This window comes from Anas platyrhynchos, chromosome 7 (assembly GCF_047663525.1).
Source record: "Anas platyrhynchos isolate ZD024472 breed Pekin duck chromosome 7, IASCAAS_PekinDuck_T2T, whole genome shotgun sequence".
NCBI lineage: Eukaryota > Metazoa > Chordata > Aves > Anseriformes > Anatidae > Anas > Anas platyrhynchos.
In genome coordinates this window covers 41761674-41905852 of record NC_092593.1, presented here as the reverse complement: position 1 = coordinate 41905852, position 144179 = coordinate 41761674, and the positions used below count along the sequence as shown (strand labels likewise).

Below are 144179 nucleotides of genomic sequence, written 5' to 3'. Positions count from 1 at the left end.
TATGTGGTCATGACTCTAACTTGTTATTTGTATTCAGTAACATCGTCGACTCTGTACTTTGGAAACTGTATCTTGGAAACTATTAGCAATTATACCTATTGTTTTTTTCCATTAGGGAGTCAAGCTGTGGAGGGGAAAGGGGAGGATATTTTTCCTTACTTGCTTACTCTCCCTTTCTCCTTCACCACCCCTGTATCCTCCTGGGTCACTCTGCCTTCCTCCTTCACCACCCTCTTATCCCCTGAGCTTGTCACAATAGCTCTCCAAGATATTGAATATTTTTGGAATACTCAGAGTACCATAGTCTTGTTGTTCTGCCTCATGAATGCACTTCAGGTTCTGCTTAAAGTTAAACAACTACTTGGGAAGCTCTTCTGGAGATCTGCCCGGGGGCAGGATAGTTGTGGGTGGCAGGGAGTATGGGCGGATATGGGCAGGCACCTAGAGCAGTTGGCACCCCCAGTGTGTTGGAAATTCACCCCTGAACAATGGCAAAATCCTCAAAAACTGGCAGAATGCTTGAAAAAAAGGTGTCATGATTCTGGCAGTTCTAAAGTAACACAAATCATTGTAACGTGCTGGGGCCTGGCTCATGCCTATCGAGCTGCCATTGATACTGCTATCAACTTAGTGACAGACCCTGCGGCCACTCCAAGCCCTGTGACAGATCCAACGGCCACTGTGACCCCTACGGTGGACTCGGCAGCCGCTCCAGATCCGGTTCCTGCAGCCGCTCCAGATCCGGTTCCTGCAGCCGCTCCAGTCCCAGCTCCTGCAGCCGCTCCAGATCCGGTTCCTGCAGCCGCTCCAGATCCGGTTCCTGCAGCCGCCCCAGCTCCAGCTCCTGCAGCCGCTCCAGTCCCAGCTCCTGCAGCCGCCCCAGCTCCAGCTCCTGCAGCCGCTCCAGCTCCAGCTCCTGCAGCCGCTCCAGTCCCAGCTCCTGCAGCCGCTCCAGTTCCAGCTCCTGCAACCGCTCCAGTCCCAGCTCCTGCAGCCGCTCCAGTTCCAGCTCCTGCAACCGCTCCAGTCCCAGCTCCTGCAGCCGCTCCAGTCCCAGCTCCTGCAGCCGTTCCAGTTCCAGTTCCTGCAGCCGCTCCAGCTCCAGCTCCTGCAGCCGCTCCAGCTCCAGCTCCTGCAGCCGCTCCAGCTCCAGCTTCTGCAGCCGCTCCAGTTCCAGTTCCTGCAGTCGCTCCAGTTTCAGCTCCGGCCGCTACTCCAGTCCCAGTTCCTGCAACTGCTCCAGTCCCAGCTCCTGAAGCTGCTCCAGCTCCAGCTCCTGCAGCCGCTCCAGCTCCAGCTCCTACTGCTGCTCCAGTCCCAGCTCCTGCAACTGCTCCAGCTCCAGCTCCTGTAGCCGCTCCAGTTCCAGCTCCTACTGCTGCTCCAGTTCCAGCTCCTGCAACTGCTCCAGCTCCAGCTCCAGCTCCTGCAGCCGCTCCAGCTCCAGCTCCTACTGCTGCTCCAGTCCCAGCTCCTGCAACTGCTGCAGCTCCAGCTCCAGCTCCTGTAGCCACTACAGCTCCGGTTCCTGCAACTGCTCCAGCTCCTGCAGCCGCTCCAGCTCCTGTGGCCGTGTCAGAGAAACGAGCAGTAGCAGTGCAAGCTGCCCCTGTAGAGAAGGTGAAAATATGGTATAGAAATTCAAGTCGTTTAGAACGCAGAGAGTCTTCTGCCAATCCAGGTAAGGCTTCTGCCAAAACTAAGTATAGAGATGACGAAGATGATGACGACGCTGGGCCATCAAGGATTCAGGAGGAGGAAGATGAGGATGCCGAAAGAGCAACAGTAACTACCCGAAGCCTAAACGAGCGCGAGCTACGAGATGTGCGAAAAGATTTTGGTCGCTGTATAGGTGAGCAGCTTGTCACCTGGCTGCTCCGGTGCTGGGACTCTGGAGCCAATTGTGTGGAATTAGACGGCAGGGAAGCCAGACGGTTGGGATCCCTTGCTCGAGACGCCGGCATTGACAAAGCAATTGCAGATGGAGCACGACCCACCAGCCTCTGGAGGCGTCTCCTCTCAGCTGTGAGGGAAAGGTATCCCTTCAAGGAAGATATTTTATGTCTACCAGGCAAGTGGACCACTATGGAGAAGGGAATCCAGTACCTGAGGGAATTAGCCGTACGGGAAGTGATTTATGAGGATCCAGACCAGACACAAACATCCAAAGATCCAGATGAAGTCAAGTGTACACGACCCATGTGGCGGAAGTTTGTACGGAGTGCACCATCATCATATGCCAGCTCATTGGCAATAATGGCCTGGAAAGAGGATGAGGAACCCACAGTAGATGAAGCGGCTAAACAACTCCGGCAGTACGAAGAAAGTCTCTCCTCTTCCTTACAGGCCTGCGTCTCAGCTGTGGAGAAACTTTCTGAAAAGGTTCACCAACTTGAAGAGAATCTATTGTCCTCCCCACCTGAACCAACCAGTGCCCACCGACCAAAAGAGAACACCTGGGAGAAAACACTTTCTGAAAAGTTTCACCAACTTGAAGAGAGATTATTCTCCTCCGCACCTGTACAAAGCAGTGTCTCAGCTGTCAGGGGTAGGCGTTCACCCACACAAGGAAGACGATATGGTGGGTACTCACCCCGTGCCACCCTGTGGTTTTACTTACGAGACCATGGAGAGGACATGAGAAAATGGGATGGAAAATCTACCGCGACCCTAGAGGCACGGGTACGTGAGTTGCAAAAGAAAACAATCAGGAAAAAAGGATTCTCCGAAAAGTTTGCTGCTCCAACTTCCAGCAGACAATCCTTCAAACACAGAAACGAAGAAGATTCTGACCAGGATTAGGGGGGCCCTGCCTCCAGCCAGGGGGAGGAAAGGGACAATCGAGTTTATTGGACTGTGTGGATTCGATGGCCTGGCACATCACGCGCACAGAAGTATAAGGCTTTAGTAGACACCGGTGCACAATGTACTATAATGCCATCGAGCTATAAAGGACCAGAGCCCATCTATATTTGTGGAGTGACAGGAGGATCTCAGCAGTTGACTGTATTGGAGGCTGAAGTGAGTCTGACTGGGAATGAGTGGGAAAAGCACCGTATTGTGACTGGCCCGGATGCTCCATGTATCCTTGGCATAGACTATCTTAGAAGAGGATATTGCAAGGACCCAAAAGGGTTCCGGTGGGCTTTTGGTATAGCTGCCTTAGAGACAGAGGGCATTAAACAATTATCTACCTTGCCTGGTCTCTCAGAGGACCCCTCTGTTGTGGGGTTGCTGAGGGTCGAAGAACAGCAAGTGCCAATCGCTACCACAACTGTGCACCGGCGGCAATATCGCACTAACCGAGACTCCCTGATTCCCATCCATAAGCTAATTCGTCAATTGGAGAGCCAAGGAGTGATCAGTAAGACCCATTCACCTTTCAATAGCCCCATATGGCCAGTGCGAAAGTCTAATGGCGAGTGGAGACTAACAGTGGACTATCGTGGCCTGAACGAAGTCACGCCACCACTGAGTGCTGCAGTGCCGGACATGCTGGAACTTCAGTATGAACTTGAATCGAGGGCAGCCAAGTGGTACGCCACAATTGATATCGCTAATGCATTTTTCTCCATCCCTCTAGCAGCAGAGTGCAGGCCACAATTTGCCTTCACTTGGAGGGGAGTCCAATATACTTGGAATAGGCTGCCCCAGGGGTGGAAACACAGCCCTACCATTTGCCATGGGCTGATCCAGTCTGCGCTAGAGCAGGGGGAAGCTCCTGAACACCTGCAGTACATCGATGACATTATTGTGTGGGGTGACACAGCAGAGGAAGTTTTCGAGAAAGGGAAGAAAATAGTCCAAATCCTTCTGAAAGCCGGTTTTGCCATAAAACAGAATAAAGTCAAAGGACCTGCACGAGAGATCCAGTTTTTAGGAATAAAATGGCAAGATGGACGTCGTCAAATCCCAATGGATGTGATCAACAAAATAACAGCTATGTCTCCACCAACTAACAAAAAAGAAACACAGACTTTCCTAGGTGTTGTGGGGTTTTGGAGAATGCACATCCCAAATTACAGTCTGATTGTAAACCCGCTCTACCAAGTAACCCGTAAGAAGAATGATTTTGAATGGGGCCCTGAACAACGACAAGCCTTTGAACAAATCAAGCAGGAAATAGTCCATGCAGTAGCCCTTGGGCCAGTTCGAACAGGACCAGATGTAAAGAATGTGCTCTACACTGCAGCCGGGGAGAACGGCCCCACCTGGAGCCTCTGGCAGAAAGAACCTGGGGAAACTCGAGGTCGGCCCCTGGGGTTTTGGAGTCGGGGATACAGAGGATCTGAGGCCCGCTATACTCCAACTGAAAAGGAGATATTGGCAGCATATGAAGGAGTTCGATCTGCTTCGGAGGTGGTCGGTACTGAAGCTCAGCTCCTCCTAGCACCCCGATTGCCGGTACTAGGCTGGATGTTCAAGGGAAGGGTCCCCTCTACGCATCATGCAACTGATGCTACATGGAGCAAGTGGGTTGCATTGATTATTCAGCGGGCTCGAATAGGAAACCCCAGTCGCCCAGGAATATTGGAAGTGATCATGGACTGGCCAGAAGGCAAATACTTTGGGATATCATCAGAGGAGGAGGTGGGTCGTGCTGAAGAAGCCCCACTGTACAACCAGTTACCAGAGAATGAAAAGAAATATGCCCTGTTCACTGATGGGTCCTGTCGTATTGTGGGGAAGCATCGGAGATGGAAGGCTGCTGTATGGAGTCCTACGCGACGAGTTGCAGAAGCTGCTGAGGGAGAAGGTGAATCGAGTCAGTTTGCAGAAGTGAAAGCCATTCAGCTGGCTTTAGACATTGCTGAACGAGAAAAATGGCCAGTTCTCTATCTCTACACCGATTCATGGATGGTAGCAAATGCCCTGTGGGGATGGTTACAGCAATGGAAGCAAAACAACTGGCAGCGTAGGGGCAAACCCATCTGGGCTGCTGCATTGTGGCAAGATATTGCTGCTCGGGTAGAGAACCTGGCTGTGAAAGTACGCCACGTAGATGCTCATGTGCCCAAAAATCGGGCTACTGAAGAACATCAAAACAACCAGCAGGTGGATCAGGCTGCTAAGATTGAAGTAGCTCAGGTGGACTTGGATTGGCAGCATAAAGGTGAATTATTTATAGCCCGATGGGCCCATGACACCTCAGGCCATCAAGGTAGAGACGCAACATACAGATGGGCTCGTGATCGAGGGGTGGACTTGACCATGGATGCTATAGCACAGGTTATTCATGACTGTGAAACATGTGCTGCAATCAAGCAAGCCAAACGGTCAAAGCCTCTTTGGTATGGAGGACGATGGCTGAAATATAAATATGGAGAGGCCTGGCAGATTGATTACATCACACTCCCTCAAACTCGCAATGGCAAGCGCCACGTACTTACAATGGTGGAAGCAACCACCGGATGGCTGGAAACATATCCTGTGCCTCATGCCACTGCCCGGAACACCATCCTGGGCCTTGAAAAGCAAGTCCTATGGCGACATGGCACCCCAGAAAGAATAGAATCAGACAATGGGACTCACTTCCGAAACAACCTTATAGACACTTGGGCCAAAGAACATGGTATTGAATGGGTGTATCACATCCCCTATCATGCACCAGCCTCCGGAAAAGTCGAACGATACAATGGCCTGTTAAAGACTACCTTGAAAGCAATGGGCGCTGGGACGTTCAAAAACTGGGATACGCATTTAGCAAAGGCCACTTGGTTAGTCAATACTAGGGGATCTACCAACCGAGCTGGACCTGCCCAATCAAACCTGTTACGTACTGTAGATGGGGATAAAGTTCCTGTAGTGCATGTAAAAAATATGCTGGGTAAAACAGTCTGGGCTACTCCTGCCTCAGGAAAAGGCAAACCTATTCGTGGAATTGTTTTCGCTCAGGGACCTGGATACACTTGGTGGGTGATGCAAAAGAACGGAGAGGTCCGGTGTGTACCTCAAGGAGATTTAATACTGGGTGAGAATAGCCCATGAACTGAATTGTACCATGTTAAATAGTATATTATACTGTATGTTATCACTACCATGATTACTATAGGTGACTAATTAGAATGTATGGAAAAGAGTGTAACCTGAGCATGACATAAATGGTATGGAATAAGGGGTGGATAGATGTCCTGGTTTCAGTTAGCACAGAATTAATTTTCTTCCTAGTAGCTGGTGGAATGCTGTGTTTTGGCTTAGGATGAGAAGAGTGCTGATAACACCCCGATGCTTTAATTGTTGCAGAGCAGTGCTTATACTAAGCCAAGGACATCTCAGCCTTTTGCTCTGTCCTGCCAACGGGCAGGCTGGGGGTGCAGCAAGAGCTGGGAGGGGACAGACCCAGGACAGGTGACCCAAACTAGCCAAAGGGGTATTCCATACCATCTGACGTCATGCTAAACAATATATAGGGGTGGCTAGCTGGGGGGGAAGGGGCCGGACTGCTCGGGGTTAGGCTGGGCATCGGTCAGCGAGTGGTGAGCAATTGCATTGTGCATCACTTGTTTGTACATACTATTATTACTTTCCTATTATCACCATTGTATTATTATTGTTATTATTTTTATTATTATTTTGTTATTATTATTTTCCTGTCTTATTAAACTGTCTTTATCTCAACTCACGGCCTTCACTTTCCATTTCTCTCCCCTGTCCCAGAGAGGGAGGGGGGAGGGTGAGCGAACGGCTGCGTGGTGTTTAGCTGCCGGCCGGGTTAAACCACGACACCTCAGCAATTGGACCTCAGCAATAGGACCTCAGCAATAGGACCTCAGCATTGTGACCTCAGCAATAGGACCTCAGCATTGTGACCTCAGCAATAGGACCTCAGAATTGTGACCTCAGCAATAGGGCCTCAGCAATAGGACCTCAGAATTGTGACCTCAGCAATAGGACCTCAGCATTGTGAACTCAGCAACAGAACCTCAGCAATAGGGCCTCAGCATTGTGACCTCACCATTGTGACCTCAGAAATAGGACATCTGCATTGTGACCTCAGCATTGTGACCTCAGCAATAGGACCTCAGAAATAGGACCTCAGCATTGTGACCTCAGCAATAGGAACTCAGCTATAGGACCTCAGCAATAAGACCTCAGCTATAGGACCTCAGCATTGTGACCTCAGCAATAGGACCTCAGCATTGTGACTTCAGCATTGTGACCTCAGCATTGTGACCTCAGCAATAGGACCTCAGAAATAGGACCTCAGCAATAGGACCTCAGCATTGTGACCTAAGCATTGTGACCTCAGCAATAGGACCTCAGCAATAGGACCTCAGCATTGTGACCTCAGCCATAGGACCTCAGCCATAGGACCTCAGCAATAGGGCCTCAGCAATAGGGCCTCAGCAATAGGACCTCAGCAATAAAAACTCAGCAATAGGAACACAGCAATAGGACCTCAGCATTGTGACCTAAGCATTGTGATCTCAGCAATAGGACCTCAGCACTGTGACCTCAGCATTGTGACCTCAGCAATAGGACCTCAGCCATAGGACCTCAGCAATAGGGCCTCAGCAATAGGACCTCAGCAATAGGACATCAGCAATAGAACCTCAGCATTGTGACCTCAGCAATAGGACCTCAGCATTGTGACCTCAGCAATAGGACCTCAGCATTGTGACCTCAGCAATAGGACCACAGCAATAGGACCTCAGCATTGTGACCTCAGCAATAGGACCTCAGCATTGTGACCTCAGCAAAAGGACTTCAGCAATAGGACCTCAGCATTGTGACCTCAGAAATAGGACCTCAGCAATAGGACCTCAGCAATAGGACCTAAGTAATAGGACCTCAGCATTGTGACTTCAGCAATAGGACCTCAGCATTGTGACCTCAGCAATAGGACCTAAGCAATAGGACCTCAGCAATAGGACCTCAACAATAGGACCTCCGTAATAGGACGTCAGCAATAGGACCTCAGCATTGTGACCTCAGCATTTTGACCTCAGCAATAGGACCTCAGCATTAGGACATCAGCAATAGGACCTCAGCAGTAGGACCTGAGCATTGTGACCTCAGCATTGTTACCTCAGCAATAGGACCTCAGCAATAGGGCCTCAGCATTGTGACCTCAGCATTGTGACCTCAGAAATAGGACATCTGCATTGTAACCTCAGCATTGTGACATCAGCAATAGGACCTCAGCAACAGGACCTCAGCATTGTGACCTCAGCAATAGGAACTCAGCTATAGGACCTCAGCAATAGGACCTCAGCATTGTGACCTCAGCAATAGGACCTCAGCATTGTGACCTCAGCTTTGTGACCTCAGCAATAGGACCTCAGAAATAGGACCTCTGCAATAGGACCTCAGCATTGTGACCTCAGCATTGTGACCTCAGCCATAGGACCTCAGCATTGTGACCTCAGCAATAGGACCTCAGAAACAGGACCTCAGAAACAGGACCTCAGCGTAGTGACCTCAGTAATAGGACCTCAGCCATAGGACCTCAGCAATAGGACCTCAGAAACAGGACCTCAGCATTGTGACCTCAGCAATAGGACCTCAGCCATAGGACCTCAACAATAGGACCTCAGCAATAGGACCTCAGCAATAGGACATCAGCAATAGAACCTCAGCAATAGGACTTCAGAAATAGCACCTCAGCAATAGGACCACAACATTGTGACCTAAGCAATAGGACATCAGCAATAGGACCTCATCAATAGTACCTCAGCATTGTGACCTCAGCGATAGGTCTTCAGCAATAGGACCTCAGCAATAGGACCTCAGCATTGTAACCTCAGCAATAGGACCTCATCATTGTGACCTCAGCAATAGGACTTCAGCAATAGGACCTCAGCATTAGGACCTAAGCAATGAGACCTCAGCATTGTGACCTCAGCAATAGGACCTCAGCAATAGGACCTCAGCAATAGGACCTCAGTCATAGGACCTCAGCCATAGGACCTCAGAAATAGGACCTCTGTATTGTGACCTCAGCATTGTGACCTCAGCAATAGGACCTCAGACGTAGGACCTCAGCATTGTGACCTCAGCAATAGGACCTCAGCATGGGGATCTCAGCCTTGTGACCTCAGCAATAGGACCTCAGCAATAGGACCTCAGCAATAGGGCCTCAGCATTGTGACCTCAGCATTGTGACCTCAGCAATAGGACCTCAGCATTGAGACCTCAGCATTGTGACCTCAGCAATAGGACATCAGCAATAGGACCTCAGCCATAGGACCTCATCAATAAGACCTCAGCAATAGGACCTCAGAAATAGGACCTCTGTATTGTGACCTCAGCATTGTGACCTCAGCAATACGATCTTAGCAATAGCACCTCAGCAATAGGACCTCAGCATTGTGACCTCGAAAATAGGACCTAAAAATAGGACCTCAGCATTGTGACCTCAGCATTGTGACCTCAGCAATAGGACCTCAGCAATAGGACCTCAGCAATAGGACCTCAGCATTGTGACCTCAGCCTTGTGACCTCAGCAATAGGACCTCAGCATTGTGACCTCAGTAATAGGACCTCAGCAATAGGACCTCAGCATGGGGATCTCAGCATTGTGACCTCAGCAATTGGACCTCAGCAATAGGACCTCAGCAATAGGACCTCAGAATTGTTACCTCAGCATTGTGACCTCAGCAATAGGACCTCAGCATTGTGACCTCAGCAATAGGACCTCAGCAATATGACCTCAGCAATAGGACCTCAGCAATAGGACCTCAGCATTGTGACCTCAGCAATAGGACCTAAGCAATAGGACCTCAGCAATAGGACCTCAACAATAGGACCTCAGCAATAGGACCTCAGCAATAGGACCTCAGCAATAGGACCTCAGCATTTTGACCTCAGCAATAGGACCTCAGCATTAGGACATCAGCAATAGGACCTCAGCAGTAGGACCTCAGCATTGTGACCTCAGCATTGTTACCTCAGAAATAGGACCTCAGCAATAGGACCTCAGCAATAGGGCCTCAGCATTGTGACCTCAGCAATAGGACATCTGCATTGTGATTTCAGCATTGTGACCTCAGCAATAGGACCTCAGAAATAGGACCTCAGCATTGTGACCTCAGCAATAGGAACTCAGCTATAGGACCTCAGCAATAAGACCTCAGCAATAGGACCTCAGCATTGTGACCTCAGCAATAGGACCTTAGCATTGTGACCTCAGCATTGTGACCTCAGCAATAGGACCTCAGAAATAGGACCTCTGCAATAGGACCTCAGCATTGTGACCTAAGCATTGTGACCTCAGCAATAGGACCTCAGCAATAGGACCTCAGCAATAGGACCTCAGCCATAGGACCTCAGCATTGTGACCTCAGCAATAGGACCTCAGAAATAGGACCTCAGAAACAGGACCTCAGCGTAGTAACCTCAGCAATAGGACCTCAGCCATAGAACCACAGCAATAGGACCTGAGAAACAGGACCTCAGCATTGTGACCTCAGCAATAGGACCTTAGCCATAGGACCTCAGCAATAGGACGTCAACAATAGGACCTCAGCAATAGGACCTCAGCAATAGGACATCAGCAATAGAACCTCAGCAATAGGACCTCAGAAATAACACCTCAGCAATAGGACCTCAGCATTGTGACCTCAGCAATAGGACATCAGCAATAGGACCTCATCAATAGTACCTCAGCATTGTGACCTCAGTTATAGGTCTTCAGCAATAGGACCTCAGCAATAGGACCTCAGCATTGTAACCTCAGCAATAGGACCTGAGCAATAGGACCTCAGCAACAGGACCTCATCATTGTGACCTCAGCAATAGGACCTCAGGAATAGGACCTCAGGAATAGGACCTAAGTATTGAGACGTCAGCATTGTGACCTCAGCAATAGGACCTCAGCAATAGGACCTCAGCCATAGGACCTCAGCCATAGGACCTCAGCAATAGGACCTCAGAAATAGGACCTCAGCAATAGGACCTCACCATTGTGACCTCAGCCATAGGACCTCAGCAATAGGACCTCAGCCATAGGACCTCAGCAATAGGACCTCAGCAATAGGACCTCAGAAATAGGACCTCTTTATTGTGACCTCAGCATTGTGACCTCAGCAATACGATCTTAGCAATAGCACCTCAGCAATAGGACCTCAGCATTGTGACCTCGAAAATAGGACCTAAAAATAGGACCTCAGCATTGTGACCTCAGCATTGTGACCTCAGCAATAGGACCTCAGCAATAGGACCTCAGCAATAGGACCTCAGCATTGTGACCTCAGCCTTGTGACCTCAGCAATAGGACCTCAGCATTGTGACCTCAGTAATAGGACCTCAGCAATAGGACCTCAGCATGGGGATCTCAGCATTGTGACCTCAGCAATTGGACCTCAGCAATAGGACCTCAGCAATAGGACCTCAGAATTGTTACCTCAGCATTGTGACCTCAGCAATAGGACCTCAGCATTGTGACCTCAGCAATAGGACCTCAGTAAGAGGACCTCAGCAATAGGACCTAAGCAATAGGACCTCAGCAATAGGACCTCAGAATTGTGACCTCAGCAATAGGGCCTCAGCAATAGGACCTCAGCAATAGGACCTCAGCATTGTGAACTCAGCAATAGGACCTCAGAAATAGGACCTCAGCATTGTGACCTCACCAATAGGACCTCAGCAATAGGACCTCAGCAATAGGACCTCAGCATTGTGACCTCAGCAATAGGACCTCAGCAATAGGACCTCAGCAATAGGACCTCAGCATCGTGTCCTCAACATTGTGACCTCAGAAATAGGACCTCAGCAATAGGACCTAAGCAATAGGACCTCAGCAATAGGACCTCAGCATTGTGACCTCAGCAATAGGACTTCAGCAATAGGACCTCAGCAATAGGACCTAAGTAATAGGACCTCAGCATTTTGACCTCAGCAATAGGACCTCAGCAATATGACCTCATCAATAGGACCTCAGCATTGTGACCTCAGCAATAGGACCTAAGCAATAGGACCTCAGCATTGTGACCTCAGCAATAGGACCTCAACAATAGGACCTCAGACGTAGGACCTCAGCATTGTGACCTCTGCATTGTGACCTAAGCAATAGGACCTCAGCAATAGGACCTCAGCCTTGTGACCTCAGAAATAGGACCTCACGAATAGGACCTCAGCAATAGGACCTCAGCATTGTTACCTCAGCATTATGACCTCAGCATTGTGACCTCTGCCTTGTGACCTCGGAAACAGGACCTCAGCATTGTGACTTCAGCAATAGGACCTCAGCAATAGGACCTCAGCATTGTGATCTCAGCATCGTGATCTCAGCATTGTGACCTCAGCAATAGGACCTCAGCAACAGGACCTCAGCATTGTGACCTCAGCAATAGGACCTCAGCAATAGGACCTCAGCAATAGGACTTCAGCAATAGGACCTCAGCAATAGGATTTAAGCAATAGGACCTCAGCAATAGGACCTCAGCTATAAGACCTAAGGATTTTAACCTCAGCAATAGGACCTCAGCAATAGGACCTCAGCAATAGGACCTCAGCAATAAGACCTCAGCATTGTGACCTCAGCAATAGGACCTCAGAAATAGGACCTCAGCAATAGGACCTCAGCATTGTGACCTCAGCAATAGGACCTCAGCAATAGGACCTCAGCAATAGGACCTCAGCATTGCGACCTCAGCAATAGGATATCAACAATAGGACCTCAGCAATAGGACGTCAGCAATAGGACCTCAGCATTGTGACCTAAGCATTGTGACCTCAGCAATACGACCTCAGCAATAGGACCTCAGCGTTTTGACCTCAGCATTGTGACCTCAACAATAGGACCTCAGAAGTAGCACCTCAGCAATAGGACCTCAGCATTGTGACCTCAGCAATAGGACCTCAGCAATAGGACCTCAGAAATAGCACCTCAGCAATAGGACCTCAGCATTGTGACCTCAGCAATAGGACCTCAGCAATAGGACCTCAGCAATAGGACCTCAGCACTGTGACCTCAGCAATAGGATATCAGCAATAGGACCTCAGCAATAGGACGTCAGTCTTGTGACCTTAGCAATAGGACATTAGCAATAGGACCTCACCAATAGGACCTCAGCGTTGTGACCTCAGCATTGTGACCTCAGCAATAGGACCTCAGTAATACCACCTCAGCAATAGGACCTCAGCATTGTGACCTCAGCAATAGGACCTCAGCAATAGGACCTCAGCAATAGGACCTCAGCATTGTGACCTCAGCAATAGGACCTCAGAAATAGGACCTCAGCAATAGGACCTCAGCATTGTGACCTCAGCAATAGGACCTCAGCAGTGTGACCTCAGCAATAGGACCTCAGCAATAGGACCTCAGAAATAGGACCTGAGCAATACGACCTCAGCATTGTGCCCTCAGCAATAGGACCTCAGCATTGTGACCTCAGCAAGAGGACCTCAGCACTGTGACCTCAGAAATAGGACCTCAGCATTAGGACCTAAGCAATAGGACCTCAGCAATAGCACCTCCGCATTGTGACCTCAGCAATGGGACCTCAGCAATAGGACCTCAGCATTGTGACCTCAGCAATAGGCCCTCAGCATTGTGACCTCTGCATTGTGACCTAAGCAATAGGGCCTCAGCAATAGGACCTCAGCAATAGGACCTCAGCATTGTGACCTCACCATTGTGACCTCAGCAATAGGACCTAAGCATTGCGACCTCAGCAATAGGACCTCAGCATTGTGACCTCAGCATTGCAACATCAGCAATAGGACCTCTGCATTGTGACCTCAGCAATAGGACCTCAGCATTGTGACCTCAGCAATAGGACCTCAGCAATAGGACCTCAGCATTGTGACCTCAGAATTTTAACCTCAACAATAGGACCTCAGAAATAGAACCTCAGCATTGTGACCTCAGCAATAGGACCTCAGAAATAAAACCTCAGCATTGTGACCTCAGCATTGTGACCTCAGCATTGTGACCTCAGCAATAGGACCTCAGCAATAGGACCTCAGCATTGTGACCTCAGCAATAGGACCTCAGCAATAGGACCTCAGCATTGTGACCTCAGCAATAGGACCTCAGCAATAGGACCTCAGCCTTGTGACCTCAGCAATAGGACCTCAGCAATAGGACCTCAGCATTGTGACCTCAGCAATAGGACCTCAGGAATAGGACCTCAGCACTGTGACCTCATCAATAGGACCTCAGCAATAGGACCTCAGCATTGTGACCTCAGCAATAGGACCTCAGCAATAGGACCTCAGAATCGTGATCTCAGCCTTGTGACCTCAGCATTGTGACCTCAGTATGGTGATCTCAGCATTGTGACCTCAGCAATAGGACCTCAGCATTGTGACCTCAGCAAGAGGACCTCAGCACTGTGACCTCAGCAATAGGACCTCAGCAATAGGACCTCAGTCTTGTGACCTCAGCAATAGGACATCAGCAATAGGACCTCAGCAACAGGACCTCAGCCTTGTGACCACAGCATTGTGACCTCAGCAATAGGACCTCAGCAATAGGACCTCAGCAATAGGACCTCAGCATTCTGACCTCAGCAATAGGACCTCAGCATTGTGACCTCAGCAATAGGACCTCAGCAATAGGACCTCAGCATTCTGACCTCAGCAATAGGACCTCAGCACTGTGACCTCATCAATAGGGCCTCAGCAATAGGACCTCAGCATTGTGACCTCAGCAATAGGACCTCAGCAATAGGACCTCAGCATCGTGATCTCAGCCTTGTGACCTCAGCATTGTGACCTCAGTATGGTGATCTCAGCATTGTGACCTCAGCAATAGGACCTCAGCATTGTGACCTCAGCAATAGGACCTCAGCAGTGTGACCTCAGCAATAGGACCTCAGCAATAGGACCTCAGAAATAGGACCTCAGCAATACGACCTCAGCATTGTGCCCTCAGCAATAGGACCTCAGCATTGTGACCTCAGCACTGTGACCTCAGCAATAGGACCTCAGCAATGGGACCTCAGAATTGTGACCTCAGCATTGTGACCTCAGAAATAGGACCTCAGCATTAGGACCTAAGCAATAGGACCTCAGCAATAGCACCTCAGCATTGTGACCTCAGCAATGGGACCTCAGCAATAGGACCTCAGCATTGTGACCTCAGCAAGAGGACCTCAGCATTGTGACCTCTGCATTGTGACCTAAGCAATAGGGCCTCAGCAATAGGACCTCAGCAATAGGACCTCAGCCTTGTGACCTCAGCAACAGGACCTCAGCATTGTGACCTCAGCATTGTGACCTCAGCAATAGGACCTAAGCATTGCGACCTCAGCAATAGGACCTCAGCATTGTGACTTCAGCATTGCGACCTCAGCAATAGGACCTCAGCATTGTGACCTCAGCATTGCGACCTCAGCAATAGGACCTCAGCATTGTGACCTCAGCAATAGGACCTCAGCATTGTGACCTCAGCATTGTGACCTCAGCAATAGGACCTCAGCAATAGGACCTCAGCATTGTGACCTCAGAATTGCAACCTCAGCAATAGGACCTCAGAAATAGAACCTCAGCATTGTGACCTCAGCAATAGGACCTTAGCATTGTGACCTCAGCAATAGGACCTCAGCATTGTGACCTCAGCATTGTGACCTCACCATTGTGACCTCAGCAATAAGACCTCAGCAATAGGACCTCAGCAATAGGACCTCAGCAATAGGACCTCAGCATTGTGACCTCAGTAATAGGACCTCAGCAATAGGACCTCAGCATTGTGACCTCAGCAATAGGACCTCAGCAATAGGACCTCAGCCTTGTGACCTCAGCAATAGGAACTCAGCAATAGGACCTCAGCATTGTGACCTTAGCATTGTGACCTCAGCAATAGGACCTAAGCATTGTGACCTCAGCAATAGGACCTCAGCAATAGGACCTCAGCCTTGTGATCTCAGCAATAAGACCTCAGCAATAGGACCTCAGCAATAGTACCTTAGCATTGTGACCTCAGAATTGTGACCTCAGCAATAGGACCTAAGCATTTTGACCTCAGCAATAGGACCTCAGCCTTGTGACCAGAGCAATAAGACCTCAGCAATAGGACCTCAACATTGTGATCTCAGCATTGTGACCTCAGCAACATCACCTCAGTAATAGGACATCAGCAATAGGACCTCAGCAATAGGACCTCAGCATTGTTACCTCAGCATTGTGACCTCAGCAATAGGACCTCAGAATTGTGACCTCAGCAATAGGGCCTCAGCAATAGGACCTCATCATTGTGACCTCAGCAATAGGACCTCAGCAATAGGACCTCAGCATTGTGACCTCCGCAATAGGACCTCAGCAATAGGACCTCAGCATTGTGACCTCTGCATTGTGACCTCAGCAATAGGACCTCAGCAATAGTACGTCAGCAATTGGACCTCAGCAATTGGACCTCAGCAATATGACCTCAGCATTGTGACCTCAGCATTGTGACCTCAGCAATAGGACCGCAGCACTGTGACCTCATCAATAGGACCTCAGCAATAGGACCTCAGCATTGTGACCTCAACAATAGGACCTCAGCAATAGGACCTCAGCATCGTGATCTCAGCATTGTGACCTCAGCATTGTGACCTCAGCATCGTGACCTCAGCATTGTGACCTCAGCAATACGACCTCAGCATTGTGACCTCAGCAAGAGGACCTCAGCACTGTGACCTCAGCAATAGGACCTCAGCAATAGGACCTCAGTCTTGTGACCTCAGCAATAGGACATCAGCAATAGGACCTCAGCATTGTGACCTCAGCATTGTGACCTCAGCAATAGGACCTCAGCATTGTGACCTCAGCATTGTGACCTCAGCAATAGGACCTCAGCAATAGGACCTCAGCATTGTGACCTCTGCATTGTGACCTCAGCAATAGGACCTCAGCAATAGGACCTCAGCATTGTGACCTGTCAGCAATAGGACCTCAGCATTGTGACCTCCGCAATAGGACCTCAGCAATAGGACCTCAGCATTGTGACCTCTGCATTTTGACCTCAGCAATAGGACCTCAGCAATAGGACCTCAGCAATAGTACCTCAGCATTGTGACCTGTCAGCAATAGGACCTCAGCAATAGGACCTCAGCAATAGGACCTCAGCATTGTGACCTGTCAGCAATAGGACCTCAGCAATAGGACCTCAGCAATAGGACCTCAGCATTGTGACCTCAGCAATAGGACCTCAGCAATAGGACCTCATCATTGTGACCTCAGTAATAGGACGTCAGGAATAGGACTTCAGCAATAGGACCTCAGCATTGTGACCTCAGCAATAGGACCTCAGCAATAGGACCTCAGCACTGTGACCTCAGCAATAGCACCTCAGAAATAGGACCTCAGCATTGTGACCTCCGCAATAGGACCTCAGCAATAGGACCTCAGCATTGTGATCTCAGCATTGTGACCTCAGTAATAGGACCTCAGCAATAGGACCTCAGAATTGTGACCTCTGCATTGTGACCTCTGCATTGTGATCTCAGCAATAGGACCTCAGCATTGTGACCTCAGCAATAGGACCTCAGCAATAGGACCTCAGCAATAGGACCTCAGCATTGTGACCTCAGCAATAGGACCTCAGCAATAGGACCTCATCATTGTGACCTCAGTAATAGGACCTCAGGAATAGGACCTCAGCATTGTGACCTCCGCAATAGGACCTCAGCAATAGGACCTCAGCAATAGGACCTCAGCAATAGGACCTCAGCATTGTGACCTCAGCAATAGGACCTCAGCAATAGGACCTCATCATTGTGACCTCAGTAATAGGACCTCAGCAATAGGACCTCAGAATTGTGACCTCTGCATTGTGACCTCAGCATTGTGACCTCAGCAATAGGACCTTAGCATTGTGACCTCAGCAATAGGACCTCAGCATTGTGACCTCTGCATTGTGACCTAAGCAATAGGGCCTCAGCAATAGGACCTCAGCAATAGGACCTCAACCTTGTGACCTCAGCATTGTGATCTCAGCATTGTGACCTCAGCAATAGGACCTCAGCAACAGGACCTCAGCATTGTGACCTCAGCAATAGGACCTCAGCAATAGGACCTCAGCAATAGGAGCTCAGAATTTTGACCTCTGCATTGTGACCTCAGCAATAGGACCTCAGCAATAGGACCTCAGCATTCTGACCTCAGCAATAGGACCTAAGCAATAGGACCTCAGCAATAGGACTTCAGCATTGTGACCTCAGCATTGTGACCTCAGCAATAGGACCTCAGCAATAGGACCTCAGCAATAGGACCTCAGCATTGTGACCTCAGCAATAGGACCTCATCATTGTGACGTCAGCAATACGACCTCAGCATTGTGACCTCAGCAATAGGACCTCAGCACTAGGACCTCAGAAACGTGATCTCAGCATTGTGACCTCAGCAATAGGACCTCAGCAATAGGACCTCAGCATTGTGACCTCAGCAATAGGACCTCAGCAATAGGACCTCAGCAATAGGACCTCAGCATCGTGATCTCAGCTTTGCGACCTCAGCAATAGGACGTCAGCATTAGGACCTCAGCAATAGGACCTCAGCATTGTGACCTCAGCATTGTGACCTCAGCAATAGGACCTCAGCAATAGGACTTCAGCTATAGGACCTCAGAATTGTGACCTCAGCAATAGGACCTCAGCTATAGGACCTCAGCATTGTGATCTCAGCATTGTGACCTCAGTAATAGGACCTCAGCAATAGGACCTCAGCATTGTGACCTCAGCATTGTGACCTCAGCAATAGGACCTCAGCAATAGGACCTCAGCATTGTGACGTTGGCATTGTGACCTAAGCATTGTGACCTCAGCAATAGGACCTCAGCATTGTGACCTCACCATTGTGACCTCAGCAATAGGACCTCAGCATTGTGACCTCAGAATTTTAACCTCAACAATAGGACCTCAGAAATAGAACCTCAGCATTGTGACCTCAGCAATAGGACCTCAGCAATAGGACCTCAGCATTGTGACCTCAGCATTGTGACCTCAGCATTGTGACCTCAGCAATAGGACCTCAGCAATAGGACCTCAGCAATAGGACCTCAGCAATAGGACCTCAGCATTGTGACCTCAGCAATAGGACCTCAGCAATAGGACCTCAGCCTTGTGACCGCAGCAATAGGACCTCAGCAATAGGACCTCAGCCTTGTGACCTCAGCAATAGGACCTCAGCAATAGGACCTCAGCATTGTGACCTCAGCAATAGGACCTCAGCAATAGGACCTCAGCATTGTGACCTGTCAGCAATAGGACCTCAGCAATAGGACCTCAGCAATAGGACCTCAGCATTGTGACCTCAGCAATAGGACCTCAGCAATAGGACCTCATCATTGTGACCTCAGTAATAGGACGTCAGGAATAGGACTTCAGCAATAGGACCTCAGCATTGTGACCTCAGCAATAGGACCTCAGCAACAGGACCTCAGCACTGTGACCTCAGCAATAGCACCTCAGAAATAGGACCTCAGCATTGTGACCTCCGCAATAGGACCTCAGCAATAGGACCTCAGCATTGTGATCTCAGCATTGTGACCTCAGTAATAGGACCTCAGAAATAGGACCTCAGAATTGTGACCTCTGCATTGTGACCTCTGCATTGTGACCTCAGCAATAGGACCTCAGCATTGTGACCTCAGCAATAGGACCTCAGCAATAGGACCTCAGCAATAGGACCTCAGCAATAGGACCTCAGCATTGTGACCTCAGCAATAGGACCTCAGCAATAGGACCTCATCATTCTGACCTCAGTAATAGGACCTCAGGAATAGGACCTCAGCATTGTGACCTCCGCAATAGGACCTCAGCAATAGGACCTCAGCAATAGGACCTCAGCAATAGGACCTCAGCATTGTGACCTCAGCAATAGGACCTCAGCAATAGGACCTCATCATTGTGACCTCAGTAATAGGACCTCAGCAATAGGACCTCAGAATTGTGACCTCTGCATTGTGACCTCAGCATTGTGACTTCAGCAATAGGACCTTAGCATTGTGACCTCAGCAATAGGACCTCAGCATTGTGACCTCTGCATTGTGACCTAAGCAATAGGGCCTCAGCAATAGGACCTCAGCAATAGGACCTCAACCTTGTGACCTCAGCATTGTGATCTCAGCATTGTGACCTCAGCAATAGGACCTCAGCAACAGGACCTCAGCATTGTGACCTCAGCAATAGGACCTCAGCAATAGGACCTCAGCAATAGGACCTCAGAATTTTGACCTCTGCATTGTGACCTCAGCAATAGGACCTCAGCAATAGGACCTCAGCATTCTGACCTCAGCAATAGGACCTAAGCAATAGGACCTCAGCAATAGGACTTCAGCATTGTGACCTCAGCATTGTGACCTCAGCAATAGGACCTCAGCAATAGGACCTCAGCAATAGGACCTCAGCATTGTGACCTCAGCAATAGGACCTCATCATTGTGACGTCAGCAATACGACCTCAGCATTGTGACCTCAGCAATAGGACCTCAGCACTAGGACATCAGCATCGTGATCTCAGCATTGTGACCTCAGCAATAGGACCTCAGCAACAGGACCTCAGCATTGTGACCTCAGCAATAGGACCTCAGCAATAGGACCTCAGCAATAGGACCTCAGCATCGTGCTCTCAGCATTGTGACCTCAGCAATAGGACGTCAGCATTAGGACCTCAGCAATAGGACCTCAGCATTGTGACCTCAGCATTGTGACCTCAGCAATAGGACCTCAGCAATAGGACTTCAGCTATAGGACCTCAGAATTGTGACCTCAGCAATAGGGCCTCAGCAATAGGACCTCATCATTGTGACCTCAGCAATAGGACCTCAGCAATAGGACCTTAGCACTGTGACCTCAGCAATAGGACCTCAGCATTGTGACCTCAGCAATAGGACCACAGCAATAAGACCTCAGCAATAGGACCTCAGCATTGTGAACTCAGCATTGTGACCTCAGCAATAGGACCTCAGCAATAGGACCTCAGCATTGTGACCTCAGCAATAGGACCTCAGCAATAGGACCTCAGCAATAGGACCTCAGCATTTTGTCCTCAGCAATAGGACCTCAGCCTTGTGACCTCAGTAATAGGACCTCAGCATCGTGAACTCAGCAATAGGACTTCAGCAATAGGACCTCAGCACAGTGACCTCAGCAACAGGACCTCAGCAATAGGACCTCAGCATTGTGACCTCAGCCTTGTGACCTCAGCCTTGTGACCTCAGCAATAGGACCTCAGCAATAGGACCTCAGCAATAGGACCGTAGCAATAGGACCTCAGCATTGTGACCTCAGCATTGTGACCTCAGCCTTGTGACCTCAGCAATAGGACCTCAGCATTGTGACCTCAGCCTTGTGACCTCAGCAACAGGACCTCAGCAATAGGACCTCAGCATTGTGACCTCAGCAATAGGACCTCAGCATTGTGACCTCAGCATTGTGACCTCAGCATTGTGACCTCAGCATTGTGACCTCAGCAATAGGACCTCAGAAATAGGACCTCAGAAATAGGACCTCAGCATTGTGACCTCAGCAATAGGACCTCAGCATTGTGACCTCAGCATTGTGACCTCAGCATTGTGACCTCAGCATTGTGACCTCAGCACTAGGACCTCAGCAATAGGACCTCAGCAATAGGACCTCAGCAATAGGACCTCAGCAATAGGACCTCAGCATTGTGACCTCAGCATTGTGACCTCAGCAATAGGACCTCAGTGTTCTAAATGTCTCAGGATTCAAATTAGGATTAAATAAAAAAATAGGATTCATTAAAATAATATAAAGGAATAGAGGTAAGCAAACAGCGCTTGGTGCACCGGGAGTCTCTGCTCCACCAGGACGCACACCAGTTACATCAAGCAGCTGACTTTTATGCACCTAGACTAATACATATTCATTACTACTTCTAAAAAAAAATAGATTATTATAATTAGGTTCCAGGGTCCAGTCCCTCCTACTGGAGCATGCGCATCAGTCTCCTCTGGGGGTCTCTAGGGGTCTTTCATGCTGAAGGCTTGTACTCTTCCTCTCACCCTTTGTACTTACTCGGCACTATTCCAAGTTTATGGAACACTCTCTGTACACTCTCCACAGGTCTTGTCTCCCAACCGTCCTTCAGCTTCTTTTTTCTTCCTCTTAATCTCTTGGCCCCCCTGGCCAGATACCAAGGATCCTCATAGTATCCCATAACAGTCACTAGTTGTTATCAGTTGTTCTGAAACTCCCAGACATCAAACACAAACAGCTTTCTTATTTGACGCTTCACGAGTAATTAAAACATTCTTCCCCAGCCATTCACAGACACATCTATAGCAGTGTTAAGTTAATCTCGAAGAAGACAGGAAAAAAAGGCTGTAACTGTTAGAAATAGAAGTCCTGAATAACAAAAGCAAACAGGTTCATAAATTTAGGGAGTGTTTTCTGAAGACGTGATAAATTGACTGGAATGAGGGGGAGACTGGGATACACTGCATCTGTGGTTCAAGAATTAAATTGCCAGTGCAGGGCCCAGAGGCAGACAGGATTCAAACAGAATTGTTCTTTATGGACACGAATTTATGGACACGAATTGGAATTGTTAAAACATTCCTCACAATCCCTTATCTTCTTTTTACTATCCCCAATTCGTGTCTCTTCTGTTATTAATAATTGGATTTCATCAGTTTGTTCTTGGAGGGTCCAATCCTTAAGCATCATAATTGACATATTCCCTTCCTTTTTTAATGAAGTTATTACCAATGTACTATTTATCACCCGGTGTATTGATAATGTAAAACAAGGTATCATACAAGGTACAAATAATAACGTCATTACACCACATAACAATAAAAATAACACTCTTTTAACCCATGGTCCACCAGGCAGCCATGAAAATAAATCCCATTCCATATCCTTCCAGGTTTGTGTTTGCTCGCTCACCTCCCCCCCTCTCCTTCTCTGGGATGGGAGAGAGAAATGGGAAAGTGAAGCCTGTGAGTTGAGATAACAAGAAAATAATAATAATAATAACAATAATAATGATGATAATATTACTACTAGTAATAACGTATACGAAACAAGTGTTGCACAATGCAATTGCTCACCACCTGCTGTCCGATGCCCAACCCAACCCCGAGCAGTCCGGCCCTCCTCCCAGCCTGCCTGCTGGCAGGACAGTGAGAAGCTGAATTTGGCTTGGTCCTTGGCTTGGTGTAAGCACTGCTCTGTAACAATTAAAAACAATTAAAACATCAGCATATTATTAACATTCTTCTCATCCTAAACCAGAACATAACATTCGATCAGCTACTAGGAAGAAACACCCTTTTTATCAATCTTTAAACAGCAATTACTAAAGCTAAATTTTCCACAGACTTCTCCTTCTTGTGCTAGTAAATAATCCAAAGCTAGGCAATTTTGATACAAAGCAGTTCTCATCATTTATAACTATTTCTATTACAGCTAATAACCTAATTATTCTATTAAGTATATATACTGGGGTCCTATAGTCCCAGGATCTGTCTTCTGCCCACGTATCTGGATCATAATAGGCAAACACCTTCAGGGTTGATTCAGGCTTGTGTTACCGTTCGGCCTGTCAGGGTGATCCAGCTCCTGGAAAACGAATCACAAATTTATATAGGTTAAAATAAAGGTTCTTATGTTATTTTCTCAGGACAACCTAACCTTAGTGTGGGAGAAGTCCAGTCGAGGCCCTCTCACTTGGCAGTCAATACCCATAGGGGTTGCCTCCCTCGTGAGACCATACACACCGCAGTGGAGGGTCCTGCCCTGGTCTTGCCTTCTCCCTTTCCTCACTTCAAGCTTGTCCCCTTTATTTGGCATCCTTAATTCATGCAGAGCCTCGTTGCCAGAATATTAGTTCTTCCTTAGCTTGAGTTTCAGTTTCCCAGGAGCAGACTCAACCCTCCAAGTTTCAGTAGTTACTGGTCCTTTTATTCTGGATGCATGGGTCCCTTTCTGCGGTTCTCACAGCTGTTTCAGTAGTCAGTAAAACAAGGTACAATCCCTCACACCGAGGGTTCAGTGATTCTTCCCTCCCGTGGCTGCTTGTTGAAACACTTTCTTTTTTATCTTCTGACAAGTTAAATAACAGTTATCTAATTTGCTTTGCCGTATGGCCCTTTCCAGGTTCCTGTAGCAGGATTCATCTGATAGCCTTTCAGGTTGATACAGATTTGACTACAGATACCAGGGTTTTGGCATTCATCACTAACTCCACAGTTTCCCAGCTGGACAGTCACATTCATTTATGTTGCATTCCTTCAGGGGCTCATCACCCCAGTCCTTGCAGTCTCTCTGCTGGTTACACACTTTATTGATATCTATGCATTCTCCACTTCTGCACTTGAATTTGTCAGGTCCAGAGCATTGAATAACATTGTTACAGTTTGCTTCATCAGTGCCATCCAGACAGTCTTCACATTTTACTCTAGCACCGTTGGCAGCAGTGCACAGTCAGGTGAAGGCGAGCAGCAGGCAGAGCGCCCCACACCATCACCTGTGTCACTTATACTACTCCTATTACCCATGCTGTTAGTGTCAGTGGCATCCTCCTTTTCTTTTTGCCACTGACCATTCACCACAAATGGATGAGACACATGATTACTAGTTAGGAAAGAGAGTGTAACGTCTGCTATACGGCTGCAGGCAGTGCCAGCTGCAACCTTAGGTTTGTGAAAGAGCCTGCCGGTGGTCATTTGGCAGTGTAATCTGCGTCTCTGCACTCCTGCCCTGCAATAGTGCTAAGTCGTCATTAGCAATAGTTATAACACCGATCTGGGGACGAATAGTCTTTTTTTGCATTGCAAGATAAACCTTTTATAAAAAGAATGCCAGAGTGAAGCAGCACAGCCGCTGCTGCCGCTGCCTCCATGGTTATGTCAGACAGGCTGCAGGGTCCTGATGTCCGCCCCTCTGCTCTGTGCCGACTCGCCTCACGGTGAGGGTCAGCTACCGGTGTCCACTGACGTCTCTGGTCTCCCGTAGCAACTCGATCTCGGATGTTCCGCAATTACTTCAATTTCCCCGCGTTTTGCAGCTTCTGTCAGGTCTATTCTGTGTCTCTCAGAGCCGTCCGTGGCTCTGCAGCGTCTCTCAGGGCTCTCTCCGTCCAGCGGTAGTTCCCTCCGTAGTGTCTCGGGTCTCCCAGCGCCGCTCCAGGCTCTCGGCGCTGCTCCGGTCTCTCGGCCTGTTCAGGTCTCAGCGAGTCTGGGTCTCAGTGAGTCCAGGTCTCGGCCTGTGCGGGCCTCATATGTTGCAGGAAGCATGTCATATCCTGCTCCTGCCTTTTTCTTGTCACAGTCAAAACATTTAAGAGCAAAAATAGGATACACAAGATACACAAGATACACCGGGCCCATATATTAGGCACCACCACTCAAAACTTGGATAAAACAGCACTTCTTTTCAGTCTGTCAAGCACTTCGTTCGTCTCTGCCCACTCCCCTTGCGGAGAGTACGGAACAACCGATCGGAACTTTGCACTCGCTTTGCAGCAACGCTGCGTCTCACTCACACAGTACCATCGCACACGGAGGCCTCCAGCACATCTCATTCATACCACAGGAATATAATTTAGAATGATAACCAACCAAACAAGTATTGTCTCTGACTGTGTTCTTCGTGAAGTGACTTGTAACACTTTGTTTCAAACCCTTACATTTACACAAATACTTTCAACACAAAATACATACATAAAAACACATACAATTATTAACACTCCAGTTAGTATCCCTCCAGCAGCTGAAAACATACCGTTTGTCTGCAGTTTCAGGAGATCCTTGCTCCTGCGGTGAGCAGCTGAGAGTGGAGTCCCCTCCGAGCAAAAACACTCAGGGTGCACCTAGGGGCGTCCACGCTGCAGCCGATCCCGCAGCTGAGCAGAGTGTCTCCTGCCTGGCTCACCAAAATGACTCACAGAAAGCTGACTCCACAATCAGTAAGATTGTAAAGTAGGTATGTTTACTCAGTTCCGTGCAGCACGGGGCGGGTAGTCCCCCCAAAGTCGTGCAGGCCTAACGTGACAAATTGCTTTAGTAAAAAGTTACATATACATAAACATTCCTATACATATACATAACCTGTCCCTTTGTGAACACTCCTCCTTATCTTAGGCCCCTTGGTTAAAGTCTGAACCATGAGGTTGTTTTTGATCTGGTTCTCGGGGTCCGAGAGGCTCCTGTTATCTGGTGGTATAAGCGCAGCACAGCACAGTAGCACATATTCATTCTTAATCAATTGCTCTCTAATTTCTAATTCCAATATTTCAGCTTGCTCTTTTCTGGATCCACGGGTATTCTACTATTAATGTTCAAAGCCTGACAGACCCCGTCCTCCGTGGATCAAAATACAGGGGGTCTTAAGGGTTCTTTTGGTCATTCTGTCATAAAATACTGGATCATTTTTAATTTACTCTTCAATTTTCTGGGGCCCTTATTGTTCCAATTTCTAATCATTATTCATAATGGACTTTTTGGTCATATATCTAGTAATTTGCTCCCTTTCTGGTCCTTGGTCTTCGATTTTATCTGACCCATCTGGGAATTTTACTAGTGGCAATTCCCACAGCCCTTGGTTGCCCAGTGAGAGTGTCTTGCAGGGGGTTTAGGACCTATCACCCACCCACGTATCCCTCTTCTCACCAGTCCAGCCCCCCCGACAGGAGATTAGAACCAGTGAGAAAACAAAAAGACCTCCACGCTGACTTTAGAAGTCTCAGTTACACTCTCACACACAAAAACTGGCAACCGTACCCTTACCCAACCGGACGGTATCTTACGAATCAGTCGTCTTCGTCCAGACTCCAATCGGACGGTATCCACCAGCGTCTCTGCTGTCTTCGTCTGGGATCGAACCAGACGGTATCCAAACGACTGTCGTCTTCATCCGGTTCGATTCCGGGCACCGGAATCCAACCGAACGGTATCCAAAGGACTCTGTCGTCTTCGTCCAGATCTTCGCGCGCAGAATTACGGGCAAAAAACAGCCGGCAACAAGGGAGCTCAAAAAAAAATCAAATTCTTTGCTTACCTTTATTCAGGTTCAGGATGGCATTAGTCCCGATCTGACTCAAACAGGAGCCACCAAATGGTGGGGCGCCTCTCCTAGATTAAATCAGAATTCAGGAACTATAGCCATCCCGGACGAGCCCCCAAATTGTTATAAATGGCTCAGGATTCAAATTAGGATTAAATAAAAAAATAGGATTTATTAAAATAATGTAAAGGAATAGAGGTAAGCAAACAGCGCTGGGTGCACCGGGAGTCTCCGCTCCACCAGGACGCACACCAGTTACATCAAGCAGCTGATTTTTATGCTCCTAGACTAATACATATTCATTACTACTTCTAAAAAAATAGATTATTATAATTAGCTTCCGGGGTCCAGTTCCTCCTACTGGAGCATGCGCATCAGTCTCCTCTGGGGGTCTCTAGGGGTCTTTCATGCTGAAGGCTCGTAGTCTTCCTCTCACCCTTTGTACTTACTCGGCACTATTCCAAGTTTATGGAACACTCTCTGTACACTCTCTGCAGGTCTTGTCTCCCAACCGTCCTTCAGCTTCTTTTTCCTTCCTCTTATTCTCTTGGCCCCCCCTGGCCAGATACCAAGGATCTCATAACAGTCACCAGCAGTCACCAGTTATTATCAGTTGTTCTGAAACTCCCAAACAGGTTGACGACTCACGAGCAATTAAAACATTCTTTCCCAGCTATTTACAGTCATCTACATAACATCTATAGCAGTGTTAAATCAATCTCGAAGAAGACAGAAAAAAAAAACTGTAACTGTTAGAACTAGAAGTCAGGAATAACAAAAGCAAACAGGTTCATAAATTTAAGGAGTGTTTTCTGAAGACGTGATAAATTGACTGGAATGAGGGGGAGACTGGGACACACTGCATCTGTGGTTCAAGAACTAAATTGCCAGTGCAGGGCCCAGAGGCAGACAGGATTCAAACAGAATTATTCTTTATGGACACGAATTTATGGACACGAATTGGAATTGTTAAAACATTCCTCACATGCCTATACATACATACAATCAGGATAGGTAACAAACAATCCTTTGAGTTCCATAACTTAACAGTCCCCATTCTGCCAGCCTGTTCCTCTTCACTTCTTTTTCCTGCTTCTGTACTGATGTAACTTCATAGTGTTGCCTTCTTTTTTTTTTTTTTTTTTTTTTTTTTAAGAGCAGGCTCCCCTCTAATACCCTTCTCTCCACAGCAGTTCTTTTCAAAACAACTGTTTAATTAGTCAAACAACTTTGAATGTAACAACAACAGCAAACACCCAGAAACATCCATGCCTTAATGGCTGGAGAACAAGAAACCACCTGGAGAACAAGAAACCCCAGACTGCATGGAGTCTCCTGAATCACCCTTCTTTGTTAATATCAACCATTTTCTCGACACGAATTACCACTCCATATATAACATTTCCCCAACTTGTATTTCAAAGGTTCACAAAAATAAGCCTTTTCGGTTACACCCTTTTACCTTAACATAATCATTCCGTAAAGGCATTAATGCTTGATTTAGAACTGAATACGTTGCCCCATATCAATAAGAAATTTCACTTCTGTTCCTCTCCTAACTTCATTATAATCAGTGGAGGATCTGCTAGGGTAGATTCCCCGGGTCCCCATTAGACCTGTTGAAATCAGGGGCCGATGATTACCCTAGAAAAAGGCTAGTCGATTTGTCCTCTGAAGCCAGGTCCAAACCGTTTTTTTTTTTGTTTGTTTTTTTTTCTTTCTTCCCCATTACATTTCAGAGTTGGTCCAAAAATTCCACAGGGGTTTCTTTTAGACCTTGTTGGAAGCATATTCTCAATTCCCAATTCGTCCAGATTCTAGTATTTACTTAACCGTTCATAATTTTCAGGATGATTAGGGTCTTAGTGGGGGTCGGTCAGGAAAATGCAATTGTCCACGGTTTCCTGAGCGATCCCATCGGCAATCTGAGCTCACACATGAACTCAGGTTGTTTTCAGAGTTAACTGCTTTTCTGTTTCTGTGACAACTCTCTGGGACCCATCATGATCCCTTTGCCCCAGAGGGCTAACACCCAAGATTTTAAGGTCTCAGCCCGAGGCCGAGGCAGAACTGTTAACATTCCTACATCCTCTTTCCCTGCTCATTCAACTTCAAACACCTTTAACACTTGCAATAACCCTTTTAACACTTCCTTTATCTTTCTCCAGCCTGTACTTTTCTAATGCCAGCATCAAAAGCACAGTCAGGGACCAACTTAATTCCGTACATTTTCCCTCCAAGATGCTGAAACAACATCAGTATACAACATTCCATCCTATTTTCCTTCTCAAAAACATTGACTGTAGCAAAGTATTATAGTTTAAAGCTCCATTAAAAGGCCACTTTTTTCAACATTCCAGCTTATAAAGCAGCCACCATTGATTACAATATTTTGTCAGTTTTCTTATTTTCACTTCCACCCGGAGCCCCCCCTATATCCTTCCAATAACTCAAAATACAGCCCAACATACTTTTCTTAGGAATTTCACTGCTTACTCGTCCCCCCATTTTCCAGTTCACACTCTCAGAATACATGTATCACTTACAAAACTGTGGGCACACAGGTATCTTTCAATAGCGATGTCACAAAACTACTATTATTACCAGGAGATATTGCCAAAATCACAATAACAATAATCAGAGTCAAATTCCACATGCGATAAGTCAGAAAACCAAAATATGTAACACTGTAACGATATCTTTCTTATAACAATGCCACGAAACTACTATTATCACCAAGAAAATAGCCAAAATCGCAGTAACAATAACCAGAGTTAAATATCACACTCCATGAGTCAGAAAACCAAAGTAGGCAACACAATTCCAGATGGACCTTAAAGCGAGCTCTTTCCTTAAGGTCCCCAAATATACTTATGGTGCTTACCACAAAGTGTATACTAAATACTGCCTTGCAGAAGATCACCTTCCGACTTACAGACAGTTCCAGATACAGATGGACCTCAAGGTCCCCAAATATACTTGTGGTACTAACCACAAAGTATATACCAAATACTGTCCTGCAGAAGACCACCTTCCGACTTAACGGACAGTTCCAAATGACCGGTCTACCAGAAAACCAAACCAGAATAAAGAATATACTCACAATGATGGGTGGGGTCCTTGTCTGCCTCCGCAGTGATCCGGTGAGTCGAGGAGTCCCTCCGGGAAATCCCGGGGGTACCCTAGGGAGTCCTGTCCCAAGCGGGTCCTGCGGACCGGCAGAGAGGTTGTCCCATCTGGGGTGCCAAATTGATTTAAAGATCGAAGCTGAAATTCCTTTAAGTGGTATATTCTTTATTGCAGCGCTGGATGCACGGGGGATCCTTCCGCCTATCGTGCACGTTCGAAGTGACAAAATATCTCATATTTATACAGCGAATCAACGAATATTCAATTAGCACTCATACATATTCATTACCTAACCCCGCCTACCCTCGCTTCGTATGCTAATTAGCTTATCAGTCCTTGCGCTTGCGCAAAGCCTTCCAAGAATTGTGGGCCGGGGTCTCCAGGATGTGGGCAGTGGTCTTTGGGAGGAAGGCCGTAGGTCTTCCTCGTAATGCACTTTTCACCTTTGCTTAATCAGTTGTTTTCCAAGCTGTAAAAATGCTGAGTTGGCTTTCAGTTTAACTGAGGGTCGGCAGATAACAGGAAGTCTCAGTTAACAAGACAAGACAATTGACTCAAGTTATCTCAAGTCTCAGCCTGACTAACGGTTAACAGATACTGGGATGTTTTCAAATAACAAGATGCTTAAACATAACAAAAGGTCTACAGATAACAAGATGTCGTTTACTTTGTCCTTGCTAACTTTTAACCACAAGTTTTATTCTATCCTAAAGTGAGTTTATACTATATCAGGTGGGGGCGGTGTTAGGACTTCTAAGTCCTTTCTCTTTTTATCCTGCCCTCCTTTTTCTTTTAGAGATGTAGATGCGTCCTCATATCTGAATTTATCCAGAGGTGCGCATACTCACTTTCTTCCAGACTAAAAGGTTCCTTTGAGTTTACATAAATATTTAGGCCTGACAAACCCAGTCTTCAAAAGACCCAAATACAGGCCAGTAAAGGTGGTCTCCTCAAATCTGTTTACCATCCCAAACTTAAACACAATAACGTATCATTTTTACTTTATTCCTTCCCCGCCTAAAAGGGGAATCATTCCAATTTTTAATCATTATTCCTAGAGGACTATCGGGGGGGAATGGAGGACATATCCTTACCACTATTTCCCCCACCCATGGAACCAGAAAGCTTACTCTTTTTCTGGCCCATCTTCCAGAGTGCCCCCCCCCCCACACACACACACACTCCCCCTTTTCGTGGCCCAGTCCCTCGCGGGATGTGGGAACCGCACTACCGAGGGGTCCGCTCTCGCTTCGTCCGCAATTGGACGTCTCAGTTGTCACACTCTGGGAAACCCAACACCAACCGAACGGAACACCGGCCTATCGTTTTTTGACTCACTCCTCCTCTGAGTCTTCGTTCGGTCTTCGTGCACAAAGGTTGCCTGAGGTTTACCGGTTTTATTTGCTTGTATCCAATTTAGGGTTCGTCGGTAAAAGGTCCCAAGTGAGGCCTGCATTCTCAGAGGCCGCCGAACTCGGCAGGGCGCCTCCCCTGAGATGCGCCTCAGTCTGATGCCTTTATCCGAGTCACGGCACCAAATTGTTATAAGTTAGACCACACAATTTTCTGGTCTATTGAAATTATTTTATTAATCAAGTAAGCAGACACAAGCAAAACAGCGCTGGGCAGCTGGGGAGTCTCCGCTCCACCACAGCACGCAACTTCCTCTTTCCAGTGTCGCTGTTTTAGAGCATTCAAGTTCTGGCTTGTTGAGACTTGACCTGTCGACTTGTCGACTTGTCGAGACTTGTTCTGAGGCTGCGCAGTCTGTTGTTGGGGGTCGTTATTCTTCCTCCGGTGATCATGCGTTGTGCTTGTGTTCAGGTGGGGGCAAAATAGGATGTCTTGAGGTGGGTGGGTGGTATCTTACAAAATCCTTGTTTTAACAAGGATGTTTACCCAACCCCCCTTCCCCATTTGTCCCCATGTTACAATGCCATGAGTTGTGAAACCTTATCTCCTCAGTAGATTCTTTAAATTCTCAAGGACAATGAACAAACCCCTACTAATTTATCACACCTAACACACTGACGGAAACGTCGGCATTGAGTTGCACCTGGCTCACGATTTGCCAGTGTTTGCCTAGAAAGCTCCATGGTTTATATAGCATAGATAGATCCTGAAACAATTGAGAAAAGTTAGACTTGGAGCACTGTGTTCAGCAGTTCTGGGCTCCCCAGTACAAAAAAGACAGGGGTCTCCTGGAAAGAGTCCAGCGGAGGGCAACAAAGACGATAATGGGGCCTGGAGCATCTCCCCTGTGAGGAAAGGCTGAGAGACCCGGGGCTGTTCAGCCTGGAGAAAAGACTGAGAGGGGATCTCCTCAATGTGTATAAATATCTGAGATGTGGTGGACAGAGGGATTTGGCCAACCTCTTTTCAGTGGTTTGTGGGGACAGGACAAGGGGCAATGGCCACAAAATGGAGCCCAGGAAGCTCCGCACCAACATGTGAAAGAACTTCTTCACGGTGAGGGTGACGGAGCACTGGGACAGGCAGCCCAGGGAGGTTGTGGAGTCTCCTTCTCTGGAGATATTCAAGGCCCATCTGGATGCCTACCTGGGCAACCTGCTCTAAGGAACCTGCTTTGGCAGGGGAGTTGGACCCGATGATCTCTGGAGGTCCCTTCCAACCCCTACAATTCTAACAAAAAGGACTGGTTCATATTCATACTGGTGCCTCAGTGGTGGAAGACGCTTATTAGACTGGCCTAGAAACCTGAAGTAATGTGCTCAGGAGTGCTAGCTAGCATCCCAAAAACTCAGCCCTGTAGAATGCAGTCACGGGAGAAAGATGACAATGCACTTATAACAGATTAGGAAAAAAGCTAGGAAGCAGAAATGGATATTTTTATGGTGTGTACTCTTTTGAGCACCTCAGAAGTTCTTTTCACCTGTCTTGTCTGTGATTCCTCAACTTCATGTTCATTATATAAAGGATTTCTCAGAAAGTCATTTTAGAGAACAAGAAAAGCAAACCATATACACAATCCCATTAAAAATGTCAAGCACAGATAAAAAACATCATACGATGGGTGAACAATGTCTGACAGGTAGGGCTCAGAGGGTTATGTTAAATGGGGCTACATCAGGCTGGTGGCTGGTCACCAGTGGGGTCCCCCAGGGCTCTGTTTTAGGGCCAGTTCTTTTCAATGCTTTTATAAACAATTTGGATGTAGGACTAGAAGGTGTTTTGAGCAAATTTGCTGATGACACTAAACTTGAAGTTGTTGACTGTTGAGGGTGGAAAGGCCTTGCAGAGAGATCTGGACAGATTTGTTATAAATGGCTCAGGATTCAAATTAGGATTAAATAAAAAAATAGGATTTATTAAAAGAATATAAAGGAATAGAGGTAAGCAAACAGCGCTGGGTGCACCGGGAGTCTCCGCTCCACCAGGACGCACACCAGTTACATCAAGCAGCTGATTTTTATGCTCCTAGACTAATACATATTCATTACTACTTCTAAAAAAATAGATTATAATTAGCTTCCGGGGTCCAGTCCCTCCTACTGGAGCATGCGCATCAGTCTCCTCTGGGGGTCTCTAGGGGTCTTTCATGCTGAAGGCTCGTAGTCTTCCTCTCACCCTTTGTACTCACTCGGCACTATTCCAAGTTTATGGAACACTCTCTACAGGTCTTGTCTCCCAGCCGTCCTTCAGCTTCTTTTTCCTTCCTCTTAATCTCTTGGCCTCCTAGCCAGATACCAAAGATCCGCATAGTATCCCATAACAGTCACTAGTTGTTATCAGTTGTTCTGAAACTCCCAGACATCAAACACAGACAGCTTTCTTATTTGACGCTTCACGAGTAATTAAAACATTCTTCCCCAGCCATTCACAGACACATCTATAGCAGTGTAAAGTTAATCTCGAAGAAGACAGGAAAAAAAGGCTGTAACTGTTAGAACTAGAAGTCCGGAATAACAAAAGCAAACAGGTTCATAAATTTAAGGAGTGTTTTCTGAAGACCTGATAAATTGGCTAGAATGAAGGGGAGACTGGGACACACTGCATCTGTGGTTCAAGAATTAAATTGCCAGTGCAGGACCCAGAGGCAGACAGGATTCAAACAGAATTATTCTTTATGGACACGAATTGTTAACACATTCCTCACAATGCTCATCTTCTGTTGGTGATGTATGAATCTGAGTAACAGGTACTTTTGGCTGCAGGAGCTGTGTTCACAACTCTTACTGCTTGGAGCAGACTGCACAGAGAGTTGCACTAACAGCCTGCTAGTGATATGCAGATCAGAAAGTTGGGAAACTGGGTCATTTATGGGAGCTGTCAATCCATGCCATGATGGTGTTGCAACTTGGATTATTGAGGGCTCTTTTTGTAACAGAGTTACTTACTTCCTTGACACATTAGTGAAAGTCTTCTCTCAAGACTATGGCTCTTGCTAATACATGACACAAATGGAAACAATTTCAAATACTTGCCAGCAGGCTTTGCTTCCTTTTACCTTCATGCGGATTTTTCCTGTAGCCTATGTAGTAGGGAATATTGTGTTCAGATAAATAGGGTTTGGGCAACAGGCTGTTATTTACTTCCAATATTTTACCGCACTTCAAAACTCTTCCTTGAAAACTACTGTAGAAGTTGAAATGATGCTTCAGGTCATAGTTTGATCTGTGGAATTATGAAACTCCTTGTGGTATTTGATTAAGGAGGCATTGGGGAGGCATTGGGGAGGCAAGGACAATCCCCAGACATGGACTGTATATCTCGAAACAAGACGCTGCAACTCATGATAAGGAAGCGGCAGACGGACAGAGAAACAAATGGAAGGACTATAAATCTCAAAACTGGACATTGGAATTTGTTATAAAGGTACAACAAATGGAAGAATTAGCAACAACCAGCGCTTGCAATTAAGAAACATGCCAGCTCAGCAGATTCCTGACCAAAGGTGAAAAGTACACTGTGAGGAAGACTCGGGGTCTTCCTCCCAAAGACCCCTGCCCACATCCCAAAGACCCCTGCCCACAATTCTTGGGAGGCTCTACGCAGGCGCAAGGTGCCAAAAGGCTAATTAGCATGAGAAGCGAGGGAAGGCGGGGATAGGTAAGGAATATGTATAGGCGCTTGTAGAATATTGAGAGATTGATTGTATAAATTCAAGACTGCTTTCCGCCTTGGGTATGCACGATAGGTGGAGAGATCCCCTGTGCATCATCCAGAGCTGCAATAAAGACTATACCACTTAAAGGAATTTCGGCTTTGATCTTTGAATCATATTTGAACACTTTCTTTCTGTGATCAAAAAGCTTCCTTAAACAAAGCCTCAAGCTCAATTACACCAGTGTGTTTTTAATTTTCTACGGCTGGTTATTTCTATAGCAATACAGAATAACACTGCTCATAATTCCTGAGGTGGGGGGAACTATACCAGCCTCTGAAAGGGTGCTAGCAAGCACCTCTAATTAGCTGAAAGCTTTTGAGGTATCAGCCCATTGTTTTTTCAGGGAGGGGGGAATGGGAGCCATACTTTGAAACTGAAGTGCTAGGTGCTTAATAAAATGGGTCTGACAGAATTGTAGGTGTGGTGCTAAAATATGAAGCCTGGCATGGTGGTAGGCCTTGGTGAATCACTGGATCCATCTTTAGGTGTTGCAGAAGTGGGATAATTTGATCCTGCTGTAATATGAATAGTATTGAAATGTCCTACCAACTGAATTAGCAATGTTAACAACTATCTGCGACTCAACTAGAAAATAACCTGCAATCTCATGTATTTGCAATTCACTTTATAAACTCATTGCCATCCATGATGATGATGATGATGTAGAAACACCGAATTCAGGAATAAGGTTTTGTAAATTGATATCATGTTGTCACTGTAGTATTTCAGTGAATTGGAACAGCAGAATTCCATGGGTAGTACTTGTTAAATGTACTTGTCAGCTGGGCTCTTAATTGCATGCCAACTACGATAAGACAGCAAAGGTATACTTACTGGTGTATTTATATTGGTGTATTTATAGACGAAAGAAGGGAGTTTGCAGCCACTTTATGTACCTGTGTAGAGGTTCAGCTACGTGTAATTGTTTTCAGATTGTATGTGCAAAAAGAAGGATTTGGCAGCATTAGCCACTGCTGCCACTGTACAAATAAAGACTGTTGTGCCGTTGTACTGTTTACATTAACTATAAATACACCACAGTAGAGAGAGACTAGAAATTCCAAGCTTTTACTGAAGAGTCATACTATAGTTCTTTTTTTTTTTTTTTCTTAAGCCAAGCACAGCAGGGAGTCTGCAGACAAAACTTTGAGTGTTGTCTGCTTTAGAGCAACATCCAGCATCATAAGTTCTTGTGGAACATGACTGAGCACTTTTATCTGGTGCTTTTTCTTGCTGTAAAGATGCACCTGTAATCTTTTCTCTGAGCTTCAAGTTTCAACATATTTTGTGTCCAGCTAGTAAGAGCATGAAGTCTCTCAACTTTAACTAATTTCCTCAGCTGGTTAACTATATAGTTATTTAGCATTAAAATATTTGTCAATGTATGCACACGTGTGCATATGTGCACAGTCTTGTCTGCACAAAAATCCAAATGTATCCTGTTCTGTCATTTAAAGAGTGACAAATATGAATTACTTATGATGTAGATATGATTGACCTGTATTTTCTAGATACATAGTTGTGGTCTGATCAGCTAATCTGAATATCAGCATCAAGTAGATTCACAGCTCAATGGCCGTTTTCTCCTAAGATGACCAGCTTCATCTTCTCTTCTTTTGAGAGAAATGGAGTTGAGTAACTTTGTGTGACGAGAATGCTCTTTTCTGTAACCTTTTTGTCTCCTGTTATCTTAAGAGTAGAGCATGGTTCTTTCATCTCTGAAAAGTGAAATGACGTATTCCTTTTAAATCATTATTTTGGGGAATGGTCTCTGCCATGCTATTGTTGCATGTTGACATACCTGAGTATATATGGAGCACCTATACAATTTTGGACTGGAGAAATTCTGGAGTTAAGTGGTAAAGAGAGCCTGTGGAAACTTCTGCAGAGTCTCATGTTCTTTTGTAATAGTACTTAATAAGGAACAGATTTGTAGGTTATCTAAGCAGATAACTCAAGAACTTGTTTCAAACTCTAAAGATCCCTTTTGAACAGTAATTTCAAGAAGTATGTATTATCTCACTACACCTCTGTCATAATATGTCAGCATATCTAGATGTCTGTTTTCTATGAAATTTGTAATCAGAGATGGATATCATCACTTTCAATACTCTGCTAATTGACCAAACTCTGCATGGAAAAACTGCAGTTGGACAAACATAGATATACCCAGGATCTAGCTTTAATGCTAGGTAAATGATTTGATCTTTAGAATGGTGTCCCAGGGATGTACATGTTGCTTTTAGCTACAGGCAACAACAGAAGGCATAAGTGTTACTTAGTTCTGTCTCCCCCCAGCGTATCCTCTGTGTCTTGCTGTAAGAACAGGTGAACTTGATGTTTGTGGACGGTACCAGCTGAAATGCTGGGTTCACCTCCCTGTGGAGAAAACTGCTTGCTGAATCTCCAGTGCATTGCAAACAAAATTAAACTTCTTGTAAAAGAAGAGATAAGGCTGCTTACCCCAAACTGGAGCTTGCGTATGTGTATTATCTACTTCATTTTTAAATTGTGTTTGTCAGGCTCTGGGGATGGCATCTGAAATAGTTTTTAAGCACTAAATTATTCTATTCTATTCTATTCTATTCTATTCTATTCTATTCTATTCTATTCTATTCTATTCTATTCTATTCTATTCTATTCTATTCTATTCTATTTCCACCCAGAACATGAAGACCAGCTTCTTGTAGAGCCACCTTTTTTCCACGAAATCTCTCAAGAGCGAATGTATTAGCCTAAAATGTGTTTGGTAGACAGTTTTTTTTTTTTTTTAAATGTAATTCTTCTTTAGTTACCTAAGGTAATACAGTGTAGTCGGTTAAAATATAAATAAATTATACTGTATCTTTTTGATTTCTCCCTCATTCCCCCAATTTCAGCCCTGTCTTATGCTTTCTGAGCCAAAAAAACCCACTTCTGTGGTTTAATGATATGAATTATTGCTTGTTTGATCAAACAATGTTTTCATTCTACCTTCTGTGCTACTTTCCCAGGAAACTGATAATTAAAAGAAGCCAGCTCCCTAGAATTTCAGACATGGCAATGGAATCTGCTCTAATCAGTTCAGTCCCTACCATTGCGTCTCGTTTTGCCTTACTACAACTGGAAAGTGATACTGATTCAGAGCCTGGAAAAGGCAGAAGTGGCCGACGTGCTGGTAAATCTCTAGCTTCAGGATGTAGATCTATAAATGTGAAGAAAAGAGAGAAAAGAAGAAAAAGGAGAGAACAGCAGCAGAGTGAGGCCAATGATGTAAAGGGATTGTATTTTCAACAGTGAGTAAGGTTGTTGTCTCATCAAGAGTTTTTGCTGTCCCTGAAAAGTCATTGGTTTTGGTTTTCCCTGTGAAAGAAGAACTACTTAATCGCAGATTACATCTTTACATTGTCCTGTCTTATGTTTCTGAGAAGTACTTACACGCTTTAGGGAACTGAAGCTGGAAATACACCCTTTTGTTTCAGTCATTTCACAGCTTAGCTTTCTAAATGTCTCTTTGTTTATCAAGTCTTTAGGGTGGAGTAAGCTCTGTGCACTTACAAATTGCTAAAGCAGTGTTCCATGTCATGAATGGGACCGACTTGGTCTTATCTGTTGTTTTTCATATACAAATCGGACAGAATCCGTTCGCGTTTTGCTCCTTGAGCTCTGTCGGCATTGTGTCTACAGATGTGTCTGTGTGTGGACGTGTGCCTGGGCACTCCCGGCGGCTGCTGGGCCAGCAGCTGCGAGCAGTTGTGAGCGTGGCTCGCCTACTTGGAGACCGCTTGTGTTTGAGGGAAAACTCAGCCTTTACCGCTGAGCTCCACCGGAGCCGTGAGGAGACGCTCTCCTCCATGACGAGCGCGGCGATGGAAGCCGCATTTCGCACCCCTGCTTTGACCACAAGCAGACGGCCCCCTCCACCCTCCCCAGGACTCGAGGGCGAGCTGTGCGCGTCCCTGGGGGCCGGGGGCTGCCCCCCGGTGTCCCCTCACACCCACCCCTCAACCCCCGCTCCGCCCGCGCCCTCCTGCCGCGGGGGGCCGCTGTGCGCGGCGGGGCGGCGCCGCCGAAGGTTGCGGCCGTTGCCTAGCGAGGCGCTGTCACCAGCAGCGCGGGCGGCCCAGGCGCGGCCCGCCGGCCCCTCAGCCCGCCCGGAGGCTGCCTCCCGCCGCCCGGAGCAGGTTTGGAGCGGGGAGCGACGGGGCCGGGGTCGGGGCCGGGGCTGGGGCTGGGGGGAGCCGCCCCACAGCGCCGCTGAGCCGGCATTTTGCTTGGTGTTTGTTTGAGGAAGTAGGAAATGGGATCTCTCCCCTCCTCCGCCCCTCCCCTCCCGCGACTGGTTTGGGTGTCATTTTGGGAGGGGGGGGGAGTCAGTAAGTTTTCAGTATCTGCTCGTGATTGCCGTGCCCTTTCTGAAATGAGCAGGATTTCAGGCTCTTGCAAAGCCTCCTTGACTGAGAATCAGCAAGAGAAGAGCAGAAGATGTGTTTGGGATCCGGCAGCATTTGATACCCATCGAGGCTTTGGAGTGTTTCTGGTAGACATTTGTAAAGAAATCCTATTCGATGCTTCTTCTTGTGCTTCAGAATTAATCCGTGGGGGGCAGTATAAGGAGCCATGGTTGCTGAAATATATAACTAATAAAAAATAGTTCCATATGGGCATAAACAGACGGATTAAAATCAGAGGAATGCTTGGTGTGTAGTAATCACAACTATTTAAAATCATACCCCCCATGTAAGCAACACGACAGCTTTCTGTGCTTCTGAAATTCTAAATACTTGGCCCTTGTAAGCAGAAGATGGCTTTCAAGCACGTGTGTGTCTATAGGTATTAATTCCGGATAAAAAGGTTTTTTTGAATAATTTCTGTTGCCTATGCATCGGTACTGTAGCAGTGAGAAAATAAGGTTCATTGTAAGTCTATGCTTTATCAAGAGTTCATTAACAAGATCTTACAATATTGTTGCTTCATCCGGCAGTATAACGTCCAAACAGAAAGTCTGACCACTTTCAGACCAAAGGTTAAGTCTGCTAGCTTAGAAGGTAATAGAAGCAAAATTAGTTTCTGCACTGGTTTAACAGTTGTTAACATATCTGCTTTTTTATCACAGTTCCTTTCCAGGGTGTAATGTTGCTTATGTGCATCACTCTTCATGCTGATAAATATTTTAAATTACAAACAAACTTTGATTATCATACTTATCCACTTATCCAAAGCATAGAGAAGCATAACTAGAAACATGGGAAAATGATATGCATAAAAGCAACAGACAAATGCAGCAAGCATAATTTAGGTGATTTAAAATGTAAGGATTTGGACCTAAGAAATATTCTGCCAAAAGTCTGTAAAAGTTGGTTTTATTATTTACTGAACTATAAAATACAAAGTTTAGAAATGTAAATTTTGCACAGTGCAGATGACACACGATGTGAAAGTAAGCAAGTCACTATCACATTCCTTCAGAGACTGATGACGTCTAGTTGCATGATAAATGTGCCTTAGGGAGGCTGTGGTAAGCTCTCATAGGACTAACATGAAGATCAGTGTTTGCCTTGTGGCCAGCAGGTGTTGGAATAATTCGTTAAGTTTTCCTTTAAGAGCACTGTGTAAAAACAATAAGGCTATGCAAAGGAATAGTAAATGTTGTGAAATAAAAGGAAGCTGATTATGCTAGGTGAAAGGCCACAATCTCCTTTAAGCACCTGCAAGAACAACTGCAAAAATGCTGATGTTTATAAAGTAGCCTGCTGGGACTATAATGAAGATGTCAAAACCTCAGGCGGGCAGCCTTTCTTTAGTCCCCTTAAACCATCTGTGGATAATGTGTGGAGGGGGGGATGATCTCACAAACCATGTAATCACAAATTTCGTGTCTTTTAGTCTCTTAAAACAAATATAAAAACAAAGATCAAAGCCACCATCTAGACTGTGCTGATTGACTTTTTGAAGAACAGCCCAAAGCTAGCATAAGCAAGCACTCACAGTTCTAAACAATCAGTATCAAAAAAGACTAAACAAGAACATGTTTATCTACCAAATATCTTCTTGTATCCTTTTTCTGTTTAAATCTTCAGCCAGCTGGACATTCAATTTATTGAAAGCATGCCTTCATTTACTAAGAACATGAGTATATTCTTATGGATATGAAAATATATATTTATAGACAAAGTAGAGAGAAAATACATATTAAGCTGTACATAAAATGAGGCAAATGGCTGAGAAAATATGTACTCAGGCAATGCATCAGCTGGTTATCTTTATTTTTTCTTTTTTTTCTTTCTTTTTTTTTTTTTTTAAATGGGAAGTTTTTATTACAACTTATTACATAGCTTGTAAAGTAATGTAAAATCTCTGATGTAAAGTCTTATATTTCATATTGAAATGCAAAGAACCTGGAATTAAAACTACCACTTAAAGATGATATTTTTATGGAAACTTGAATCCTATCACTGTTTTTGATTCGAAGTGTTCTGAATCATTATTTCTCATAATTACATGCAAATTAACATCTCATATGAACACATGGATTTCTATTTTATTTCATTAAGAGACAGAAAATAGCAATCACAAACAAAAAGTAACTGAACTCTTTCCAAAGTCTGAAAGTCTACAGACAAAATTTGCTTTGGTCTTTCAATAACCCAAGCACTTGCCCAAATTTTTAATCTTTCTGGATCCTGCTTCTCTGCAAGTCTTCCAATGTTTTTGCTAGACATAGCCTGATTTCATATGGCAATAAATATTTAAAACAAGAACAGACCCAAAAGCACAGATTTCCTGCAACAGACACCGAGATTTAACTCTTAGTTTTTCACTAATCCAGGAGCTCCAATCGTCAAAAATAATTTACAGCCTTTTTTGTCTTGGTCCCTCATTAGCTATGCTAAATGTCCTTGGCATCAAGAAATGAAGTAGCCATTTGCTCACTGTAGTATCCTTTGAATGGCTGTAAACCAGTAACATCAGGAAAGGTACTGCTTTGCCTCATTAGATTTATTGAACTAGCAGGGAACCATTCTGTTGCATGACTGAAGTCACTATTTGACTAAGTAAACATTTAATGTATTTTAACTAATGTTTCATGCCTACTCACAGCTTACAACTATTACAACTATATATTTCAGCCATTTTCCTTTTTTTTCCATAACTGCCTCTGATTTTCTTCAGTCTAAACAAGACAAACTATAAAAAGGTCTTGCTCTGCCAAACTGCCAACCTGCATTGGTAATTTACATATTAATAATTACATACATAAAAGAGTAAAGCATTACTTAGCACAATTCATTAACAAAAAGAAGTTTGCATGTTGCCAGAGTTGAACATCACACAAGAATTGCAAGACCTGTCGCCTTTACATTAATATGCAATGCAGGACTTCAGCAGGTGCTCTACCTCCTGAAATCATTTTCATGAACAATTCGTCATGAAAAGTACTCTGATGGAAATATAATTTGCAATAGAGACCAGTGAAAAAATCAGATGTTGTCTCTGGCAACTGTACCAAAATTTCCAGTCACTTGTATGGGTCAAAAAAAAAATTAAATCCAGTTCCATACCCTCACGTCAAATAAAAAGATAAACTTATTAAGTACTGTCCATAAGGATATGAGTGTTTTTATCTGCTTTTCATGAAAAACAAAGAAAGAAAAACACACGCACCCTATCCCAAAGTATCACCTCTCCTAAGGCTTGAAATTTGCTTTTAATTGAAGTTTTAACACATCTGTGCTCCATTCCTACCTCATCTCTGTGTGCCAATGGTGTCCATACAGAAATACATACTTCATAAGAGAAAAAGAAAGATGATGACAGTTCCCTTGATCAATTTTTAGCAGGCTCCTCTAGGCAGCTGTAGCTTTAATCCCAGAGTCAGAAATTAAGACTAAATCTGTGAAGAAGTGCATTAAACAAATTTCACCCACTATGAGGGTGGTGAGGCAGTGGCACAGGCTGCCCAGAGGAGCTGTGGGTGCCCCATCCCTGGCAGTGCCCAAGGCCAGGCTGGATGGGACTTTGAGCAACCTGGTCTGGTGGGAGGTGTCCCTGCCCATGGCAGAAGGGGTGGAACCAGGTGGTTTTAAGGGCCCTTCCAATCCAAACCATTCTGTGATTCTATGAATTGTTGGAACTGTACTGTAGCATTCCGGCCAAGCTTTGTGTACTGGGTACACATGGTAAAGGTTTGGCTGCAGGGGTGAGCAGAGCCCAGCAGCTGCCTCATGTCAGAGCAGAGCTAGCTCTGGCCGGCTCCAAAAGGTTCTGGCTGCTGGCCAGAGCTGAGCCAGAAAGTTTAAATCACGAATTTAAACTTTCCACTTACCACAGCAAACTTCTATGTATGTCACCTCTTGGTTGCTTAGATCTCTTCCTGATGCACAGTAGCGCAAGGCTCAATTTTAAGAAGTCCCTTATTAGGAAACCAGGATGAATGTGACAAGGAGGGAACAGTTTATCACTTCATTCTTTCTCTAACTATCTCCCATTCTTCACTTCTAGGGCAGGACGCTCAATTCACTATAAGCAGTAAAAAAAAAAAAAAGGCAACAGGCTGTAGCCACCAGGAAAAAAACAGCTATGATGGAAAGCCTTCAAGGTAAATCATTAGCTCCTAGGCCTTTTTAAGTCCAGTCAACTGATCTCGTCATAAAATGAAGATGAAAGACATGGTCAATACAAATTCAGAGAATGGTAGAACAATCTGTTTCTTCAGACACAGAACGTCTGCATCCAGCTAGTTTGCAAGTAATCCGATGTGCACAGGAGGATCAGGTGGAGCAGTCAGTTTACTGCAATACCACTTTTCTCAACTTATAACTTTGTAAGTGCCTTGTTTTATCTCTGCTTGTCAAGCCTTTTGTACCAGGTATGTTTTTGTACTGTGCCTTCTGCCTATTCAGGAGAAAGCAGAATGATAAGGACAATATGCTTGCTTGCCTACTGCATGCTACAGTAGACAAATCATGGAAACCTTAAACATGGAAGTTAAAATTTTCATGAACGTCTTAAAAACAATAATAGGAAACTTCTTTAATAGTTGCTATGATCAATCTAAGCACAACTTTTAATTTCCAGACCACTTGTTTTCAATTTTTCATTTCTAGACTATGTCTTTCTAACTGTGGGATGGGAAGTGGACAATAAAATTAAAAAGAATCATGGATGGATTGAAGATAAATTAATACTGATGAAGATATATTTTTATTAACAGGCTGTGAGCTGTGTCTATTTTCAGATTAAAGTTTGCTATAAAAATACGAAGCCAGCATAAGTTTAAAGCCTTCAAATATATTTTGGGTATTTGCATAATTACACTTGCAAATTAAAATTCCACTATTAAATACATATATATACAAGCACACCTTTTTATTACTTTTTTTTTTTAATGGATTGGCACTGGACATTTTCTGTAACAAATCTTTAAATGACGTTTAGATGTAGAGCTTAGTGATATGGTTTAGTGGAGGACTTGTTAGTGTTAGGTCAGAGGTTGGAATAGGTGATACTGGAGTCCTCTTCCAACCTAGATGATTCTGTGATTTTGTAAAATATGAATGACCGTGATTTTACCACACTTATTACAAACAATTAAATATCATGCCAAGTTTATTACATCAAGGCACATATCTTTGTTGAAGAAGATAACCACAATGCAATTTTAACATTTAAATGATAGTACCCAGCACCTCAATTAACCTAGTGCTCATGGCACTGAAAGGAAAAAAAAAAGACAAAGAACTCCATATGCATCTGCACATTTCTTAGCAAACAGCAAATTAATTCTGAGTGAGCAGTTTTGAAGTTAGATACATCATGCATTTGTGTCTCTTGGTAAGAAGTCAGTTTCTCTCGTATGCACGGTTGAGCTACAAAATAAGGAATTACCAAGCACCTGACCTGTTGTATGTCCACACAGATATGGAAATCAAGCTGAATTGTTTGCAGTTTCTATCTTTTCTAGAAACCCTAACAGAACGCAATGAGGATAACACAGGTTTAATTCCTATTTTCCAGACAAATGGCAGTCCTCCCTCTAACATAGTCTATACTTACGGGTTTAGCTTTAGACAAGTGTACTTCAGAGAACTGAAAGGATTGGCCATCTTAATGGTAACAAAGGAATTTCTCAGAATTACTGACCACAGAGATTCATAGGAGCAAAGAGTAAGAAAAGATTTTGTAAAGGTTTGTGTACTCTAGGAGACCACAATCTCTTTGTCCCCTCCCCCCCCCCCACCGCTATAGCCAGAATTGCAAATGGCTCTGTAAATGTTATGGAGAGCTTTTCTGAAATCAATTCTAATAGCTTTGAATATAACTATAATCAGATTTTGTTTAAAGCTCTTGATATGTTCTTTGCACAGGATGGCTATCGGGCACATATAATTGAACATTATATAATAAAGAAAAAATACATTGGCTTTTTGTTCTAGGCACTAGTTTCCATGGACTACTTCTCATTGTATATTACCATTTTCATAAAAGCAGCTCCAAACAGTTGCAAAGACTTATATATGTAGTCATTTTTTTGCAACGCCCACAAGCTTTAACATTTCAGTTGTTCAGAATCTTACTGGCCTATGCCCCTTTCCCCAACAAAGGAAATAAGGGCACAAAAATAATTTCTCTTCTTGTTTTCTAATGTCTTAGAACAACACATATTCTACCTACACCTGAAGAGGCAACAAGTCACCAAATTTCAGGAAGCATAAAGCATTTAAGCAGGGAAGTCATGCATACACTATTTGGCATGTGTGAAAACCATTCAATTTCAAACATTCTTATCTGTATGGAGAATTTAGGCACTTCAGCAATTCCATGCAAATGGTCCAATACTGCTTTCACCATGTTTTCTCTTAAATAATGTTAACCTCATTCATCTCCAGAATCACAAAATTGGTGCAGTTTACTAAAATTTTGAATGAATTCTCCACCTATTTCCAACACTTGCTTGGAAACAGAGCTGAGAGTGACACCTTACCAAATACGTTTCATTTAGAAAAGATTAGAAGACAAAACGTAAGTTTACTGCAAGGAAGTACATAAATTTTAAATTAGTTAGAAATATTAGTACACACAAAAAGCAATATACTATTTTGAATAAATTCCTGGTGCATTACTAAGTAACTTTAGGTAAAATAATGTTTATCTAAGAGAAACACGGAATTGCTTTACAGGCAAGGAGTAACCTAAAGAGGGGAGGCTTAGTTTAGGTATAAAGAAGAAATTATTTGCTCTGAGGGTGGAGAGGTACAGCAACAGGTTGCCCAGAGAAGCTGTGGATGCACTTACCCACAGAGAAGATGTGGAACACTTCCCCACCCCTGGAAGTATTCAAGGCCAGGCTGGATGGGTCCTTGGGCAACCTGGTCCTTGGGCACCAGGGAGGTGTCCCTGCCCTTGTCAGGGGGCTTGGAACTCAATTATCTTTAAGGTACCTTCCAAACCAAACCATTCTATGATTCTGGGATTCTCACATCCTCTTTCCTTACTACCCTTTTGGAAGTCAGTACTCTTCAGACAGCTGCAGGCCCTCTTTCAACTTACATTTCTGGGAACAAAAACAAATTTTCATGTTGAATTTATGTCTCACTTTTGAGTATTTGGGCTCCTCAGTGTTGTATTTGTAAATATTTCATTTCTCTGAGTTTGCCCTTTAAAAACCAAGGGCATTAAAGATCTCTTCCTGTTTACCCATTTAAGTTAAAGCAAATCAATGAAGAATCATAGGATCTAAAGTTCTTTTGTTTTTTCCTAAAATTTTTCTTAATCCTCAATATCAGATTTGTCATGGCAAAGAAATCAATGAAGATACTGGTTGAATGTCAGTACCTAGGCTCTTGGATTATTACTACCATTTTTTTCCCCATAATCCATATTTAGAAAGCTAAAATGTCATATATGACTAGAGTGAACACTCCTATCTACTTTTTTCCCTTTAATACTGTTAGAGAGATCTACAGTTTCCAAAAACTACCTCATCAGAAATTCCTTAGTATCTCTTCCAGACTTCACTGACTCAAGAAACAATGTTATTGACCACACATCTTAGCTTCCTTTCTATTTTCTCTGAACATCATCTTAATTTTTGTAATTACTTTCGTTAGTTAACCTATAGAGCTGGGGTTCAAGCAGATCAAGTTCCTATATCTAGACATATGTTCCTATGTCTATGAGACTTCCCCCATTCCACACGAACACCTCTATAGTGGCATGCTGACCACAACTAATTAATAATCAAATCCATTCTTCAATGGAGTTACATATCTGGTTATCCCTATTATCAGTATTTATATCTTCCTTTTTCCCTTGCCACTTCTCCTATTACTCTTTTGCTATTTTTACTACATTTGCCATTTTCTTTTTTTAATTCTTCTTAAGTACTAAGTTAGTTTAAAAGAATTCATTACTTCTTCCAAAGTCTCATTTTTGACACTTTCTTTTACTATTTTTCCACTCTCAATTTGAAGATTACACTATTGCAGTGGAATCTATCCATCATGAAGAGCTTGATTTCGTTGAATGTTACCTTGTAGTCAGGTATTCTAAATGAATCTTGAAGTGATTTTTGTTTCTTTTTTAACTTTTATTTATTTATTTATTTATTAAGGGGATTAAAATAATTTCACCCATATAGCCCCAGCACCTTTCCTAATCTTGGGCAATTACTCGTTACAGCAAATAACTGTCATTTGTTCCAAGTACCAGTCTTTGCTAGTAGTGACATTGTTACCAGCTTACCGTCCCCCTCCATACTAGACACCCAAAATTTTCTTTTTAAGTGAAAGAATGTCCTTCTAGAGAATGGAAGTTTTTACCCTGACATCTTTTAAGGCACTGATCCTTTATTTCCGTCTTACTATTCTAATCTTACTAATTACTATTTAACCCCCAAACTACTCTTTCCCATTATGTTTTTGTTTGTTTGTTTGTTTTTTTAACATAATTTGCAAATTGCTTTCAGGAAAGCATTAAAGATAATGTTATTTCATTAATTTAAAATTAGTCAAGGTGATTCTCATGATATTTTCTGTTGTTCTTATGCACAAATTGCAAAACACAACTTTTATTAGCCTCACACTGAATTACTTAATTACAGGATGAAATCATATTCAGTAATAACAACTAAAGCACTTAGCCGTGTTCAAGAATGAAGTGAAAATCATTTAGATTCTTGCAAGTGGGTTCTCAGAGTTCCAATACATTTTTAAAGATACTTTTATATCACATAAAACGCATTCTTTTATATGATAGGACAATCCATAACAGAAGAAAATGAAGATCTTCATCCACTACAGCACTCTTTACTCTGAAAGAGAATGTCATGCTATAACCATTACAAAGAATTTCATTATTCTCTCAACCACAGCAGCCACCCAGTGGCTACTCTTTTTAATACTCAGACACGCATAAAACCAGGAATTTAGGAGATGGTCAGAACCTGCAATTTTCAGTGATAGCCTCTTGCATTAAATATTCCTTTTATGTGAAAGAGGAAATAAAGCCATCAACATTTTTTCTTTGGAAGCAGACTCTACACAAACATTCAGAAGAAGAGGAAGAAGAAAAAAACAAAGATATGGATGTAAATGTTGTGAGGCTCTTTTGTCATTACTGTTTATATATATATATATATATATAAACATATATATATATATAGTGTCTGTTTGCTTTTCTTTAAATAAGAGACTGTTAATAAGAAGATATATTGTTAATAAAGTTTTAATAGGAAACTATTTCTGTGTGATAGGCTATTTTTTTTCTTTAAACTATAAATCTAGAGAGAAAAAAAAAAAGTTATTAAATGGAAAAAAAGTTATTAATGGATGTTAAAAGTATCAAGAAATTTAGACCAACAGCACTGACAGATGTTTCTGAACTACATTATAACTCGTTATGAAAGTTTTGCAACAGTTCTCAATCTTGCAGGAACATAAGAGAATTTATTTCATGCCTTATTTAAGTGTCTTTTTGCGTAGGTGCCAGAAAATGGCTTCATATCCAAAAGCTTGCCTGTTTTTTTTTTAACTGTATTGGTCTAGCTAAAAATGTTACTCTCCCTGCCATTTTTGCCTTGAAGATATCCGTAAACCTTCACAGTTTCAATATTAGTGATTATTAGACACTTTAATATTTATAAAGCAATTATATACAGCCAAAGAGGAACTTAAATAATAAAATTCATTTAAGATGACAAGAAGCATGAAGTTCTTCATCCACATTCTTATGATCTTCCAAATACTCTACTTGAAACCACTTCTTTCCATTTTCTAAGTTCCAAGTTTAACAAAATCTGTGTACATAATGTTTCAATAATGAGGAAAACCTCTATAAAATTCAAAAACTATAACAAATATAAATTATTATCAATGAATAATGCATGTTACTACCAGACAAGAAGTGACAGACGATTACAAAGAAAAGAACCAATACACTTTGTTGTAAATGGCATCGGTTTCTGCTGTGCATACCTAAGTATGTTGGAAGATATATACTTATTGTTACAGGAGTTCCCTCCAGCAATCTTAATATTTGGAAACTGCTATAGTGCACTCTCATTTCAATTGAATGAATGCCATTCTTTGATATTCCTGTATAAGAAACAGAATCAGGAATGATTCTTTGAAATATAAACTTGTGTAATAATTTTGCATTCTTTCACGTTATTACTAGCCTCTACAACTGTATTACTTGTGCTTTCAGTAAACTGATAAAAATTTTTGCCATTTCATCTATAATGATAATGATCTCTAGGAAACAAAATACATAATTAAAAAATCATAAGCTGACCTTCAATGTATGTTTGACCAAAGTCTGGAATTTCTCTTTGAACTGAATCTGATAATTGTGTTCTGTGCTAGAGACGATCACGTACAGTCAGGACTATGCTGCAGCTTCCTTGACACAAAGCTACACAGTCAGTGTCACCAGTCTTCCATACATGTGTAGGACAAGCCCACTTTCTGCATCAAGCTGAGTGAAGGTCTACATGAAGTCTTTTAGCAGCACCTACAGATTCCTGTTTTTTTTTTTGTTTGTTTTGTTTTGTTTTTCTCTCAGAGATAGCCACTTCTTTTTGTCACATTTTCTGCTTACTTAAATTTCTTTTTCTTCTCCATCATTATTAGTCCCCAACTTCAAGATGACCCATTTATTTCTGCCCATTTTTCTTTGTAGAGGGTTCAGAACCTCTAACTGAGAACCCAGGAATCAAACATTTTGACACATCTACTTGTTGGTTTGACACCTGGAATTTGATATATAAGTTCAGGTTGAGGAACTGGTATGTTCTCCAAAGCAGACTGCAGGCAACACACAAAAAGTTAATGGAAATATGTAATTTCTTCATACATCATCCCTTCTCATGGAGGAAAGTAGTTACTAGCTTATCTTTGTTCAACTCCTTAACCTGAAACTATTTGCTCTCAATAATTTATATTTGACTTTAATTACGTTTCAGTTCTAAGTTCCAATGAATTCTGATAGACCATATTACTGAAAACATTTGCTTAGTGTTTGCATCATTTAACCAAGGCTAGGGTCGATAAATATTAGCTAGCAGTAGGCCTACAGTCCTAATTTTTATTTTTTTTTTAATTCCTTCTGCTGGACTACAGTACTACCTGAAGCTATGACTTCAGTTTTTCCACTGCAACATGCTTAGCCACTGACAGACTAGGCTGTTGTATGGATAATACCCTTGCCAGAATTTTAAACCCTGCCCAGTGAGATTCAATTTTTATTGGACATTGGAATTAATAATGAAATCAGTTCTTAACTGAATTTAGCAAATCCCAAAGACCTTAAATTCTCTAATACTTGATTTTTTATTTTCCACTTGGAGTTTCTGAAACAAAATGAGAATAATATTAATAAAGTAGTGGAAGTAAACAAAACCAAGCATTAATATTGGATTAATATTAATGATCCAATTAATGGAGCAGTTTGTCATTCACTGATGGATCATCAGATTAGCCATAAAACATGCAACATGTTACAAAGAAGGGTTCAACATATCCACTATTTAGAATAAACAACTGATGTAGTGTATGCCTCCGTACCTGATGTACGTAGTGTATAAGTGAATGAGAAATTTGGAAGAAGCAATAAAGTAGAGTGAGCCAGAGCACAAGACGGTATGAGAGATGAAGAGGGACAATGTGACTGTGTAAGAAAAAGACTTGGGCAAGCACACAAGACTAAGCATGAAGAAGCACGTGTGAGAAAGACAGAGCAAGAGAGCACGTGCCCATGACTGAACACAAAGGAGCATATAGAAGACTGACGAACAGCAAGTGAAAAGGCAAGAGCCAAGACAATGAGAGACAGCAAGTGAGCCAGAGGTAAAATGAAGAGAGTGCGTAACAGAGGGCACACGGGGGAAGGGGTGCACACCCAATGATGGCATGAGAGCACAACAGAGATACAGAGCACAAGGTCTCTTCTCTGGTATCTCTTTTAAAAATCAGCACATTATAGCATCCAGATATTTTCTCATATTAGGAAAAATCAGGCAATGTTACCCACATGAGTGATCACCACTCAAACACTGTAACTTCACATAGCATTTGGCATGAAAGGCAAATTACTGGTTTGGAAGGTGGGGGGGTTAAATCTGACAGGGAGCTAACACACACACAAGTGAAAGAGGAACTCTTCACATGCTACTTTCGTGTACAAACAAGAATTTCATCACAGTGGAGCAAAAACATATAGTAGCAATAGCACAGGTGTCCTATGATCAGCAATATCAACAATAAAACCACAATCTTACCAAAGACAGGAGAGAATATTTAAGGTTTTAAAAACAGAGTCAAAAGTTAGTAATTATTTAAAAAAAAATGACTCACCCACTCACCTAGTGCATTTTAAATTGGAGAGCAAAGTTAGGAGAAAGACAGCAGCTGTCTCTTTCACCAATTACCTGCCAGTGCTAAAGTACTACATTTGCATCCACAAAATGCAATGCAAAACTAAATTTTACTGCATTAAGAGAACTGCTTAGTCTATCGCTTCACAGTTCAGAGAAAACATAGAAGACCCAGAACAGAATCTTGATGCACTTCTGTTTTAAAATGCAAGTCCTGACAACCTGACAATGTTTCATGTAGCCCCTTTATCTCAAAAAATTTATAATAATAATAAAAATTAAAATTAAAAATCTCTCTCTCATATGAAACTTGAGCTATCCCAGAATGTATTGTTTCATTTCCAGCACACATGAAATGTAACAAGATATTGCACTTTGGTTGCCTTTTAAAAACAAAAGCACAGCAGAACTCAACATTATCCATAATCCTTTCATTCACATATTTCCTCTCACCTCTTTCATTTTTTAATCAGAGAATTGAATTATTATTGGCCTTAAAAGGCTGATACTTTACCACATCTTGCAAAGTACAAAAGCAACTTTACCTTTTCCCTGCTGCAGCCTGCCTTTTGTTCTTCTTAGATTAGTCATTTTTAAAATCTTCTCCTCTGTGAAATCAAACAGGTCGCGCAGGCAGGGCGAGCAGGAAGGGAGGAGAGCAACCCCCGCCCACACGAACGCCTCTTAACGACGGTCTTTAGCTAGGCGATAATGGTCTCCACAAGGCACGGAGCGCTCTGCAGGAGGTCGGTACACACCCAGACCGACTGCCCGTTAAAGAATGCAGCGGTTCAGGTCACCGGATGCAGGGAGTGTCAGAGCCTGCTGCTGCCGTCGGCGGGAGGCAGAGACGCTGCGTGCGTGAGATGTGAGCAAGTGGATGACCTGATCCGCATGGTGGCGGAGCTCAAGGAGGAGGTGGAGAGGCTGAGGGCCATCAGGGAATGTGAGCGGGAGATAGACTTCTGGAGCAACTCCCTGCAGGGCCTCAAGGAGAGGTACCGGGGTGAGACACCCCAAATGGGGGTGGACCCCCTGCCCTGTCGCCGTCGGACAGAGGGAGGGGATCTGGGAGTTGAGGAGGAGTGGAGACAGGTCCCTGCGCGACATGGCAGGCGATGCCCTCCCCTTCCGGCCCCACCTTCCCAGGTGCCCTTACAAAACAGGTTTGAGGCCCTGGAGATTGAGAGACCAGCAACTGAGGAAGAGATAGAAAGTGTTCCCAGGAGGATGCCTAGGGCGAGGAGGTCGACTCCACGCCTCAGGACTGCCTCCGCCAAGAAAGAAAGAAGGGTGATTGTCGTGGGAGACTCTATCCTTAGGGGGTCAGAGGGCCCTATTTGTCGGCCTGACCCTACCCGTAGGGAAGTCTGCTGCCTCCCTGGGGCCAGGGTCAGGGACGTTGCCAGGAAGCTCCCCAACCTGGTACGCCCCTCTGATTATTATCCTCTCCTGATAGTCCAGGCGGGCAGTGATGACATTGATGACAGAAGCCTGAAGGCTATCAAAAGAGACTTTAGGGGGCTGGGACGGTTAGTGGACGGAGCAGGAGTGCAGGTAGTATTTTCGTCCATCCCTACGTTGACAGGGAGGGGTATGGAGAGGACAACGAAAGCCCACCTGTTAAACACGTGGCTCCGGGGCTGGTGCCTACGCAGAAATCTTGGGTTTTTCGACCATGGGGCAGTTTACTCAGCACCTGGTCTGGTGGCCGTAGACGGGTCCCTATCCTTTAGGGGAAAAAGGATCCTGGGCCAGGAGCTGGCGGGGCTCATTGATAGGGCTTTAAACTAGGTAAGAAGGGGGATGGGGCTGAAGCAAGGACTGTTGGGGCTGTGCCAGGGGGAGCAATGGCAAGGCCGGAGGATAAGGTAAAGACCCAGCTGAAGTGCATCTACACCAATGCACGCAGCATGGGTAACAAACAGGAGGAGCTGGAAGCCATCGTGCAGCGGGCAGGCTACGACTTGGTTGCCATCACGGAAACGTGGTGGGACCAGTCTCATGACTGGAGTGCTGCGATGCCTGGCTATAGGCTCTTCAGAAGGGACAGGCAGCACAGAAGGGGTGGCGGTGTGGCTCTCTATATCAGAGAGTCTTTCGATGTTGTAGAACTCGAGGCTAGGAATGACAAGATCGAGTCCCTTTGGGTTAGGATCGGCAGGGACAACAAGGCTAGTGTCCTGGTCGGGGTCTGCTATAGACCGCCGAACCAGGATGAGGAGACGGATGAGGAGTTCTACAGGCAGCTGACAGAAGTTGCGAAATCGTCGGCGCTTGTACTCGTGGGGGGCTTCAACTTCCCTGACATATCCTGGAAGCACAACACAGCCCAGACGAAGCAGTCTAGGAGGTTTCTGGAGAAAGTGGAAGATAGCTTCCTGACGCAGCTGATTAGTGAACCTACCAGGGGTGGTGCCCAGCTAGACCTTCTCTTCACAAACAGAGAAGGACTGGTGGAGGATGTGATTGTCGGGAACAGTCTTGGGCAGAGTGACCACGAAATGGTGGAGTTCACTATTCTTGGCGGGGCCAGGAAGGGAACCAGTAAAACCACTGTATTGGACTTTCGGAGGGCTGACTTTGGGCTGCTCAGGACACTAGTTGGTGGAGTCCCATGGGAGGCGGTTCTGAAGGGCAGAGGGGTCCAGAAAGGCTGGGCGCTCTTTAAGAGGCAAATCCTAATGGCGCAGGAGCGGTCTATTCCCATGCGCCCAAAGATGAGCCAGCGGGGAAGAAGACCAGCCTGGCTCAACAGAGAATTGTGGCTTGAGCTTAGGAAAAAAAAGAGGGTTTATAATCTTTGGAAAATTGGGCAGGCCACTAAGGAGGACTATAAGGATGTAGCGAGGCTGTGCAGGGACAAGATTAGGAAGGCCAAAGCTCATCTGGAGCTCAATCTGGCTACTGCTGTTAAAGATAACAAAAAACGCTTTTATAAATACATCAACACAAAAAGGAGGACTAGGGAGAATCTCCATCCTTTACTGGATGCAGGGGGAAACTTAGTTACAAGAGATGAGGAAAAGGCGGAGGTGCTCAATGCCTTCTTTGCCTCAGTCTTTAGCGGCAAAACTGGTTGCTCTCTGGATACCCAGTACCCAGAACTGGTGGAAGGGGACAGGGAGCAGGATGTGGCCCTCACCATCCACGAAGAACTGGTTGGTGACCTGCTACGGCACTTGGATGTCCACAAATCGATGGGGCCGGATGGGATCCACCCAAGGGTACTGAGAGAACTGGCAGAGGAGCTGGCCAAGCCCCTATCCATCATTTATCAGCAGTCCTGGCTATCGGGGGAGGTCCCAGCTGACTGGCGACTAGCAAATGTGACGCCCATCTACAAGAAGGGCCGGAGGGCAGACCCGGGGAACTACAGGCTGGTCAGTTTGACCTCAGTACCAGGGAAGCTCATGGAGCAGATCCTCTTGGGAGTCATCATGCGGCACTTGAAGGGCAAGCAGGCGATCAGGCCCAGCCAGCATGGGTTTATGGAAGGCAGGTCCTGCTTGACGAACCTGATCTCCTTCTACGACAAAGTGACGCGCTGGGTGGATGAGGGAAAGGCTGTGGATGTGGTCTACCTTGACTTCAGCAAGGCTTTTGACACCGTCTCCCACAGCATTCTCCTCAAGAAACTGGCTGCTCTTGGCTTGGACTGGCGCACGCTTCGTTGGGTTAGAAACTGGCTGGATAGCCGGGCCCAAAGAGTTGTGGTAAATGGAGCCAAGTCCAGTTGGAGGCCAGTCACTAGTGGCGTCCCCCAGGGCTCGGTGCTGGGGCCGGTCCTCTTTAACATCTTCATCAATGATCTGGATGACGGCATTGAGTGCACCCTCAGTAAGTTTGCAGATGACACCAAGCTAGGTGCGTGTGTCGATCTGCTCGAGGGTAGGAAGGCTCTGCAGGAGGATCTGGATAGGCTGCACCGATGGGCTGAGGTCAACTGTATGAAGTTCAACAAGGCCAAGTGCCGGGTCCTGCACCTGGGGCGCAATAACCCCAAGCAGAGCTACAGGCTGGGAGAGGAATGGTTGGAGAGCTGCCAGGCAGAGAAGGACCTGGGAGTGATGGTGGACAGTCGGCTGAATATGAGCCAGCAGTGTGCTCAGGTGGCCAAGAAGGCCAACGGCATCCTGGCTTGTATCAGAAACACTGTGACCAGCAGGGCTAGGGAGGTGATCGTCCCCCTGTACTCGGCTCTGGTGAGGCCGCACCTCGAGTACTGTGTTCAGTTTTGGGCCCCTCGCTACAAGAAGGACATCGAGGTGCTTGAGCGGGTCCAAAGAAGGGCGACGAAGCTGGTGAGGGGCCTGGAGAGCAAGTCCTATGAGGAGCGGCTGAAGGAGCTGGGCTTGTTCAGCCTAGAGAAGAGGAGGCTCAGGGGTGACCTTATTGCTCTGTATAAGTACATTAAAGGAGGCTGTAGCGAGGTGGGGGTTGGCCTGTTCTCCCATGTGCCTGGTGACAGGACGAGGGGGAATGGGCTAAAGTTACGCCAGGGGAGTTTTAGGTTAGATGTTAGGAAGAATTTCTTTACTGAAAGGGTTGTTAGGCACTGGAATGGGCTGCCCAGGGAGGTGGTGGAGTCACCATCCCTGGAAGTCTTCAAAAGACGTTTAGATGTAGAGCTTAGGGATATGGTTTAGTGGGGACTGTTAGTGTTAGGTTAGAGGTTGGACTCGATGATCTTGAGGTCTCTTCCAACCTAGAAATTCTGTGATTCTGTGAAATACAATTAGATAACATTTCATTTACTGGGGCTAGCATCCTTTATTATATTAACATCATGCTCAAATTTTTATTCTAAAGTTTATTTTAAAAAATCCATTATTTCTAATGATAAAAGAACATAAAGTGAAGGCATCCAGTATCTACCACACTGTGTTGGGTTTATGAGGCAAGGTTTTGGCAGAGATTGCCCTCCAGACTGTGGAGAAGACCACAGTGAAGCAGTCCTCCTGCAGACTACGGAGGCCCCTGCAGCAGTTGGTTGTGCTCTGAAAAATGCTGCTGCCCATGGAGAGCCCACACAGGTGTTTTTTTGGCAGAACTGTGGCCCAAGTTGGGCCCATGCCTGAGCAGTCTGCTGCTGGAGGACTGCACCCCACTGGAGCGTTCTTGAAGAATGGCAGCCAGGGAGAAAGGGGAACTTGTTAGGAGGAAGGAGTGACAGAGGCTACCTGTTACGAAGAGACCACAACCTCCACTGCCAGCCTCTCACACCATTCAGGGCTCAGGGTGCTGAGGTGGAAGAGTTGGGAGTGAAGTTGAGCCTGGGAAGAAGGAGCAGGTGAGGGGCAGCTGTTTTTGTTTTGTTTCTCACCACGCTTCTCTATTTTTACTTGACAATAAACTATAATAAATTTCCCCTAGTCAAGGGTTTTTTGGCCATGATGGTAATTGGTGATTTCCATGTTCTTATCACAGGTTAGGAGCTTTTCCACCCTGCCCTGTCAAGGACAGGGTGTGGGAGGCTGGAGGAGGCTAGGTGGGCACCTGGCAGTTGCCACGGTCAAGCTGTTTTACTGGTAAATAATATTCATGGTGTATTTGGGTGACCCCTGAAGAGACACTCCAGAATACAGACCCAGGTCTGTATTTCCATGAAAAATACATGCCAAAACAAGCTCATTTTAAAAATCTTACCCCCTTTGCAGAAACATACCTGTCTCTAAAGGGAAAGAGGAAAAAAAGAAAGAATTAAATGAAGCATTTGCCCTGCCAATAACCATTATTTATTAATGGCAACACCTCACACATAGTCTGAATTAATCATATTGCTTACAGAGTTTGCATTTACTGCAAGGTAAGTTTTAAATTTTTATAGATGGTTAAAATAGAAATGTATCCTAAATTCTCAGAAAGTTGCAAGCATAGAGGAGTAATGACTCTAAATTTCTTTACGAGCATTATGTGGGCAAAAATATATGCTGGGTTTTGACTGTGGATTGGATTCTCGTTAGAGAGAATACTTTTCTTCTTTCTTTTTTTTTTTTTTTTTTGAGCAGAATAATAAGGGTGTATTCTTATAGCTCCCTTTCTACCTCTACAATTACTTTAAAATGTTGTGAAGACTCAGCTTCTCAGCACAAGCTGAATAGGCAGTTCTTTGCCAAGATCCCTGTCCATTGTGCATTCATGAAAGCAAACATGAATGCCATTGATCCCAGCAGGAAGGCTTGCAGGCTTGACACACTCTGTGCCAAAGCAAGGGCTCTAATTAGTGATCCTTCCAGCTGGACAGTAAAGGCCTTACCCTTCCTTAGGGAATAATAAGACAGGCCATGTCTGAAGTCCCCAAGTAAGCTTTATAGAATAGGGAGCATGCAGAGAACTGCATTAAAGGCACTAAACCAGCCGACACAGGTGACCGAACAGTGAACTGTGCACTTGGCAATGAACAGAAAAATGCCTGCTACACAAGCATCATCTGGTCTTTGGTTCCTCCTGTTTGCCTGAATTACTGTCAGAATTCAAAGGACTGTAATGGATGGCGCAACTATTTAAAAGAAAGCAATAGATTTGTTGCAACAGTGATAGTTTTGAATATCTTCAAACCTTTTCTTCAAAAACAATGCTTGTTGACAATATAACATACCAATTCATAACATCACCATTCTTTGCAGAATAATGATAAAAAACTCATTAGCAGTAACAGGCTTTGAGAAATAGGCAGCATGTGTAATTTCAGCACTTCAAAACTGTTCGCAATAAAGTCACTTTTAATTATATTTCTTTATAAAGAAAAATTATCTAAAGGATTAAAAATAGAAAGTCCTTTCATAGTAAAGATTACTAGCACTAGACTGCAAACACTGTAACCAGAGAAAAGCACTTGTACATATATGCAAAGTGTACATCTAGGTTTCTGTATATAAAAGATCTTATACAACTTCTTTTATTGCATTGCTGCTTCAGAATTCTGACAACCACAATATTCAAAACGCGAGTTTCACTGAAAAAGCAGGATCTACTGAAAACAGTGGCTTATTTAAACATACTTTACATATAAGCGCATGAAATGTATAAAGAAGCATTGACATCTTGAAAGATTACAATGCCAAAAATTGCGTGAAGCTACAGTAGAAAAAAAATCCAAATGGTATATGCATATCCATTGTATACATCAATTATCTATTAACAAATTCCCAACGTAGATAAATTCCTCCTCTGTTAAAAAATAAAAATAAAAAAATCATAAGTTAACACTTTTAAAAATAAACTAGAACGTACAAGTTTACACCCTTCTAATCCAACCACATTTGCTTTTTGAAAGCAAATGCAAATTCTAAAAGTGAAATATTAAAAGTATTTAAAAACGAAAATTTTTCACTTAGAATTATTATCCTACCTTGAGAACTGCAGTTTCTTTAGCCAAGCAAAATGCTTGGTCCTTCTGATGTTTGTTCCATTTTCACATCAAGTGGATATTAATTTTAACTACTAGCTTTCACTGAGAATCTTTCATTCTTGAAGAGAAATAAGAAAATTACTTATTGAAAACAAACAAGTCTCATTTCAAGATAGCAGCTTTTAGCCAATAGTTTTCTGATTTTCTACCTTTTGTTTAATACTGGTTATTCTTACTTGCCTGAAAGACTGCTACATTTCTCTTATCAGCAACATTATTATATTTTTTCTAAAAATAAGATTGAAAAAAGAGAGGAAGAAAGGCTGTAAACAAAAAGCTGTAGAATACAAAGGCAGTTAAAAGTTGGCTTCACAGCTCCTCAAAATAAATACTGAAGGATTATGATTCTGTAACCACAATCAGGATCTTTTTTACATCAAAGCTAGAGAAAAAGTAATGATATTAGTGCTTTGGACTCTAAATGGAACATACTGTTATTGCTGGGCAATAACTGTCCTTGTGCTGAGTGACAAAAAAAAAAGGGGAAAAGGCGCACTTCCCCTCCCACATTCCCTGTATATCTCTAAAAATAAAGGACAGGTGAATATTCAAGGTGAAAATCAATATAATTTTTAAGATAGCCAGGAAGCCTTTAAATTACCTGAAGCACATTCTGTGCTCATTTAAAGAACATTCTGTATGCAGGCTGTAGTAAGAAAAGTATCTGTAGAATTAAGCAAAAGATCAATGAACAAATTTTCAGTGTACCACGAAGAATTCATAATGTAATAGTTATAAAACAATTGACTTTATGATTGTTTAATATTATCACAGGCTCATAGAGATGTATATTCAAGGTATTATAAGGTTGCATTAAAGAAGGTCACATTAAAGTGAGGACAATAGCTCTGAATCTCAAAGGATTTGGTCTAAGAATGTATTGGAAAACGAGAGATTCATAATAGTTTTTTCAGCCTGTTTTAGCATGTTTTCTAATACCATGAAGTCTTATGACATATTTAAAGTCAGTTTAAAGCTTATTTTTCTTCATTAAGACAATAAAGTGTGTTTTTCCTACATTCATGCTATCTACAGCACTTTGGTTTGCACTTCCGGATGCAGCCCAGCTAGTATGCATTTTCTTCTACATTCACTAATGAGGTGGTACAAAAATAAAAATAAAAACCAGGGAATAAATTAGGAGACTAAAATGCAACCTACAGTGAGATGCAATCTACAGGTGGAAAAACATAAAAATTGAGAAGTATGTCAGCATAAATTCATAGAATCATAGAATCATAGAATATCCTGAGTTGGAAGGGACCCTTAAGGATCATCAAGTCCAACTCTTGACACCGCACAGGTCTACCCAAAAGTTCAGACCATGTGACTAAGTGCACAGTCCAATCTCTTCTTAAATTCAGACAGGCTCGGTGCAGTGACCACTTCCCTGGGGAGCCTGTTCCAGCGTGCAACCACCCTCTCTGTGAAGAACCCCCTCCTGATGTCAAGCCTAAACTTCCCCTGCCTCAGCTTAACCCCGTTCCCGCGGGTCCTGTCGCTGGTGTTAATGGAGAAAAGGTCTCCTGCCTCTCGACACCCCCTTACTAGGAAGTTGTAGACTGCGATGAGGTCGATTGTTAATTGATTGTTAAGTGATTGTTATGCTCTGGTAAAAGACGTATTCAAGTGGAGAGAATATCTGTCCAGGCTTGGAGTCAATCATATGCAGTCAGTAGAACCTGTCTCAAATAACAAAACCAGTTTCTGACACTAGGTCCTTACTGCTTCAAAAATGAGCAGCTACGTTCATTTGATGCTAGACACTGCCCCTCTGGTAGTCTACCCAGGGCCTAGAAGGGACATACCTCCAATCTCTAATGACCTAATAGGTGGGCTGGCAGGAAACTGGCCATCCAGAAAATGACAGGTCCAAGTTTGAGGTTTGATAGGAAGGTTTTGAGAGCTCTCGCTTTGTCACAGCCTGCCAGTTTTCTATGCCCAGGAGAGAGCTCTACTCTTTTTCTTCTCATGGTTTTATTCTCCATCTGAACACATAGAAACTGGCTTCAAAGTCTCAATTCTCCCCACACTGTGATCAAATAAATGAAGTAGTATCGAGGCTCATTCTGATCTCTCCACTCTAATTTATGTACCAGAGCTCTCTAAATGGCATCTGACAGACAAACTCCCTCTGCACCCATGTCTCTGGCTGGACAGCAATTCAAATTCAAATAATAATAATAATAATAATAATAATAATAATAAAGCTCTCTGTCTTTCCTTCCTTTTTTGAAAACTAAGCAGTTATCACAATGACAAAGAAAAATGACTGCCCTCCTTAAGACATATGCAAACAACAGATGATTGATGATTATAGAATTTGGCTTACAGAACCTTAGTAACCAGTCAGAAGAACTGCCAATGGCATATACATGTATACAATTTTACCACATGGCATCAACTTGTACCCACCTCTGACTGCCACACACCTTAAGTTAGCACCACTCAGTCTGCAGGAAGGGGCTGTTACCTGCCTTTAATGTTAAATGTTTAATGTCTAAAAAACACACTACTGTCTATAGAACTTGTTGGAAGTCTCTCACCAAACATAAGAAACTTAACTAGCTTAGCAAACAAGCCAACCTTTCAGACTTTATGTTTATCCCTACTACTGAGAGCAGTACCACCACGATGAGGCAGAGCTGAGAAGCCTGCATGTGTGGAAAGAAACCTCACTAATGTACTGCACAAGCACTAAGCTTTACATACTGCTCAACATGAGCATTAAAATAATGGTGTGCTTTGCAAGCCCTATAGTTTTTAACAAATAAAAGAATCTGAAAAGCTGAATTAGTAAGTATTTTAGGAAAGACTTAAGTGTTAAATATTCTGTATCACTGAATTAAAGCTGAAAGGTTCCCATGTTATCCACTCTAAAAATATCCACTACCCTGCTTTACAGCCTTTTGGAGGCTGTTTTCAGCTACGATGGGGGAATAGACCCCAGCTAGACCTCACACGTATCAGACAAGCCTCAACTCCAATGCAAACGGAGCTGTCTGACCACCATGAAGTGACTAAACACTTCCTTGACAAGTGCCAAATGCTGATCTAAAATTCCAGATATAAACATGTAGGTAACATAGAGCCACCACTGTGGGCTCTTTATACATACAGCAATTACTTTTTTTTTTTTTTTTTTTACTAATTCAGACACCTTAGCAATTACCTAAACTATAAACTTTAACGCTCCCACAATCTATTCCCTTTAGGTTTATTACTAATTTTCATTTGAAACGGAACACCTGAAGCAATAAAACTGCTAAGCATTCATATCTATCTTGAGAACAGTAGTTTCCTAAAACTACTATGAAAGAGCCCACTATATGAACTGCACTGTTCAAACCTTACACTAACCTACAGCTTTTGGGGATTTATAAAACTCCTTGCAGAAGAGAATGTGCAGCATTTGTACACTTGGCATGGATTCTGCTATTCATTAGAAAAACTTTATAAACACTGAGTTTTTTCTGACACCACAATGATCATTCATGTACATACACATATACATGCATGCATAGAAAATGGGTGAAACCTATAATGCTTAAAAATACAAAAAATTGAATGTACTTATGTGTATTCTTCATGATGTCAGCCAGGTCCTTAGAAGTATACTGACCAGTCAAAAATAACAGTATTTTTTACAGTGCTTATTAACAGTTACATCAGTACAGACTTCTAGAGAAGTTTCATGGTTAAACTTCTGACTTTAAGATCACATTTTGTTTTTTGCTTTTTTGTTTGTTTGTTTGAACTGTTCGTCTGTTCATGCTGAAATTTAAGATCTGATTTCACAAATTCAACTTTCCAGATGCCTTAAGAGCCAAGAATTAAATTCTGGATAGCCTTACTGTCCACTATATTATGCATATATTGAAACAGCCAGCCTCTTAATTAGCTGATTATACAGGGAGTTAACATCCCCTTTTTTTGCATGGAGTTACCTCATTTGGATACTCACGTTGCAGTCACATATTCCTCATGTTTCTAGCAGAAATACTTTATAGACTAGTCCATATAGGCAGCTTGTAAGAAGGACTACACGAGGACCTACATGAGAAACCAGAAAATAATTTCTCTGCCATGCCATCTTGCAGGACGGAGGGGGAAGGAACCACCACCAAAAAACACTTCAGTTTCATCTCTAAAACACTGCCGCCCCCCAGAGGCAGCGGTTCGCGAGCTGCAGCTCTGTCAGCTAAAATTTGCAAAATTCGAGCAAAATTTGAGCGCCTGAGAAACATTGCTGGGCGTTTTCGCGTTAACCGGTGCAGACAGAGGTAACCGTGATAACATATAATGGAAAACCAGCCTCCGTGAGCAACATCACACCGCAGGTTAGACATGATTTGTTCCCAGGTATTGCTACCTAACCACACACGGATGGGATGGCTGCAGCTGTATTTCTGCCTCTTTGGGCCCCGGTATTAGTTATGGCAATAACGGGGTGTCACGGCGAAGAAACGTGTCCGCCCCGGGACTCGAACCCGCAACCCCCGGGTCTGGAACCGCCCCGCCCCGCCCCACTGCCCTCTGCATGCGCACCGAGCGGGGCTGCCAGGCGCATGCGCACTGGGAGCCTCCACCCCCCCCCCCCACACACACACCCTCATGGCCGTGGGCGGTGGCCGCGCATGCGCAGTTGAAGCCGGGGGCAGCGCTCTGGGTGTCTGGTGCCGTGGGTGGTGTTCCCACTGGATCGGTCTGGGCAGATACACATGCAACCCCATTAACTCTTTTAGAGTAGAGCGAGGGGTTAAGCCATCACCTTAAGGCTTATTCTGTCTCGATTCGTAGAGGCTTGTTTTGTCTCTATTTTGAGTTGTAAGTGACTTTGCTACCGGCTCGGTATGCGAAGATACATCGGAGAACACGCGTCTCTATGTAGCTGCCAGGACCCAAAACAGGCTCCGCCGGTAGGGCGAGGTAGGGGAGAGGGGGGCGTGCGCATGCGCGGTGCGTCCGCGTGAGGCCGGCCAGCCCTGTGAGGGGGGTGCGGGCGCGGCCGCCATGGGGAAGCTGAACGTGGCCGTGCTGCGGTACCTCAGCGGGCAGCACTTCAGGGTGCTCACCGCGGTGAGACGGGACGGGACGGGACGGGGACAGGGGAAGGGAAGGGAAGGGAAGGGAAGGGAAGGGAAGGGAAGGGAAGGGAAGGGAAGGGAAGGGAAGGGAAGGGAAGGGAAGGGAAGGCGCAGCTCCCCCCCTCCCCTTCCGTCCCCTCCCCGCTGATGCCGCCGACCGTTCCCTCTCGCCCCCCGGCAGGTGGAGATGGGCATGAAGAACCACGAGATCGTGCCTGGCAGCCTGGTGGCGCCCATCGCCAGCCTGAAGCACGGCGGCTGCAACAAGGTGCTGCGGGAGCTGGCCAAGCACAAGCTCCTGGCCTACGAGCGGACCAAAAGTGAGTGTGGGGCCTGCGCTGGGAGCCTCCTCCCGGCCCTCCCGGTTCTTCAGCGCCACAGAAGTGCGGTAGCTTGGTCATTCGGGTATCCGGGGCGTTTGTGAGCCCCGTCTCGCCTTGGGGCTAGCTGGGGAATGTGAACTCCTTCAGCAACAAATGGTGTTGGTGATTTCTGAAATTCATGGATTCGTTCGTCCAAATTCGTGGATAAAATAAATAATTGTTAGCTAAGGTAGTATTTAAGTTCACATAGGGATCAGCCCAAATGTGTTACAGTCTTACAGCAGACAAACTGGAGCGGACTGCAAAAGCCTTATACCTTCAGCCGGTCAGGAACGATCACTAAAGTAGTATTTATTCTGTCCCATTCTGTTAGTAGCGTTGGATTTCCTTTAGTCTTGCACTTGCATCTGGCTTTGCAAGCACAATGTGGGAGTCTTCATGAAATTCATCTCCTTTTTGTCTCCGTTTTTCAGACCATTAAGGTTTGGTTTAGGTGTTTGAAACAATCCTGAATCCTTGCCGTGTCTCCTAAGTAATCATCTTTCAAAGTAATCCTATGCAATTTGAACCATTGTCACTGCCTGCGTTACCAAGGGGCTAACAAAATGTCTACTTTTTATCCAGTTAGTTTTCAAAAGGCTTGCACGAATTTAAACTTACTGTCAAGTTGGGTTGATACTAGCCAACAGTGAAAATACTATTTGAGTGTTGTGTACCATAAGCAGGAAAAAAATAAAAGAGAGACCAAAATGAAACTTCTTTTAAAAGAAATACATGCATAATATGGAATGAAATGTTGTGTAATTTATTTTTTCCTAGCTGTCCAGGGCTATCGGTTAACTAATGCAGGATATGATTACCTTGCCTTGAGAACTCTGTCTTCCCGGCAAGTCATCAGTTCTGTTGGAAACCAGATGGGTGTTGGCAAAGAATCAGGTAATTTAAAAAAGTGTTTTCAGTATATAATTTTTTTTTTTAGAAAAAATGGGTCTGTATTTTTGTTAATTTGTTGGAAACTTGGTGAATTTACCTTTGGATAGTCATATCAGTTAATCTGTCAAACACCAAAATTTATGGTCACTTCAAGTTCTGTGTGAGTCTTGACTACATCTGATTTTTTTCACAAGTGTTGTTCCACTTTGACCATTTTGTACAATTCTTGGATGGTTCCTTAAAAGGTATTTTGCAAACAGGTGACAGTTGTCTTGTGACTTGCAAAGAATTTTGAAGCCTTCTGTCAAAAAGATTAACATCAAATGTTTCATCCCACCTAAAAAAAAAAAAAAGTAATATACAGTCCAAACTATTGGAGTGCTATCTTGGTTTCTCATGCTCATATGTTGATTGTAATTTGGCACAGCATGTCTTTTGTCATTAAAAAATGACGAAAAAAAAAAAAAGAGGATTATTGGGGACAAATGGTAAAAATGAAACATAGCCAATTGCTAACACTGTTTTAAAGTAAGAGGTACCTTGAGTTTTCTGTCCAGTCAAGAGAAGTCTTTTCTAGTGTGCCATTAAGTTACTTCTTATCCCCTAGTCTGAAATATGTTTCAGATCAGATGGATGGTTCAACCAGATGATCTTGGAGGTCTTTTCCAACCGTAATGATTCTATGATATTCTACTAGTGGAGCAGCATAATCTCTTCACCAATGACTTCTTCTTGTTCAGATTTGTAATACATAATATACAAATTTGGTTGTCTTTTCTGTTAAAAGAAGTGTAGTAGACTTTGCTATTCCAGAAATAGCAGTTACAAGAAGTCAAGTAACCGATTTCTCACTGCACTGTTGCATTATGTACCTGTCAGATACCATTTATTTCTCAGATCTGTGCTGCTGTTTTTTCTCCTAGATATTTATATTGTTGCAAATGAAGACGAGCAGCAGTTTGCAATGAAATTGCACAGGCTTGGAAGAACTTCCTTTCGCAGCCTGAAAAATAAGCGTGACTACCATAAGCACAGGCACAAAATGTCATGGCTGTATTTATCCCGGCTAGCAGCAATGAAAGAGTTTGCCTACATGAAGGTAGGTGGTTGTTTGCACCATATTAACAACGATGTAATAGTCTGGAATGTACTTCTCAGATTATCTTCTCATCACTTCATATTTGCAGTATATGTTAGGATGTATGCTTTTTATTTGTTTTTTTTAGTGGACTTAAAGTATACATTTCAGAGAATGACAGTGCTGATGCATTTTGTATACTTTCAAGTGACAAAATCAAACTTTGCCATGGAGTCGTATGGAACTGAAGCAATTTCCATAAAGTTTCAGGTGAAGCTGTCCAGTCATCTGAGTCTTAATAAAGGCAGTGAATAAACTATCGCCATTTCACTTAACCTTGTCTTAGGAAAGACTATATGCTAGGGAAAATTCGTGAAGTATCTACTAGTATTTTAGTCTTGTCAATTTGGATCACTTCCACAAACATAATTACAGAGTATTTGTTAGGTCTGTAAGCGATGAGTTTCAAACTGGGAGGAGAGCACACTGAGAGCAGCCCTGCAGAGAAGGACTTGGATGTTCTGGTGGATGAAAAGCTTGACATAAGCCAGAAGTATTTGTTTGCATCCCTGAAGGCCAGCAGCCTCCTGAGCTGCATCAACAGAGGAGTGGCCAGCAGGTGGAGAGAGGTGAATGTCTCCCTCTGCTCTGCCCTTGTGAGGCCCCACTTGGAGTGCTGCATCCAGGTTTGGGGCCCCCAGCACGAGAAGTATGTGGAGCTGTTAGAGTGGGCCCAGAGGAGGACCACAAAGGTGATCAGAGGGGTGAAGCACCTCTCCTGTGAAGAAAAGCTGAGAGTCAGGGTTATTTAGCTTGGAGAAGAGAAGGCTTAAGGGAATGCTAATAGCAGCCTGCAGTACTTAAGGGGGCCTACTGGTAAGCTGGGGAGGGACTCTTTCAGGGAGTGTTGTGATAGGACAAGGAGTAACAGTTTTAAATTAAAATAATGGTAGATTGAGATTAGATACTAGGAGGAAATTCTGTGCTCAAGATGGTGAGGCACTGGCATAGGCTGCCTAGAGAAGCTGTGGATGCCCCATCCCTGGAGGTGTTCAAGGCCAGGATGGATGGGGCTTTCAGCAGCCTGGTCTAGTGGAGGTGTCCCTGCCCATGGCAGAAGGGGTGGAACCAGGTGGTCTTTAAGGTTCCTTCCAACCTGAGCCATTCTGTGAATCAAGTGAATGATTTGGTAAATATGGTTAGAGCAAGCTAACAGAGCTACAAAATACTATGGCCTACCTTTAGTTAATCTTTAATGTAGTGTAATACTGGATATTAATATTTAAGAAGAAACTTTTGCCTTACTGAGACTGAGTGTGGATTACCTGACCAGGCCAAACTGTATTTACAAGAACTGTTGAACCTTTTTCTAACACCCTATTCCCAATTATCTGCTGGTGGTTTCTTAAGCTAACAGACCAGATACGATTCTGCTGTTTTTCTATCCCGTTGTGTTTTCCTGCCACCTGCAGGATAACTAAACTCTGGAAAATACAGAAGCATAGTTAGTAGTGAAAGTTCAGATTGCTCTTCCTCCTTAAGCACATGATTTGACTTTTACAGTTAGCAGTTGAATAATGTGTAGGATGCTGCTTCCGCAATGGTGCTTAACTGCTTATCTTATATTTGTAGTTTGTCAGGTATGTAATGTTTTCTTAATGGTTATCTTTTATTTTTTCAATAAGTTGTCTCTTTCCAGGCTTTGTATGACAGAGGATTTCCTGTTCCAAAACCTGTAGACTACAACAGGCATGCAGTTATTATGGAACTCCTTGATGGCTACCCTTTGTAAGTTTGGAAGCTTGAAGTCTGTTTTACAGAAACCCTAACAACGATAGGTTCAGTAAGACAGCAGGGATGACGTTTTTCCTTATCGTGTGAGTCAGTTCTGATCATGCTGAATAAAGCATGAATAAAGTCAGGCCCAGAACAGCTAGGGTTCTGCTTCATTATATTTGGAGAAATTGGTGAGAGAAGGAAAACTAAAAACATACTCTCTTTGTCCAAAAAGACTGGTGGAAATAGACTTTTTTTTTTTTTTAAGTACGGAATACATCAGAGGAGCAATGTGATACAGAGGTTAGTGCTACAACCATTTTCTACACAGAAATTTTATGTTCTATATGTTATCTATTCAATGATATTCAATATTGATATATTCAGTATATCAAATATTCAGTATTGAGTTGTGTATCCTCCACGTTCTGAGCTCCAGTTCATGATCCATGTTGTGGTAAAGATTCAGGTAGGATTACAACTTGTACAGTTGCCATTGTAGAACTTCTGTGTTGATTTTTTTGGGGGGTGTTTGTTTTTTGTTTGTTTTATTTTTTATTTTATGTATTTGTGTGCATTGAACGCTGTTTTTTGCTCAAGGAAGATTACTTTTCTTCAGTTTTTCAACATCCAGAAACATGAAAAAATGTTGAATTTTGTATGTGAATGAATGGCTTGTTTTGTTTCCATAGCAGAATGCAAAATAGCTATTTGATAACTCTATATAATGTACAGTAACAAAGGTTCAGTGTAATTAATCCCAAAGTATACAGTTGAAGAGTTACATTGAAGAAGTGCCTTTTAAGACTTTATTCTATCCCGTTTCCCCGCCTTTGTTAAATAGTTCCACATCTGTCCTGTAGACAGAAAGCTTTAAAGTTACATGTGGGCATTGCAGGTGAGGCTTACCATGCTATCCCAGTTCTGCAATTTTAACTAAGCATTTCCTGAAGGAGATGCTGTACTAGATGAGAAATTATTTCAGGTGATCAGCATCTCAGAAGATACCAGTTTAGATGACTTCCAAATTCAAAGAACAAATGATATATTTTATGATACAGACCTCTGGCTATAAGAAATGTCACCAATTAATTTTGCTGTTAATATGAAAATATTCAACAGCAGCCTATTACAGAGCTGCTTGAATTCCATTGTGTTTTGTTTGTATGTGCAACTGATATGTTCTCATAACACTACAGTGTTGCATTCAGGCCAAAATATATCACAAATTAGCTGTAAATGACGGCTTCTTGACAGCTCCTGGTATAATAAGACAGCTGCCTATTTATTCTGCTTGTAAAAATAAGGTGATGTCTATTCTGCGCACTTTTGGGGCAAAACATATACTTTGCTTTTATTCTGGAGTTTATGCTGGAGTATATTCTGGAGTGCTTTAAGCTTTTTTTTTTTTTTTTTTTGGCTTTGCCTTATCCCCAGCTTAGTCTTGAAAACACTTTTTTGTGAGACATTTGAATGGCATTTGAATACAAGAAGACCTAAGTTACCTAAAACAATCCAGACATAAAAATTCGCTGATCCATTGTTTAAATTAGGCAGCATAACCATCGTGTTTGATAGGAGTACAAGAGACAAAGGGCTTTAGTTAAAACGAGGGATTTAACCTGGAGATAGGAGAAGCTTTCTCCCCATGAGGGCAGTGTGGTGGAGATTGCACAGTATGTTTCCATCCCTGGAAACTTTCAAGCCCGCATTGGTAGAGCTCTGATTAGTCTCATCTAATCTCAGAATTGACATAGCTATGAGCAGAGTATTGGACTAGTAACCTCTGGAGATCCCTTACGACTCAAATTGTGACCCTGTCATTCTCTCAGATGTAACTCATATGTCTTGTCTATATTTTTAAATTAATTCCTTCAGGGTTCAGGATATTTTCTTTTTTATTTAACTTTCCAGATGCCAAGTACACCACATCGAAGACCCTGCTGCTGTCTACAGTGAATTAATGGATCTAATTGTAAAACTTGGCAATCATGGTTTGATTCATGGGGATTTCAATGAATTTAATCTCATACTGGATAATGATGATCATGTCACTATGATTGATTTCCCTCAGATGATATCAACATCACATCCAAATGCTGAATGGTACGTACAAATGATGTATGCAAAATAAACCAGTTAAGTGCTGATAACAACAAATAGTCAACCATGATTTGTTTTCATAAGCCTGCTTCAAATTCTTTTTCTACTGTTTTCACCATACATTACAAATGCAATTTGTTTCATGAATGAGTAGAAATCTCCTTAGGATAAATGTGTAATTAATTGCTTCTCAGTTAATATTATTTCTTTCAATTAAGAAATGAATAGAAATAATCTGCATTTATGTATGTATACCTACACGAGTACTTTCTCACTTCGAGTCACTGATGGTTATTAATATTCAAATAAAAGGCAAGAAAGTAGAGTAAAAGTTTGTCATACCAGTAGACTTAATTTCCTTGATTATTGCATTTTTACAATTCTGTATTTTTTAAACAGGTATTTTGACAGGGATGTTAACTGCATTAAGGAGTTTTTTAAGAAACGCTTCAACTATGAGAGTGAGCTCTTCCCATCATTCCAAGATATCAGGTAAAAAATGCCAGCTGACTCGTAATTCCCCCATGTTATGGTAGTTACGTTGGTTTTCTGAGAAAAATGGATGCCTCTGAGAGATGATTTTAGAAGTGAACAGGGGGAAAAAGAGCCAATTTGAAATATTTTTGTCATTCTTACAGTAAAAAGGATCCATACTGTCTTCACTGGCAGTTACTAAAAGTGGTTTCCAAAAACTGAAGCACGTCTTAAAATCTGCTGTCTCCTTTGTCTTACCTCTTGCAGCTAGGGGAAAGAGATACATCCAAATGCCGTAAATGTTACGGTGACGCAGAATTAGTTTCTCTGACTCTTAAAACCATATTTAACAGTCCTGGGGGATCAAGTATTAACTTAGTTTTTAATTTTAAATTTAATTTTCAAAATGCTAGTACATGTGGTGACCGCCTCTTCAAATATTATCTTCAAAATTTTCCTACTGTAGTTTGTCCCTTTTGAAAAGCAAACAATTTTCTCACATATTTTAAGAGCAAAGCTGATTCAGTTAAAAGGGTTTTATATCACTCTGAGCCCTTTCTCAAAGGGGAATTGTCTGTGTGTGTGTCAACATGTCCTTCATCGTTCTGTTTGCACAAGCATAATTTAAGTATTATATTTGTTAAAATCAAATTGTTTGCTTTCAGTAAGTGCTGATTATGAAGATGGAATCATCTTGTATGAAAGTCTGGTTCTGTCAGGCTACATTCTGCTAACTACCCAAAGCCCTGCACTGTAATATGTTACCTATGTTCCAATGGAGTATACTCTTTTTGTTAATAGCATGGTAATTATAGTCTAACTTGATAGTATTTTTAATCCAAAATACAGCATAATGATTTGATATATTAAAAGAAAGCTCACTTCTATTTCTTTCAGGAGAGAGAGTTCTCTTGACATAGAGATTGCTGCCAGTGGTTATACAAAGGAAATGCAGGAAGATGATGAGCTGCTTTTCCCGGAGTGCTCTGATGAGGATGATCATACAACAGAGGAGAGGGAATTTGTAGAAGATGCTGAAAGTAACGCCAACTTCCTCAGCCAAGATAAAGAAAACAATGCAGACTTCATATATGAAGTGGTTTCTGAAAGCAGAACCTCTGAAGACTTGTTATCACAGTGAAGATGCTGAAGCCACAGAAAGTAGTGAAAATTCACAAGGACTGAGTATGTCAGAGTTGAGTTCAGCCTTAGAAAAGGTTGAAGGGCAGCCTGTGCTTTTGAAGTCCAGTGAAGATGCAGAGAGTTGTGCACTTGGTTTTTCTGAGCACAAAAGAATACCTGACGATGCTGCTGAAAATCAGACAGAGGGCAGCAGTGATAAGGACAACGATGAATGCCCTGATCTGGTTGACTTGTCAACTTTAAATAAGGAATTGAGACCTTACAGGTAAATACTTATATTTACTGTCTAGTGGTGTGGTGAAATTTTCTTCTTTTTTCTTTATTTCTAGTAATAATGTGAGTAAAAGTTTTTTTTTATATTAAAACGCTGCTGCTGCTAAGTAGCTTTGACAAGCGAGTTTATAATTAGAGTGCTCTTTCTCAGCCTCTGCCCCTCATTCGGCTGAAATTAGCAAGAACAAGCTCTTTGGAATATATTATTCAAATATATTTTACTGAACGTCATACCATGTGGCTTTTAATGCCTTTACTGACTCACTTGGAAATTCCTTCTTACCTTTAAGCTAACCCCTTCTTATATAAAATTCAAACTATTAGTTTGCAAGCTCCCCATGTACCTGAATGCATATATAAAGTTCATATACCCTGTTTTCTTTTTGAATTTTTCCTTTTTCGTGAAATTCTACGCCTAGGCAATGTACAGAATCTGAATTAATCTTTTTAGTGTTCTGAAGCTTCTTTTTCTTACACTACTTTGTGTAGTATGTATGTGGCTATTGCACTATAATCCTTCCTGTCATAAAATGTGTTTTTTGAACTAGTGTTAATATTTCAAATGTAAATGTTCTTTCTGTAGTACTCAAATGTTCTGCTAGCACTTTTGATTGTATATCAAAAAAATGACTGAAACATGATGCTCACTGAATGGAATAAAACATTAATTTACATATTTTAGAAATGAAGACAGTATGGTTCATATTGCGGAGCACAGAACAAGAACTAAAAGTACGTCAGCCAGCAGTGTTGGGAGCTGTTCAACCATTCCACCGGTAATTATTACTGCTACTGTCTAGTTTACTCTGATACCATCTTAGGACGTAGCTGTTGAAGATATTTTTACAAATACCTAGTTAGCAGTAACTGTCTTTAATTGATTACTACTATGTACATCTTTGGTTTGTAGTTCCATGTTCACAGGAAATAGGTCTGATGCTTTCTACATGTTTACAATTGAATTATATCCAGTGCTGTACTTCATGTGTTGTTCTTTGCTCTTTCACAAAAGCTCTACTCCGGCATTAGCAACTTTAATTTCATTTCTGTTGCTAGAAATCAATTCTGTTGCCCATAATTAATGTTTTTGTATTTTAAATTTGCATGCGTGAGTAAAGATTTAACTTGGCCTTTTTTCATCTGTCTTTTTAACACATCTCTTACCACATTTCTGAAACATAGATATGAATTCATTGTAGTCATGGTGTCTTTGGCAATATGAATTTGACTTTCAGCATTACATAAATCAATACTTTGTGGCAGAATTTTACATCTTTCTTCATCCCTACTCAGTATACTATCCAGTATGGCTACCTCTATCACATTTTAAAGAGTGTGTCTAAATTTTAAATGGAAGAAAGGCCAGTTTTATGCATAAATAAATGTGTTAGGGAACAGCATGTTTGCAAGTTGTGTAAGACTTTTACAGGACTTCGTGTGAAGGAAAGAGAGACTTTTGTTAGTCATCCCTGTTCTTACTGTAGGACATGGCCTGGTGCCTTATTAAGGAGAAAAAGAATTAGCCTTGAATTATGAAATGAAGTAAAGAAGAGCTAGGATAAATGCTAGGATAAATGCTAGGAATCGCCTGGTTTCTGATCCATGCGATACATATTTTTTCCCTTTCAGTTTGCTAACCTAAACGTGTAGGATTTCTTTTGGAATCGCCTATAGATCCCTATTTGAAATTATATTTCTGTACACCAGTAGGTGGTAGCAGTGGTCACTCACTGTAGAAACCTTCCAGATTGTTTAGCGAACACATGTTTTTTCTGTAGGCAGACACATCAAACTTGTTAAAATATTCAAATGGCATTTAAGTACCTAATATTCTGTTCTAAAAGAAAGATAAAAGCAGAAGCAGCTTTCAAGAGATTCAGCCACATAAACATCCTGTGTCAATTTACTTTGTGTAATCTTTCCATTTATATGCTCTTACGCTAAGTAAAATGTTTCTGCCCATTGTTAAATCTTATTTGAACTTTTGAATACTAGAACTAAAGAAAGGATATGCATGATGAGCTATTTGTAACATCAGAACGTGATTGCAAAACGAAAAACACAAAAGGCACTGCAGTAAGACCCACTGAGCTGCTTAGAGACAATGCCTGTTACTGCTTCTAGCACTTCTCTGTTGTTTATATAGCTTTCTCAATGAAGAAACACATTAAAACATAAGCAGGTTTCCAGATTAAACACACAGAAGGAATTCATATGGGCATGTATAAACAATAGCAGTAATAGCAGTAGGTGCAGTCATAGCTGGGTGACTGTGCCAAAAAGAAAGCCTTATGAGTTACAGACAATAAGCTATTCCAGACAAAATAAAATGTCTTGTTGTGCTTGTACAAATCTTTGTAGGGACTGCTGCAATTTAATTATAGGAAATAATGTAAACTATGCAAAAATTTAAATAATAAATGATAGATTTGTTTATTCATTTTGCTTACAGTCAGGCTTAGGATGATGGAGAGACTAGTGAGACTTGCATGCTGTGGTTGAGCAGTAGTATTTTGTGAATTTACATTTTTGCATAGTGAAAATATCTGGTATTTGTATTGCAAAGTTTCTTCTAGCGAGCCTTGTATGAACTGTGAAGGAAGTCATCTGTCCACTGAAGTGGGAGAAGTAGAGAAGCCTTCTTTCAGAGCTCTGCCTATAAAAAGCAGAGGATGACAATTGTCTTACTGACAGAAGAAAAACATCAGTGGCCCAGTTTAAACTAGTTCTTACCAGCTTTCCTCAGGAATTTCTTCTGGAATATTTTTAAAGAGCATTCACAGATTTAATTTCCAAAATGCTCTTGTTTAAATACTGAGTTCTGCTAAGCTTCCGAGGAAAGAAAGACAGATCTTATACTACTCTTTTTATTCACATTTTTGATAGTCAACCTGCATGTGGTAAAGCTTAGGAAACTACTATTCAGGTGAATACTATGTAATTACTACAGCATTCTTACTGAAATCAGCATTGGGTACCTGGATTTATTTACTACCTTGTATTTGCATAATTTAGTTGTATTAGTCACAGCAGTTTTTAAACAGTGCCAAAAGAATTCTTTCTGGTTCCTGACTTAACTACCAACTTACTACTTAATGTGCTGACAGTATCATAAACAAAAAACAAGGCAAGAGAAATTGGGGTAAATGCAAAAGAAATGTTACTAGATTGTGGGGTAATTTTGCACCAGCAGGTACCTCAGCTCCTCCATGCTTCTCTTAGCCCTGTCCTCAGGTGGAAAAAAGGGGAGAAAACATGATGACGTAAAAAATATTCATGGGTTGTGATAAGGACAAGGAGATCTCTCCTTGTGCTGGAGCAAACTCTCTTGGTCCTTTTTCTACTTACAAGATGTTTGTCAAATCTCCAAGCACAGGACATTATCATTTTTGCTGAAGGCATATGTTTTGCACTGAAAAGTACTGGTTCATTATGATTCCTGAATGAAAGGCACCTAAACTCTGCAAGATATCACCTAAGATGCTTTTTATTAGAGCTAACGCTAAAAGAAAAAAAAAATAGCACAGGTGATCGTACACCCCTTCAAATGCTAGAGCCCTGACCCTGACTCCAAACCACATAGCTATACTGTAGACCTTGTCTGTAGCAGAGGTTCTCCCCTTTCACTCAGTTGAGATAATTACATGATTTTCTTACAAAGAAACAACTCTGCTTGCTCAATTTCTGCTGTTGAGAAGAGGTGAAGTTCTTATTATAACTTCTTTCTGCTCTGTTAGATAAAGGCAAGACCACAGAGCAGTGGTAATCACTGGAACCAGGCGAAAGCTGCCTGCAGGCTCCTCTGTCCCAAGAAGCTGGCTGAGTTTGCCCCAGGCCAAGGGATTTGTGCAGCCCCACAGGGGGTTCTGGGGCCACACAGTATGGGCAGCACAGCACAGGGCAGGCCTGGGCAAACTCGAGTTAACCCTGGTGTGGATCACCAGCTGCTCAGCGCATGGTGGTCTTCTCGACAGGTTCACTACCACATGTTCATGTTAGTACTGAGAATACAGTATCATTATGGTAATGTTAGTACTAAGTGATGTTCAAAAACTTCTGATACTGAATTGTTTATTTATTTGTAGGAACTGGTGAAAAGGAAGATAAAACGTCAGCTGACAAAACAGCAGAAGTCTGCTCTGAGGCGACGACTACAGAAAGGAGAGGCAAACGTTTATACCAAACAACGTCGAGAAAATATGCACAACATTAAGTCAAGCTTGGATGCAGCTAGTTTCTGGGGATAATTTATCATAGCTGCCACCGAACATGAGAAAACTCACAGTACATACAGCTAAAACAGTTACCTAATAACCAAGCATCCTTTTATACAGTGGAGGAAAAAGTTCTTAACAATACCGTGTATTTTTGGAAACTAATAAACATCACGCTGGTTCCTCTGGTTTTGTTTGCATGATTTTATTTTGTGTTCCTAGTTAAAAATATCGACTGTGATTTAAAATAAATTAGTAGTACTAGGTACGATCATTTAAGTACAGTATTTCCAACAGTATCTTGTTTTAGGTCAATTTTACTGTTTTTGTATAGATTAAGAATCTTCTGGTGTGCAGAGGATTCCTCTTTAAAAATTTTCCTTTGTTCCTACAACATAAAATTTAAATGTGAAATTCTGCCCTCAGGTTACAAACAGATATTTGTTTGATTTAATTAAAAATCAAAAGGAAATAAAAACTGATAGCTTTTAACACTCTAAAATTTCTTTTGAACCTGTACAAGGATCATCAAACAACATGATAATGTACATTCTTTGAACCAAGCAATTCTTACTTGTTTTTCCTTTCACTCCAGGATCTTGTATAGATCTTGAAAAGATCTATAGATAAGAGAAAAGGAATAAATCAGTGCTGTAGAGATCTGGCAGTCACTCAGGTTTTGAATTTGGCTGTGCAGTTACCAATAAATCTAATTCATTTAACAATTTACATAAAGTGGTGAGCATTCTGAACTTCTCTTTTTAAAAAATATTACCATGTTTTTTTTTATGTTATTTTGGGTCTCTGAAGACCTAGAAAAACAAGTATCTTGATGTATCTGTGATTTAGGTGAAGAGCCTTCCTAGAGACGTATGACATGATAAAGTTTGTCATCAACCCATAGTTTGCAACGTTTTAAATCTTTTACTTGGCTGGGGAAATGAGGAAGTTTGGATTTGAGGTTGATTTTTTACTCACACCTGATACTATCTATATTCTACTTTACCCTAACTGAAAATCAGCTTTTAGTCTATTGAGAATTACAGCCTCTGTCCTGTCTTGCAGCATGCTCTGCTTTGAAAGTTTTCAACTTCTGTCTTTTTGCTCTTACAATAAAAAAACTAGTCTTAGCTAGCAGCGGTATACGTTCTTAAAAGCATGGCAGGCCGGAGCAGAGATGTAATAGATAAGTGTTTCTTTTAGCATCAAAGCTGCAGGAAGGTCTGGTGACAGAAGTAAGGAAGTCCAATTAAATCTTAAATGTGATTGTTATCAAGGTATGTAGGGCTGTTTCCTGATGCAAATAGCTCTTTTTAGCACGGGCAGAAAAGCAGCCTAATTGAATTTAATTTTATTTCCATTTTAAATGTAAAGGGAAAAAACATATTTTTATGTTTCTACACTCTTATCTGTTAAGGGGTTGTTTCAGTGACTGCTTAATAAGATTTCAGTTGAAGCTCTTTGCATAAGATGTGCACACACTTTTTGGCTTCTAATTTAGAGCTTTTCACAGGGGGTGAGTTCTTTCTGGTGCATGACCTTAAGTCTGTCTTGGTAATGGGTTCCAAAAATATACAAAGCCTGTCCCGTTTGATTGTGCTCCATGAGAATAGAAAGGATGGAATGATGGAAATCCATGCTGTTTATTTTCAAAATGTTCCTTTAAAGCATCCATTAACTCTTTCAAAGGTATTCTAATGGATGGCTCTAAGTTATCATTTTCATTTACTCTGCCAGACGAGACTTTTCAGAGAGTAGAGTAAGTGAGGGAGTTACAGCTTAATATATCTTTATTAAGCCTTTTTTTTTTTTTTTTTCAAAGCAGCAGAATTCCTGAAATATCTGAAGTCATCAAAGGTCGCCACAAAGTTTACACATGGGATGAAGTTTAGAGTTCTCTTAGAGTGAACTTGGGAAAATGCAGAGGTTAAGACAATAGCATTATTGATTATCTTAGCGAATTCACCTAGCAAGGAATGTGCGGGTAATAACAAAATGGGTTTTAAATGTTTTAGTAAACAAACACAATGTTAGTTCATTAATTTGTAAACAAAACATGAAGATAAAGAGTAGATACACCTTGTGCAATGCACACTCTATAAATGAAACAGTATGTACTGAAACTTGCAAGTGATGGAGATAAAAGGTTGCCCAGCAGTTTTCCACTGCTGCATCTTTAAAAAGAAAAAAAGAAAAAAATATTTTTTCTTTGGGAAAGACTGTACAGTAATTAAAGAACACACATCCTTACTTTGGGATTTTTTCCAAATTAAAAAGAAGACTTTACTGGAATTGAAATAAAAGTAAGCTGAGCAAAGCAACTATTTTGTACAGTTTATGACTCTTACACAAATGTGTGTGACAGCAATGTATTTACATTCGTGCTTCAAGCTTTTGCCACTGCATCTGTGTTTGCCTTGATTGGAGTGCCTCTTCAGACCTCTGCATATCCCACAGGTCCTTTTAGATATAAACAGTTTAATTCACTGGTATTTTAATACATTTATTGTATAGGGAGTAAGGAAACTGCTTTTCAGGAAACCAGATTCAAATTGGGTTAACCTAATATATCACAAGTTTAATTTTGCTAATCGGATTAATTTTCTATTTGCCATTAATATCCTTCTTCTCCAGTTACATAGTTACAGGAAGAAAAAAAAAAAAACACCATACTTTTTATCGAATTTGTTGTTTTTAAACAAGAGCCTGCATGCTGCTTTCAGGCTATCACGTTTAGTATAGCTTTACATAAGTATTTCCTTATATTTGCAATCTTTTCCATAATTTGAGGGTTTGGGTGAGCAAGAGAGTCTCTTTATTCATTTGGTATGAACCAGAGAGGTCTTTGCCTCAGCACATCGCCAATAAACCGATGAAACAAACTTCTTTCTGGTGATTAGCTTCTCTCCCTGGCCTGTAGGTGGGTGTGTTTAACAGAAGGAAGGAGTAGGAATGCGCCTGTCAGCCTGCCTTTGCAGCTAATTACCTCAGCATACAGCAAAGATAAGCAGTCCGGGGAGGTGGACCCTGCGGAGGGTCGTGGGGTTTGAGGCAATGCCTGATTGGGAGACGTGGGGAGATTCCTCAGGAATCCAGAGTTGGTACAGGACTTGCCTGACTCAGGCATGAGGGCAGCTTGTGGCTGCTTTCTGGAAAAGCAGAGCAGAGATGGACAGAACCTTGGAGTCTCTGCAACTTGTAATTGCCCAAGTTCTGCCTCATCGAGACCCTGCCCTGGTTTTTAAAGACTGTAAGTACCAAAGATAATGATTTTATTTCCCTGATAGTGAGTGTATTTAATTCAAATGTCTGTTGTACCCAACAAATTAAGAGAGAGAAGTAATTAACATGCTTGTACATGTATTCGTGTGCATACCACAAACTATCATTATTTTATCTTGCCTATTTGAAGGCAGTGTTGCTGCTTATTTTTTAAGTTTGCATTTCAGAAAACTGATTCACAACTTTTACCTAGGATATTTAATTACATTCTAATAACATGGTAAAAACTTTACTGCTTGACAATTTTGGAAAACTTTATGCCAACTCTCTTTCTGTGGTTAGTTTGTCCTACAAATTACCTTTCTTGACTGTAGTACTGCAAAATATCAAATATCTTAAAACATAAGATGTTTTCCTGCAAGTATATGGAATGTGATTTCCCTCCCCCCCCCCCCCATATCAGACTTGACTATGGATGCACTTTTTAAACCTGGCCAAAACACTTTATTCTCTCTTTCTCTCTCATTTTACAAACTATCCCTTGTGAAATGTTCTGAAGTACCTTTCAGTAGATGGCACATAATAAACTGGCCTGATGCATCCCTTGAAACAGAGTTCAATGCAACTCACATCACAGAAATAAGAGTATTTAAATTTGAATTTATGATTTGAGTGGGGCTATGCATGGAACAAAGTGCTATTTAATTAGTAATTTCTTAGAAAATACATCCACAGATTTCATACAATGGAAAAAACCCTCTTCAACAGATCAAATGAAACAATAGTTAAATTCCATTGTTCTCAGTTTTCTTCACAGGTGAATGAGATCTCTTGATGTCATGCCCCCAAATCTGGTCCTACATAAACAATTTGATTGTAAAATTAGTATTTTGCTGGGTGTCATTTCAGTCTGAATCACCTAGTCAATCATTTAACATGCAAACAATGCTGGAACAATGTTAGATTTTTAGAAGGGAGTTTTATTTATTTATTTATTTAACATTCACTTCTAATCGTAATCTCCCGTGTGACCTGAGGCACACTGCAGAGACATTTATTTAATCTCCACTTCATTCTTTTGTCAACAGCTCTGTTAGAGTTAATAAAATCAGTCTCATACAGTCAACTGTTGCCTTCTAAACTTGCTGTAAAAGGAATAAAGACTTAAAGACATGGCTAGTGATGGACCTAGGGGAAAAACCCATGTACATCTGCATTAAACAACTCCACTTGCCAGATTCTTATGCTCATAGCCACACTGAAAAGTCAGAGGCTGACCCAGTAGTTCCCTGGGACTAAGTTGGATTTACTCTTGTAGAAGGATGTTACTCTTGTGTGAATGTAGCATAAGGATCTGTCCCAGAGCTTAGGAGTCTGACATCTGTTTCTCAGGCCACCCTGCAGGAGGTTTGTATGCTGCTGGGTAGGTTTGTATTACTGTTGCAGTCTTGGGACCTCGTGGAGCAGTCTGTGAATGTACACACATCACAGGAACAAAGAATTTGATCGGGGTGCAGTGTGGGGGGTGGGCTCGAGGAGAGGGGCATTCCCTTTCATAAGTTTCCACTGGTAACCAGTTCCTGCAGGTCTACTGACAAGGCTTTTATTGAAAGTGTATGTACAAGCTGCTTGGACAATGCATTTGTGACCACCCACAGATCTAAGGGAGGGAGAGATGATTAAATAGAAACAAAAGTGCGAGTGGATTCGAGTAGTTTTGTTTTTTTTTTTTCTACTTTAGATTTTCTGAGGTATGAAAAGAATTTTGAAGGCATTCTAATATAAATTTAACCTATACAGGCTTGAAGTTGCTGTGAGTGTGTGCCACTAATTCTGACTGGTGACAGACATTCATAGTGCTTTGTCTGATGAGTCAGATGAGAATTTACATGCATTCTTTTTATCTTCAGCAAAAAGTCATCTTTAGATCTAGGTGGTGTCCATCTCTGACTTTTAATCAGATTTAAATACAGCAAGCAAGTATTAGACTAGAAAGAACATAGTGTCTCATGTTTCCCCATGGGACCACGTCCACATCTCTTACAAACGCATTACTTTCAGACCTTATTGGAAAGAACAAAGTAAGAATGAAGTCCATTCAGGATCTACTTTGTTGCAGCAGCATCTACCCTTTTCACAATGTGGTGTGACTCAGTATGTGACTGAGTTTTGCTAGAGCAAGATGTCAGAGCAAGTCTGCTCATCACTGCTCAGCACCACATACACTTTTTGTTCCCATTCCAACCTAGAGGTCTTGGCTTGCACTGTCCCAACACTTTGTTCTGTTGGGAATGTCTCACAGAGGGCTTTCTTCAACAGCAGCAGGGAGAGACAAGATGTTCAAAAGTCCCTGCCCTCCTGGGTGCAGCTTGCAGGAGCAAATACAGTGAGTGGTGCTGTGCCTGCTGCAGCAGTGCTCCTTCTGGGCTAGCATCTGCCCAGCAGAGGCAGAGATGATGGGATTTGGGAAAGATGCAAGATCATGGCTGGGTGCCCTGGCAACAAGACAGCAGGGATAATTTGTTTCTCACAAGTTCCTCCCTGCCATGAGAATGCTTTATCCTTATAGTGGTAAACAATCTTTGGCAGAGAGCAGGGGTCTGAGCAAGGCCCCGTGGTGCAGGCCTGTCACCAGCCCACTGATGGGGGACGGGGAACAGTGGGCTGCAGATGGGCTGGCAGCTCCAGCAAGAATGGGACAGGCAAAGACATGGAGGAGGAAGGCAAGAAGAAGGAGCCCAGTGCTCAACCCATGCTACTGCAAGAGTTGTGTTTGCTTTTTGGTGTGTGTGTTTCCCTGAACTGTGCGCTGTATGTAGCTTCCATCCCAGATAACATGATAAAAAGATAATGCTTTCTACCATGCAGACCTAATTAACCCCAGCACTGGTCTAATCCATATGCTGACCTTATTACGACTTCGTTTTCATATCAAAAAATATTATGGTATCAGGTAGGAGTTACGATAAAGCTTGGAAAAAAGCTAAGTACTTCCAGAAAGTCTTTTTAAGCCCTGACTTGAATTCATGGTTCCTAGATGGATTGCTACTTGGTTGGTTTGTGAACATTTAGCAAAGTGATTTTACATCAGCTGAACAGCACTGTGTCTCCATTTCTTTTTACTGGTAGCAACAAATTGCACGTTTTCCTTTGCACGTTTTGCCAGCAAAGATTTCAGGTCAGCAATAGATGGACAGGTTAGACTGTAGAGTTTTTAATAAGAAAGTATGTTAACTTATGGGGATCTGCCCATAATTTTTGGTAGAATCAGCCCAGCTCACTTTTCTTCATTTAACATTGAAATAGATTTGTCAGTGGGTACCATACTAGCTCTCTGATACAAGCTTTTAAATTGAAGTGCACTATAGCCAGAGTAAGTCAGTTGCCTTGGAGAAATATTACAAGATTAAAAGTTTTATCAAACAAACAGTCTTTTCCTTTCTAGATTAATGTTATTATTACTATACTATTCCTATGCGAATCAGTTATACTTCTGATTATCACAGGAGATTGACCAATTTATAATTCTTTATTGCTATATTCAGATGCTGAAATTATACCAAGGTTCTTATCATTTTCCCATGTAATGCTACATAAGAATGTAGACCAAGCCAAGCTGTTCGGCAATGATTAACAGTTGTCTTCAGACTATCAGCTTAAAAACACCTGACTTTAGTATGTCTACTCATTCTGTTCCAAGTGATAACCTGCTTACTCAATTCATAACGCTGCAGGGATTGACTTTTTGCCTCAGTCCAACGGTGGTGTCAGTGAAACCCTCCCAGTCTCTACCCTTCCTTTCCCTAGCTGCATCTAAATCTGCTGTGACTACAAACATACCAATGGTTCACAAAGCCTACACCATTCTCTGAGCTGCTTGCCTCCAACATCTTCTTCTTTCTTCCTTTACTTGGTAACATGTTCAGAATGGCTCTTGAGGAGGCCATCCAGTTCATTTATTTAATTTTATTTTGTTCTTTTTCCAAATCCTTGAAGTCTAGGAACTGTCAGTCAGTGCTGGATTTAAGGTAGCCATTGCCAATTAAAGATGTTGCTTCTCACAAGTGGAATCTCACCCCACAATCAGATCTTCTTTTCCTGAAACAACATCTTGCTACTTTTTGTGCTTTTTAAGGGTTTTAGACAGAATCACCTAGTAGTCCACTGCTAGATCAGCTCACTCATATAGCATCCAAATCCATCATGGAGAAGGAAAAATGCCCCTGAAGTCCTCTCAGCATATTGTTGGTGTCCCAGTACATGATACTTGATAATGTTTTTATATATATTTAACAATATACCTAATTTCATTAGGTTTAGTAAGGATATGGGGCTTTTTATTTTTGTACATATACATGGAGAACAGAATAGTATAGCATATGGACCAGAATATCCTAACAAAATCACTGCTAACATGCTAATACATAACATAATATATATGATAAATGCATAGTAAGATCATGGGAAAATTAATTGATATTGCCTACTCGCATTTGTACCTTTTTTTTCCTAAAGCTATTATTTATATGTTTAAAAATATGCAAAATAAATCAAAAGAGAAGCAATAAAACCTTCCCTCAAAACAGCTGGATCCCACTCCAGTTGCTGCCTTTTTTTTTTTTTTTTTCTAGAGATTTAAACAGTATCTCTTTGCTAGCCTGAGCCCAATTTAACAGCTTCCCTAAGATGTATGCATTAAGTTACAAGCCTTAATAGGCTGCAGCTGGGGAAGGGTGCACTTGTAACTTATGAACTTTGTTTAAACGATATAGTTTTACTGATTATGTGCCATGGCTTGATTTAAGACATGTAAGGGAACTTTACTAGCCTCTCACTGAAGAATCTTCTTTAATAGATTTCATATTACATATTTCTTTCATTCAAAAAGCTTGTATTTTTCTTCTGCATTCACGTATTAAATTAAATCCACGAAGGCAGTTAAAAGGACTTTTAGAAACAGCTGTTTTAAGTTTTAAAATGACAAAGTAGGTGGTTATCTTGTGTGTGTGTTCTTTATACTCCACTCTCTCGGCAGTGAGACGTTGTCAAGTATATGACTCCATTCCACTTCAGTGGCAGAGTCACTTGGCTCCCACTCCGATTTGCCCTTCCAGTCTTGGCCAAAACACCCCCCTCCCAGTTGGCCAGCCTCCTGTTTATGGCATTGTTTGTTTGCCTTGGTTGAGGTGAATGCCTAGCCAGTATTTTTAGCAGTAATTCACAGAAACCTGGAGCTATTTTTTTTCTGGCATCAATGCAGTGCAAACTTACAGACATAATCCAAGTTGGAGAGTTCTGTTTCCCACTTAGAATGATATTTAATTTGACTCACAGACTTCCTTGAGCAGAGGCAAGACAGTTGCTACTGAAAGGTGAGAAATTGTCTGGAAAACAATGTTGTGTTATAATAAATGTGTTATCATTTAATCCTCTTTCAAACACAGTTCACATCAAACTGTATTTCTGAACTCTCAAAAGAGCTCAGGGTTCATTTAGGGTAAATGCAGCTGTATAACCCACATATTTGTTGTTCCACAGAACTCGCAGCCTGTCCTAAATTCAAATATATATATATATATAAATAAATAAATAATAAAAAGTCCTTAGAGTCTAGGAAAACTTCAAGAACTCTACCAGGATTTGCACTTGGGGACAGCTTCATTTGGTACAATGCTCAGCCCCTGGGCAAGAGGCTTTTCCAGCTGAGTAAAAAGCAAAGTAGAGAAGAAAAATCATCTTCTCACCTCGTAACTAGGCATTACAGCCAGCTTCAAATAGACTATTGTGGAACCATTAATATTCACAGATGGGAGAGTACTAAAGGAGGGTATATGGAATTCTTGCTCTTGAACTTGGTGATGCACGTACTACTATGAAACTCTAACTGAGAAAGATCTGAGGTATAAAGTGGATAAAATATTGTCTGAATGGGGTCTTGGCATTGCCTACAACAAAATCAATACTGTTAACTAATTCAGCAACTGACAGTGTACAAAATAAATTGTTTTAAAGCATGGATGATTTAATCCTGAAGAAAATTGTTTGTCATTGCATACAAATACTATAAGCATTATCTTAAAAACTCAACCACATCATAGGCATCTTTCAAAATACGAAAGTCAATTACAATGAGAATGTCCTTTCAAAATGAGACGTAAATTACAGTATTTTGCTGCATTAAACCATGAATCTTGTTGTTTCATTTATGTACTTCTGAAAATTCTCATTGTTTTCCATACTGCATTTTTAGACTTAAGCCAGTTGGATTCCAAATACTGATATACAGCATAGAGACTGAACAACATTCTGCCTGGAATGTTTAGAAATGAAGGCAAACAATGCATGTGATTGCAGGAAAAATGAATATTGAGAGATCTTAATACAACATTAGTAATCATCATATTAGTAATCATTAGTTACTATCTTAGAATAGTAACTTAGTATATTTGATTGTGCATCTGATCATATGTATACATTTTTCACATCTTCCTAAACTACTACAAATCCATGTGATACATAATGAAGGAAAAAAAAATAATAGTGGCTGTAGTGGCTGTTAGGCATAAATAAAATCTTTTTTTTTTTTTTTTAGTAGAGAACTGTTTTCACACACACCGAATTTTTACAAGTTTAGCTGAAATTGTTTTAATTATATATTTGAAATTGATATGCTGTTTTAATTTAATGATGATAAACATACTGATTCAAGCTAAACAGTTGAGTAAAATAAAATTAATTAAATCAAAACATAAAGAATTCTTGGGGAAAAAAAAGTCTGAGGCTTTGATATCATGGCTGCATTCTGTAGTTTAACCTGATGCATCTTCATGTTCATCACTGTTTTGAGGTGCTAGTTTTGGCTAGGATTGAAAAAATCACAGCAAAAACTGCAGTGATAATTTGATGCTGCCACTACATATATACCACCAAGTATTTCCTGCTACCATCCTCACAGCTAAGCCAGGTTTTATGTTTATCCAGTTCAGTACAAACCCAGGCACTTTTAATTACTTAATTACAGAGATATCCAGCTGCACTGTGGGATAGGCACATAGCTTTCATTTGACAGAAATTCTAAACAGAATAAAAATGATGCTGCTCAGCTACTGTTTCTGTGTTAGTCATACATGTATTAGTTTAATCTGTAGCAGCTACTCACTGCTTACTAGTCCTCTGGTAAAATATTGCTTTATCTGTAAAATTTGAGACAGCTTAAAGCATGTTTCAGGATTTCAGGAAAAGAAGGGAAATATATTTCTGTTGGTGTATTGCAGTGAAAGTAGATACCTCTCTATAGCTCTAAAAAGTCTTTTGAATATTAGTTTTCAGAGTGGAAACTTTCAGCCAAGTGAGAGATGCAGGCTGTCTAAATGCTGAATTACCATCGAAAGGACTCATGAACAAGAATGGAAATTAAAACAGAAATTTTACACTCTGAACTCTTAATTTCTGTAAAACTAACAACAGAAGAGAAGCAAGGATCAGACACACAGCAATTTAGGTCACTTATTGCTATCATTGGTACTAAACAGTTTAAATACCTGTTTCTTTTATAGACCACTATACCAGTATAATTTCCTCTTGGTAAGCAAAAGCACGCATGATATTTATGGGTAGTTTTCCCCTCCATCAATGAGGGGCTTAGGATACTAAAATCTAGGGACTTGGACTGGACAAAAAATGATCATGCTTGGGATTTCCCTGTGCAGCTTTGCCAATTGCATTGTACATCTTCTTAGAAGACTCAGCAGTTTATTACCTACAGAATAATCGATCTCATCATGATGTGGGAGAAATCAAGCTTTATTAAAATTTATTTATTTATTGTTTTACCAAAAGTTGTATCATACAGGCTGAATGATGAGACCAGAAAGAGTACTGTGGGTTACCTACACCACCAAATTCATTATTCCTGTGGACTTTGCATTATTGTTTTTAAGGACCGCACTCTTGGACAACAGTTGTTTCAAAAACCAAAGCACTTTATGGAAACATCCTAAATCAGTGATATTCTTAAAGCTGATACTTTCTGTTGCTATCTATTTCAATACCAGTAAAGGACTGAATGTCACCAATACCATTCTCACACTGAAGCAACAGCTCCTACTGAATTGTCATGTTTAAACTTGGAAATTTTACATTCATGAATTTTATGTTCAAATATCAGTTTTCACTTAATGGGTTTAAAATTAGATTGTTACCCAATGTGTGCATGCTCTGTGGAGCAGAAGGTCTCATAAAAAAGAAAAAAAAAAGAAGAAAAAAAAACCACTCAGATGTTTACATCAGTGAGGTATTCAGCCAGAGACCAATTTCTGAAGGTGGATTACCATTTGGAGTCCGTACCGGTAGCAGTTTCCCTGGCTAGTAGACCAGTTTTTCTCCCACATTCATCATCATTTAGAAAAGCAGAAGTCAGTTTCTGTGGTTAAGAGTTCCTCAATATTTCAGTTTTTTCTCACAGCTGCACTGAGACAGTGGTTATCCCAACGTGTTTCCTGTTACAAATACAAAATTTATTCAGATAGCTTTCTTCTTTACGGTGAAGCAATATTCCAATGCCATGAGAGTTCTGCAGCTTTAAATGCCCAAAATGCCAGAACTGGTAGGAGCCAACACTGCTGCTGCATCCGTGACACCATCCAGTGGCAGACAGCAGTGTGCTCCAAACACCCTGCCTCGCCTCCCCAGAGCTCAGACCACGCCACCCACACTTCCTCATGGCTTGAGCACAGCAAAAAGGGAACTGGTGATGACCACACTCTGTGTGTCTGCCCTTGTCATGGCTAAATGCCAAGAAAAGCTGTTGTCTGTGAGAGCAGTGCAGCTGCCAGAAGTCAGGAAACAGGCGGTGACAATATTGGAGCTCACATTGCTCACCCTGCAGCAAACAGAGCAATGCCCTGTCCATAGATTGCATGTGAGCTACCACCAGGGTGACACTGTCTCAAAATGGATCACTTCTACATTATTCCACTACTAACAAGGTCAGACGAGATGAAGAAAGAGGAAAATTATACATGTATGAGGAAAATTATCTCTGCCACTGATTCCTGTATGCACTAATACTTGATACTGAACCAGTATCAGTACTCTGAAGGACCCATACTGCTGCCTAGGGCTTCCATATTTCCACTGGAAGGTCCAAATTAAGAAACATACTTCTTACCTTCTGAATTTAAATTTTCAAGTGAGAAATGATGAACATCATACACAGCTGTTTTTTTTTTGTTTGTTTGTTCATTTGTTTGTTTTTGCATAGTGTTGTGGTTTAACCTATTAGGCAGCTAAGCACCACGCAGCCATTTGCTTACCCTCCTCCCTCCCTCTGTGGGATGGGGGAGAGAATCAGGAAAAAGAAAAAGAAAAAAAAAAAAAAAAGGAAAGAAAGCCTGTAGGTTGAGATAAAGACAGTTTATTTGGAGAGAGGAAAAAAAAAAAAAAAAAAGAAGAAGAAAAAAAAGGAAAATAATAATAATGATGATAAGAGTATTAATACCACTAATGTGTACAAAACAAGTGATGCACAATGCAATTGCTCACCACCTGCTGAACGATGCCCAGAAAGAAAGAAAATTATCTCTAAGCTACACATGGCTCTGTAAAAGGAGTCTAGATAAACTATACTAAAATTCTTTTCGAGTCCAAGCCGAAAAGTGTTGAGAAAACCCCAACACAGAACGTAAAACTTTGGAGTACTGGCTCAATAGTCATGATGTCAATTGGATTTCTGGTTTTCACATTTCTATTTTCACATTAGCCTGCAACTATTATCATCATAATATACAACACCTTTTTTTCCAGCTACTTCATAAAGTTTTGCATTAAAAGTCAGCTGCTTTCCTTGCATGACCATGTGTTTTTGTTTTTGTTTTTGTTTTTTGAGAATGGAAAAGAGGAATCTGAGTATAACATTTTCTCATGTTTGAAAGTGAGCAGCTTAATGGCTGCTGTGATATCAAAGTTCCAACACATTGACTTAATAGTACAATATTGCTGACCTGCAATTTATGTACTACAGTAGCCTGCAATCCCAGAAAGTCCAAAATTGCCACAAAATCATATTTTTCACACCAGCAGAAATAATCACAGACATTTTATTATCAATAATAAATGTATCAAGCTCATATGTCTGCATTTCTTGTGTAACACAGAAAACACTAAGATCAAGGACATGTATGCATCCTACATTCAGCATTTTTATGTCTTTGACAGTGAATGTCGTAGCAATATTGCAGGAGTTCTGGGAAAGCAAACAGAAGCAGAAGGCCGTATTCCCAAGCGAAGGCATCATTGTGTATGAATCACTGAGCTCCCTGGGCCCACCATTTGTGAGCTATGTTACCTTGCCGGGAGGAAGTTGCTTTGGTAACTTTCAGGTAAGTGTCAGCTTCCAATCTTTGCCAGGGGAATTTTATCTATTTATTTATATATTTATTCAGGAAAATTCTTTTGCCATAGAAGATACAGGACAACTACTTCTGTAACAATGAATACTACACTTGACTTTTCCAATCTCATTCTGTCCCAGCCCTCACCGACTTGAGAGACAAGGTACCTGAAGGAAAACAACACAGAGTTCTAGGAATGATTTTACCAGTCTTGTCTCTGGTTTCCAGTCATATCTACAATGAAGTGAAACATTATGAGTAACTCAAGTCAGGCCAGATATGTCCCTTCTACGTCAATAACCAAACCTGTCAAGTTAAGAACATGGAATTAATGAAAAGGAAATCCTTCTATTTTGATCTGAGTTCACTTTTTTTTTTTTTATTTTTTTTTTCTAGACCAAGAAGAACCAGCAAAAGTCGGGTGAAAAATGAAATGAAAAATGTTAAGGCCAGGCAGCTTGCTCACTGCAAGTGCTAATCTGAAAGCAGATGGAGTGCATCTTCATACACTCCATCCTGAGACACTCCACTCAACAGGCCAGACCAGCTGATGAAGTGCATTGCTGTCCTGAAGTTTCATGTGATGGGCTACTTTTAAGTCTCTTGTTTATGCTGTAGTACTTGAGGTCTATGGCAGGACCACAGCACACTCTTATTTGTCTACCCTTCTTTCTTGATCGTGTGTGGGAAAGAGAGAACGTGCAGAGGCCCTCAGCCACATGGTGCACCTGTCACTCTGTGCAGCTACATCCCTGAGCCAAAGTACCAAACTTCATGCTTGTGAAAGGACTTTACACAAACTACAGAAATCTAAAATGAAGCATCCAAACACTTACAGGAGGGTGGGCCCTCTCGATGCACCTCAACGTGGGATCCACAAGTCCTCACGTGGTTTCATCCAGCACACTTCTCTGTCCCTCCTCGCTAAACTTGCTCAGAGGCAGCTGTTACCAAGGTGTCACAGTGACATCATTCAATTCTGTTTCTGAAGTCATCACCGTAGGCCCCTGGCAGCGGCAACACAACACTCTCTCTTGCTAATGCGAATGTCTCTGAAACAAGTAGAGAAGTCCCACTCTCCCCAAGCTGACTTTAATTGGAGTAGTTCCAAAATTATTCTCTGCCCCCCTACATCTGGGGAAGGTGTGTGAGAAATCTTTTCCTTAAGAAAGGATTACAAGCCAAAAAAAGCTTGCTTCTGATATGTTCCCCTTCCTTTTAGAGCTGTTCACCTTTGATTTCCAAGGAAGAAAAAAGAAGGTGAAATCAACAATTCTCCTCCTCCGAGTTGGGAATATGAAATAAGCCCAATTATTTAGGAAACCTGCAAAAGGAAACTATACATTTCCTTGTTAAACACCTTGTTGCTTCTGAAAACTTTTCCAGTACTTTGCAGCTGCAGTGCTTTTCGGTGGGTGGGCAGCCGAGCTCCATCACGGCCACTCTCTCCCTCCCCCTCCTCAAAGAGAAAGGGAGAGAAAATACGAGGCAAAGGGCTCAAGGGTTGAGACAAGGACAGGCAGATCGCTCAACAAGGATCGTGATGGGCAAAGCAGACTCAGCATAGGGAGACAGTAAGATTTCCTGCCTAACTACTACTACTACCAGGCTAGACAAGTGAGAACCAAAGGAAAGAAACCAAAAACACCTTCCTTCCCCCCATCTGAGCTCTTCCAGCTCCTCCCCCTGTGCAGCGCAGGGGAACAGGGGGACTGGACTGGGGGTTGTGGTCAGTCTGTAGCACTTCATCTCCACCACTCCTTCTCGGTCCCTCTCTGCCCCTGCTCCACGTGGGCTCCTCTCCACGGGCTGCAGCTCCGGCCCGGGGCCTGCTCCTGCGGGGGCTCTCCATGGGCCGCAGCCTCCTCCAGGCCACAGCCACCTGCTCCACCGGGGGCTCCTCCACCCATGGGGGGGCTGCAGCGTGGAGATCTGCTCCATGGGGGACCCATGGGCTGCAGGGGGACAGCCTGCTCCACCAGGGGCCTCTCCCTGCACGGCCCGCAGGGGAACTGCTGCTGCCTGCCTGCAGCACCTCCTGCCCTCCTGCGGCGCTCACCTGGGAGCTGCAGGGCTGCTTCTCTCACGCTTTCACAATCCTCTCTTCCAGCTGCTGTTGCACAGCAGTATTTTCCCCCCTTCCTTAAATCTGCTCCCCCGAAGCCCACCCAGCAGCACTCCCTGCCTCGGCTCTGGCCAGCAGCAGCTCCTTTTTGGAGCCATCTGGAGCTGGCTCTGCTCTGATGCTGACAAGATGGGGCTGCATTCATTTCCAAACTGGCTGTCATAAAGGCCTTCACCTTTGCATTACATTGAGGCAGCGGTGATCTCAGCCTTATTGTATTGCTCTGCGTAATGTAGCTCCCAAAAGAGATCCCAAGGTCCAGAACAGACATGGAAATAACTGGGGGGTTGTAAGGAAAACAATTGCATTCCATCTACATGCTTGGGTGTTATTAACAGAGCTTTGTATACTGAGCTGGTGCTTGGTAGGAGAAAAACCATAAATCTTCCCTAGGAAAGTAGGACCCCCTCAGCTACATACTGCTGTGAGGAAACTCAGATGTAAGAACACACTTAAATAACACATCAGCAGAGCTGTTGTGCTCCTGACCACCAAAGGCACCTTTTTCCAACACCGTCGTACTGGAAGTTGATGCAGCTGGTTCCATCCTTAACGTGGGACTGTACAGTGCTTTAAAAGAAATATTTTTTCACAGCTTTGGAGAAAGTGAAGCAGAGAAAACCCCACCTAACCACTGATACCTGGACCCCAAACTGCCACAGACTGACAGCGATGCCCACTGGATATCTCCTGCTGCCTTCTGACTGCTCCAGCAGAAGTCCCGTTTGAATTAGCCAGCAGGTCCCTCTGAGTGGCTTTGCTGAAACTCCTGCCGTAGGAAGTATCCTACGGGAGCCAAGTTGCTAAACTGATGTGTGGTTTTCCCTTAACCCCCTCAGCCCTGACTTTGCAGCTCCTGACGACACTGCCAACGTGTGCAGTGTCACCGTGTGCCAACTAGGTGCCAGCTGCCATGTTTTATAGATTGTAAAATGAGTGATTTGGGACTCGTGAGCACTGAGAACAGGTTAGCAATTGCTTAAGAGCTTTACTTGTGTCGCTCTGGGGCAGGGAGATGGGTGAAACATCTTAGGCTTGAAAGTGATTCCCTGCAGAGGGACGTGCTCAGATCTGTACAACAGATCTGTCGTTTTGGTCACCTTATCAGATCCCTGCTTGAGAGGTTGCTTGCAAGAATCGATTCCTCTTCACCTTGATGTGTCAAGCTAAAGACAAATCTGTGCCAAAGCACTGTCTGATCAGACGAGTGCCTCAGTTCAGGATTGTTCTTGGACAGCTCCAGAAACACCAGGACGATCAGCGCCTTCAGGAACAGATTAATTGGATCTCGAGGCTGTCATAAAACAGGTCCCTGAAGTTTGAAGACTCTTCCAATAGTTTGGGCCAGCAAGGAGCAGCTGTAGCTGGCGGCTGTGGTAACTCGGGGCTCAGAGTCTCAGAGAGCGTGCTGAAAGGTGACCCCCAGCTGGCTGCTGGAGGAAGCTGAGGCAGCGTTCAGCTCTAACCTTTGCCTTCTTGGCTGGCATCTTTGCACTCCTGCTGTCAGTGGGTGTTGAGTGTCCTTCCCCCCAGCCTCAGCACGTGCCCTCAGATGTAGGCAGCGTTTAGCAGCTAGAATTCACTCCAATATAAAGAGTACAAATCATGCGTTTTCTGCTTTTGCTTTGGAACTCTTAGCTTGAGGTTTTCCTGCAGGCCATGAGGTTTCTTGCAGCAGCAGGGATGAGTTCTGTTAGCAAGAGGCTGTTCTGTGCTTCGAATGTGGGAAGATGAATGGTTACCTGTGCACCGTTAAATAGAACTTGACACCTAGCACACCGCACTTGCAGCCTGTGGGGTGCTTTAACAAGCAGGTAAATCAGCAGAGGCTGTTTTGCAGCCGGGGTGATGCTGGGTGATTAAAAAGCAGGGGCAGAACAAGGAGTTTCTAGTGTTTGTTCTTGCTTGTCATCCGACTCTCCACTTCCACTGTTCGTTAGAAAAAAAACAAAAACAAAAACAAAAAACAAAAAACAAGGGGTAAGCATCTTAATATCTTTATTATAAATGGAAGGCACAAAACAGACCAGCTACAGAGACTGTCCAAGAGAAATACTTGGTGCTTTATAAACAAACAAGGAAGTACCCTTAGGTGGGTGTGATAATCCTCCTCTAATGCGTTTTTGGAGTGCAAAAATAGATTTGTTCCTTTCTTGCTCTTCTCTCCAGGACAAAGGCAGAATAGGCAACTGCAAAGTTAGACCAGGGAGGTCAGTTTGTTCCATACTGAGAAAGACAAGCCTGTAAAACAAACTAGACAGATTTTCTTGGTACTATTTATCTTCCTTCAGCAAAGGCAAAGCTTATGACACTTGTTGGTGTGTATTTCCAGACCCCCAGCTACTGGCACTGTAGCGCATCTCTAATTCTTTGGTACAAAAGGTTCAAAATCTCTTAATGCAAACATTTTACCAGCACCCTGGAGCAAAAAAAAGAAATCTAAAAATCTTACCAACTTCTATTACAGACCTGCTGAGTGCACCAGAGTTACTCATTTTTATTCAGGCTTTCAGGGGCAACTTCAGTTGGTTTAGCGCCCGGATTGCCGTGTTAGCAGGTGTCAGTTTAAAAAAAAAAAAAGCTTTTGAGGTCCTTTTTAAAATGAGACTGCTTTTTTGGAATTTAGGGCTGCGAGGTATGCTTGGTTTTGCTTTCTTCCCATTCCTTAGACCAGATCCATTCAGATTCTGAACAGCGTTCCCGGTCTGTTCAGGAAACTGGAAGGCAACAAGCAAAATGATGAGCTCCTTGGGCAGTCAAAAGAGCTAAATCTGGAGAGTGTTTTGAGTCAAACTTCCATGCTAAGGAGCACCAGTAATTGTTAGAAGTAGATGCAGAGGAACCTGCATGGCACTGGGTGTGTTTCTGAAGGTGCTAAAGGTCCGAAGTGACGATTCCTATCCATAGTAAAGAAGAGAAGGAAAGCTTGCACTTAACTACTGTTTTTATTCCCTTTGCCCAGCAGTCAAAAGCAGTAACTAATATGAGAAGCCAACTTTTCCTCTCTTTATTTTAGATTTGAGAAAATTCCCTGCCAAAAAAATATTTCCTGGAAAATTCACTAGTGTTTGTGTGAGTAAAAGGTTCCAACCTTTGATTATTAATTTGTAAGAACTATTTCATCCACTTTTGTCCAGAAGAGTCAGAAATAATTTGCACAGAAATGTGCAGCGTTTTAATGAAAGGTTTCAGAATCACTCTAATTTGAACTTTATCTGGTCTGGTTGCAGGTTTTGTGTTTAGTGTCTTTAAAAAAAATAATAATTAAAATTTCTGACTTCATCTCAGAAAAAAGAAAAAAAAAATGCTTGTGGCTAAATAAAATCTGTTGCAGCTCTGCTCATCGAAAAATCATTGGCTGTTAAATTGGACCTAAGTCGTCTTCTCTAACCTTTCATGATCCTGCAGCAATGGATGAGGATGGATATATGGATTAGGGAACAGCACGTGGTGGCAAACCTGTGGTATTTGCTACAGCGCAGAAAGAAAAACCCAATTGCTTCCAAAAAATCCAACTAATTCAAAATCCTTGGCATCATGCAGTCATGCCACTGGCAAAGTGAGCATTCCCCTGCCTCTCAAAGCTTGCTGTACCCTTGATCTGCTGTCTTCCTGCTGTTAATTGATTGCAACTCTACGTGTCTGATCAGGGCTACGAGTTGTTCTCGCTATGGAGATCATACAACATATACTGTGCACGCTTGTGTGTATAGATCTGTTTATCCTGTATGCATGTACATACGTCTGCATATTTGTGTGCTGGCCCCCAGATCACTCATCTTACAAAGCATCGGCCTCGAAGGCATACTCATCAAAATCTTTTGTAGAGCCTCCATTTTTTTCTAGTTCCCTCAAAATGAGAGAATTTTTACGCGCTCTCTGTGTCGAAAAGGCAAAAATTCTGATTTTCACTGTCGCTCTCGCTAACTTTCTCTCACTCCCTCCTCGTGTGTGTATAAACACAGATGTGTGTATGCGTATGCACATCTGTGGATTTATATGCACTGGTATGTTTTTTGCTGTACAGGTAATAAAGACGGGGAAAGGTTTTTGTGTTTTCTTAATAGGTGAAGAAATCTTGAAGACCAGAGATTGGAACATACTGAATTTTAAATTAAAAAGAAAAAAAAAAAGTTAAATTGTCTGGCTGTGGAAGATGGAGCCTCATTTTTGCAGCCACTTTGAATCACGAGTTCATCTCTAAATGCGCTGGGTTTTTTGTTTTTGTTTTGTTTTGTTTTTTGGTTTTTATTTTTTTGAAGAGCTAACTATCCCTGGCTGTCTTCAGTCTGAGAGAGCATTCAAATGGACTTGCTTCCTCTATTAGTTATAAGCCGTTTAAAAGCACATCCTATGTTTGAATTGTGGATGAGAGGTTCCCTTGGCAAAGTGAGGAGGAAAATTCTTCCTACCCCTTTATTTTTAATTCACGGATTCAGTCTTGGTTTGGCCTACAGGAGAAGTTAACTGGAAGTCTTTGAAGATCGATAACTTTGCTGAGGTTGTCCAGGTAGGTGAAATGGAAGACCCACAGTGCCTGGAACGTGCTGTTTAATGCGTCCTAACTGTGTTCTAGAGAAGTTATTTGTAGCCAGAGTTGATTATTGACTTGCATGTATGATCAGGTGGTTTTTTAAGGAGTGACTCCGTTTTCAGGCTTCCAGATGTGCTCCAAGTCATCTTATTGAGGATGTGGAAGAGAACGCTTGCTGACAAAGCTCCTGGCAGCTTTACGGAACTTTCATATTTAGTTAGTTCATGTAACAGCTGATTTCAAGGCTTTGCTCTCTTCGAGAGACTGATAACTTGATTTGATGAACTGAAGAAAGCTGGAAAAATGTTGGTTCCTCATTATTTTTCACTTGTTACTTTCTTTAGGGTTACTTTTCAAAAGAAGATTTCCCTGCTCACAAGCCAGTAGAAGACTTTCAGCCCAAGCAAGGGTGAAGACAGCTCTCTCCAAGAGCAGAGGAAGGCCCTGTGGAGAGAAGCCGAGCTTGTTAGCAGAACTCGTCGGCATGTCTAAACAAGGAGACGATTGCTACTTCTATTTCTATTCTACCTGTACCAAGGTATGGCTGGCTTTCCTTTGCTTTGCTTTTTTTTTCCCATTTTTTTTCAGGAAGGAGTAGATTAGGAGGAGGAAGCACGCTGGTCTTTGGTTAACTTGAGAACCAGATAGATTCTGAATTCAGTTGTAGCAACATTAGGCAGCAGCATGGCCATTTTTGAGGCTGTACTCTATTTTCCTCGTTGGTTTCCTTTTGGTTCCAGGGAGACAAATGTGCCTACCACCACTGCGAAGCTGCTCTGGGCAATGAGACGGTCTGCAAGCTGTGGCAGGAGGGTCGTTGTTTCAGGAACGTCTGCCGATTCAGACACATGGAAATTGACGTGAGTGCCTAACGATGTGTTCTCAAAATCAATCAACAAAAGCATTTTTCAGTGCCGTAGGTGTACTGATTGTGCTTTTGCAGGATAGATTTGTTTGCTTCAAAATCATACTTGTTTCTGTTACCAAGAGAGGGGGTGGGAGGAAGCAGAGGAAAATAAAATCAATGCCTTAGGTATGTCTTAGCAAGATATATATATATATTTATTAGATGCTGACAGTTTTCTCAACAGATGCAGAATAGCTGTTAAATAGACTGCTAAAACCTGCTGGAGCAGGGGGGTAATAAACAGGCTGTTCTATCGTCATGGGAGCAGGCTTGATAATGAACTCTCAGGTCTCTTCTGACCCACAGTTCTTCCGATAACGCTGTTCTAGCTGCCTGGGGTAGGAAGTGGGGAAAGTTAAAGGTGCAGAAGAACTAAGTCTCCAAGAAGTAGTTCTAGACAGGGTTAACCTAGGCAATTTCAGATGTTCTTTTTCCCTCTGAATAATGCTAGTATAATCCTAGGTGTATTAGTTTAACCCACCCTCAACTGGTGTCTGAGAGTGCCTGTCTTCTCAAACTGAATGATGACAAATCTAAATGTGCATAGTGGTTCCAGCTTATGCAAACTTTGTGAATATGCCCAGAAATACTCCACTGAACTGAGAAACTGACCTTTGGAATGATGTTTCAGCACTGTGTTGTGACAGCTGTCATGATCTGGAGCTGCGCATCTCTTTGCAAGCCTCAGGTGCATGTTATCACGAGCTTTTCTTTCTTTCTGTCTTCAGAAAAAGTGCAGTGAGATTCCTTGCTACTGGGAGAAGCAGCCGGGAGGCTGTCAGAAAGCCAACTGTGCTTTTCATCATGCAAAGGGACGTTACATCGATGGACAATTCTTCCCACCAAGCAAGAGTGAGTTTAGGTCCTTTTTCTTGAAGTGCTGAAGACTTAATTTGGAGTATTACTTAGTGGGTGCCAATCCTGTAGGGGGCATCAGGTAACTGTTCATTTGTGAGTACAGGAAAAGGTCTGCAGTCATAGGTGTACTGCACCGAGTGTACTGCTGGTGTTTGTTTTCTGCTTTCGTGCTCAGCTTCTCTTGGCTTTGTGTGATGTTTGCCTTGCAGTTTGCTTCCTGTTGTTTCATCTTTTGCTGGGTGGTAGGGAGATGTGTTGTTGTTCGAAGGGAAGTCTTTGTTGACGGTGTAAACAGTGATGGGATGGGCAAAAGGAGATGATGAATTCATTGTCTGTGCGGGTTATCTGCCTTTCCTACCACCTCTTTGCTAAATTGTGGTCAAAGTTTTAAACTGCCATATTACCGATGATCATCCTCTTCCTCTAGCTACACTGCCAAGTCCGCCTGAGTCCGCGGACGATGATCTGAAAGTGGCTCAGATGTCACTGCAGCAAAACAAACTTTCTGTCCAGTCAAATCCCTCTCCACAGCTAAGGGGGTGATGAAAGTGGAAAACTCTGAAAATGTCCCAAGCCCTACACACCCTTCAGTTGTAATCAATGCTGCAGATGATGATGAAGATGATGATGGTGAGCATGTTTTGGTTCTTGGAAGGAATTTGTGCTGTAAATGATTGTGTAAATCTTTGGTTCTTGAAGGAATCTGTGCTGTAAAGGAATGTAGAAATCACAGATGACCTGAGGTCTGACTAGCGATAGGGCAGGCAGTGTGGCCAGGTCACTGGTGGCTTTGTCCGGCAGTCAGTGGACAGAACCTGAAATGCTGGAGGAAAGCTTAGAACCACTCCTGGCTTTAGCTGGTCTGTTGTGTAAAGTTCTATGTGAAACTAGGAAGGAAATTTCTTTTTTCTGTCTGAAGAGCAATGTGTTGTGTAGTAGTTAAAGCTGCAGAGAGAATCTAGAGTCCTAGATGTTTTGTCCTAGTGTATTCTACTTAGGAGTTCATCAGGTCAATGTAGCTCTTTAAAAAACAAAACAAAACAAAAGAGCAACAAAGTTTTTTATATGAAGCATGGGCTGAAGTGTCACTGCATGAGCTACGTAATCATGAACAATCTGGTCTATGCATAACTGAATAGATTTTTCCCCTTCAGACCAACTTTCTGAGGAAGAAGAAACTAAAACTCCTGTCCAGCAACAAGCTGTGGAAGGCAAAAATGGATTACGGGTGATTTCCACTCGCAAAGGCAGTTCTACTGCTACTAAACAAGGTATTCCAGCACCTTAGTAGGATAAATCAGAAGAACTTGACAGTTAACTCAAAAGCAGTGTGGTGTAAAAACACAACAAAATGTAGGGATGCTGAATGGACTCGGTTATTTCCATGATCTCATTTCTGCCATGAATACCATCATGTGCCAATTGGGTCAGAAAGGTGAACTCCTTTTCTTTATTTTTGGAGAACAAAACAGGGCCACAGCATGGAGTTGAAATGGCTGCACGTGCAGCCTTGCAACCACTGTTGATAAGCCATATCTAACGATAGAGGGATCTAATATCGTGTAAATGGATTAAAATTAAAACTACATTTTTAAGCCTGAAGGATGAAAGGAGGGGCAAAATGCCCTTGGTTCTCTGGCTCTTTCACTTGTGAGGAGTGTTGACAAGCTTTATTCTAAATACTTCAGAAAGTTGCTGAGCGCTAAGAAGCCTGAGGAGCTGTGGTCCTCAGTGAGTGCCTCTAAGCCAGTCTCATGAACTGTTTCCTATTTTCAGAGGGCAATCTGAATTTTAGAATAAAAACACTTGAGGAAATCAAATCTCAGAAGATGAAGGAAAAAAATAAGAGACACAGTGGTGAGTTAGTACAGTCAGTACTTTAGGTGTTAGCTGAGCACGTGTTTCGATGATAGATGGTGGCAAATAAGCATGTTAGTAATAGACACAAGGAGACAGCGTGTGGGAAGATGCTCTTTTCAAAGTTCTTGGAAATCTGTGGCTTTATTAGTTTAGTTGAAGATGGAAGTGGTTCAAGAGGAACTGAGTTGTGTTTTTGGGCTATTCAGCGTATTTTCCTTGAAACAGTAGATCACCGTATTTAAAGCTATGTGGTTATTCCACAAATGCTTGAAAGTCTGCTCCTAACGTCAGCCTAGAGTCCTAAATTGTGATGTGCTGCTCATTTCTTTGTGGTGTTTGAACATTTGCCAGTTAACTGTAAATTCATGCATGTATACAAAGCTGTACGCAGACCAGGAAGCTGCTGATGCTCCAACTGAGTTTCTGGGTGTGCATTACGCTCCTCTTAACATGTGTGTTGGGGGCTTACAGCAGTGCTTACAGTAGAGCTATTTGACCTGCAGTGTGGGTTAAGGTGGGTAACATAGAAAAGGGATTTGGTGTTACTGAAACACTGGATATGTTACTTTTATCATAGTTAGCTTTGTTACATCATGTCTAAAACTAGACTGAAGCTCTTCAGGGCATTGTCCTGTCTTCTGTTTCTGAGAAGTACTTAAATGCTTTAGGGAACTGAAGCTAGAAATACACCCTTTTGTTTCAGTCATTTCACAGTTTAGCTTTCTAAATGTCTCTTTGTTTATCAAGTCTTTAGGGTGGAGTAAGCTCTGTGTACTTACAAATTGCTGCATCAGACATGCTAAAGCAGTGTTCCATGTCATTAGTAGGACCGACTTGGTCTTATCTGTTGTTTTAATATAAAAATCTGAAATAATCCATTCACGTATGCTGACATGGTTTGTAGAAAAGCATGACCTACAAATGAGTAAAGCACTAAATAAATAAATAAATAAATAAATAAACTACTACTTGCTAGAAATAACCATTGCTATAATGTTGCCTTAAAATTATATGGTACATGTATATAATGCTCATCTTCTGTTGGTGATGCATGAATCTGAGTAACAGGTACTTTTGGCTGCAGGAGCTGTGTTCACAACTCTTACTGCTTGGAGCAGACTGCACAGAGAGTTGCACTAACAGCCTGCTAGTGATATGCAGATCAGAACGTTTGGGAACTGGGTCATTTATGGGAGCTGTCAATCCATGCCATGATGGTGTTGCAAGTTGGATTATTGAGGGCTCTTTTTGTAACGGGGTTACTTACTTCCTTGACACATTAGTGAAAGCCTTCTCTCAAGACTATGGCTCTTGCTAATACATAACACAAATGGAAACAATTTCAAATACTTGCCAGCAGGCTTTGCTTCCTTTTACCTTCATGCGGATTTTTCCTGTAGCCTATGTAGTAGGGAATATTGTGTTCAGATAAATAGGGTTTGGGCAACAGGCTGTTATTTACTTCCAATATTTTACCACACTTCAAAACTCTTACTTGAAAACTACTGTAGAAGTTGAAATGATGCTTCAGGTCATAGTTTGATCTGTGGAATTATGAAACTCCTTGTGGTATTTGATTAAGGAGGCATTGGGGAGGCATTGGGGAGGCAAGGACAATCCCCAGACAAGGACTGTATATCTCGAAACAAGACGCTGCAACTCATGATAAGGAAGCGGTAGACAGACAGAGAAACAAATGGAAGGACTATAAATCTCAAAACTGGACATTGGAATTCATTATAAAGATACAACAAATGGAAGAATTAGCAACAACCAGCGCTTGCAATTAAGAAACATGCCAACTCAGCAGATTCCTGACCAAAGGTGAAAAGTACACTGTGAGGAAGACTCGGGGTCTTCCTCCCAAAGACCCCTGCCCACGTCCCAAAGACCCCTGCCCACAATTCTTGGGAGGCTCTACGCAGGCGCAAGGTGCCAAAAGGCTAATTAGCATGAGAAGCGAGGGAAGGCGGGGATAGGTAAGGAATATGTATAGGCGCTTGTAGAATATTGATAGATTGATTGTATAAATTCAAGACTGCTTTCCACCTTGGGTATGCACGATAGGTGGAGAGATCCCCTGTGCATCATCCAGCGCTGCAATAAAGACTATACCACTTCAAGGAATTTCGGCTTCGATCTTTGAATCATATTTGAACACTTTCTTTCTGTGATCAAAAAGCTTCCTTAAACACAGCCTCAAGCTCAATTACACCAGTGTGTTTTTAATTTTCTACGGCTGGTTATTTCTATAGCAATACAGAATAACACTGCTCATAATTCCTGAGGTGGGGGGAACTATACCAGCCTCTGAAAGGGTGCTAGCAAGCACCTCTAATTAGCTGAAAGCTTTTGAGGTATCAGCCCATTGTTTTTTCAGGGAAGGGGGAATGGGAGCCATACTTTGAAACTGAAGTGCTAGGTGCTTAATAAAATGGGTCTGCCAGAATTGTAGGTGTGGTGCTAAAATATGAAGCCTGGCATGGTGGTAGGCCTTGGTGAATCACTGGATCCATCTTTAGGTGTTGCAGAAGTGGGATAATTTGATCCTGCTGTAATATGAATAGTATTGAAATGTCCTACCAACTGAATTAGCAATGTTAACAACTATCTGCGACTCAACTAGAAAATAACCTGCAATCTCATGTATTTGCAATTCACTTTATAAACTCATTGCCATCCATTATGATGATGATGATGTAGAAACACCGAATTCAGGAATAAGGTTTTGTAAATTGATATCATGTTGTCACTATAGTATTTCAGTGAATTGGAACAGCAGAATTCCATGGGTAGTACTTGTTAAATGTACTTGTCAGCTGGGCTCTTAATTGCATGCCAACTACGATAAGACAGCAAAGGTATACTTATTGGTGTGTTTATATTGGTGTATTTATAGACGAAAGAAGGGAGTTTGCAGCCACTTTATGTACCTGTGTAGAGGTTCAGCTACGTGTAATTGTTTTCAGATTGTATGTGCAAAAAGAAGGATTTGGCAGCATTAGCCACTGCTGCCACTGTACAAATAAAGACTGTTGTGCCGTTGTACTGTTTACATTAACTATAAATACACCACAGTAGAGAGAGACTAGAAATTCCAAGCTTTTACTGAAGAGTCATACTATAGTTCTTTTTTTTTTTTTCTTAAGCCAAGCACAGCAGGGAGTCTGCAGACAAAACTTTGAGTGTTGTCTGCTTTAGAGCAACATCCAGCATCATAAGTTCTTGTGGAACATGACTGAGCACTTTTATCTGGTGCTTTTTCTTGCTGTAAAGATGCACCTGTAATCTTTTCTCTGAGCTTCAAGTTTCAACATATTTCGTGTCCAGCTAGTAAGAGCATGAAGTCTCTCAACTTTAACTAATTTCCTCAGCTGGTTAACTATATAGTTATTTAGCATTAAAATATTTGTCAATGTATGCACACGTGTGCATATGTGCACAGTCTTGTCTGCACAAAAATCCAAATGTATCCTGTTCTGTCATTTAAAGAGTGACAAATATGAATTACTTATGATGTAGATATGATTGACCTGTATTTTCTAGATACATAGTTGTGGTCTGATCAGCTAATCTGAATATCAGCATCAAGTAGATTCACAGCTCAATGGCCGTTTTCTCCTAAGATGACCAGCTTCATCTTCTCTTCTTTTGAGAGAAATGGAGTTGAGTAACTTTGTGTGACGAGAATGCTCTTTTCTGTAACCTTTTTGTCTCCTGTAAACTTAAGAGTAGAGCATGGTTCTTTCATCTCTGAAAAGTGAAATGACATATTCCTTTTAAATCATTATTTTGGGGAATGGTCTCTGCCATGCTATTGTTGCATGTTGACATACCTGAGTATATATGGAGCACCTATACAATTTTGGACTGGAGAAATTCTGGAGTTAAGTGGTAAAGAGAGCCTGTGGAAACTTCTGCAGAGTCTCATGTTCTTTTGTAATAGTACTTAATAAGGAATAGATTTGTAGGTTATCTAAGCAGATAACTCAAGAACTTGTTTCAAACTCTAAAGATTCCTTTTGAACAGTAATTTCAAGAAGTATGTATTATCTCACTACACCTCTGTCATAATATGTCAGCATATCTAGATGTCTGTTTTCTATGAAATTTGTAATCAGAGATGGATATCATCACTTTCAATACTCTGCTAATTGACCAAACTCTGCATGGAAAAACTGCAGTTGGACAAACATAGATATACCCAGGATCTAGCTTTAATGTTAGGTAAATGATTTGATCTTTAGAATGGTGTCCCAGGGATGTACATGTTGCTTTTAGCTACAGGCAACAACAGAAGGCATAAGTGTTGCTTAGTTCCGTCTCCCCCCAGCGTATCCTCTGTGTCTTGCTGTAAGAACAGGTGAACTTGATGTTTGTGGACGGTACCAGCTGAAATGCTGGGTTCACCTCCCTGTGGAGAAAACTGCTTGCTGAATCTCCAGTGCATTGCAAACAAAATTAAACTTCTTGTAAAAGAAGAGATAAGGCTGCTTACCCCAAACTGGAGCTTGCGTATGTGTATTATCTACTTCATTTTTAAATTGTGTTTGTCAGGCTCTGGGGACGGCATCTGAAATAGTTTTTAAGCACTAAATTATTCTATTCTATTCTATTGTGTCTTTTTCCGCCCAGAACATGAAGACCAGCTTCTTTTAGAGCCACCTTTTTTTTCCACAAAATCTCTCAAGAGCGAATGTATTAGCCTAAAATGTGTTTGGTAGATTGTTATTTTTTTTTTTTTTTTTTTTTTTTTTTTTTTTATGTAATTCTTCTTTAGTTACCTAAGGTAATACAGTGTAGTCAGTTACAATATAAATAAATTATACTGTATCTTTTTGATTTCTCCCTCATTCCCCCAATTCCAGCCCTGTCTTATGCTTTTTGAGCCAAAAAAAAAACCACTTCTGTGGTTTAATGATATGAATTATTGCTTGTTTGATCAAACAATGTTTTCATTCTACCTTCTGTGCTACTTTCCCAGGAAACTGATAATTAAAAGAAGCCAGCTCAGTAGAATTTCAGACATGGCAGTGGAATCTGCTCTAATCAGTTCAGTCCCTACCACTGCATCTCGTTTTGCCTTACTACAACTGGAAAGTGATACTGATTCAGAGCCTGGAAAAGGCAGAAGTGGCCGACGTGCTGGTAAATCTCTAGCTTCAGAGTGTAGATCTACAAATGTGAAGAAAAGAGAGAAAAGAAGAAAAAAGAGAGAACAGCAGCAGAGTGAGGCCAATGATGTAAAGGGATTATATTTTCAACAGTGAGTAAGGTTGTTGTCTCATCAAGAGTTTTTGCTGTCCCTGAAAAGTCATTGGTTTTGGTTTTCCCTGTGAAAGAAGAACTACTTAATCGCAGATTACATCTTTACATTGTCCTGTCTTATGTTTCTGAGAAGTACTTACACGCTTTAGGGAACTGAAGCTGGAAATACACCCTTTTGTTTCAGTCATTTCACAGCTTAGCTTTCTAAATGTCTCTTTGTTTATCAAGTCTTTAGGGTGGAGTAAGCTCTGTGCACTTACAAATTGCTAAAGCAGTGTTCCATGTCATGAATGGGACCGACTTGGTCTTATCTGTTGTTTTTCATATACAAATCGGACAGAATCCGTTCGCGTTTTGCTCCTTGAGCTCTGTCGGCATTGTGTCTACAGATGTGTCTGTGTGTGGACGTGTGCCTGGGCACTCCCGGCGGCTGCTGGGCCAGCAGCTGCGAGCAGTTGTGAGCGTGGCTCGCCTACTTGGAGACCGCTTGTGTTTGAGGGAAAACTCAGCCTTTACCGCTGAGCTCCACCGGAGCCGTGAGGAGACGCTCTCCTCCATGACGAGCGCGGCGATGGAAGCCGCATTTCGCACCCCTGCTTTGACCACAAGCAGACGGCCCCCTCCACCCTCCCCAGGACTCGAGGGCGAGCTGTGCGCGTCCCTGGGGGCCGGGGGCTGCCCCCCGGTGTCCCCTCACACCCACCCCTCAACCCCCGCTCCGCCCGCGCCCTCCTGCCGCGGGGGGCCGCTGTGCGCGGCGGGGCGGCGCCGCCGAAGGTTGCGGCCGTTGCCAAGCGAGGCGCTGTCACCAGCAGCGCGGGCGGCCCAGGCGCGGCCCGCCGGCCCCTCAGCCCGCCCGGAGGCTGCCTCCCGCCGCCCGGAGCAGGTTTGGAGCGGGGAGCGACGGGGCCGGGGCTGGGGCTGGGGGGAGCCGCCCCACAGCGCCGCTGAGCCGGCATTTTGCTTGGTGTTTGTTTGAGGAAGTAGGAAATGGGATCTCTCCCCTCCTCCGCCCCTCCCCTCCCGCGACTGGTTTGGGTGTCATTTTGGGAGGGGGGGGCGGGGGAGGGGGAGTCAGTAAGTTTTCAGTATCTGCTCGTGATTGCCGTGCCCTTTCTGAAATGAGCAGGATTTCAGGCTCTTGCTTCTCTTGCTTGGCTTCCCTTTGCTCTGTTCTGTACAACAAGGCTTTTTGTCAGCTTCCAAAGTTTCTCAGCTCTGAATGGACAAGCCCTCAATGCAAATGGGTGTGAGTGAAATGCCAAAACTCTTCTCTTTGCAACCACAGAAGACTTGTGTTTCAATCTGGTTGCATTTTCATGCAGGCTGAATTTGATGTGCTTAGCTGGTGAGTTCTGCCAGTTGGGTAACAGAGCAAAAAGGCTGCGTGGGAGTTGAGCAAGAAGGAAGTTGAGCAAACTGTCCTTTGCATGGCAAAGCCTCCTTGACTGAGAATCAGCAAGAGCAGAAGATGTGTTTGGGATCCGGCAGCATTTGATACCCATCGAGGCTTTGGAGTGTTTCTGGTAGACATTTGTAAAGAAATCCTATTCGATGCTTCTTCTTGTGCTTCAGAATTAATAGATGGGGGGCAGTATAAGGAACCATGGTTGCTGAAATATATAACTAATAAAAAATAGTTCCATATGGGCATAAAGAGACGGATTAAAATCAGAGGAATGCTTGGTGTGTAGTAATCACAACTATTTAAAATCATACCCCCCATGTAAGCAACACGACAGCTTTCTGTGCTTCTGAAATTCTAAATACTTGGCCCTTGTAAGCAGAAGATGGCTTTCAAGCACGTGTGTGTCTGTAGGTATAAATTCAGGATAAAAAGGTTTTGTTTGAATAATTTCTGTTGCCTATGCATCGGTACTGTAGCAGTGAGAAAATAAGGTTCATTGTAAGTCTATGCTTTATCAAGAGTTCATTAACAAGATCTTACAATATTGTTGCTTCATCCGGCAGTATAACATCCAAACAGAAAGTCTGACCACTTTCAGACCAAAGGTTAAGTCTGCTAGCTTAGAAGGTAATAGAAGCAAAATTAGTTTCTGCACTGGTTTAACAGTTGTTAACATATCTGCTTTTTTATCACAGTTCCTTTCCAGGGTGTAATGATGCTTATGTATTCTTTGGGAAACTCTTCAACATTCTGTTTCAGCAGGGAGTTAATTCTTTATTATTTAACTTGGAGAACATTTTTTCTTAGGTGCAGAAAATTGCAAATGAGGTGAACAGAGGAATTGTAACAGATCTCGTAATGACTTCCTGAATACTGAGGGGGGAGCACAGAGATGGAGGCCGGCATGGAGGAGATCCTGGTTAAAGTTGCAGTAAGGGTCAGACCTCTGCTTTCCAAGGAAGTACTTCATAACCACCAAGTATGCGTGAGATTAGTCCCAAATACACAACAAATAATCATTGGGAAAGACCGTGTCTTCACTTTTGATGTTGTATTTGGCAAAAACTCAACCCAAGAAGAAGTTTATCCAGTTTGCATTAAACCTCTTCTAGTGTCTTTGGCTGAGGGATATAATGCTACAGTATTTGCATACGGACAGACAGGTTCTGGGAAGACTTACACCATTGGAGGAGGTCACATTGGTACGTTGTAAAAAGTCTTTTTTTGTGTGTGTGTGAACAATGTAGTTCTGCAAATTAAGTATTTAATACATAACAGATGATGCTTGAGAATTTTTAAGAGATAATGAAAAAATGTATAGCAAAAAAAGACATATATATTCCAAAGTTTATGTGATGGTTGTGTTCTAAACACAAATTCTGTGTCCGTTAGGCTATACCAAAAGTATGAGAGAAAAAAAAAATAAAAAAAAATTAAAGTGCTCTTTCCCATTCTCTATTCTAACAGGCAACTTACCCTACTTTCTGAAACACAGTGCTTTAGAAATTTTGGCTCCATTTATCCTACTTAGAAAGTATCTGCTTTAGGTAATTGTATGAAGCAAACTCACTCTTGGACTTTTTTCAGAGTCTGACAAAGAGATTTCATAGATAAATTTCATGGAATAGAATCCTAGAATGGTTTGGGTTGGAAGGGACCTTAAAGATCACCCAGTTGCAACCCCCCGCCACGGGCAAAGATGTCACCCACTAGACCGGGTTGCCCAGGGCCCCATCCAGCCTGGCCTTGAACACCCCCAGGGATGGGGCATCCACAGCTTCTTTGGGCAACCTGTGCCAGTGCCTTGCCACCCTCTGAGTAAAGAATTTCTTCTGAATATCTAATCCAAATCAACCCTCTTTTAGTTGGAAAGCCATTCCTCCTTGTCCTATCATTACACCACCTGCCAAAGAGTCCCTCCAGAGTCCCTCCCCAGCTTTCCTGTAGGCCCCCTTTAGGCACTGGCAGGCTGCTGTGCCTAAAGCCTCTTCTCCAGGCTGCACAACTCCAACTCCCTCAGCCTGTCTTCGTAAGAGAGGTGCTCCATCTCTCTAAGTATCCCTGTGGCCCTCCTGGACTCTCTCAAATACTTCCACGTCCTCGTGCTGGGGGACCCAGAGCTCCAGGTGGGGTCTCACGAGAGCAGAGCAGAGGGGGACAATCACTTCCCTCCCCCTGCTGGCCATGCTGCTTTTGATGCAGCCCAGGATATGGTTGGCTTTCTGGGCTGGAAGCACACATTGCTGGCTCAGGTGGAGATTCTCATCATCCAACACCGCCAGGTCCTTCTCCTCAAGGCTGCTCTCAATCTGTTTTCTGTCCAGACTGTAGTTGTGCTTGGAACTGTTCCAGCACAAGTGCAGAACCTTGCATATTGGCCTTCTTGAACTTTATGTGGAATTCAAATTTTGCTTTTTTAAAGGCAGATATCTGAAACTCTACTATTCGACTTACTTGGTATTTCCAAGTCAGTGTTTCTCAAACACCTGAGACTGGAAACTACTATTTTTCTGTATTAGTTCGCAGAAGAATTCTTCAGCTTCTGCATGTATACAATTTTGCTTTCTGACTTTCCCTGAAATCGTGTATCACCAGCTCTGGTTATCTTCCCTTCCGTATCGAGAAGTCACAATTTGTTTGTCTGTTCTGCTGAATAAGAGAGAAGAAGTGGAGTAGCAGGAATTAGAAGACTATCTGGATTTTTCTTGGTCCTTGATTCTGAATTTGAAACCCTGAAAATTATGTATTCGTTCTTTTTGCATAAAGGATTTGAAGTTTTATCATTAATTCATTAGCAAGTTCAAAATATTTTTTTCTTCTAGCGTGATTTTTTACTAATTTAATTTTCTTGTAGTCTCGTACCCGCAGAAAGTAGTAAAGTTCTGTATCATTTCCATGCATTTCTGATCAACAGAAAAGCAAATCTTTACATGAAAACTTGGGAAAACTGAGCTCTTCCTATTCCTTATTATATTGAGTGATAAACCTCGCAGACTTCTCTTTAGTTTTAGTCTTTGTAATTTGTGTGACAGAATGACTGCAAGTGTCTGTGACATCTGTGTTTCTATTTTAGCATCATTTTCAGAGGATGAAAAAGGCATAATCCCACGGGCTATTCAGGAGTTATTTCAGCATATTTCTGAAAACCATAACATCAATTTCCGAGTGAAGGTATCTTATATAGAGGTTTACGAGGAAGAACTTTGAGATTTATTGGAGTTGGAGACCTCTGTGAAAGATTTACATATCTGAGAAGATGAAAACGGAAATACAGGTAGGATTTCAGCTCTAGAACTTCGTGCATTTGATTTCTGTTGTGTGCACAAATTATTGTTTCCATCTCTTGAAAAGAGAGCTTACCGATGACTAATACTAGACGAAGTCACGTTTTCAAAATATCAATTCAGTTTAGCTGATCTGAAGCAGCCTTCATTTGAGATTCCTATGAACAATATCAATGTTCCTCCAGAAGCAGCATCAGGTGGTAAGGTAGTACTGTTACTGTTTCTGCAAATTCAGCATAGAAACACAATTGTGCATGATTATTCAGTTGAATGAATGCTTTAAGATTAAGCCTTTGCTTCTCACTTCAAAGTTATATTTGTTAAGCTACTTATGCTGTAAATATCTGCTTCCATTCCACTAAGAACTATGTTCTTAACATAGGGTGGGAGTCACTTTTACTACAAACTTTCAAAATTTCTGTCTTTTTTTTTTTTTTTAACTGACAAAGTAAGCTTTGAGCTAGGTTTGCTCATACTTTTTTTCTAGATAGCACTAGGTTGCAAATTGCATAAGACGATGTGTAAACACCTAAGTGTATTCTGTGTATTCTGTTTACAATACTGTTTCAAATGGTGTGACAAAATACACCCATATATTCTATTTCTGCAGGTTTCAGATGTGCTGTACTTCATGCTTTCCACATACTGTTTTATTTTATTTAGCTATGTGCTACGACCTTATAATAATGAAGGCTTGTATGCTTCTGTGATTTGTGTTTATAGATTGACTTTTCATAATTGCAGTAAACTTTTACTGAAAAGTTTAAAATTAATGTAATTATTCTGATTTTCTTTTGGTGTTTGAAGTGATTGTTGGTGCTAAGGAATTCCAAGTAGAATGTGCAGATGAAGTGATGAGCCTGTTGGAAAGTGGCAATGCAGCTCGTCACGCAGGCACAACACAAATGAACGAACACTCTAGTCGATCACATGCCATTTTTACTATCAGTATTTGTCAGAAACAATCTGCAGAGTCTCAAAAAAAATAGTGATCCACAGGATTAATCTTGGAAATCAGTCCAGATGATTGCTTCAAAGTTCCATTTTGTGGATTTGGCAGGATCAGAGAGGGTGACAAAGACTGGAAATACCAGTGAAGGATTCAAAGAATCAATTCAAATCAATAGTGGTTTGTTGGCCTTGGGAAATGTCATCAGTGCTCTTGGAGACCCAAAAAGGAAAAGCGTACATATTCCATACAGGGATGCTAAAATCACTCGCATTCTGAAAGACTCCCTAGGAGGGAACGCCAAGACTGTCATGATAACATGTATAAGTCCATCCTCATCAGACTTTGATGAATCTTTAAATTCGCTCAAATATGCAAACAGAGCCAAAAACATTAGAAATAAACCAGTTGTCAACTACAACCCTGATCAAGACCGGATTGATGAAATGGAACTTGAAATCAGATTGCTCCGAGAAGCTTTGCAGAACCAACAAGTTGGTAATCAGTGTTGACATGACTTAAATCAAGAAAGAACCCGAATCAGTTTGCTAGAAGAACAGCTCACCCAGCTTCAAGTTCAGTGCTTCAGCTACAGAAACTGTTTGGACGAAGCCTTCCCATTCCTGGTTGATTTGAATGATGATGTTAGCTTAAAAAGCAGGAAGCTCTCACCGTGCAGCAAATTGACACTGGAACTGGCACCATGCAAGAGCCCCATCATATCACAATTCTTCAGCTGAGGAGAGAACTAAAGAACTGCCAGGTATTTCATTCTAAGTTGATTGTTTAGGTACCTATGAACAAATCAGGAAAGCTAATGTGTCTGTCTTGTAGGAGGAGGAGATAGAGTTCCAACAAGTTAGAATTTTATAAAATCAACCTATTTTCATTTTTCACACTGAATTCTGGTAAGCCTGTAGATTGTTACCTCGCAATCGCATACACAAATTCTGGCTTTTCTTGGTTCTCATCATCCTAAATTACAGCTCTGTTATTTATTCTTCATTTTTTTTCTCTGGCTTATTGTAAAGCTCTGCTTCCCAGGTTCAAAACAGTGTAAGAGCTGGGTTTAAACTGAGATACCCAGGTAAGCATGCCATCCACAGCTCGGAGGAGATGGTTAGGGAGATGCTAAAATAAACAGGGCAATAAAGGCTCTTGAGCAGCTCTTAAGAGTTGTATTTACTTGAAAGATATAGGTTGTACAGAAAAGATACAGTTGTACAGAAGTATCTGTCTTTAGAATGGTAAGACATAGTGTGTCTATACTTTGCATTTGGCTCCTAAAGGTTTTCTGGAAGGCCAACTACATTTGGAAGTAACCTTCAATCACTATTGGATCACTTACCCAGAAAAACATCTGAAAAAAAATAACATTATAATTTCTTTAATCTTTAGGCTCTTCTTTGAGATGAAAAATGAGGAGGGCCATCCTTATTTTTTTGTTTGAGAAGTGTATTAATATTATGATTGATGCTGAGATTTTACAGCCAAATCTCACAGCACACCGAAGAAAGTAATTGGATTTAAATACCCACTTTGTAAGGTAGTGTTGGTTATGGGTCCATTATTTCCTTTGGGAGAAAGAAACTTGTCAAAACAAAATCAATAGATGAGAAACAGAAGTAAAGAAACGACTGGTGGAAACCACTTTTGAAGGGAGCAGCTGATTCCCCAGAGGGCCATGCTGCCATAGCCACAGGGACCTTGACAGCCTAGAAAGGTGGGCTGACAAGAACCTCATGAAGTTCAGCAAGGGCAAGTTCAGAGTCCTGCACCTGAAGAGGAACAACTGCAGGCACTAGTGCATGCCGGGGGCCACCCTGCTGGAAAGCAGCCCTGCAGAAAAGGAGCTGGGCGTCCTGGTGGCCACCAAGTTGAACATGAGTCAGCCATGTGCCCTTCCTCCTAAGAAGGCTAGTGGTTTTGTTGGCTGCACTAGGCAAAGTGTCACTAACAGGTCAACAGATGTGATCCTTCCGCTCAGTGAGGCCACAGCTGGAGTAGTGTGTCCAGTTGCAGTTGCAAACTGTATTTTGTGGTGCGTTATACACAGCATAGGCAGCCAGTCAAAAGAGGAGTCTCCCACCATATTTAGCATTGATGTGGCCTCACCTTGAGTATCGTGTGCTCAGGGGCACCCCAGTTGAAAAAGGATGTGAAGATAATTGAAAGTGTGAAGAGGAAGGCAACAAAGCTGGTAGAAGGGCTGGAAGGCAGGTCCTATGAGGAGAGACTGAGAACACTTGTGTTGTCCAGTCTGAAGAATAGGAGGCCAAGAGGCGACCTCATGGCTCTCAGCAACTTGCTGAGGAGGGAAGGTGCTGGTCTGTGCTGCTGGTAACTGAGGGAAGAATGCATGGGAATGGCACAAAGCTGTGGGGGATGTCCAGTTCACGCTGGACATCAGGGAAAATTTCTGTACCATGAGGATGGTCAGATACTGGCACCGGCTTCCTAGCGAGCTGTTTGGTGCCCCATGCCTGTCAGTATTCAGGAGGCGTTTGGGCACTGCCCGCAATAACATGCTGTAACTTTAGGTTAGTCCTGAAGTGGTCAGCCAGTTGGACTTGATGATCTTTGTAGGTCCTTTCCAACTTCTCTACTGCATTCTGCTTGATTCTGTTCAGTTCCGGGCTCCCCCATGCAAGAGATTCAGGGACATAATGGAAAAAGTGCAGCAGAGGGCCACAAAGATGCTTAAGGGACTGGAGCACCTCTCCAATGAGGAAAGGCTGAGAGAGATGGGACTGTTCAGTTTGGAGAAGAGGAGGCTCAGTGGGGGATTTTAGCAATGTCTTACAAATACCTGAAGGGAAGGTGCAGTGAACGTGCAGCCAGGACAAAAGGCAGTGGGCACAAGAGCTTCTAGGCTAACATCTGGAAGCACTTGTGTACTGTGTGGTGGCCGTGGCTGTGCACTGGAACAAGTTGCCCAAAGAGGTGGAGTCATCCTCTGAGACCATCAAAAGCCACCTGGACATGGTCCTGGGCATCCTGCTCAAGGTGGCCTTGCTTGAGCCAGGGGTTAAACCAGGTGACCTCCAGAGGTCCTTTCCAGCCTCAGCTGTTCTGTGATTCTATGGTGGGAGAATTTGCCATATATACGTCCCAACTTTGCAGTTCCAATCACATCTTTGAACAACAAATAAATATATGTATGTATTTAATTTTCCAACTTCAAGAATAACAATGCCTGCTTTTCCACTGGCTGAATTTTCCTTTTATTATCTAGCAGGCTCTAGCTATGGATGAGGAAGTATTCATCCAGAAGGATCATGAATTGAAGATATTGCAGAATCAGATAAAGACATTAATATAGGAAAATGAAGAGCAACTGGAATCTTTAAAGAAGGCTGAAGAAACACATAGATTACAGGTATTTTTCCTCTGGCATATATTACATGTATCTATATCGAACCATCCATCCACTATAGGAATGTACTCATGATTTCAAGACAGATCCTTCAGAATTTTTTTGGATGTAAACACCTACCAGTCTTACAAGCACCTTGTTTGAATTAGAGCTGTATTCCCTAATGAGCTGAGATCATCTAGTGGGTGAATCACAGTACTGTGATTCCTGAAGTTTGTGTATCAGCCTAACTGCCACAGCCTTCCTGTATGATATTAAGTGATTCATTCACACTCTCTTTGCTTCCTGCCTTCCTCCAGATCTGTGTTGTTGCTAAGTTGTTTCAGGACGATTCATGATTTAGGACTTGAAAGGCTTTAAAAGATTGTTTAGAATCTCAAAAAGACCATCAAGTTCCTACAGAATGCTTTAATTGAAAGGCTGTGTAGAAACATGCTTTGTTATATCTTTATTCAGTGTGAGAGTAAAGTATTGTTGCCTTTTGACTTTTTAAGACAGAATTTCATCCTAGTATTCTGAGAGTTTACTATTACAAGAAGCTGAGTGACACAGTGGAAACACTGCTTGCCTCCTTCCCTCTCTAGATCTTGTATATGCTAATGAAATTGTAATGGGTAGTAAGTGAATAGCATTTCAAGATCCAGGAGACCATATATAGGATAGTTGATAGATCTGACTTTATAGGATGATAGATCTGACCTTTTTTAAAGGGAAGAGCATAAACATGGCTAGTTAGTACTCTTCTCCTTTTTCTCCTTTTTTTCCTTATTCTCCTTATTCTCCTTTTCCTCCTTATTCTCCTTTTCCTCCTTTTCCTCCTTTTTCCTCTTCTTTGCTGATGGCTTGGGGAGAGTCAATGAATGAAAGGTAAGTACACTGGTCACCATCTTTTCCTTCCCTCTGTAACTTTTTTTCTGTTCTGTCATCTCTGGATAGGCTTTTTTTGTGTGTTTTCCTTTTTTAACCCATACTGCATATTGTCAGCTTATTAGACTGAAATAATCCATGCTTCTAATACCCATAGATGCTTATATACGATTATGCTTATAATTGTATCCTATGGAGGATACGAGGCAGATGTTATGAACAGAAACAGTTGTACTGTAGGCAAAAGATCGCAGCTCTCACTTTTACTTAAAAACAGAAAAATCAGTATAATAATTAAATCAAATGCTTGTGTCAAATGGCTTAAAGTTGTATGCACAGGAAAGTGTCATTTCAATGATACATGACAGAATAAGAACTGTAAAAGTAGCATGTAAATGTTTGTACCCATGTATTTATGTAACAGGTTATGCACTATGGGGTTGTATGTACAAGGGCATAAGGGACAGAGTCTTATAGGGATTAAAAAAAAAAAAAAGTTGCAAGGTGGAGTTGCCCATTACTACTTCCACAATCATAAAATGTATGGTATTGACATATATATTCTTTTTGCTATGACACAGAAATATTATGTATTGTATTCCAACAAAATGTCAATTTGTGGGGCATTGTCTATGTATGGGGAAAGGACTTGCAGTCTAAGAAGTTGAGAAAAAAAGAATAAATAAAAAATATATGATTCAAAGTAGGAGAATGCATACTTTAGTTAACTATCTCTAGCTGTTATTCAAATTTCCTGTTGGTAGGCAAGATTTTCGATGTATTCTGAAAGGAACAGAGAAGACTGAAAATTGTATGGTCTTGGCCTTATGGATAAATCAGTTCAGTGAAGATATGTAATTTTGAACAATGCACAGAGATTGCTGTAGGAAAGGCAAGTAAGTTCTTCAAACTAGCATTACCGACAAATTTGAGGCTGGGTAGAAAAGAAAGTAACGGTTGATACAGGGGATCCTGGGGTCACGTCCAATTTTATGAATGTTAATTAATAAAAATAATCTTTCAAGTTGGACCACTCCAAGAGGAAGAGGAAGCCTACATGTATGTACATTTCATTCTTTAAACTCAGACCATGTGCTTCATTTGAACATTTTTCTTGAATTACCGTTTTATTTATCCATGAACACACAAATAAGGCAAGCAAGGGCTGATAAATATGTCATCTACTTCTCACTAGATGTCTAAATCTAGCTGACATAATTTATATAGGACAGGTCCTTTAGAGACAAAAATGTCTCAAAAAATGATTGGAGTTTGGGGAGAGGTTCGATTCTACCTGTCATGCCAGAGAATTTTCAGTTTGTTGCAGAATTTGCCTGTGCACTGCAGAAGAATTTAGAGTTAGTGAATGATATACAAGAAGACTGACCTTTATAATGAATTTAGAAAGGTATGATGCAAATCTGATGATCAGCAACCGTTTTTGTTTTTGTTTTTTTCATATGAGAATGAAAAAATGGTGGAACAGCAAATCCTTATTGATCAGCTAAAAGAAAAATTAAAGAAGTTTATGGTTGTGAAAACTTGGGACTTCTCAAGTGCTTGTGGAGATGGGCCTGCTGTTACGGCATCTGCAAGAAGGCCATACAGTGTCCCACTCACAAAGAGTCTGCTACACTCGCTTTACCCATCTTCAGGGACAGAGACACGAAAGGTAAGGTCTACCTAAGCATTACATTTTTTTTAACAGTTATTGTTCAATAATTCTATTGGGCGTGACAAATTATGGTGACCTCTTGTCAGCTGCTGTTTAGCTTTGAAGCATTTTAGCATTGAAGACTGAAAAAGTACTTTTGAATGTCTTGCAACACACGCTATGTCCCAGCTGTCCAAAATCTATGGGCTTACATTTTGAATCCCAGAATGGCTGGAGTTTGAAGGGACCTTTAAAAATCATCTAGTCCAACTCTGCCATGGACAGAGACACCTTTCACTAGATCAGGTTGCTCAAAGCCCCATACAAATTGACTTAAAACACAGAATTTATCACAGTCATAAAGCTGTAGTCTTTAGTGATCTTTTTGTGCAATGTTTAACAGTTCAGATAGGAAGCATTCCCAAAATGAATGATTATTCTGTACTGATAAACTGAACATTTTGGGTAATAAGTTGGTAACAGTACCTTCTTTTGCACTTGGGACAAGTGTTCTAAGCAGAACCTTCTCTTGCAAAACCTTCTGGTACACAGGTACTCAGAAATATTATTTAAACACCTGCAATTCTGCATACAAGGTCAGGTAGTGATAGACTTTTAAACTGAAATACTATTGGAATATCAATGAAGAATTACTGAACTATTCCAAGTGTTTTTTTGGTGCTTTTTGGCAGGTGTATACCAGTCCCCCTGCTTTTTCCCTGGCTCGGATGATGGCAGGATTCCGTGCTCGTAGCCAGATGATACTGAGCTACATAGAAGATCAAGATGAAGTCCTTCACTGCCACCTCTCTATCAGAGTGATGAAGAGAAAGAAAATACAGACAGTCAAAAGTAATTTATTTTTTTTTTCTCATTTAGGTAATTTTTTCTTTAACTTTTGTTACAGATAAATATATAGCAAATATAATATTACTGCCTAATCCTACTGTAATGTGAGGCCATTTGTGATACTACTTAAAATAAATTTGCAGGACCAACTAGGCATATTATGAAACTAGTTTAAAAACCACATTTTTTTGATGCGATAAAGATTGCATGATCTTTGTTTTGGGGACATCATCCAACAAGATCAAGCATGGGAAGAAGAAGGTGCAAATGCTTATGTAAGCTTTCTCAGTTTGGCACTCTTCTCTTTAATATCATGTACTTTATATAAAGTTAAAAGAAAAAAAAATCCCTTTGTGTTTAGAATGTATCATGTTTTCCATTCTTTCTTAGGCATTCAATAAACAAAAAATGGACACGAAAACAGGCTTCTCTGTGCTTTTCCTTTGAGCAAAGTGACATGAAATGTCAAGTTGACAAGTCCAGCTTATGTGACAAATCTGTGCCACAGACTGATACAGCCACAGGTAAAATGGAAGTCATGAGAGTAAATTGTGTTAGATATAATACTAGAATATGCAATAATGTCTTTATCACATGTAATTATTTTTCTCATCAAAATGTCTTTATTTGCTACAAATACTTTTTTCATTATAGCTCAACATAAATTTATTTTTTAATTATTTTCCTTTTCCCTTTTCTGAAATTGACATCAGTGACCTTAATGTTTGAGTACTACTTACTAGCGAGAAAGCACTTGACCTACAAATCTAGTACTAGTTCAAGAAAAGGAAACATGCTATTATTTCATCAGAGATGCACTGAAAATGCTTAAATTAAATATGTTTTTTCTCTCTCAGATTAGCATTCATTAGCATTCTTGAAATGCTAATGCATGCTGTCATTTCCATATTTAGACGGCAGGGAAAAGACTCTTTGCAATACTCTCTCCTTTTGGCTCTTTCGCTTCATTTGTAAGAATTCTATACATACTATATTTCAGATCACTGTCTTTTGGCTAAAGAGTGTATTCCTTTTATTCCTTTTTTATTCCTTTTTTTTTTGGTGTCCACATTGTTTTGTTTTCTTTCAAGGTGAAGAAATCAACTGCCTCCAGAAAAGTCATGTTTTTAACATGCAGAAGTTAAAGAATTCAGAGTTGAGACTCACTGAGGCCAAGCAAAAAATGGGAGAACTTGCACTTAACATCAAAATGAAAGAAGAACTTATTAAGGAATTAGTAAGAACAGGTAAGTGACTGAAAAATTGAAATGAAGACATTCAGAAATAAGCAAGAAAAAAGACACAAAACTTCTGAAGACCTGCATATCTTAGTTTTTGGGTAATTTTCTTCTGCGGGAATACTTCTGGTAACTTACAGTTTCCTAACTTCTATGAATTACTTGCTATGAGTGCATTGAAGGCTGCAAATTTTTATTGTGTCCTACTCAGCTGTGATCTGCAGATTTGTTTGTTAAATATTTTTTTGTGTTTTGTAGCTTATTGTGTTTGTCCACCTATAGTGTAATTTTTCATGTATGCTTAGTGCAACTGATCTCTTCATGGACATGTGTTTGTCACCCAGTGTCTGGGATAGGAGAGAAGATACGACACTGTGCTGGGAATGCTTGCATTGCCATCATAGCAGTAGAGAAGCAGGAGTCAGAAGTGGATGAGGGAAAAGGTCAGTGTCCCTGTTAGCCTATATCATTACACACCTGTCCTGATATATATATGCTTGCCAGAAACTTATCATTGTGATGACCCTAAAGATCTGTGCTTACCTGTTTCAATCACACTCTTCTAGTGTGTACATATTCTCCTGAGGCAGTCTTTTGGCATTGAGAAACATTGTGCGCCCCCAGTAACAGTACTTACGGAATCCCAAACAGAGCAAATCAGATTGCCCGAACAGGGCAAATCAGTAGAAACACAATCGAGAGTTTTTTGCTGATTACCAAGTTGAAAGCTGAGAAATATGTAGCATATTCTTCTGGGGAACAAACAAACAAACATACAAACAAACAACAAAAAACATAATAATACAGGCAAGCTATTTTGTCAAGGACTGCAGTAGGCAGAAAATTTTCACTTGATGTGGCACTCAGGTGTTACTTTCTTTGGTGACATCAGATGATTTATGAAGAGTTCAGATTTAAGATTCCTTTGTTCATCTATATTTCAGTGTTATAAGGGAGCTGTTTGTTTAGGTTTGGAAAATGTCTCAGAAATTTTTGGTTTAATCAGGATGAAGTAAGTAACGATTCAATTACAGGTTTAAGTGATACATTGCAAATTATTAGCTTGCTGTTTTAAAACTATTTGGATATGATGTCTTTAAGGTAAGGATGCAGAGTGTGTAAGCAGGCAATATTCTTTGAAGATAACTAAACCGGAGCAAGAATCCGAGCAGGCCAAAATGGAACTGGCCGAAACTCAAAAGCAGCTTCAGGAGCTGGAGAATAAGGAGCTGAGAAAGCCAAGCTGCAAAGAGAGTTCCGAAAGAAGATGGATGCAGCTAAGCTGAAAGTGCAGGTATTTCCAATATGACCATTAGGATTTGCAAATTCCTGTCTCAGCATCACCTTTGAAATCCGTACACTCTGCTTGTGAAACTCTCACCAGCTTCACACAATTGAAGCTAGTTGGATTGAAGTAGCCAATGAGAACCTTCACACAGTTATACCCACTACTATTTAACAACTAAGTAGTTAGATAGTTCTGTCTTTGATGATTTTACGAAGGCTCAGAGACCTTAGAGATAATGTGTGATTGTTGTGGCAAAATGTAGCAAGTCTTGCTCACTGTCCTAACTCAGTGAAATAGAGAATTAACCTGAGTCGGGTTTTAGTTTTAAGTTTTCCTGTTGTTAAGCTGAAATTTTCCATGAACATTCAGGCCTTACAGAAGAAGAAGCAAGACACTAAGAATCTGGCTTCTCTATCTAACCAAAGTGAAAAACGAGCAATAGAACTTGAACAGAACGTGGCTCAGATGAAGCATCAGCAGACCCTGCTAGAGAAAAGACTGCGTGAGGAGAGTGAAAAAAAAGAAGCAACTAGAAGCAGAGCTTCAGCGGGACCAGCTACAAATTAAAGTAGGATTCTTTCTGTTTCCTTATGACAAAGAATAAGATCAACCAGTTTGACCTTTGTTTTCCCAAAGGCAATGTACTATACTACCAGATTTTGTCCTTTTAAGTAATTGCTTACTTGACACTGAAGAAATTGTGTATAAGTATTTTCACAGAAATCTTCATTCTTCCTTTCTCTTCAGCTATTTTTTTGAATGTTATTATGTGATGTCTAGCCCTGAGTTGCAATTTTGCATGTAAATTAGTTCAATATTTCTGATTTCATGATTGTGTAGATTCTGTCATTAAATGTGTTTGAAAAACACACTGACTGAGGCAGAAAGAAAGTTTTGTTTGTTTGTTTTTGTTTAGAGGAACTTCAGCTTAAGATGGAACAGCAACAGAAGATTCTTAAAGACAGAGAGATTGCTGCATTTAAAAAGAAGAAAAATAACTCGGTGTGGACTTTACAGAAATCAGAGGTAGCTAATCTATTCCAAATCTGTGTGGACACTGAAAAGAAAGGTGTCTTTATTCACCCCGTGTCATCTTTGTAAAGCGTTTGGAAGAAGAGTATTCCGTCCTCCCTCCCCTGTTTTTTTTTTTAAATTGTTTTTTTTTTTTTTTTTTTGTAGCAAAAACTGAGACAAGTCAAGAAGCTCTTTAACTGGTTTTGAATGAACGAAAGGAGAGGGCTGTAATGTCTTTGTTTTTTCTATGACTTGTCAAAGGTAGTAATTCAGATAGCTGGAAATTCAACGAGTTTGGTTGTCTGGTAGGCTTGAAGGTGATTCTGATGAGCTCTGTTATAAATGTTGCACGGTTTGTTTGTTTATTTCTTTTCCCATCTGACAAATATGACAGACGGCTATGGTTTTGGTTGTTCATGACAGTGTTAGAATAGTAGGTTTCCTGTGCAACAGTGCTACCTGCATGATTTCAGAACTAGACATTGGAACATGAGAGTTTCATGAGTTAACCAAAGTCTTTAGAGGTGAAAATCAATTTAAAAAACGAAATAAAAGCAACTTCTTAGCCATACCAGCAATATGCCCACTGATAAACCATTGCTTCAGAAGAGACTTATAATAGACTCTGCTAGCAGGATCAGAACTCCCATTTTTTCTTTCTTTCAGCATCGCAGTTTCTCATCACGATGTGTTTTTCCACAAATCTTGGTCTTGGGCAAGAATCATGCAATGAGGATGGGCTAGCTGATTTCTTGTGGTACCTTTCAAACTTAGTTGTTGTCATTCTATATATGACATCTATTTCTATAACTGTTTTTAGGAAAATAATACATTTCCTTAAAAGCATCTGATAAAATTGTTTGCATAAGATGTAGTAATATAACATTGCTGAGCCTCTCCTTAAGTCAGTCCTATTTCTGTATTATCCTGAATCAGGATTCTGTTGATCACTTAATGTTAAGAATTGAAATGTTGATTTCTCACGTTTTATCAGTTACTCTAAAAGAGGAAAAACATAGTCATAAAATTCTGACCCAAATAGTCCTCGTTAATGCTCTCTGGATCTCTGTTTAAATTGTAGAAGTTAGAAGAGCAAAAGAAATGGCTGGATGAAGAAATGGAAAGAATTCTTCAACAGCACCAACAGTTAGCGGAACTAGAAGAAGATTTAAAGAAAAGAGAAGCCATTGTAGCTAAAAAAGAAGCATTATTGCAAGAGAAGAGCCTCCTAGAAATCAAGAAACTGAGATCTAGCCAGGTGATTTAAGAAAAAAAAAAAAGAAAGAAAGAAAGAAATTTAACACAATTGTAGAGCTGCCTGAAAAGACTATGGGAGGAGGGCAGCCGGATAACAGAAGAGGTTTAAGCCATGCGACTTTTATCTCTAGCGCTGCCATTACATTATTGTGTGGCTTGATCAAATGAACATTTTAAACATGAATAATAGAATGTAATAACCTTTATTTACATGATATCCCCGAAATTCTAACAACAAAACAAAATCTGACTTCCAAAGTTCTGTTATTGCAGCACATTAAATAACGATATCTAAAAAATTGCTCAATGCCTGCAAAGTAGAGAACATGGCAGAGAAACATTCTGTATTATTTACTTTGGCTACTGAGAAACAGAAATTGAAATGTCATTGTCACCGTAATGACTAACTCATGTAAGATATGTAGAAAACTGCACATTGCTTTTCTTTGTTTTCTTTCATCTTTTGATTAAATAGTAAATTTTATGGTAGCTGTCTACTTAGCCTAAATGGCATCCCTTTACAAGAAGTAGACAGGTCTTCCACTTTAGGATGCGACAGTCTCATGTACATGTTTATGGGGAAGGAGTTTTATATTTACGGTTTCTTTCATTCTTCCTCTTATTTCTTTCTCTCTCTCTCTCTCTTTTTTTTCTTTTTTTAAAGGCTTTAAACAAAGATAGTATGAAATTGTCTACTCGCTTAAGTATGCTGGACCAGGAATTGTGTGATAAAGGTATGCAGCTTCAGGACAGCACTACTGAAGATAAGACAGACATTCTGGAAAAAATTCAGGTTCTTCAGAAGGAAAGGGATCAGCTACTCAGAAGAAGAAATAGTGTGGATGAGAAACTGAAAGAGGGTAACTGAAAAGTGTTGTCAGCTGAAGTAAGTAACTATCTCTGAGATACATCAAAGTTTTAGGCAATGTTGTATAATAAAGTATTCCAATCATGACCTAAAATGTCTCCCAGTATTAGACAGTAGAGAATCAAGGAACTGAGGTTGGGTGTTTTTGTTAACAGCCGACATGAAAATACTGCTATAATGGCACTACTTCCATAACAGTGAACAACATATACTTTCAGAGGAACTTACTTACTTTAGCTAGAGTCCGGACAAATGTCGCTGGCCTAACAATTCTATAATTAGAAATAATGAAACAGGATGTCCATCAATTTATCTTAGGCAGCTATTTTCCTATCAGGACATAGAACAAGGTGAAGTACTGTAATAGTGATGTCCCTTGATTTTTTTTTTCATAGGCTTTTGTGAAAGACCAAACCTCACCTGAAGGCCTCCATATAGTTACAATGAAAATAAGCCATATTGTGGATGTTACACACTTGAATTGATCAGTATAATTAAGTTGAAGATTGAATAAATTGATGTAAAATACACAGATTTGTTTTAGGTCTTGAGAAGCAGCAGTTGGGGCCTATTACTGAGCTGATAGCATGCCAGAAAGAATCCTATTTGCTTCACTCCACAGAATCTTCTGTAATACTTCAGGGCATGAATTTCTGCCACCTTCCTGCACAGATAATGGTCACCAAACTGCTTACAGATCTGATTGGTTCATTAATCGCTAATTAGAAAACTAGTTCAACTGAAAAAGCAATAGAAGTCATCAAATTGTGGGGAGGGGAAAATGGAGGAAGAATAGAATGTAGGCTTTTGTGGTGATGAACCATTTGTTTGAACTCTGGTCTGTGGAAGGGATATCAAGACATTTCCTGCTTGCTCCAAGCAGGTTCTAGATTTGTACTCTTCCTCTTATTTTTCCCATTCCATTCTCTGTACTACTACTAGTTAGTCTTGCTCTTCAATTTAGATTCACCTTTGAGAATGAAGTTAATGTCTTATGCACACAAAGATTTGTTTTGTACTTTTTTTACAATCTCACTCCTGTGTTTCTGTGTAGGAAGAACGTGTCCTTTTGCAGCTGGAAGAAGGAATTGAAGCCCTGGAGGCTGCTATTAATTACAAGAATGAAAGTATTCAGAGTCGCCAGTACTTGCTTAGATCCTCTTCACAGATCCTTTCACAGAGTGAGGATAATGCAATAGGAAAACTAGTTTCCTTGTCTGCTGATGAGCTCAGAGCTATCCTCTTCAAATACTTTAACAAGGTTTGCTTTGGCTAATGATCAATATTTTATCCTATTACCTGTTATTGCACTAAATAGTTAAATGAAATAGTGTCAAGAAGTAAAGTCAATTTAATCCACTTTCCTTGAAAGCCTGCTTAGGTTACTCACATCTGTTGTTAATTTGGATATTTTGCATCTTGACATCAACATAAAAAAGGATGCTTTTCTATTACTTGTTTGTATCTTGTTTTGGTGTCATTAGCTTAAAAGGTGTTGCAACTCTGGAAATTTCCTTGCTCCTTTCCACTGCTTTATGCTGCTAACTTCTCAAGTAGCAACATATTTAAACAGTGGTGTCGTATCGAAATTCTTCCCACCTGCAGTCTTTATTAACCTCAGGATAGTATTTCTTTTTTCCAAATCCATTATAAAATCTTTCTGCAAACAAGCGCTTACCACCATATACTGAAGAATCGTAATGACACCTGGAAACATAAAAAAGAAATGCATTAGGACTTGGTGTCTCTCTTTGCCCATGGGTGAACCTTGGGTGATTTTGTGAACAAGTTGTCTGTGGTACACAAATTGGCAGTTTTCCAGAAACAGGAAAAAAACTCTTGTATCAGTTTAAGTTCTGCACAGGGCATTAAAAAATCCACTAGTCCATGTGATCAAAATCTACAGAGCTCAATTCTGAAGTGTGAACTCGTGTCAGCAGGCAAATCTGTTTCCAGTATAAGCTTACAGCTTATACAGACAATTGCTTTTGTATCCATTCATCTATTAAGCAGAACTGTAAAAGCATTTGTTGAAATGGTTTGATAGAAGTGTATTAGATTGTCTTAGATTGTTGGCCTGCGAGAGTCTGAACGTAAATTACAACTGCAGACTGAAGAACAGGAGATGAAGGTCATAGACCAGGAAAATATAAAACGTGAATTGGAATCTGCACTTGAGCACATCAAGTTGCAGTGTGACAGGCAGCTGATGCTACAACACAGAGAACATGAGAAAAAACTACAGTTGATACTGCATCATTTCAAGGGTGCTTGTTTGTTTTCCAAGGGGAATTGTACAGCAGATATTATCTTTAGTCACTGTTGAGAAATACTGTGTTTCATATGAAAGAAAAAAGAAGATACGAGGTAGAAAGATAACATTTTGGCTGTTACTAATTCTGATGTCGTGTAGGATGCTGATGAACAGACACAAGGTGCTTGTATAAAAGAAAAAAGCTGACCATTTTTAAAAAACGGTCAGAATTGTCACATTTTTATATTCAATTTGTTGACATTGGAAAGGTGAAAGATAGCAATCCCCTTGATCTTTATCCTCTAAATGCTCCTATTAAAATGGAGAATTGGGGTTGGCATGGGCTTTTTGCTCCTCTGTCATACTAGTTTAAATGTACACCATGAAAGCAGAGTGTCAGCAAAATACAGGACATTCTCTAGCTGGGCATCTTGATTTTGGCACAGAGAAGTGAAGTGAAGATTTGATTCTCATACTAGTTTTACTTGCCCTAGAACAAGATGGTGAAGGTATTGCAGAAACCTTGAAAGAGTATGAAGTAAAAGTCCAGCAACTGGAAAAAGACTTCTTTTATTCTAGAGAAAACCAGCAGAGAGCTGAAGAAGAAATTGAAGGGCTTTTTTGGAGAGTCACCCCATCAACTAATGGCACCTACTAAATGTAAGTACATGATCTTAAAATGCTTTTGTGTTTGTCAGTAGATCATTTGAGGGGTAGCAAACAGACAGAAGTATATCAGATAGACATAAAACTCATATTTTTACTGAACTAACTCTTATCCAGGAAGGTACTACATCTCCCCACGCTTGCAAAGGAGAGACAACATCAGTTTGTAATAGAGGCAGTGGTATAACACTGTTCTAAATTCGTGTTTGGTTTTCTGTGGATTCGAGCATAATTTCAGAAGCTACAGTCTCACACTGTTGTGGTTGAGAAAACGGTATTTTATGATCTGAAAGACTCTGAATGGCATTATAATTAACAAATGTGTAATATGCTATGCTTTTAGATGCCAGTATTTTAAACAATCAACTTGATTTTGCTGCCAGCACTTGATTTCATAGAAGTTATTTCTTGGAAGATTGTCAATGAGGAGGTCCATACTTCCAGTTAACTAAAATCATTCTTTATTAAGGTTAAAAGACCTAGATATTTGTAGATATTTGTAGTAAGAAGATAAGCTTCCTAATGTGATCTATGCTTTGACCAAAAAAAAAAAAAAAAAAAAAAAAGGACCAACAAACAACTATGAAAAGTTTTTTTGATTGTTCCAGGTCCTACTAACCACAACTCAAACTTAAAATGAAGTAGTTCTAGTGTAGAAGCAAAAATGGTTTAATCATTGTCATTATCTTGGTTGTCTTACACCTCACACTGCCACCACCACCACTTCACACGCACAGTGCAGCCTTCTTGGCCCCGTGTTTCGTCTTAAGGCTCAGTGTGACTCATTCTTCCTCTTAACTGATGGTTCTATTTCGTCACACTTGAGGTAGTGCCATGTCTTTGTAACACGTAGATGCTGGTCACATATGCATCTGTTGCTACCAGAGTGAATTGAGGTTTAGCTCTCCAGGCAGGATAATAAGCCTAGAGGTTCATTACTCGAAAATATGCTGTGACGGTGTGAACATGAATATTGCACAGGTTGGACTGTAAATGAGCATGGGGAAGATTATTCTGTGTCTAATACACAAAGAAGCATGTAGTCCAGGACATGTTTTGCTGTGAGGAAACATCCATCGCAGCCAAACTGTAGCGAAATGTAGAAGGATGAATGTCCTTGTGAATTTCTAACTTTTTCAAATCCATATGTTTGTAACGTTTGTAAGAAGCGCTCAGTATTTTTGTATAATTACCTTTAGTTATCTTTCCTCTGAATATATTTTGGGGCATAATACAATGCAATAAAAAAGTGATGAGCTTTAAAAATAACAAAAATCCCTGTGTACATTAAAGTCACATTCAAAGACTATGTTTTGTGTGTTCTGCTACTGAAATTGCAGACTACTTTTGAAAATACGAAGAATTTCATATTTTACTGTCATGGTTCAGTTGTTTTAAGATTGCCTAAATTGCAAGTTAGAATGGTGAAGCTTGTATTACAAGCAAAGAGCCAGCGGAAAGTAAAAGACACAGTCTTTTACTTCCTTGTCTTTCGGGTCCTTAACATACAATGGTGCTAGCTCAGACCTAGGAATCACCAGTCTTTATCTTGTTCCCTGTCTCAAGTCCCCCCTTTTCTTGAGCCTAAGCAAATTCTTTGGCTTATTACAATCCTTCTTGATTAAAAGTTTTCATTAAATTCTTACCAGTTTTGACTTGGTGCTTGTTTCAGTTACACTTCCAGGTATCATAATCTAGTCCTTCATACAGCACCAAAATGCACATTGTACCACTACACAAGTCAAGACTACTACTCTTAAAAAGAAGATCAAGATTCCTCTAAACGATTGCTTAAGCCAAGAAAAGTTGGGTAACCAAAAAGGTGATTTTGTTGCATAATTCTCGAAAACCCCAGGAGGTGTCATCTTGAATTACCTTATGTAATCACCTTAGACTAATCACCTTATTACCGTAGTCTTTCCCCAAATGTTTTCGTGCTCAGTCTCAATTCCTCCTGCCTCATTTACACACATACAGCAACTAATATTGATTAAAGTGCATCCTTCCCCTTGGGAGGCAAATAAAAGGTCTAGTGCCTAAAACATTGATTTGTTCTAGTTGCTTGCACCAAACTGTAAGATGTTGTTGCAAATATTGGTTTCCGAAATGGGTTAGATCTTCTCCTTTGTCCGGCATTTGGTAAGGCCTGCCATCCAATATCTCCAAAGGGGCTTAGTTTGACCAAGTTTGCTCCTGGGGGATGGATGGAGCCCGTGGTAGGGAGCCATGTGGGAGCAGTGCTTGAGGAGCTGCTGCCTTTGGCAGCCCCTGCAGGCTCACTTCGGGAATCCCGTGTGAGGGATGAAGTTCTGTGTTTTTTGTTTTGTTTTTGTTTTGTTTTGTTTTGTTTTGTTTTGTTTTTCTGAAGAAACCGGGTGTTTAAGAAGGAAATGCAGAGTTGCCTTTGTTTGGCACTCGATGGTCTTGAGGTCTCTTCCAACGTAGACATTCTGTGATTCTGTGAAGTCACAAACGCCAAGGCATCACACTGGCTGGCTCTGCAGCACAGATGCCAGGAGTGCTGCTTGGCATGGCGGTGGCGGCGCGGTGCCCCAGCCCCAGGCCCATCCCAGCCCCAGCGCACGTCGCCCTCCACTCCCCCATGGAGCCCCCCGCCGCCTCAGCAGCCCCGTGGCGGACGCCCCATGGCAGAGCCGCCCCCGAGGAGAAGGAGCCCGCAGCCCTCTGCCCGCAACGCACCGCACTGCACCAAGCGCCGCGCAACGGCTGCCACCACCGCGGGGGCTCCTGGTGTGAGCGGCAAGCAGTGGCAAGGGGGGGCTGTGCTTCCTGAGTCAAGCTGCTGGACTCCGGCTTGCCTGGGCAATTGCCCATGTTGCTGAGGAGGCAACAGAGCCAAAGCCCTTCGGGCTGAAGATCCAGCACAGCTGGGGAGGCTTTGGCATTTCTGCACAATGCTGCTCAATCCTGCTTGGGAGCCCAGCCTCAGGTGCGGAATGAAGCCAAGCAAGCTCGAGGGAAACTGTGTGCTGGTAAGTTGTCAGTTCTTGCTTTCTTTTTCATTCCTCACGCCTAAGAAAACCTAACTCTTTCAAGCACCTGTTTGAAGACACGGTTTGATGGACTTGATTCTGGGTGTGCTCCTTAAGCTTGTTCGGCAGCTGTTGAACCCCGCTACACTTGCAGGAGACCTATGCTCGAGTTGATGCTTGCTGTGATCAAGCGGTGTTCTTTTGCTCTTCTTTGCTTTGGGGATGGTGGGTGAGGTTGCAAAGAGTTTTCAGGAGGATTCTTCTTTTCCTTTGCAGAATCCCAGACTGCGTATTAGAGCTGCTCTTCATCTCTGCTCGGAAAAGCTTCACGGGCCAAAAGAGAATGGAGATGAGGAAGGCAATGGAGAATGATGAGGACTATTTGCAGTCAGCACGCGTAAGCTTTGTGAAAGAATCAGGTGCATTTCTGTAGTGGTAGAAAGCGTAGCTGGAAAGACTTCCTAAGAACGTCAAGTCCAATTCATTGTTCTCAGTTAGAGCAATCCCGTAGTTTAGACTCCTGATAAGGTATTTGTCTGTAGGCAGCTGCCAACTTGTCCAGCTAATCCAATTCAGCCTGGAAAACAAGCAAGCAAGCAAGCAATCAAAAAGCACAGAAACCTGCAGTTTATGGAGTGCAACTGTCTCCTTTCTAATCTCATGGGTTTCACCAAGTTTTGGGTGACTCCAGGGCTGGCTTGCCAGGGAGACTTTCTTGAATTGCTGGCAGATCAGCCAGAAGGGCAATACAAGGCCCTGGCTAAACACAATCTGTAGGCTGCTTCTAGATCAACAGTTTCCTTGGTTACTCCACAACCTCCACAATCTCCACTTGCTTCGAAGCTGTGAAGATTGCAAGTCCACTTTGTGTTTTTCAGCCACTCTGTGTCAAACGCTAAGAGTTTTCACTGGCTGTTAAAACAGAAAGGACAAAGAGCCCCTCCTCTGGGTCTTCAGAAGGCTCCTAAGATCCCCCAGACTGGCTAAGTAGCGACGCTCTAGTATAGATGCATCTAGATGCAGTAGAGCTAGATGGTGGGAGAGAGGCTCTAGCATGGACGTGACACGCTTTGACAGCATCTTTTCTCTGACAGCAACTTCTGCCTTGGCTCTTCCCATCAAGCCAGAGCAGTTTCTTGGCCTGTACAACCTGCAGACTGACCTCTCGTGTGTATCCGTGCTGGACTGAGGGTAATGTTTGGAACACACACTGATGCTGTATTCACTAGAACTTTGAGAAGAGAGCGCAAGAAGCTAACCTGCATACGAGTTTCTTAGGTTTCTGTAAAGAGAGAGAGATGTACATGCATACATATTTACTTCTGTCTTTACTTCTTTCAAGATATCTTTTGTTCTCCAAAATGAATCCTCTGACTGTTACTAACGTATGGGACACACCTTGACACTCTAATGGCATAGAAATACTTTTCAGCTCATCCTTGCTATTGTTTCTGGATTGAAAAAATAATTGTGAATATGATTACCTGCTTGGAATCTTTTTTTTTTTTTTTTTTAGTATATATCTATTCTATTATGAAATCCTATAAAAAGGAGTGAACTCAAGAGGAAAAAAAAAAAAGAAAACAATTTTATATCCACTTCTAAATTAGCTCAACAAATGAAACAGTAAAAAATGCACATAATATTTCTTCTATCCCAAGATTTCATGGTACAATAGTTCTTTGCCTAACCCTGCAATAGCCCCATAGGCATTGCAATTGCTTACTTGTGTTCTTCTCCTTTGCTTGTGTTTAGTGTTTGCTTTTCTAATGTTACAACATTGGATTGATTTACCTCTTTAGGTGTCAAGAGAAGAAGGCATTTGCTTCAGAGGACAGTACTTTGATGCTTTCCAGGGCTAATGGCCAAAGTTCTCAAAGCACTTTTTTTTCTTTTTTTTTTTTTTTCCCCATCAGTGATTTATACATTTGTCAATCTTTCCATCTTCATTTACAACTCCGAATTTAGGTTTTAGGTGAACAAGAACCCTGAAACCAGCTGAAGCCATATCAGACATGAAGCCATATCAGACATAGTAAGGACATGTGTCTGAGGAAGTAATTCAGAGTGATTCTCTGGTGTCCTTTGGACAGCTTTCCTCTGGTCCTCTGCACTAAGCATCCCCAAGGGATATTTCAAAGCTCTCGGAATGATCTGTCATTCTCTCTTCCACTAGAGTCTCCATTAGAAAAGCGTGACTATTCCTTGCCCATGTGGAAAAGAAGTCCTCCTTGCGTTGTTTCTAAGCAAAACCTCTTTCTTGTGTTCTATGGACAGAAACCACTTGGCTAGATAAACTCAATCATTGCAAATGGAAGGAGTGGAACTACTTCAGCACCGTGCTTCGGCTTCTAAACAGAACTGTAATGTAGGTGGGGACGTAGCAAGAGGACATGGCCAAGCCAGGGTGGACTTGAAAGTGCCGTGTCCGAGCCACAGCAAGAAGTCCGTGATTGCCCCTTGGAGACTGCTGCTCACCTAGTAGCACAGCAGCTGGAACGCTTCTGGATACTGCTGATGGATTGCCACGAATCAGGCAGTGACACAAGCTACGAGAACGACGGAAGTGACTGGAAGTGATGCTTCTCCCTGTTCTCCATTGCAATTTGTGAAAGAAAGGAGAAGAGAGGAGAAGAAGAAAGGAGAAGACGGGAGGGAAGGGGAGGGAATGAAGAGAACGGGAGGGAGGGGAGGGAAGGGTAAAAACGAGAATGGGAGGGGAGGGAAGGGCAGGGGAGGGCAGGGGAGTTCTGGGGAGGGCAGGGGAGGGCACGGGAGGGCAGGGGAGGGCAGGGGAGCAGAGTGTAGTGGAGTGTAGGGTAGTGTATGGTAGTGTAGGGTAGTGTAGGGGAGGGGATTGTTTGGTGAGGAGAGTGTAGGGGAGCGTAGGGAAGGAGAGTATAGGGGAGTGTAGGAGAGGAGAGTGGAGGGGAGTGTAGGGAAGGGGAGTGTAGGGGAACAGAGTGAAGGGGAAGGTAGGGGAGGTGTGTGTAGGGGAGTGTAGGGGAACTGAGTGAAGAAGAGGGTAGGGGAGCAGAATGTAGGGGAGGGTAGGGGAGCAGAGTGTAGGAGAGTGTAGGGGAACTGAGTGAAGAAGAGGGTAGGGGAGCAGAGTGTAGGGGAGTGTAGGGGAACTGGGTGAAGAAGAGGGTAGGGGAGCAGAGTGTAGAGGAGTGTAGGGGAGCAGTGTGTAGGGGAGATGTGTGTAGGGGAGTGTAGGTGAGGAGAATGTAGGGGAGTGTGTGTGTGGGGAATGTACGGGAGTATAGGGGAGGAGAGAGTCGGGGAAGGAAGTGGAGGGGAGGAGAGGGAAGGGGAAGGAGGGAATATTGCCTTATTTGTTACCTTTTTACTGTCTTCGTGTAGAGCCGTGACAGGCAAAATAAACTATGTTGGTGAAAAGGACGTCTTTGTCTGGTGTGATTCCCGCTCCCCCAGTTTAAATTAATCAAGAATAATCTGCTCCTGATTGAGGTCTTCCCTTACTAGTGCAGTGCTAGGACCTACGTGCTCAATGTGCTGAGGATGTGCAAGAGTCTTAGAAAACAGTCAAGTTTTCCTCCCTCCTTGCTTCTTTATGAAATAAACATGATATCATACAGCACCGGGCTGTTTTTCATGACGGAAATTCACTTCTACCCTGCACAACAAAGCTTATGATATATCCAGACCAGAGCTAAGCCGTCAGCTTGGGCAGCCACTGTCAGGCGTTCGCTTCTGTCCAGTCGCCCCTTGGGGAAGCCACTTGCACTGGTTGCTTTCCTCACAAGTTTACCAAGTTTGCGTAAAGCTCCAAAGCTCAGGCCTATGCAGACACAGACCTGCTGCTCCTTTAACACACAAGAGGGGGCTATTGTTCACAACAGCTTTTCCAGTGCTTCTCTCCGTTTTTTGTTGGAAATCCAGTCCTTGCTTGCAGATTGGCTTTTTCAATTCAGTGATTAGTGGGTACTGGAAGGTTCAAAAACAACACCTGACAATCTTGTCCATACGTAGGTAAGGAGAGATCTAAGGAAGGAACAGGTTGCAATACCTAAGGCTTATGCATCGCTCAAGCTTCCAGTTGAGCTGTGAAATCCACGCCTCAGGTCACTTGAGGTACCAGGAGTCCCTGTAGAACATACAGGGGTCTCCAGCAGTGAGGTTCCCTGAGCAGAGGGCTTCAAGAGCTCCACAGGGAATGAAAAGAAGACTTGTGATATCCATGAGGAATGTGGTTTGCTCTCGGCAATAGAGACAAATTCCTTTCTGATTAATGCTCCACCCTGCTCCACTCCAGGGACAGATGCCTATGGCAACCTGGTCCCAGTACGTAGTACTAGGATGAGGTGGCAGGGACTGTCCCCATTCATTTTCTTTCTTCAGGGTGGCCATGCCTCCTCTCTGGCTGAAGGTGGGCTTCATGGACCGTGTGAAGGGGAGAGGTCTGGGGAAGGACTGAAAAACTTGAGAAATACTCCGAGGATAAATCAAAAGTTGGTTGCACTGAAGTAGATAGGAAGTGCAAATGATAGCCTGGGTAGATTTGCTGCAAAGAATCTGAAGAATCTGGGTCTGCTTGCCAGAGCACTCATCCCAGTGGCTCATGATTTCTTTTGCACAGTTTTGGTTTGTTGTTCCCCAAGTCAGGACGGAATTTTGGGAATGCTCTTACACTTACCTCATGAAAGAAAGACATGTTCTTTACTAGGTATGATTTTACCTGCTTAGATTTAGGGTACTTAGGCTATGCTATACAACTCTTCTTCACAAGAATAGTCTTCTCTATACAACTCTGTATAGTTGGTCTAATGAAATGAAAGGAACAGTGTCAATTTACAGGAACAGTGTCAATTCCAGCATTTGAAGCAGTGCTGTAGCTTCATAATTAATAGACAGCTTTTAGAAGAACAGACAAAAATGATTCTATCTATCTTTATTTCCTGTGTAGATTTACTTAAGTGGTTCTTTCCCATTCATACTAATCCAGCTATTCACATACAGACCGGAGTTATGCACTAAAAAATTATGTCACTCTGTCACTTTCTGTCATGATGTAATTATTGCTTACAAGCAGCAGTCAATTGAACAAAGCCTTTCACATGACTGGCTGTCTAACAACTATGCTGCTGTTGTATTTCCCAGGTGAACCACTTCAGAATTTCATAGAAGTGAAGAAGGATGCCTATATGGTATGCTATCTGGCTACCCAGGTGTAGTCTGTTGGTTCCAAAACTGCCTGTCTTCACCTTGGGCAAAAGAACACAAGGTACTCAATATTGAAAAGATACCAGATAAGCATTAGTATCTTGAGTGTCGTAAGTACTCCAAGCCCGAAGGGAATTGCCACATTTCCTCTTGGCCAGCACAGCCGTGGTGTTTTTAATATCTTGGAAAACAAAATGATCAGGTATGCTGTGAATCAGCTGGCAATTTGCTTTGTGGCTTTTCTCATGAATTCTGCATGCTTCCTTTCTTTGGAGATACTTGACTTGTACATCCAGGTCTTTCTTCTTTAAGAAAGTAGAAGCATCTCAAAAAGCAAAAAGTTACCAAGGTGTTTGAAAACAGGAGTCCAAATCTAACAGATGTAGGGATTTATAACAGAGGAAGTGGAGACAAAGATCAACCATGAAATAGATCTGAGAAAAACACAGGTAGCAGTGTCACGTGCGGATAAAGGAAAAGAGATAACCAAATGTCTTTCTTGAAGTGGAAAAATAATGGGGAAAACAAGACTCATGGGAAAAGCAAGCATCTTAGCTGGGTGGGAAAAGCAAGCATCTTAGCTGGGATTGACAATAAGTAAAAAGCTACTACGCAGAAGTCTGTAGCTGTTGTAAAGTTGCCATGCCATTTTGCAGAGCAGAACGCAAACACATCAACGTGCATTCTGGGCTTAGAGGAAGAAGCTCGTGAATTCTTGGTAGTTCTCATTCTGAAGTGAAGGGTCTGTAATGTGCATATTGAAGCAAAAGTCACACTTGTACAATATGTATAGAATTCCCTGGAGCATTTAACAAAAACGCCTGACTGGTAAGGTAGGACTGGTTAGAAATGCTCGCAAATTGGGTGACAGCTGATGACTAGGTTACAGTGCAGAGTAACCTTGGATTTCAGATGACAACGTTGCGGTTGTGCCAGAAGATAAGCTGTAGATCACCTTACATGAGCATGACATTTATTTCACCCATTCTTGTAGAAAAAGGGAAGGATTCACTCATTAGGAGGAAAGAGGCACAAGAATACAGTGTGCCTCTTTGATTTGTTCCGTACCTAGTTGACATCAAGAAATACAGACCTAGAAACCCAATGACAATCTTATCTACAACTATGTCCAAAACCTAATTTGATGGAAATCTCAGAGCATGTGCTACTACAAGACTAACAATGAAGATCCTCTGCCCAGAAGAGTCTTTCAGAAAATGCTTCTCTCTACTCCAAATCGTCTCAGAGCAGAAGCCACTGAAAGAAAAAAGAGCCTTGCTGCAGAAACACATAGCTTTCCTAGTGAAGATTGCTCAAGACTTAGTGCTGGAAGCCTGTTGTCCGAACTGAGCAAATGACTGCTTGAACAAGAATTTGTTTCCAGCAGCCTCTGCTCCACAGTGGCAACATCTGGCCAGAGGAAGACAGGAAGCCAAGAGGAGACTTGCCTTTGTATGTGTGCCAGCCTCAGTCAATCCTTCTGCACACAATTCAGCTGTCACCCCCATGGAAGACAAACACCTGCGAGGAAGTACAGAAACTGCTGGGATTGGAGGTGGTGGTATTGCAACCAGCTTTGGCTGCATTCTTCGACAAGTCCGGCTGTTCTACTGGATGGAAATGGGAATGCAAATTCTGGCATGACAACTAACACCCTGGGATGAAAGAGGACATCCAACAGGAGACTGCAAGACAAACTTTCTTTCAAAGGAGGAAAGAACAAGGACAAGATCATATTTTTACAGATTTGTTGTTGCATTGCTTCACTCTCTCCAGCACGATAAAATGGTGACACTGATGGACAGATTTTCAGTCTTCTTCCATGCCGGTAAGGGCTATATTTAGGCTTGTTGTGAAAGAGTGAACCCGGAGGGTCCAGTTGCATGTGGGGCTGCGTAAAGGCTCCCCTGGGGAGTTCACTTGTACCCAAAGCCTTCCTTTGCGGGCACTTTTGGATGGGCGAAAGGGGCTCGCAACGCGTTTCCTGGGGCCCAGATTTTCAGTCTTCTCCCACGCCGGCTAGGGCTATATTTAGGGTTGCTCGGAAACAACGAACCCGGAGGGTCCAGTTGCATGTAGGGCTGCGTAAAGTCTCCCCTGGGGAGTTCACTTGTACCCAAAGCCTTCCATTGGGGGCAATTTTGGATGGGTGAAAGTGGCTCGGAATGCGTTTCCTCGGGCCCGGATTATCAGTCTTACGTGCAGGTAAGGGATATATTTAGGCTTGCTATGAAAAAGTGAAGCCGGAGGGTCCAGATGCATGTGGGACTCCGTAAAGGCTCCCCTGGGGAGATCACTTGTACCCAAAGCCTTCCTTTGGGGGCACTTTTGAATGGGTGAAAGGAGCTCGCAACGCGTTTTCTGGGGCTCAATTTTTTAGTCGTCTCTGATGACAGCTAGGGATATATTTAGGGTTGCTCGGAAACATTGAACCCGGAGGGTCCAGTTGCATGTAGGGCTGCGTAAAGGCTCCCCTGGGGAGATCACTTGTACCCAAAGCCTTCCTTTGGGGGCACTTTTGGATGGGCGAATGGGGCTAGGAATGCGTTTCCTGGGGCCCGGATTTTCAGTCTTCTCCTATGCCGGTAAGGGATATATTTTGGATTGTTGTGAAAGAGTGAACCCGGAGGGTCCAGTTGCATGTGGGGCTGCGTAAAGTCTCCCCTAGGGAGAACACTTGTACCCAAAGCCTTCATTGGGGGCACTTTTGGATGGGCGATAGGGGCTCACAACGCGTTTTCTCGGGCTTGGTTTTTCAGTCTTCTCCCACGCCGGCTAGGGATATATTTAGGGTTGCTCGGAAACAACGAACCTGGAGGGTCCAGTTGCATGTAAGGCTGCGTAAAGGCTCCCCTGGGGAGTTCACTTGTACCCAAAGCCTTCCTTTGGGGCCACATTTGGATGGGCGAAAGGGACTCGCAACGCGTTTCCTGGGGCCCGGTTTTTCAGTTTTCTCCTAATCCGGCTAGGCATGTATTTAGGTTTGCTCGGAAAGAGCGAACCCGGAGGGTCCCGTTGCATGTGGGTCTGCGTAAAGTCTCCCCTGGGGAGTTCACTTGTACCCAAAACCTTTCTTTGGGGGCACTTTTGTATGGGCGAAAGGGGCTCGCAACTCTTTTTCTAGGGACCGGATTTTCAGTCTCCTCCCATGCCGGTAAGGGATATATTTAGGCTTGTTGTGAAAGAGTGAACCCGGAGGGTCCCGTTGCATGTGGGGCTGCGTAAAGGCTCCCCTGGGGAGTTCACTTGTACACAAAGCCTTCCTTTGCGGGCACTTTTGGATGGGCGAAAGGGGCTCACAACGATTTTTCTGTGGCCTTATTTTTCAGTCGTCTCTGATGACGGCTAGAGATATATTTAGGGTTGCTTGGAATGAGTGAACTCAGAGGGTCCAGTTGCATGTGGGGCTGCGTAAAGCCTCCTCTGGGGAGTTCACTTGTACCCAAAGCCTTCCTTTGGGGGCATTTTGGATGGGCGACAGGGGCTCGCAATGCGTTTCCTGGGGTCCGGATTTTCAGTCTTGACCCATGACGGCTAGGGAAATATTTAGGTTTGCTCGGAAAGAGCGAACCCGGAGGGTCCCGTTGCATGTGGGGCTGCGTAAAGGCTCCCCTGGGGAGTTCACTTGTACCCAAAGCCTTCCTTTGGGGGCACTTTTGGATGGGGAAAAGGGGCTCGCAACGCATTTCCTGGGGCCCGGTTTTTCAGTCTTGACCCACGACGGCTAAGGATATATTTAGGTTTGCTCGGAAAGAGCGAACCCGGAGGGTCCCGTTGAATGTGGGGCTGCGTAAAGGCTCCCCTGGGGAGTTCACTTGTACCCAAAGCCTTCCTTTGCGGGCAATTTTAGATGGGCGAAAGTGGCATGAAACGCGTTTCCTGGGGCCCGGTTTTTCAGTCGTCTTCTATGCCGGTAAGGGATATATTAACTCTTGCTCGGAAACAGCGAACCCGGAGGGTCCAGTTGCATGTGGGGCTGCGTAAAGGCTCCCCTGGGGAGTTCACTTGTACACAAAGCCTTCGTTTGGGGGCTCTTTTGGATGGGCGAAATGGGCTCACAACGATTTTTCTGTGGCCTGATTTTTCAGTCGTCTCTGATGACGGCTAGAGATATATTTAGGGTTGCTTGGAATGAGTGAAATCTGAGGTTCCAGTTGCATGTGGGGCTGCGTAAAGGCTCCCCTGGGGAGTTCACTTGTACCCAAAGCCTTCCTTTGGGGGCATTTTGGATGGGCGACAGGGGCTCGGAATTCGTTTCCTGGGGCCCGGATTTTCAGTCTTCTCCTATGCCGGTAAGGGATATATTTAGGCTTGTTGTGAAAGAGTGAACCCGGAGGGTCCCGTTGCATGTGGGGTGGGTGAAGGCTCCCCTCGGGAGTTCACTTGTACCCAAAGCCTTCCTTTGGGGGCACTTTTGGATGGGCGAAAGGGGCTCGTAACTCATTTTTTCGGGCTTGGTTTTTCAGTCTTCTCCCACTCCGGCTAGGGATATATTTAGGCTTGCTCGGAAAGTGCGAACCCAGAGGGTCCCGTTGCATGTGGGGCTGCGTAAAGGCTCCCCTAGGGAGTTCACTTGTACCCAAAGCCTTCCTTTGCGGGCACTTTTGGATGGGCGATACGGGCTCGGAATGCGTTTCCTGGGGCCCGGATTTTCAGTCTTCTCTCATGCCGGTAAGGGCTATATTTAGGCTTGTTGTGAAAGAGTGAATCCGGAGGGTCCAGTTGCATGTGGGGCCGCGTGAAGGCTCCCCTGGGGAGTTCACTTGTACCCAAAGCCTTCCTTTGGGGGCACTTTTGGATGGGCGAAAGGGGCTCGCAACGTGTTTTCTTGGGCCGTTTTTTCACTATTCTCCCAATCCGGCTAGGGCTGTATTTAGGTTTGCTCGGAAAGAGCGAACGCGGTAGGTCCAGTTGCATGTGGGTCTGCGTAAAGGCTCCCCTGGGGAGTTCACTTGTACCCAAAGCCTTCCTTTGGGGGCACTTTTGGATGGGCGAAAGGGGCTCGCAACGCGTTTTCTGGGGCCGAATTTTTCAGATGTGTTCTATGCCAGGTAGAGCTATATTAAGGTTTGCTCGGAAAGAACGAACCCGGAGGGTCCAGTTGCATGTGGGGCTGCGTAAAGGCTCCCCTGGGGAGTTCTCTTGTACCCAAAGCCTTCCTTTGGGGGCACTTTTGGATGGGCGAAAGGGGCTCACAACGCGTATACTGGGGCCCAGATTTTCAGTCTTCTCCCACGCCGGCTAGGGCTATATTTAGGGTTGCTCGGAAACAACGAACCCGGAGGGTCCAGTTGCATGTAGGGCTGCGTAAAGGCTCCCCTGGGGAGTTCACTTGTACCCAAAGCCTTCCTTTGGGGGCACTTTTGGATGGGCGAAAGGGGCTCGCAACGCGTTTCCTGGGACCCGGTTTTTCAGTTTTCCCCCAATCCGGCTAGGGCTGTATTTAGGTTTGCTCGGAAAGAGCGAACCTGGAGGGTCCCGTTGCATGTGGGTCTGCGTAAAGTCTCCCCTGGGGAGTTCACTTGTAACCAAAACCTTTCTTTGGGGGCACTTCTGGATGGGTGTAAGGGCCTCGCAACGCGTTTTCTGGGGCCCGATTTTTCAGTCATCTCTGATGCCGGCCAGTGATATGTTTCGGGTTGCTCGGGATGAGTGAACTCAGAGGGTCCAGTTGCATGTGGGGCTGCGTAAAGGCTCCCCTGGGGAGTTCACTTGTACCCAAAGCCTTCCTATGGGGGCACTTTTGGATGGGCGAAAGGGGCTCGCAATTCTTTTTCTGGGGCCCGGTTTTTCAGTGGTCTTCTATGCCGGCTAGGGCTATATTAAGGCTTGCTCGGAAACAACGAACCTGGAGGGTCCAGTTGCATGTGGGGCTGCGTAAAGGCTCCCCTGGGGAGTTCACTTTTACCCAAAGCCTTCATTTGCGGGCACTTTTGGATGGGAGAAAGGGGCTCGCAACGCGTTTCCTGGGGCCCGATTTTTCAGTCGTCTCTGATGCCTGCCAGGGATATGTTTCGGGTTGCTCGGGATGAGTGACCCCGGAGGGTCCAGTTGCATGTGGGGCTTCGTGAAGGCTCCCCTGGGGAGTTCACTTGTACCCAAAGCCTTCTTTTGGGGGCACTTTTAGGTGGTCCAAAGGGGCTCGCAACGCGTTTCCTGGGGCCCAATTTTTCAGATGTCTTCTATGCCGGCTAGGGCTATATTAAGACTTGCTCGGAAATAACGAAGTCGGAGGGTCCAGTTGCATGTGGGGTTGCGTAAAGGCTCCCCTGGGGAGTTCACTTGTACCCAAAGCCTTCCTTTGCCGGCAGTTTTGGATGGGCGAAAGGGGCTCGCAACGCGTTTCCTGGGGCCCAATTTTTCAGATGTCTTCTATGCCGGCTAGGGCTATATTAAGACTTGCTCGGAAATAACGAACCCGGAGGGTCCAGTTGCATGTGGGGCTGCGTAAAGGCTCCCCTGGGGAGTTCACTTGTACCCAAAGCCTTCCTTTGCGGGCTCTATTGGATGGGTGAAAGGGGCTAGGAATGAGTTTCCTGGGGCCCGGATTTTCAGTTTTCTCTGATGTCGCCCAGGGATATGTTTCGGGTTGCCCTGAGTGAGTGAACCCGGAGGGTCCAGTTGCATGTTGGGCTGCGTAAAGGCTCCCCTGGGGAGTTCACTTGTACCCAAAGCCTTCCTTTGTGGACACTTTTGGATGGGCGAAAGGGGCTCGCAACGCGTCTTCTGGGGCCTAATTTTTCAGTCGTCTTTGATTCCAGCTAGGGATATATTTAGGGTTGCTCGGAAAAAGAGAACCCGGAGGGTCCCGTTGCATGTGGGGCTGCGTAAAGGCTCCCCTGGGGAGTTCACTTGTACCCAAAGCCTTCCTTTGCGGGCACTTTTGGATGGGCGACAGGCGCTCGCAATGCGTTTCCTGGGGCCCGATTTTTCAGTCGTCTTCTATGCCGGCTAGGGTTATATTAATTCTTGCTCGGAAACAGCGAACCCGGAGGGTCCAGTTGCATGTGGGGCTGCGTAAAGGCTCCCCTGGGGAGTTCACTTGTACCCAAAGCCTTCCTTTGGGGGCACTTTTGGATGGGTGTAAGGGCCTCGAATCGCGTTTTCTGGGGCCCGATTTTTCAGTCGTCTCTGATCCCGGCCAGGGATATGTTTCGGGTTGCTCGGGATGAGTGAACTCAGAGGGTCCAGTTGCATGTGGGGCTGCGTATAGCCTCCCCTGGGGAGTTCACTTGTACCCAAAGCCTTCCTTTGCGGGCACTTTTGGATGGGTGAAAGGGGCTAGAAATGCGTTTCCTGGTGCCCAGATTTTCAGTCTTCTCCCATGCCGGTAAGGGATATTTTTAGGCTTGTTGTGAAAGAGTGAACCCGGAGGGTCCAGTTGCATGTGGAGCTGCGTAAAGGCTCCCCTGGGGAGTTCACTTGTACACAAAGCCTTCCTTTGCGGGCACTTTTGGATGGGCGAAAGGGGCTCACAACGATTTTTCTGTGGCCTTATTTTTCAGTCGTCTCTGATGACGGCTAGAGATATATTTAGGGTTGCTTGGAATGAGTGAACTCAGAGGGTCCAGTTGCATGTGGGGCTGCGTAAAGCCTCCTCTGGGGAGTTCACTTGTACCCAAAGCCTTCCTTTGGGGGCATTTTGGATGGGCGACAGGGGCTCGCAATGCGTTTCCTGGGGTCCGGATTTTCAGTCTTGACCCATGACGGCTAGGGAAATATTTAGGTTTGCTCGGAAAGAGCGAACCCGGAGGGTCCCGTTGCATGTGGGGCTGCGTAAAGGCTCCCCTGGGGAGTTCACTTGTACCCAAAGCCTTCCTTTGGGGGCACTTTTGGATGGGGAAAAGGGGCTCGCAACGCATTTCCTGGGGCCCGGTTTTTCAGTCTTGACCCACGACGGCTAAGGATATATTTAGGTTTGCTCGGAAAGAGCGAACCCGGAGGGTCCCGTTGAATGTGGGGCTGCGTAAAGGCTCCCCTGGGGAGTTCACTTGTACCCAAAGCCTTCCTTTGCGGGCAATTTTAGATGGGCGAAAGTGGCATGAAACGCGTTTCCTGGGGCCCGATTTTTCAGTCGTCTTCTATGCCGGTAAGGGATATATTAACTCTTGCTCGGAAACAGCGAACCCGGAGGGTCCAGTTGCATGTGGGGCTGCGTAAAGGCTCCCCTGGGGAGTTCACTTGTACACAAAGCCTTCGTTTGGGGGCTCTTTTGGATGGGCGAAATGGGCTCACAACGATTTTTCTGTGGCCTGATTTTTCAGTCGTCTCTGATGACGGCTAGAGATATATTTAGGGTTGCTTGGAATGAGTGAAATCTGAGGTTCCAGTTGCATGTGGGGCTGCGTAAAGGCTCCCCTGGGGAGTTCACTTGTACCCAAAGCCTTCCTTTGGGGGCATTTTGGATGGGCGACAGGGGCTCGGAATTCGTTTCCTGGGGCCCGGATTTTCAGTCTTCTCCCATGCCGGTAAGGGATATATTTAGGCTTGTTGTGAAAGAGTGAACCCGGAGGGTCCCGTTGCATGTGGGGTGGGTGAAGGCTCCCCTCGGGAGTTCACTTGTACCCAAAGCCTTCCTTTGGGGGCACTTTTGGATGGGCGAAAGGGGCTCGTAACTCATTTTTTCGGGCTTGGTTTTTCAGTCTTCTCCCACTCCGGCTAGGGATATATTTAGGCTTGCTCGGAAAGTGCGAACCCAGAGGGTCCCGTTGCATGTGGGGCTGCGTAAAGGCTCCCCTAGGGAGTTCACTTGTACCCAAAGCCTTCCTTTGCGGGCACTTTTGGATGGGCGATACGGGCTCGGAATGCGTTTCCTGGGGCCCGGATTTTCAGTCTTCTCTCATGCCGGTAAGGGCTATATTTAGGCTTGTTGTGAAAGAGTGAATCCGGAGGGTCCAGTTGCATGTGGGGCCGCGTGAAGGCTCCCCTGGGGAGTTCACTTGTACCCAAAGCCTTCCTTTGGGGGCACTTTTGGATGGGCGAAAGGGGCTCGCAACGTGTTTTCTTGGGCCGTTTTTTCACTATTCTCCCAATCCG

The 144179-nt window shown here is 42.7% G+C and overlaps 1 long non-coding RNA gene and 2 pseudogenes across 1 annotated transcript; 2 read left to right on the top strand and 1 right to left on the bottom strand.

Annotated features, from left to right (window-relative positions):
- Positions 1–58876: 58876 nt before the first annotated feature.
- Positions 58877–63951, bottom strand: LOC119714991 (uncharacterized). Its single transcript, XR_011810818.1, has 4 exons — positions 63387–63951; positions 60024–60086; positions 59363–59480; positions 58877–59181 (listed from the first exon to the last, which is right to left on the bottom strand). It is a non-coding gene; the product is annotated as an uncharacterized lncRNA (long non-coding RNA).
- Positions 63952–64344: 393 nt separating this feature from the next.
- LOC113841781 (serine/threonine-protein kinase RIO2-like) lies at positions 64345–77015 on the top strand (annotated as a pseudogene).
- A 15140-nt stretch (positions 77016–92155) lies between these two features.
- On the top strand, positions 92156–132643 carry LOC119715429 (kinesin-like protein KIF27; annotated as a pseudogene).
- The last annotated feature ends 11536 nt before the right edge of the window (positions 132644–144179 follow it).